Raw genomic sequence first — 144179 nt, 5'->3', positions numbered from 1 at the left:
ACCAAACAAATCTTAGAAAACTTATATAAGCAAGATAAAAAGTATAAGAGAAATTTTGTTACCCAGAGTCCAGTCAGTAGGAGTTACTGTTATCAAACCAGTAGCAAAAACCAAACAGAGAACTGTGTATATGTCTAGAAGCAAGGGGTGGCAATGCATTACAGTAAAAGAACTATCTCAGAGGTTGAAAGAGTTAATTAGTCCTGGTGGGAAGTGTATCTTCATTGATCAGCCAGTCCCTCCTGTGTGGCTGAAACAGGGCCGTAGTCTCCTCAAGCTTCGGCTGTGCATAGACCGGTCAGCTTCCGGAGTGACTGGAGCAGGGCTGTTGTCCTTCTGATCCTCAAGCTTCTCTGGTGCTCCTTTTTCTTCAGGATGGTCAGCTTCAGGGGCGTAGCAGCATCTGGAGAGCAAGCCCAGTCTGCAGCTGCAGGTGTGAGTCTGGTGTAGTGAATCCAGGGACCTATCTCTGCAAACTTTGAGGTGGATAAAATATCTCTGCAGTTGAGGTGGATAAAATAACAGTGAAAGGGCCCCTCCAAACAAGTTCAGGGGCTGACTATTCCATTCTTTGACCCAGACTCAATCTCCAGGCTTGAAGGAGTGTGCACCTGGGTCAAACTTACTGGAAATCTTTCTCTGACCCATTGGTTGAGAACCTGTAAAGTTTTCCCTAAGACCTGAAGCTGTCATCTCAGGGTTAATTCTCCTATATCTCTTAAGTCTCCCTGTAGTCCCCTAATAAGGGGGGGCCTCCCATATATTATCTCAAAAGAAAAGAATCCAGTCCTCGTAGTGGGAGTGGATCTAATCCTCAGCAGTGTAATAGGGAGGAGTTCATCACCATGTGAGTGAGTCTCCTGACACAGCTTACCCAGTTGAGCCTTAAAGTCCTGTTCATCCTTTGAACTTTACCAGAACTCTGCAGCCTATAGGCAGTCTGTAACTTCCATCTGACGTTTACACTCTTGGTCAGTAATCATATCACCCTGCCCAAAAGCTGGCCCATTGTCTGAGCCAATAATTATGGGGACACCAAATCTGGGAATCATTTCCCAGAGAAGCATCCTAGTATCTCCTTAGCCTATTCAGTGCGGGTGGGAAAGGCTTCCACCCAGTCAGAGTATGAACACACAAAAAAACAAAAGTTACTTATAGCCCCGTGAGCGTGGTAGTTCAGTGAAGTCTACTTCCAACTCTTCAAAAGGTGCTCCTCCTATAGCTTGGATTTCTGGTGGGAGCTTTGGCCCCTGACAAGGATTATTGTGAGCACAAACCTCACATTGTTTGCAGATCATCCAGGTGTTGCTTGTGAGCTGGGGGACATAGAAATTTCCACCATGCGTCCACTGCACTGGTTTCATTAAAGAGGTTCGTGGCATAAAAGTTAGCTAGTGAGATCGAAATAAACACACAGACTCAGTTACCTTTTTCTATGACCAGGTCTGAGACAGCTCCCCCTCTGGCTCCCACCTCGAACCACCCAGTAGGGCAGCAAGGATTACTCAGGGCTAGCAGGAGAGAGAGAGTGAGCACGCCAGGGAGTAGCCTTTTATTGGGGAACAAGAAATTCAGGGGAGAATTCCATCCAATGAAGGTCGAGGGGGGCAGCACTCCAAGGTCAGGGTCAGTGATTGGCCCCAGGGTCAGTGGTCAAGTCACACCCCCACACGGACAGGCTCTCCCACCAGGAGAGGGTCGGGAAAGCTCTGACACAGTTTAGCCAGAGCGCCTCACACCCAAACTGGGAGTTGCCCAGTCATGTGTGAGAATGGCTCCCCACAAGAAATGTTGACTCAGAACTGTCTCAAGTGCTGTATGTCCAACATGTTTTCCTGCGAAACTGTCTGATAAAGGCTGGGGCTAGAATCTCTGGGATGGCTATTCTGGCCATCAGAAAATCTCCACTATCCACCTGGGAGAAAATTTCCTTTTTCAGTCTTAAATCATGTTTATGTTTATCTTTAAATCATGAGTATGTTGGCTCCCATTCTGTTAGCTAGTCAGCCAGGCTGAAGGGCATCATTTAAACCTGGGACTGGATTTTCTTCCTGTTTCTTGCAGATAGCTAACCTGGCCTCTCAGCTCTCTGGTTGCCTTGAGAAACCACAGTGTTTCCCTTTGGATGACCTCGGCAATATATAATCACAATCTTCCTGGGAGCCCACAGTGCATCCAAAAGTTTAAGAATTTCTTGCCTATCCATCATGTTCCCCCCTTTTTTTTCCTCCTGAGTTAATTAGCCTACATAAGGCCCTGTGAACACGAAGGGTAGTGAACACATATTTTGAGTCTGTAAATATCCACACAGACTCCTCTTGTCAACTGAGGTGCTCGAGTCAAAGCAATAAGTTTTACTTTTTGTGCTGAAGTTCCCTGAGGCAGAGGTTCTGCCTCGACAGCGGAGTCCAGAGTGACCCCTGCATATCCAGCAAAACATTCCTCATCTTTTATAAAACTGCTTCCATCTGTGAAGTACTCTGCATCGGCGTCCTTGAGAGGCTGGTCGGTTAGGTCTGGTCTGCTGGAGAACCCTTCATCCACGACCTCAACACATTTGTGATCAGGTTTTGCAGGTCCAGTGGGCAGCAAAGTTGCTGGGTTTAGAGTTCTGACGACCTCGACGCAGATACATGGGTTTTCATATAACATTGACCATTCTTTTCATTAGTCAACCAATAGTGTCCTTTATATTTTCACAATGTCAAAATTGAATGAGGAACTCTGACAACCAGTTCTTGTCCCATGGCCAGTTTATCAGCTTCCAACACCAAAAGAGCTGTGGCTGCAAGGGCCCGAAAAAAGGTGGCCAGCCCTGGGCTACAGAGTCTAGCTGTTAGGACAAATAGGCCACTGGACAGTGCCATGTCCCCAGCATCTGAGTCAAAACTCCCATAGCCACTCCAGACCGATCATGGACATACAGAAAGAAAAGCTTTGTGAGGTCAGGGAGCCCTAATCCAGGTGCACTGGTGAGTGCTTGTTTAATGTCCTCAAAGGCCATTTGCTTAAATGACCCCCATATTAGAGGATCCCATTTCCCCCCCTTTGTGGCTTCATAGAGGGCTTTTGTCATAACTGAAAGTTGGTGATCCATGTATGGCTGAACCCAGTAGCCCCCAAGAATTCTCTAGTCTGATGGCAGGTTGGAGGGACTGGAATTGAGCAGATCTGTTTCTTTTGAGGCTCAGTGGTGGTTCTGTTCTGTTGCTGAGTCAGATGGTAACCAACGTATTTGACCTTTTTCTTGATGGATATGGGCTTTTAAGTCAGAGTCCAGTGCTGTCCCAAGGATGGTGTAGTCCAGCCCCTGAGAGGAACTGTCATTTAGGGAAGGGAGGCGTACATAGAGCCTCTGGCTCTTTAAGGTGCAGGAATTTTTTTTGTTATCTCCCAGTGCAGGATCTTGGCTGCTGGGATTCTCCAAATCTTAAATCTAATGTAAATCTTAGCAGAGGCTGATGACCTGGGGCATCATTTGTGTAAAAGGCACCTATGTCAATCTCGCCGTGGGCTGTCAAGGTTGGAGGGCAGTGGTGTGGTCCCGTGCAGGTCCTGGTGTGGCAGTCACATTGTGCCCACCTAGGTATTGCTCTTTGATTGCATGGCTTTCTCCTCTTGTCAGGTGGGAGCCTGTTCTAATTGTCTATAGTAGCTGCCCCGCTTGTGTTTTGTTCAGTATGCCTGGGTGCATGGGGCTCTGTGGCCCTTCCTGCTGGTGGCTCACAGCATGTGGCTTGGAGCCAGGGTGGCATGTCCTTTTGGAGTGATCACCCTATGGCCCACTATTGGCTGTTAACATGAATATGTTCCTGGTTCATTTGGGGGCTTGCAGCAGCTGAGCCCTCCTGAGGTGCTGGGTCTTGTGCATTAGATACAGTTGTGTGTGTCTATGGGACCCCTGCCATATTCGTCAATCATCGACTTCCCAGCAAGTGGGAAGAAACTGAAAGGAGGGGCTGGGGCCAAAGTCTTGGGAGAAAACATTCCCTCCTTCTCTGTTCAAGTCTCAGCTTTTGAGCATGGCAGTGGGTGCTTGTCTGCCAGAGCCATTGGAGGTTCCCCCTTTCGTCTGGCCACGCTTTTTTTCCTTATAAACATTTGGACCATTGGCTTAGTTCTAGTGAGACCCCCCTTTGAGTGAACTCTGGGTTTGTAAGGAGATCCATCCTCCTTTTTATCTTTCTGGTCTGCCTGATTTTGAGTCTCTGGATCTCGATTGATGAAAACTGTGGTGGCCACCTTAATCAGCTCACTGGCACATTTCTCAGTAAAGTCCTCTAGGATTGTAACTTTTGGCAAATGGCTCTTTCAGCCTGTCCCACAAAGGCTGCATTGGTCACCTGTTGCTGGTGCCTGTGTATTTTTTCACTGACAAACTTGCATTGCGGCTGCAATGTTTGTATGGTGCCCCTCCTCTCCCAGGTACCTCTGGGCAGGGAGAGGGGCCGCAGCAGCGGTGGCCTGGACATTTAGCTCTGAGTCAGTTGGGCACATCTCTTTTGATCATTGCTGCCATTTTCATAGGGCAGAGGGGCCTTGGGCAGATGTAGGGCCAAATGTTCAGGGCTATGGAGGGTGTGAGAGGGAGATGCTGGAGCAGCGGGAGGCTTTGTTTGTCTGCAGATGTGCTCAGCTTAGGCTAGGGCTCAGGGTGGGCTCCAGTTTCTTCTAACTCTTGGGCACAGACAGTGTGTTTTATATTCTCTCTCTCTCTCTCTCTCTCTCTCTCTCTCTCTCTCTCTCTCTTCTATTCATTTAGACTTCCTAGGAGGGCTTCTTGACATCTCTTTATCTTTAGACCTTCTTCTTTGTTGGGGCCCCATCCTAGGACTGGATAATGGGCTGCATCAGGTCAGTCATGGCCAGGGTTTCTCCATGTAGGAGGGAGTGATTTTTCCAGCTTATGAGCTCAGTGGTGGAGAAAGGCTGGCACACAAAACTGCCTTGTCTCCCTCAGGTGTTTCCCTCTGGTCAATATGGGCAGGTCCTTTAGTCCCTTGCAGGGGCATCTGGAGAGTTTTTATCTGTAGGTTGTGGCTCTGGTCTCGGGACAAATCTCCCACCTTCATCTTGGGGGGTGAAAGAGTCTTTGGTCCTAGGAAGCCTTTGGCTCTGAGGACATCACAGAGGAAGGAAGAGCCAGTATTGGGGGCCATCATTTGTTGCCTCTGAGGACAAGGGGACTGAGAGGACAGTCTGCTGTCCCAGTGGTCTTGGCAAAATTGGTCCTGGGTCCTCTTCTGGCTCACGGGGAATACTGTTTTCTTTCCTGTCTTTCCTAGTTAGGTTTTCTGTTTAGCTGCTTTCCACTGGGTCTTAGAGACCTCTATGCTCCTGGCTAACACCAGCTTGGACTGTCCATCTAGACAGGCTCTCAACCAAGGGGACTGTTTCTGTACTATCTCTTGACAGCAATCAATATAAGAGAAATGGTTCAGGGGTTCCAACAACAATCAAAGGAGCTCAGCAATGACTCTCATCTAAAGATCCTTCTGGTGGCCAGTCCACATCTTGGGTGAGCCACTCTAATTCACAGAGTATGCAACCTTTGAGAAGTGAGTCTCACCCCACAGTTACCAGGAAAACCTTCCTAAAGGTTTCTAACACACATTTCAGAGGCTCGATTTCCTTAGTGTGCCTCCCATGTTCCACCCTGCATCGATGTCGCACACTTAGAACAAAACACACTTAGGACAAGACTTGCTTCATTCATCTCCGGCCACTTCTCTCCCGGGGATTTAAGGCCCTCTTAGCCTTGCGGGTTGGTATCAACCCCCGACCTGGAGCTTTCACCTGGACGTTGGTTGGTGAAATTCCGCCATAGACTGTGTGAGGTGCCACAGAACTGCGGATCAGGACTCTGCACTCCCTTCTGCCCTCGGGTTGGGTCGGAACCCTTCCCTTTGTCCGTTTTATTCACACACTTTCACCCAGACATGGCCAGGACAGAATTTCTATACCGCCCAGATTCCAACAATTCCAAACCAAACAGAAAAGGGATTCACGGTTTCCCCTCTGCTCGCTGACCCCAAACAGAGGCTACTCGGGCGACTCCCCGGGTCCGGGGGAATCAGCTCCAACCACTTTGGAGGGTACTCGGAACCCAACAGAGGGTGATCAAGCCTCTCTTCCACCCGCTTAGGCCTCAAAGGGGAAGTCAGGTGGGCTACAAAACCAAATGGATCCGAGTCCTACATGTTCAGATGGGCAGTGCCTCCAAAACCCTAATTCTGGTTCCTGCTGCCTGTGGGTTCTGTTGTGCTCCGGGGTGGCAGCCCCAGGGTGTTGGGTGAGTCGATCCTCCTTCAGGCCAGGAGTGGCCTGGGCGCGCCAAGGGGGCTGTCCCCCATCACCCCAGGGAAGCCAGTCTCCAGAGACGAGAGGCAGAATAGCCTTCCTTACCTCCTCTATCCCATCTGGGTCGCCAAAAATGTAGGGACAAACGAGGCAAGGCACTGAAAATAGCAGGAAACAATTTTATTTGGCTGCAGCCAGGTTCAGGGGGCACAGCTTTTGCTGTAATCCATCAATCCCCTGAACCCCGAGTTCAGGAAATTTCAGAGTTTTATACCCAGCATGTAAGGGGAGGGGCTCAGAAGTTCACAGTCTGCAGAAGTTCACACAAAAGCAGCTTTTTCCTTCACTCTTCTGGGCAAGTTAACTCTTCAAGGACAACACCTGAGAAGGGGAGAGCTTCTTCTCCCCTTTCTTTCCTCCCCTGCCAGCTGTTACCATGGAGCCCAGTTGTAACTTTTCTTAAAAATGTAGATATCTCTGTGAAGCCCAGCTCAAGGACAGAGGCCTTGTTTGCACATTTCTTCAAAGTACTATACTGGATACGTTTGTGAAAAACTAGTAAGGGGTGTCCAGCACCTGGAGTGCTGTATCTTCTCAGCCAGTGGCCAATAAACAGGGTGACATGAACATAGGAAGTTTATCTACAATGGACTCCTTTGCTGACATTCCTAAATCAGCCATGGTGAAGAGGGCTTTTCTGTGGAGAAAGGGGGTGCCACTTCAGTCCCACGGGTGGAACATACTATCTGTAAACCACAAAGAGGTTTACCAGGCACTGAGCTCCCTTCTTAATAGAGGTATAAAATGCAAATTTCCTTTACTTATGAGGGAGTATCCTTTTGTGCTCCAGATCACTGAACTTCCAGGAACTTCGCTGATGGGCAGGATTCTGAAAACCTGCTTGTACTCAGTTTGTGTATCACCATTTGAAGAACTTTTATTCTGCCAAGGCCCCATTTCTTGCCATTTCTTGCTCATCCTGTACAATTACCAATAAAGTACTAGGATGTACGGAATGTCCAGATGGGCCACATTCCTTCATACTATGTTTTAACAGAGGGTTGGGCATGGTCCAGGGATGAGCTATAACTGTGTATTATTATTTCTCAATAGTGAAAGCAAGTACCAGGGATTGAACCCAGGGACGCTTAACCACTGAGCCACATCCCCAGCACTTGTGTAAGGCATGATGTAACGTGGGGCATGTTGCATCAGAAAAGAGGAAACTTAACTTGCTGGCTGCTACCCGCTTCCCAGTCCTGGGGCCACATGTGGCTAAGAGAGCACCTAGCGATTAGCCAGAGGCATTGCTGTGGGTTGTGATGAAGAATCGGACCACCTCTAGGATAGGCTCAGAACCCTTCTGCCCTCACGGACAGCTCACAGCTCGTGTCTCCCATGACTGCCTGTAGGATGGGTGTAGATGTGAATTCTCCCCACCCTGCTGACCTTTACCCTGATTGGCTCCTGTACATTATATCACACGTGTGTGTTTTCTCAGTGAAGGAGATCCTGCTTTGACTGTTCTCCCTGGCCCGTCTGATTGTCCTCAGACTGTCCTGATTGTCCTGAGAGCCAGACCTGAACCTGAATTTTGTCATTCTGCACTGCCACTGTAACAGAGGTCCACAATGGTAGGATATCAGATCCTGGGATGTGAATGTCAAATAAAAGTATATCCAACAGTTCTCAAAAGATTTAGGTATTCCTCTTTCTCTGATTTGTATTATGTACATAAAAGGTCACAAGTCTCTGTGGGATAGGACTGGGGTAATTATTATACACTGGTCTTGGTGTTTCAGAGTCCTTTCCCTTAGGAGTGTAGCTTCCAATCGTTTCTAGCTGAAAAACTGGCTCAAGAAGACTCCTACTTCCACTCATGAAGGAATGGCAGCTACAAATTGCCTTCCCACTATAAATTACAAAAACAGAACAAAGTATTTTAAAATGTTTACAGACACAGGATAGCAGGTGGTGCAGAACTTTTGGAGGAAAGGGAAGTAAAGGCCCTATGATTGTCTCAGCTTACTGCCTAGAAGAGCTTTCCTGAACTAGGTGGTGAGGATCACTGCTTAGAAGGGAGCACAGTAGAGCCCTCAGGCTTGAGTATAGAAGAAAGAGATCGGAATTGTTGGAGGAGTTGGCCAGAAATGGAAAGGCAGAACACTGGAGATGAGGAAATGACAGAGAAGTTTGGATATCTATAGAATGTCCCCCTCAGTGTTGGGCTGGCACCTGGGAGGTAGCTCAGTGACAGGGTGTGTGCTTAGCGTGTGAGAATCTGGGATCAAGACACAGTACCACTCAAAGAAAAAGTTTGAATGCTGACATGTACACGCAAAGGTAAAATTCTACTAAGCTGGGAGTTAAAACATACAAGCGTGCACAATCAGTGGGTAGGCCAATCAATTCCCAGAGCTCACACAGAATTGGAGAATATTTCATTTGTGTTTCTGTCTGCCAGAATGAATAGATCTTATAATGCATGGGGCATGAGATACCAACTTAAAAGGACTCACTAGGGCCGGGGGCTGGGGCTCAATGGTAGAGCACCTGCCTTGCATGTGTGAGGCACTGGGTTTTATGCTCAACACCACATAAAAAGTAAATAAATAAATAGATTGTGTCCATCTAGAACTAAAAAATCTTTTTAAAAGGGACTCACTGGGGGCTGGAGATGTGGCTCAAGCCGTAGCGCGCTCTCCTGGCATGTGTGTGGCCCGGGTTCGATCCTCAGCACAACATATAAACAAAGATGTTGTGTCTGCTGAAAACTAAAATATTTTTTAAAAAAGGACTCACTGGGCGGCTGGGACTGTGGCTCAGCCATAGAGTGCTTGCCTAGTGTAGGTGGGACCCGGGTTCGATCCTCAGCACCACATAAAAAATAAAGGCATTGTATTGTGTCCATCTACACTTAAAAAATAAATATTAAAAAAATTTAAAAAGGACTCACTGGGCTGGGGCTGGGGTTGTGGCTTAGTGGTAGACCACTCGTCTCACATGAGTGACACACTGGGTTCAATCCTCAGCACCACATAAAGATAAATAAATAAAGGTATTGTGTCCATCTACAACTAAAAAAAAAAAAAAAAAAAAAGGGACTCACTGATGGACACTGGAATAAAGGTTACTCTGGGCCCACCATTCAAAGCTTGAAAAACAGGCCTTGAAAGGATCAAATTGATACCAAATGTATCAATACTCATAAAAGAAATCACCAAATCTATTACTGAGCAAAATAAAATTTCCATCGTCTGATATCTAATCAAATATGTTAAAAAGAGGATAATGTCACCCAGAACCAAGGCAAACAATCCAAGAAATGTTAGTGTTGGTGGAATTAGAAACAGGACAATAGAAGAGCTACAAATATGTTTTATGCTCTTCAGGAATGTAAAGGTAGTGGAATTAGATCTTTATTTCACACCATATACAAAAACCAACTCAAAATAGATTAAAGAATTTAATATTGGAACTAAAACTACTTGGAAAAAACAGCAAAAGCTCATGATATTGGTCTGTTTTTTTTTTTTATATGACCCCAAAAGTGCAGGCAAAAGTAGATAAAAGGTACTAGAGCAAAATTAAGAGTTACACAACAAAGGAAATAATTAACAGAGTGAAGAGACAACCTACAGAATGGGAGAAAATATTTGCAATCCAAAGACCTGTAAGGGGTTAATATCTAAAATACATAAGCAACACTTTTAACAGTTCTATAGCAAGAACACAAATAACCCAATTTAAAAATAGGTAAAGGGGGCTGGGGATGTGGCTCAAGCGGTAGCGCGCTCGCCTGGCATGCGTGCGGCCCGGGTTCGATCCTCAGCACCACATACCAACAAAGATGTTGTGTCCGCCGAAAACAAAAAATAAATATTAAAATTCTCTCTCTCCCTCTCTCTCTCTCTCACTCTCTTAAAAAAAAATATTATTCGACAAAGAAAAACTACAAGAAGTTGTCACCCATAGACCTATTCTAAAAGAAGAATGAGAAGTTTTCTAAAGAGAAATCAACAATAGCTTCAGAAGTCTGAGAACACCAGGAAGGAAGGAAAAGCAATGAGAAACAAATACGGCTAAGTCAGTAGGCTTTCCTTCGCTCGAGTTTTCTAAATTGACAATTGAAACAAAAATTATGATGCTATTGATTTGTTTCTAAAAATATGTAAAGGAAATGTTTTTTTTTTTTTAATTAGACGACAAGTGGGAGATGGGACAAGGAATTAAAAGAGGGACAGGTTTCCTGGGCTGGGACTTGCCTAACATGTGTGAGGTCCTGGGTTCGATTCTCAGCACCACATATAAGTAAATAAAAAAAGGTCAATCAACAACTAAAATAATTTAAAAACAAAAAGAGGGATAGGTTTCCATACTGCATGTTTTCAAACTGGTAAAATAATGACAATGGTAGGCTATAATAGGATATAGGTATGTCTGTTACATTATGTATTGTTTTTACATTGTATATTTTATTGGTTGTTCTATAATATAATGCCTAGAACAACCAATTAGAAAACTACACAAAGAGATATTCATAAACATGACAGATAGGGGCAGGGGAGGTAGTTCAGTGGTAGAACACTTGTCTAGCATATGTGAGGCTCTGGGTTCAATCCCCAGTGTAACAAAAACAAAACAAAACTACAGATAAGTCACAAAAGAGCTATTAAAAAAAGTTCACGGGCTGGGTTTGTGGCCAAGTGGTAGAGCACTTGTTAGCAATGTGAGGCAGTGAGTTCAATCCTCAGTACCACATGAAAATAAATAAATAAAGCTATAAAAAAATAGGTTTTTTAAAAAAAATGTTCACATAATTCTCAGGAAGGTAAGAAAAAGTAAAATATAAAAAAACAATAAAACAATAAGATCAGAAAATAAAATGGTTGACTTGAGGTCTAATATACCATTAAGAACTAAGATGGGCAATGTGTGGGCTGAGGATATAGCTCAGTTGGTAGAGTGTTTGCCCTGCATGCATAAGGCCCTGGGTTCAATCCCCAGCACCACCTTGGCAATGTGAACTGGAAAACATGACCCAGCTGTCCCTTCTCTACAGGAAACTCCAAAAGGATAGGGAAAGTTATACCATGCAAACAATTATTAAAGAAAGTCAGAAAGGGCTATATTAATATCAGATAAAGTAGACTCTGAATCAAAGAAAATTACAGAGACAGGGAAAGTCTATGTAATGATAGAAAGGTCAGTCCACCAAGAAGAGGTAGCAGTTCTGCGGGGCACCATGGCACACACCTGTAACCCCAGAAACTCTGTAAAGCAGAAAGGGCGTGCAGGATCAGGAACCACAGAACAAGAATGAGGCACCAAAAGAAGGTTTACTGGGGGGCCCTCCCGGGCGGACAAGGCTCACCATCTGCAAAAGGCGAGGGCCGGGGAAGTTGCAGGCGGGAAAGGCGAGGATCTGGAGGTAGGAAGGCCTAGGCCGTCTAAATTGCAGCTACTGACAGCAGGTTGGCCAAGCTGAGTTTAGGGGCATAGTGTCTGTCAGTGGCTGGTCAAGGACTAGGTGAGTTGACAGGGCTGTTGCTTCAGCTGGCAGAAGCGTGTGGGTTGGGGTCCATTGCCATGACAGCTTCTGATTGGCCATTTCGGGTCTCCTCAGCTAGGTGGAAAGTCCCCGCCCACGTCCACCATGAAAGGGGTCAGGGAAGGGAAGGCTGCCAACCCAACACTCAGGAAGCTGAGACTGGAGGCTCTCAAGTTCAAGGTCTCAAAAATTTAAAAACAGAGCTGGGCAACATCATTCTAAATGGAGAAAAATTGAAAGCATTCCCTCTAAAAACTGCAGCAAGACAGGGATGCTCTCTTTCACCACTTGTATTTTACATAGTCCTTGAAACCCTAGCCAGAGCAATTGGACAATAGAAATAAATTAAAGGGATACAAATAGAAAAAGAAGAGCTCAGACTATTCATATTTGCTGATGACTTGATTCCATATTTAGAAGAGCCAAAAAACTCCACCAGAAAACATCTAGAACTCATAAATGAATTCAGCAAAGTAGCAGGATATAAAATTAACATCCATAAGTCAGTTGCATTCCTATACACCAATGACAAATCAGCTGAGAGAGAAATCAGGAAAACTCTCCCATTCACAATAGCCTCTAAAAAATAAAATATTTGGGAATCAATCTAACAAAAGAGGTGAAAGGTCTCCACAAGGAAAACTTTAGAACACGAAAGAAAGAAATTGAAGAAGACCTTAGAAGATGGAAAGATCCCCCACGTTCTTGGGTAGGCAGAATAGTGTCAAAATGTCCGTACTACCAAAAGCACTATACAGATTTAATGCAATTCCTATTAAAATGCCAATGACATTCTTCATAGAAATAGAAAAGGCAGTCATGAAATTCATTTGGAAAAATAAGAGGCCTAGAATAACCAAAGTAATCCTTAGAGAGAAGACTGAAGTAGGAGGCATCACAATGCAGATCTTAACTTATACTACAGAGCTGTAGGAACAAAAACAGCCTGGTATTGGTGCCAAAGCAGACGTGAAGACCAATAATACACACAGACCCACATCAAAGGCACCATAAACACACAATGGGATGAAGAGAGCCTCTTCAACAAATGGTGCTAGGGAAAATGGAAATCTGTATGTCATAGAATGAAATCAAATCCCTGTCTCTTACCCTGCATGAAACTCAAAGTGGATCAAGGACTAGACATTAGACCAGAGACCCTGTGCCTAATATAAGAAAAAGTAGGCCAAACACTCTACCATGTTAGCATAGGAACCAACTTCCTCAATAAGACTCCTGAAATGCAAGAAGTAAAATCAAGAATCAATAAATGGGATAGTATCAAACTAAGAAGCTTCTTCACATCAAAGGAAACAATCAAGAACATGAACAGAGAGCCTATAAAATGGGAGAAAATCTTTACCATCTGCACCTCAGAGAATTAATCTCCAGGATATACAAAGAACTCAAAAAACTTAACACCAAAACAAACAAACAAACAACCACTGTAAACAAATTACAGTGGCGCACACCCGTAATCCCAGCACCTTAGGAGGCTGAGACAAGAGGATTGTGAGTTCAAAGCAGCCTCAGTAAAAGTAAGGTGCTAAGCAACTCAGTGAGTCCCTGTCTCTAAATAAAATACAAACAAGGGCTGGGGATGTGGCTCAATGGTTGAGTGCCCCTCAGGTTAATCCCTGGTACCAAAAAATAATAATAACCCAATCAGTTAATGGGCTAAGGAACTGAAGAGGCATTTCACAGAAGAAGAAATAAAAATGATCAAAATATATATGAAAAAATGTTCAACATCTTTAACAATTAGAGAAATGCAAATTAAAACTACACTGAGATTTCATCTCACTCTGGTCAGAATGGTAATTATCGAGAATACAAGCAACAACAAATGTTGGTGAGGATGTGAGGGAAAATGTTCACTCATACATTGTTGGTGGGACTGCAAATTGGTGCAACCACTCTGGAAAGCAGTATGGAGATTCCTCAGAAAACTTGGAATGGAACCACTATCTGATCCTGTTATCCCATTCCTCGGTAATATACCTACAGGACTTTAAATTAGCATTCTGTAGTGACTCTGCCACATCAATGTTTATAGCAGCTCATTTCACAATAGCCAAGCTATGGAACCAACCTAGGTGCCCACCAACACATGAATGGATAAAGAAAATGTGGAATATATATACACAATGGAATATTACTCAGCCATAAAGAAGAATGAAATGATGGCATTTGCTGGTAATGGATGGAACTGGAGAGAACCATGCTGAGTGAAATAAGCCAGTCCCAAAAGACCAAAGGCCAAATATTTTCTCTTATATGTGGATGCTAACCCACAACAAGGGAGGGCAGGAAAGAGAAGAAGAAAAGTTCATTGGGTTAGACAAAGGAAATGAAGGGAAGGAAGGAAGCATGGGAATAGGAAAGACCATAGAATGAATCCGACATAACTTTCCTATATTTGCATGTGAATGCACAACCAGTGTACCACCACATCATGTGCAACCACAAGAAGGGGTCTAATTAAATAAGGTAGACTCCGTGTATATATAATATTTCAGAACACACTCTACTTTTCATGGATATCTAAAAAGAACAAGTGAAAACTAAAAAAGAAAAAGGGTTAGGGATGTGGCTCAGTGGTAAAGCACCCTTGGGTTAGACCCCCCTGTCGGGTTTCTCACGACTAGAACACTCGGGGTCACTCCAGGTGAACTGGGCTGCACGAAATAACCGCACAAGAGACAGTGGGTCCTGTGCCGGCTCCTCTGACCTTAGGGTCTGCAGAAAGAGAGAGCGAGAGCACGAGCTGAGGAGAAGCCATTCAAATGAGGTAGGGGTCAGGTTTCAGGGGGCTGATGTCTGCTGTCAGCAGGAGGGCTAGGAAGGCCACCCCCAAAGGCAGAGCAAGAGAAGGGGACACACAAAGGACGTTTCCATGGAACATTCTACCCCAAACAGGGCAAAAGGGTAGGATTACAAAGGAACAGGTGAGTGACACGCCTTCACCTGAAGACATGCCCCCAACTTCCTGAACAGGGACAACACCCAAGTCACTATGAAAAAACGTGATCATTCAGAGTGGCTCCCCACAACCCCCAGTACCAATAATAATAACGAATAAAAGATGTACAGTGCTAAATGCATACGCACCAAACAAAAGAGTTGAAAATACATGAAGCAAAGAAGCAAAACTAACAGAAATCTACAAATCCTCAGGTACACTTGGAAATGTCAGCACCCCTCTCAAAAATTGATAGAATAACTAGTCAGAAAACCAGCAAGGATACAGAAGAACTCAACACCGCCATCAACCACTTGATTACATGTGTAGAACATGACCCAACCACAGAGTGCACTGTGTGTGTGTGTGCGTGTGTGCGTGTGTGGGCGTGTGTGCGCTCACTGTCGTAGAACACATACCTATATAAACTATAAAACCAGTCTCAACAGACAAAAAGGAACCGAGGGCTGGGGATGCAGCTCAGTGGGTAGAGGGCTTGCCTCACATGCACAAGGCCTGGGTTCAGTCCCAGCACACACACAAGAAAGGGCTGAATCATAGAGTGCTTTCTCTGACCACCATGGAATCAAACTGAAAATTAATAATGGAAAGATAGGAGGAATATCTCCAAATACTTAGAAACCAAACAACACACTTCTGAATGATACATAGGTCAAAGAAAAACTCTAAAAATACTTGGAAATTAATAAAAATGAAACAACATATTCAACTTCCTATCACATAACTAAAGCAGAGCTGAGGGAAAATTGTAGCACTAAATGTGCACACCAGGAAAAAGAAAAAATCTAAAATCAATAATCTAGGGCTGGGGCTATAGCTCAGTTGGTACAGTGCTTGCCTCGAAATCCCCAGCACCACACACACACACACACACAAAAAAAAAAAAAAAAAAAAAACCCAACCACCAAAAATAAATAAAATCAATCTAAATTTTCACCTCAAGAACCCAGAAAAAAAGAAGACAAAAATAAGCCAAAAAAAAAAAAAACCCATGAACAAGGAAATAATAAAGATAAGGAAATGAAGCCAATGAAACTTATACAAAGAAAAAGAATAGGTGAAAATCAAAGAAACAGAGCTTGTTCTTTGGGGGAAAAAATCAATAAAATTGACAAACCACTAGAAAAACTGACAAAGGTGGAAAAAAGACACAAATCATCATATCAGGAATGAAACATGCCATACCATTGATGTTTACTTTGTAAACATCAAAAGGAAAGAGAATACTATGAACTCCGTACCCACAAATTGACAACTTATGGGCCAAATCCGTAAAAGGCACAAACACCATATATAACCCAATATGAAATAGATCATTTGAATAGTAACTGTCATTTAAATACTAACTTTTAAGAAAAATGAATTTATAATTTAAAACTCCTGGGCCGGGCCCAGTGGCACATGACTGTAATCCCAGCGGCTTGGGAGGCAAAAGCAGGAAGATAGCATGTTCAAAGCCAGCCCCAGCAATTTAGCGAGGTACCAAGCAACTCAGTGAGACCCTGTCTCTAATAAAATACAAAATAGGGCTGGGATGTGGCTCAGTGGTCGAGTGCCCCTGAGTTCAATCCCTGGTACCAGGAAAAAAAAAAAAAAAAAAAAAAAAAACCTCCCTCCAACCTGCCCAAACAGGAAATTTCCAGGTCTACATGATTTTGCTAGATAGTTTAACCCAATGTTTCTTTTTAAATAGCTACATTATCTCTTCCACAAAATAAAAAAGGAAAAAAATTCTTTTTATGAAACTGGTAGCTCTAAAGAAAACAAAATAGACAAATAGTGCAAAAATGTATAGATCAATATTTTTCATAAATAGAGATGCAAAAATTATTTTTAAAGTATTACTAAATCAGGCATAGTAGTACAAATCTGGGTAATCCCAGCAGCTTGGGAGGTGGAGGCAGGAGGATTCTAAGTACAAGGCTAGCCTTAGGAACTTAGTGAGAACCTCAGCAACTTAGCCAGACTCTGTCTTATAATAAAAAATAGAAAAGACTGGGGATGTATCTCAGTGGTAAATTGCCCCAGGTACAATTACCAGTACCAATGATAATAAGAGGAAGAAGTATCAGTAAATGTAAATGCAAGGTATTTAAAACAATACACACTATGCACAAGTGGGGTTTATTCCAGGGATGCAAGGCTGGTTTGATTTTAAAAAATAAATCAGTGTAAAACACCATATTAGTACTCTACAGAAAAAAAAAATCCCAAGATCATATCAATTGATATAGAAGAATCATGTGACAAAATTCCATAGTAGTTCATGATTTAAAAAACAAAACTCTGAAACATGAGTACAGGAAAACTTCCTCAGTTTGACAAAGAACACCTACAGAGGCCTTTAGTTAGCACACTTAATGGTGAAAGTCTGAATTATTTTCCTCTAAGATCAGGAAAAAGGCAAGTATGTCTGCTCTCACCCTCACATTCAACAGAATGCTGGCAGTTCTAGCAGTGTGTAAGGCAAGGAAGTGAAATAGAAGGTAGGAATCAGAAAACAAGAAATAGAACTGTCTCCATTTGCAAATAACAGGATTATCTATGTAGAAAATATCAAGAACGCTACCAAAAAAATCCTAGAAATACACACACACGCACACACCATTCAGACACCAAAATTTTAAAGATGATACTGTTTATAATTGTTTAAAATATCTAGATTCTGTATGATGAAAACTATATGCAACGTGGATGAAAGAAATCAGTTTAGATAAATGGAGAGAAATACTGTGCTCAGGGAACATTCAACAACAGCGAAGGTGTGAATACCTCTCACATTGCTGAGTTCAAACAACCAGTGTGACATCACTGAACATGGTGCTGGTAAGTTGGCCGCAGCGCACCCCGGGCACAAGGACTTGGGGGGATGATAGATAGTTCCGTATCCTGTGGTGATGGACACTGTGCAATAGTGTCCATCATGGATACTGACAAGTATGTAGAGAGCTCATTTGCAAAACTCATCAAAATCTTTAAATTGGTTAATTTAATTTGATTTAATTTTTTAAATATTTATTTATTTATTTTACTTGTAGGTGAACACAATATCTTTACTTCATTTTTATGTGGTGCTGAGGATCAAACCCAGGGCCTCAGGCAAGCACTCTACCACTGAGCCACAATCCCAGCTCTAAATTGGTTAATTTTAATGCAGGTAAATCATATCGCAATAAAAATCAATTTTTTAAGCTGGCTCACGGGCAAAAAGCAAAGCATTGAAAATTTTTATCAGAGTATCTGCCCTGAGCCATCCTTGATTTTGTTTTATTGTACAGATTAAACAAGATCCTTGTGGAGTGCCATCCATCTTGTCCCCAAGAAAGCTCTCTGCTGGTCAGACCCTGGCTACCTCTCCGACCTTTGGGCTTGGGACAGTAGTTCTGCCACTCTGATTCCAGTAACTGAGCCCACGGGGTTCAGTGCCCTCCTCCCCACTGTGTCAGTGAGCCAGTCCTCCACAGTCCTCTGCCTGCCCACGCCTATGGAGTATGGCCATTCTTAAGCTGCTCAGTGAAGGTGGCACCCATCCTGCCAGGACACTCTTGATCACATCTGTGGATGGGGTGGGCTTTGGGCTCTAATGGGCCCTGATCATTCAGCGAGTTTTCTGACTACATAGCATTCACCCAGCATGACCACTTTTTTTGAGCCTTTTATACCTTCTTCTACTATGTGCCACAACAGTTCTGGCATTTCAACTTCACTTAATATGGCCACGGCATTCTCTAAGCTTCCCAGAGCCATCCTTCTAGAATGTTAACATCACCAAGAGCCCTTGTCAGAGTATTAAATCCTGTATATAGAAAAGTGCTGTCTCTCTCTCTCTCTCTTTTTTTTTTTTTTTTTTTTTTTTTTTTTTTTGGTACCAGGAATTGAACTGAGGGGCACTTGACCATTGAGCCACATCCCAGCCCTTTTTTTTTTGTATTTTATTTAGAGACAGGATCGATCCCACTGAGTTGCTTAGCATCTTGTTTTTGCTGAGGCTGGCTTTGAACTTGAGATCCTCCTGCCTCAGCCTCCTGAGTTGCTGGGATCACAGGCGTGTGCCACCAGGCCAGCTCTCTTTTTATTTTGACACAGGATCTCACTAAGTTGCTTAGAGCCTCAGGCTGGCTTTGAACTTGTGGTCCATCTGCCACAACCTCCCAGGTCACTGGGATTACAGGTGTGTGCTACTGCACCCAAGTGTCTCCTCACTTTTGATTTGCTCATTTTCTTTTCAACTTTTTTTTTTTTTTTTTTTTTTTTTTTTGGTACCAGGGATTGAATCTAGAGGCACTAAACCACTGAACCACATCCCCAGCCTTTTTTTTATTTTGAGACAGGGTCTTGCTAAGTTGCTTAGGGAGGGCCTCACTAAGTTGCTAAGGCTGGCCTTGAACTCACCATCTTCCAGCCTCAGTCTCAAGAGCCACTGGAATCACAGGCATGTGCCACCACAACCAGCTCAACTTCTTATTTAAATGTTTGATTCAGAGGTCTCGGTCCATGGTCAGCTGCCTTTATCACCCTGGGCTTGAGGTGAGGCAGACATCACAGCAGGAGGTCGTAGCGGAGGAAAGCTGCTGGGCCCATGGCCTCCACTATGGAACCTTTAAACGTGACAGTGGGACACATTTGGTTTTTCATACTTCTCCCCAGGACAGCTCTAGCCAGCTCCCCACTCCCTAGTTGGTATGGTGTGTGGTGGCTCACCATGTTACTTCAACAGGTCACCAGTTGAAGGGGAAATCAGAGAGTGGTATACTCCAAAGCCAAACTGACATTTGCCTTTTTTAAAAAAAATATTTATTTTATAGTTGGACACAAAACCTTTATTTCACTCATTTATTTTTTACGTGGTGCTGATGATCAAACCCAGGGTCCAGGGCGGGCGAGATGTGCGCTCTACTGCTGAGCCACAACCCCAGCCCCTGTGTTTGCCTTTAATTATGGACTAGGGCAGTTGTAGCCCCAGCAACTCAAGGGGCTGAAGCAGGAGGATCCCTAGTTCAAAGCCAGCTGCAGGAACTTAGCCAGACACTAAGCGACTTAGAGAGACCCTGTCTCAAAATAAAGCAAGAAAAGGGCTGGGGATGTGGCTCAGTGGTAAGGAACCCTGAGTTCAATCCCCAGTTCCCAAAAGAACCATCTGAGGTGCTCACTGAAGCGGCACTGCCCAGATCTGAGGCGCTGGGTTCTGTAACTGCTGAAGGGACTTTCTACTCCAGGAACCTACAAGCGTGCGCACTTCTCACTCTGCCGGTTTCTCTTTGCTCCACTCGCTGGCTCTCCCAGGTCCTAGGGCAGACTTTCTCTGGGTGGTGTGCAGTGTCCACGAGAGGGCAGTAGAGGCCAGCCCAGCCAGACGCAGTGCCCTGCTTCCTAGCTGCCGCCGGCCTTCTCACCCTGAGAACCAGGTGATCCATCCTCCAAGCCCACGAGAGAGCTCCTGCCCCTATTTGGGGGCAAGTGTTAGACCAGGACGCAAGAAAAGACCACTGACTCCAATTAAAATCAAATTAAAGCAAGCTTATTATTTCAACCGTCCGGGCTGCCTCTCCCAACAAAAACTTCGAGAGCCAAAGACAGCCCCGAAGCTTTCTTGTAGCCCAGCTTCATAGCCCAGAAAGTTACACAAAGGGGGGTTACAGATAACAGAACTCTGACGAGCATAGCACTAATGCTAGTGTGACATTTTTGTAGTTTACATTTTTGCTGGCCCCGACATCAGAATTTATGAGGACCATTAGAGCCTCAGAGAGGGTCGTTGTCTGGCCAGGGAAGGCCAATATTTATGAGGCCTCACTAAAGTTTCAGAGAGGGCTGCCATCTGGTCGGAGAGCCAGGCATGGGTGAGTTCAAGGCACGGGCAGGCATTCCAAGCTGGTTCAGAATTTGCAGTAATTTATAGTAAAGCCGAAATTAGCTTTCATGGCTTTGTGGCGAGATGGCTCCCGGTTTTAAGAAAAGATCAGGTTGGGTCTATCACCAGGCCCTGACATAGCTTGGTGGAAAAGCGGGGCCTACTGGAGCCCCCATAATCTCCCGGAGCTCTGGGTTTCAGATCCATCTGAGCAACAACTGCAAGAAGCTCCTAACTTTAAAACCTAAAAGTAAAACAGATCAGAGGGTAACATGAGATCACTGGAGGCTCCAGCGTCTCCCCGGACAAGAGCCACCCTTGACCTGCTGCCCCTCCAGTGTTGCTACCCTCCATCTTGCTCTCACAGCCGTGCTCCCGTAAAGCTGTCGGCACGGCAAGGCGTCCTCTTCCACATCCTCATGTTGCAACTGCGACTGAGCCCACCGCGTCCTCCGCCTTCCTGCCAGAGCCACGAGTATGAACATCACACGCAGTGGACACTCTTTGGTCTGAATCATTCCCTCATTTCCCATGTTCCTACCTCCTTCCTTTCTGCATTGATGAATGGTCCCATCATCACTTGCCCGAACAAGAAACCTCTTGGAAGTCATTCTAGAATCTCTACCTTCCTGATTCAAATCACAGGTTCCCTCAGTTCTTCCTAACCATGTCTAGAGTCCGCGTCCTGTTTTCACACCACTGCATAGATCAAGAACTCAGTCTTCCAGCTGCCCGTTCGCCCATCCATCTAGCCCTGTAGTTATTCAGCAAACACCAGCTGACAGCTACAGATGCCAGAGGCTGGTGGGTACCAGCCCACAACAGGACTGATGAGGCCTGCTCACCGGGGTCCACATGCTTGGCGCCCACACAGTGAAAATAAAATAAATGAGATAATATGAGACAGGGTAGTGTGATGGAAAATGGCCGGGGGGAATAAATCTTTTAATTAAAAATGTAAAATTGTCTGGGAGAGGGCTGTGGAATTGGCTCAGTCGTAGAGAGCTTGCTTAGCATGCTTGACGCCCTGGATTTGATCCCCAGCACCACAAATTAAATCACGAGAATGTTGGGGAGGCTGCTTCAATCAGGCCCTAGGAGAGGACTCTCAGACGGTGACGGGCAGCCACGTGGAGCCCTGAGGCTGCCTGAATACTCAGTTTCTCAGTCTCGTTTTCAGAGGGGCATGTACATAGTTCTGGCCAAAGAGATGTCAACTGGGATGAGGGTCCACTGGGATGCCGTGTGTGCTGGGGAAGCTGTCACTTCCTGAGAGGGAGGGCACATCATGTACGTAGCCCCTTCCTGGTCCTACTGCTCCTTCTCGGGGGAAAGAGGAGACTCCCTGGACCAGCATCAGCAGCTGCCACCTCCGGGCGCACTGTGGAAAAAGCCAGCCCCTGGTGATTTAGCCTCTCTTGCTGGAGTTTTGTCTTCCTCTCGTCACAGAATATGGCCACCTGGATCACTAGCCCTGTGAAGGTCTGGGGAAGGGAAACGAGACAGAGTTCAAAGCCTCTGAAGTGGGAACTTGACCAGCTTGAGGATGAGGCAAGACCCGCGTGGCTGGAGCACTGCGAGAATGGAGGAGGGCAGGATGGAGGGCACCGCACAGCTTCATGGCTGTGGAGAGCTAACAGGGCGTTATCTTTTATTTTTATCTTGGAGGTGCTGGGAATTGAACACAGGGCCTTGTGCATGCAGACAAGCTCTCTACCACTGAGCTATGTCCCAGCCTGAGAGCTAACTGGTTTCTAAGTTCATGGGAGGCCAGTGGAGGATTAGAGGAAAGTGACCTAGCCTGACTTAGGTTTCTTAAAAGACCCCAAAGACACTAGTTCCAAGTTCATTGGATTAGACAAAGGGGAATGAAGGGAAGGGAGGGAGGATGGGAACAGGAAAGACAGTAGAAAGATCTGGACCTGACTTTTCCATATGTCTTCATATATGTTTATATTTCATATGTTTATATATGAATACACCACTAGTGAAACTCCATATCATGTACAACCACAAAAATGGTATCCTGGGCTGGGGCTGTAGCTCGGTGACAAAGCGCTTGCCTAGCATGCATGAGGCACTGGGTTTGATCCCCAGCACCACATTAAAAAAATACTAAATAAAGATGTTGTGTCCGTTTACTACTAAAAAAAAAAAAAGTTAAGAAAAAAAGAATGGTATCCTAATTAGAATAAGTTATACTACATGTATGTATAATATGTCAAAATACACACTATTGTCATGTATATCTAAAAAGAACAACAAAAAAATAAAAATAAATAAGAACACTAGCACCCAGGAGTAGTGAGTGGCACAAGCCTGTAATCCCAGCAGCTCAGGAGGCTGAGGCAGGAGGATTGCAAATTCAAAGCCAGCCTCGGCAACTTAGTGAGGCTCTAAGCAACTTGGCAAGACTCTGTCTCAAAATAAAAAAGAGTGGAGATGTGTCCCTGTGGTTAAGTACCTCTGAGTTTAATCACTGGTACTCCCCCTACCCCCCCCCAAAAAAAAAAAAAAAAAAAAAACTCTAGCTATAGCAGAATGAGTTGGGGAGTGCAGTGGGGCACATCCTGCTTTGGGGCTGAGCACTCCTGACCCCCTTTTTCTCTCTTCCCTGTCTCTGTTGAACTTAGAGTGAGCCACTTAACTCTGGTTAAGAGACACTGGTGGGGAGGACTTACTTTCAAGAGAGTTGGTCTGGCTCTGTCCCCTTCTCCTGTCTGCAATGTAGAAGTGACTCCTGGGAATGCAGAGGCCTTACTGCAACCAAAAAGTGGAAGCGATGACTGGCAGAGTCAGAGAACAGGCCTACTCTTGGTGACATTTCTAAACTTTGACCCTGCCTGCTGCCAGATTTCTCATTAGGTGAGCAAAATAAGTCCCTATTTGCTTAAGGCACAGTAAACTGGTTTTCTGTTACTTGCAGCTTAATACATTCTCAACTGCTGTAGTGGACAGGAGAGTCGGGAGGGGGTAAGAAGTGCTGAAGGGGTGTGGGTGAGACAACAGGGACAGACTGTTGAGACTGTCTCCCCCTCGGCTTTCCATTTCTGTCTTCACTTCCTCTAATTTGTCTTCCACATGACCACACTTCCTAAATGCACGTCCCCTCCCGAGTTCCTCGGGACTTGGAATTCTTGGCTGGGTTAACGGTCATGTGTTTTCTCTCCTAGGTGGGAGCTAGAGAGGAAAAAGGAAAAGAAAGGTGGGGAGAGAGATCTCATGAAAACCAAAGGGACATCAGTAGAGATCTGGGGACTGGGGTGGCAAGTAGTGAGTGACATGGGCCAGATTACTACATCATGTGCAGAGAGGGATGTGTAACAGATTCCATTATTAAGTACAACTATAATGCACCAATAAAAACTGTGGGGAAAGTTATTGGCTGGCTCTCCATTTCCTAGAAGATAAAAATGTAACCTCCTTAGCTTAGCACACAGTACCCTCTGTGACTCGCTCACCTCATCGCCATCTCCTCTCACTACTCCCACCCTTGTAATTTACACACCTCCCACGTGACAGGCGATGTATCCATTCATGTCTAATCCAAGCAACCTAAGAGGTGAGTATTGCAAGTCTTATTTACAGATGAGAACCCCAATTAAGTGTTGGCCAAGGCCACACCTCTAGCAGGTGGGGTCAGGATGTAAACTCTGGTCTGATTTCAAAACAATTAAAATTCACCATTCTTACCAAGAAGTCTGAAGGCAGGGTCGCTCTGCTGTTCAGGTACTCAAAGGAGGACTGGATCTCTCTTTTTTTTTTTTTTTTTTTAGGTGTAGATGGACACAACACAATGCCTTTATTTTTATGTGGTGCTGAGGATCAAACCCTGGTCCCGCCCGTGCTAGGTGAGCGCTCTACCACTGAGCCTCAATCCTGGTCCCCCCCCCCCCCCCCCGCTGGATTTCACCGTCACACTTGTCACTTCCTGGTCTTAAGATGGCTGCTCAGCTCTAGACATCACATTCAGGTCCAGATCAAAAAGGAGAGCGACACCAGCTCAATCAGTTGTACTCACTCCCCTTTTTTAAGAAAGCTAAGGCTTTCCTAAAACCTCCCCCACCCCCAGTGCCCTTCTACCTGTATTCATGGGCACAGGGGAGCCACTAGCTGCAAGGGAGGCTGGGAAATCAGAATGTCAGAGTTACGGTTGGCCCAGATCAAATATGACCCACCACTTGAGGTTGAGCCCTGCTGCCTTTGACAAATCTGGAGTTCTGTTAGCAAGGAAGAATAGGGCAGTGAGGGTAACCAGGCCACAAACAGGGTCTGTTCCCACCTCCTACCTAGAAGAATGAGAGCCGCTGTGGTGCTCTGATCATCCCCTTCCTCCTTAGGTCTGCCGGGAAAACCTTTCTGGCACATCACATATCGGTGTCTACAAGACTCCCTCACTCCCCCACCCAAACCTGACGCTCACTCCTTTGCTTTCTTCTGTATTATTACCGGCTTCTCTCTATGGAACTGCCATTACAGCAGTTAGTGCATTGTAAGGTGACCGCTCATTCCTTATGCACGCACGTTCTCTCCATAAATGCTGAGCACTTGCTCTTTGCCAGACCCTACTAGGAACCAGGAATTCAGCAGAGAACAAGTTAAATCTTTAGGTTTGGTTCTTGCCCTCATAAAGTTTTTAGTCGGATAAGTCATAGTAGGAAGAAACTCCTCTCCTCGGACCATAAACAACAACTACATGGCAGGACAGTCATGTCTCACCCCCAGGACCTAGCAAGAGCATCTGACACCAAGTAGAAGCACTATGTCCATGTGTTAAATTCATTCTTTCCTCAGGAAGGCTTTGAATCCATCCATCCATCCTTCCTTCCTCCCTTCCTTCCTTTTAACCCAGGGGCACTGTACCACATATTTTTGATATGATCTTGCTAAATTGACCAGACTGTCCTTGAACTTGTGATCCTCCTACCTCAGCCTCCCAAGTAGTTGGATTATGGGCCTGTCCCACCATGCCTGGCTGAAATGTATTTTATTAAAATATTTATTTTTTAGTTGTAGTTGGACACAATACATATTTTTATGTGGTGTTGAGGATTGAGCCCAGGCCCTCACACATGCCAGGAGAGCGCTCCATCGCTGAGTCACCACCCCAGCCCAGAAATGTATTTTAAATGTAAACATTTTAAGAGAAATGTAGTCCTTGTTTCTAACAGGAAACCCCCAGAGAATGATCCATCTACCCCCAGTGTTCCACTGTGACTCAAGCACCCTCCCCACCACTGCAGGTCTCTTCTTCCAGGAAAGGGTCCAAGAGCATTCACATACCCTTCACACCAGAGCCCTTGGTGGGTGTGTGTTTTGCTGAAGGCTTTGTTGGGTTTTCTGAACAAGGACATCTCATTGTCAGTGCGAGAGCTGCTTGGGTGTGCTCCTTGGCTCCGCAGGCCCCCTCCCACAGTTATTGTGTGAAGTTTTCACAGTCCCCTAAACACCCTGTTTTGCCCCTTCTCTTCCTCAGCTGATGGCAGTTGGGAACAAGGCAGGCGGAGGCAAGGGGAATAAAAATAACCACCACTGCTTTGGTCTGTGCTTCTGTTGCCATAGTGATGTTGACAGGTGACACACAGGTGAGCGGTTCTTCCTACAATGGAGCCAATGGACAGTGGAGGCCAGAGAGGGATGACATAAACGTAAAAGACCCCATGCCTCCTAGCTTCGTGAGCCTCTGGGACTGCATGAGACCATCTGGTCCATTCCCTGCCTCTTAGCCAAAAATCAAATGGTTGGACATGATTCCTAAAGACCCTCAAGAACAAAGTCCACCACATCCTAAGGCACCTGTTAGGCTCATATTTCACAAGATTCATGACCTTGAGTGGGTTTTAATGTCTGAGATCATTTTCTCTCCATGTCCTTCCAGCCCAATTCCTCCTCCACCGAAGACACTCAAATCTGGACTCACTTGTTCCTGTCCCACCGCAGCCAGCTGGGGTCCTCCCAGGGTCCCCAGCCCTGTTCTCTGCTCTGGAGAGGGAATGTCCCCTGCCATAGCAAGAAGCCCCTGACCACCAGAAACAGACACAGACACAGACACAGACCTGCTGCCTAACAGCTCAGAGTGGGGCAGGGCAGCCCTCCCAACAGGAGGTTGTCCTCCTTCCCAGTGAAACCAAGCAGAGAGAACAGGGAGGGCTGGTTTTAATGAGGATCTTTAAAAGCCTTTGCGACAGCAGAGAGAGCCCAAGGCAGCTGGGAGACCCGCACTGATGGCAGCAGGGCTCTTGTAATTCCAGCAGACCCTGCAAAACAGAAGTGGCTCTGCTAGGTTAGGAGTGTGGCCTTTCCCCCCCTCACATTAAAACAAAGAAACAAACCAAAAAGCAGCTTTTAAAATTGTCTCAGGAATTATCTTGCTTAAAAACTGTGTTGGCCTTGTGGGTGGGGCTAGGGGAGAATGGAGAACTATGGATTAGACCAGGGGAGTGGGGGGACGGTGGGAATGACAGTAGAGCCAATCGGACATTCCTAGCCAGTGTGACGGACCGTTCCGAGGCCCGTGTAACCTGCGTGTGTACAACCAGAAGATTAGAAGTTACCTGGTGCGGCAAAGGCAAGCGCTCTCAGTAAGACTAATTAGAACAACAACAAACACCACGTTGGCCTTAGTGGCCCAGCCCGGGTTAGCGAGGTGGAAAGCAGCCCATCCCAGGAGCACTGCTTCTGTTCACCGCAGGAGCAGGACATCCCGCCCCATCTCCACCGCTCTCCACCCCTCCCTGCTCCGTTCTCTTGATCCACTTCACTCAGTAGGAAGAGCCCTGTCACTGACAGGTTGGACCAGCCTAGCCCTCTCTTCACTGTCCCTAATTCCCCAGAACAGTGTCAGGAAATGAGCCACCGGCACGCGACTTCTGGTTTCTCCACCTGATCTCTTCCACCCTGGACCAGCAAGCCACTGCTTCTCCCCCGAGGGTGAGGCTAACACGCACCCCAAGGCTGCCTCCGTCTGGTGGCTCCCAGCAGCTGAGCATCGTGTGATTTTGCTAATTAAGCCGATTTCTTGTCTTCAATTAGCTGCATGTGAATCTTGTTGGGAAGTCCTGGATCCGTGAAATAGTCTGGGATAAAAATCAAAAAGAAGAAATCCTCTCGACTCAGGGAAAAAGACTGGTAGACAGCTTCTCTGCTAAAAAGCCAGGGTGGCAGGGTCCTAGCCACTGCTGGTGGCCCACTTTCCAACATAATGGGTAGTCACAGCAAATCCCCATGGTCACTGCCTCACCAGAGCAGCTGAGTGTGCAGGCTCAAATGGCCCTCAGGGGTTGGGGACTTAGCTCAGTGGCAGAGCACCCGTCTAGCCCAGGAATAAAAAAAAAAAAAAGGATCAAATGGCCCTGGGTAGGGCTGACACAGGGTGGCTCCTGCTCCTGCCACACCATGTTGTTTGTCCTTTGCTGACGCACAAGGAGCCATCATCAAAGGGCTCGGGGATTCTCTGGGTTTTTTGCTCCCAGCCCATCTTGGGGCCCAAATACATGCCAAGAAGTATTCTTGTCTCCACTCAGCTAGCCAGCTCCCATCTCTGAAATGTACGCCTTCTCTGAGAATACCCTCCCAGCAGAGAGCCAGGCTCTGCTGTCTGATGACATAAGAGGGTTTTATACACCTGCAGAATGTGAGTCAGGCAGCATCTGCCACGGCAGCCAAGCGGACTTAGATTCCCTTAGACACAGTTGGAGGACACAGCCAACTCTCAGGGTTAACTGCACCCAAAAACAGCCCTCTAGATACTGCTGACCTTAAGCCATCTCGCAGCCAAGTGCATGACCAGCACCTGGGGAGCCTTTGGAACTGTGGACCTGGGCCTACCCCAGGCTGGTTCCATCAAACTCTCCAGGGCGGGGCCTGTTCTTTTCAAAGGCTCCCCAGGTGATTGTAATGCACGGCCAGGGGCAGGACTGCTTCAGAGTCCCAGGGTTCTGAACAATCCCCACCAAGAGGAAGTTCTGCCTCATTTCTCATCTGGCCTCATTTTGAGGAGAGGACAGTAGAGTAGAAGCCTTCTGAAAACAGCTCCCTTGAGGGACATCAGGTGAAGGAGGACCCCAGACTCTGCAGAGAGAATCCTGGGCCATCCAGTCTAAACTCCCGGGCAGATTCCTTGCACAGGCTTTAGGACAGCGCCCCACCCCGCCCCGGGGCCAACTGACCTGCCCTACTCACCTGCCGCAAACTCCAGGATGTTGTCTGGTCTTTTCAGAAACGTTTCTCTGGAAAACATTAAGGGACAGGGAAGGAGACAGCACAGGTTTAAGAAGGCTGTGGCCACTGCTTCCACCCCAGGCTCCCTCATAGCAGGTTGCCACACCCATTCCAGAAGTCAGTAAACCAGGGGGCCAAAGACAAGGACCTTTCCACTTGTGATTCTTCTTCAACTTGGATCTAGGCAAGGAGTAAAACATCCGAAGTGGGAACATGGGCTACTGCTCACTTCACAGAAGAGCTGTACTGCTATATACATCTGGTCATCCCTTCAACAAACGTTTTCACAAAACCAGGACCAAGCCAGGGACAGAGAGCAAACGTGAGAGTGTCTGCAGGTTCCTCAAGGGACACCAGTGTGATGGGACAGACCTGCAGACCCACAGTGTCTCAAGGAAGTCTAACCATGAATTTCCGTGGGGGAGCAGGAAGGTATACAGCAAGTCCAGCTCTATACCTATATTCCCAGTGGGAGCACTGGAATATAGAGGCTCTGGGTTCGATTTCCAGCATCACAACAAGTGAAACAAGGAGAATAGGTAAATAGCATATGGTACAGTCATACCATCACAGAAGTAAGGAGGGAAGATCTACTAGATACTGAGCAAAGAAGGCAGGCACAAAGGAACACATATTACAGAATTCCATTTATGTAAGATTCCAAAAAGGCAAAACAAATAGGGGCTATCAGAAGTCAGCCAGCAGCCTGGGAGGCTGAAGCAGGAGGATTGAGAGTTCAAAGCCAGCCTCAGCAACTTAGTGAGGCCCTAAGCAACTAAGCAAGACCCTGTCTCAAAGTAAAAAATATAAAAAGGGGCTGGGGATGTGGCTCAGTGGTTAAGGGTCCCTGGGTTCAATCCCTCATACCAAAAAAAAAAAAAAAAAAAACTGGTTATCATTTGAGGGGAGTTGTGGGAGACCAACCTTACATGTGACTGAGTCACACTCCCCGGCTGGGTGCTGAGGCGCTCAGTCGCAGAAATGTGGCAGAGCTTTCCCCACCCTTCTTGGGTGCGAGGGTCGGTGTCTAGTGCGTGGGTGTGTCTTGCTACAGCCCCATGGGTGGAGCTATGCTCACCTGTTCCTTTGTAATCTAACCCCTTGCCCTGTTTAGGATAGAATCTTCCATGGAAGTGCCTTGTGTGTGTCCCCTTCTCTTACTGTGCCCTTGGGTGTGGCCTACCCAGGTGTCAGTCAACCTGCTGACAGTGGACATCATGAAGATAGACTCAGCCCCCTGAAACCTGACCCCTTGCCTCATTTGAGTAGCTTCTCCTCAATAAAAGGGGTCAGTGCGTGCTCTTGCTCTCCCTTCCTGCAGACCATTAAGGTCAGAGGAGCCGTCACAGCAACCCCAAACAAAAAGGTATTTGTGTCTCTTGTGGGGTTATTGTGCGCAGCCCAGTTAGCCCAGTTCAACTGGAGTGACCCCTGAGCCAGCAGGGAGTGTCTAGAAGGGGCCACAAAAGGTCTTAGGTGCTGCTAACATTTAATCTATTCACCTGGACACTAGTAGCATGTGTGAGGACAAGTTCATCCAGCTTAGAATATGTCATTTCTCTATATATTTTCATAAAATGTTTGGAAACAAAAAAGATAGAGTCACTGAAGATTTTTCCAATGAAGGAGTAATATGACCAGTACTACAACTTGGAAGTTTCATCTGCCTAGGTTTTTACCAAAACATCTAATAAAGCTTTCTACAGTTTCACATATGACTATCATATCTCTGGCCCCAAACCTTTAGTTTCTGGGTGCCTAAAATAAATTTGACCTCTACTCTTTTCATTATTCAGGTCCAAAATTGGAAGTATTGAGGTAAGGATTCTGTACAGCATATTTCTGTTATAGACTGGAGAGGTGTGGCTGAATGACCATCAATCACTAGATTCCAGAAAATTCAAGGGGCAAGTTCACTAAAATGGTTCTGAGCTTCTCTTGGCTTGGGGCAAGTAGAGAGCAGAGACCTGCAAGTTGGGCAGAGACAGGCAAGCTGACCTCTCCACACCCTTCCTCTTCTCACAGGAAGGACCCTGTGAAATATCAGGTACAAAGACGGGGCTGATTCTGGCTCACCCTGCTATCACTCAAAGGAAATAATAGTAACCCCCACACAAAGCAAACCCTGCAGCTTGTAACACAGCCCTCTTCCACCCTAGAAAAAGGCCGAAAAAGGGCCAGGAGGAGTTCATGCAGGGGAGCTTCAGGAACAGCAAAAGGAAGAGCCTGGTGGCCAACGTGGTCTTGGGAAGGGGGATGATGGTAAGGAAGGAATGGGAGGGAGCCTGGGGCTTCCCTGCAGCAGCCAGGCCCAGACACCAGGCCTCCTCCTGGAAACTCTTCTGTACAGAGAAGCAGGGCATCCCCAACATGTGACTGAAACAACAGCCCCCTCTTCACTCACCACCCCCAAGTGTTCTAACCCTGTTGTTTGTGAACAATGAAATGGTGATTTAATTCAGGCTTTTACCGTTTATACCCAATCTCCCTGCTGGAACCATTCCTAACTTGGATTGCACACTCCCTAGCATAAGAAACCATGTCCCTCTTTGTTCCCTTAAGAGGAAAAGATGCAAAAGGGGGTGGCCTGATCCCAGGTCTGGTACTGACAGATGACTCCTGTGCCTTATCCCTGACCCCAGGAGCCCACTTTCACCAGGAACTGAACAGGTTTCAGCTTTCCCTGCTGCTTCCCTGCCCTGTGAGGCTGCTGCTGGGAGAAATGGCTAAAATATGAAGAATAGCGAGACCCAAGAAAACAAAAAGGGGCCTCCAGGTCTGCGTGTGTGTGTGTGTGTGTGTGTGTGTGTGTGTGTGAGAGAGAGAGAGAGAGAGAGAGAGAGACTCAGAGCCTCACACATGCTGGGCCGTGCTCTGCCACAGAGCTCCACCCAGCCCTGAGGCCCACTGAGCAGCCCCTTGGCTGCAAGCTGGGCTCTCCTGTGGACCTGTGTTTACAGCACAATACAGTGGAAGAACCAAGGGTTCGAATCCTAGGTCAGCAACTTGAGGAAGGTACTTCTCTGAGCTTGACTGTCTCACCTGTAAAACAGAAATGATAATAAGCTATTTTTTGTAGTGTGGCTGGGGGGATCAGCAAAATGGAACCCAAATGCCAAACACTGTGTAGGGGTCAACACTGGAAACACACACACACACACACACACACACACACACACACACGGCTCCTCCAGCTTGGAGCTCTGGACCAGAAACAGAAGATTGGCAACGCAATTGCAATAGAGTGTGATGACTGCCTACATAGTGAAACAACACAGTGCCTGGAAATGGAAGCCATTATTATTTAAACCTTGCCGCTCTGTCTGTAGCCAAACAGTATTTGAGATTCTGTTGTCTGTTGTTTTCATCCTGATTGCTGCTCCGTAAAAAATTTTTTTTCTTGCCTCAGTTTTTGCCTTTCCATTCAAGCAATGCCAGGCAGAAGGGGAAGGATACACTGGAAAATGGTCTTCTTTTGCCCAAGGAATTAGTGGCTTCTGACTCTTGCGGTTTTTCTACAACAATGTTCTCAGGTAGAGAAGGGCAGACATTTGACTTTTTTTTTTTTTTGAGTTCTACTGTTCATCTTGTTCAGTCCTTCTGATCAAGAATAGTGTTTACCCCAGTGGATGCCTGCTGGATTTCTCAATGCCAGATTCCCTCTTGATTCTAGTGTCATAAGGCATACATTTACCTTTACAGTTGAATGAAACTCAATATTTTTAAGAATTTAGAGACAACTGGAGGAAATCTCCAAGAAATAACTGAAGAAAACCCTTGGTGTGACAAATTCCAGAGTTAGAAAAAAACTTAAATCTTGGGATATTTTCCGACTTTTAAGAAATCAGAAGAGGGGGAATGACTAAAGAGGTCCTTCGTACTCCTCTGTCCCCTAGACTTGTGGCTCTCCACTGTGCTCGGCCATCTGCAGAAGCGCCTACCTGAAGAAGCCACTGAGGAGCAACTCCACCTCTTTGTGGGTCCTCAGGTACCTTTCGTTGGCGATCCGGGTCTGGATCTGAGGGCAAGAGCAGAGGTCACGTCCCATCCGCACATCAGGCTCCGCCCGCGGCGGGGCAGGCGGGAGCCGCGCCAAGGTCCAGGCCGCCCACCTGCGCACGGGCCTGACCGCGCTGCCTCCTGCTCGGGCGAGGGGCCGCCGCGAGCCCCCGAGTCAGGCTCCGCCTGCCGCCACGTCCCGCCCTAACCCGAGGCTGGACCTCGGACACTGCTCGGCGCCACCCCAGCTTTCGCTCTCGCACTCGCAGACCTGGGCGGACTCGGTCCGGGGACCCAGCAGCCCGGAGAGCCGCGGGCAGGGTGGGGGCAGCCCCGCTCTCCTCTCAGGGACCCTCCTCCCGGCCCGGGCGCCGGGCCTCGCCAGCTACGACTCGATGGGCCGGGGCGCGGGGGCGCGCTGCTCGCACCTTGAAGTTTCGCAGCTGCTCCAGCTGCGCGGGGCTCAGCGCGCCGGGGTCCGGCCCCAGCAGCCCGCCCTGCAGCGTCGCCATCTTGGGGCGGTCGTCAAGGCGACGGGTCGCGGCAGCGAGGCCCCGCCCCCGCCCCGCCCCTGCGGGGGCGTGGCTGAGGGAAGCGCCGTGGGGTCCCCCGGGCGCGGAGGAGCGAGCGTGGGAGGTGCCCCGGCTCTGGGGCTGGTTCTTGAACTTAGTTACTGTGAACTGAGCCTTCCTCTGGCCCCACCCAAGCGCCGTGCTGAGTTCTAGAGCAAAACAGGAATAAAGGTCCCTAGGGCAGGGTCCCCCGGAATCCGGTCCTGGCGGAGGCAGAATCCGGAGGACGCCTGGTCACGGGGCGGGGAATCCACCGCCCCGAGGCCGACCTGCTGTCCGTCTCCAGACTCGGACGTTGAATCTCGCTTCTCCCCGCCCTCGTCCCTGTCCCCGTCCCTACCCCTTGACGTGGGCTTTCGAACCCAGGGCCCCTCGGCGTGGGTCACTCTACCACTCAAGTACCTCCCCAGCACCCAGACTTGCTCAGACTTGTGATCCTCCTGCCTCAGCCTCCCGAGCAGGGGGAATCACAGGCACCGCCTCCACGCTCTCTGCAGCCTGGGACTCCTAAAACAGGAGTGAGGGGCTCTGCAAAGGAAGGGGCTGGAAAGGACGGAGAGGGCACCCTGGCAGAATTTCCCCTCTTATATGTAGATTAATTTTCTCTTCACCCTGGGTTCCCCCAAAATTCCAAATTATTTCTCTCACTCCCTCCGGGATCAGGGAAGAGAAGGGGAATGGGCCTTCTAGTGTCTGATTAAGGAGGGTTAGGGAGCTGGAGTGGCCGCCTGGAAAGGGCAGGATCCTGTCAACACGCTGAGCTTCCCCACCCACGGGGTCTCGCGCAGCAGCAGCCTTCCGAGGCTGAGAGACGCCGACAGGGACTGTGAACCACTGCCGCAAGGAACAGGGGAACAGCCCAGGAAACCAGCTCAGCCTTAGATGGGCTCTCAGTGGTCTGCCGTTCCCCGCCAGGGAAAGAGGTACGGTACGCTAGCGACTGGGCTGCAGACCTCTTCCCGGAGTCTCCTGTGGGTTAGTGATCATTTTGGTGGTTTGTCTGCTTTTTAGGAGAGAAGGTTAAGAGAGTGAGAGGGAGATAAGCTGCCATCTGTCAGAACAATTAGTTTTCCTGCGGGAGCAGAGGTTAAGCAGACTCGATGGGTCCTGTTGGCTAAGATCTGTTTCTCCACCTCACACTGTCCAGAAAAGCTAACGGTGAACCCTGCAGATCTGCACTAGCCAGTGTGGTCTCTTAGAACCACCCATGGCTCTGACACTTGAAATGTGGCTGTAGGTGTTAGATGTGCTGGAAATGTAAAAGACACTCTGGATCTTGAAGACTTAGTGTGAAAATAATGTAAAGTATTTTGCTAATAACTTTTTATTGATTACCTGTTGAAATAGAATTTGGATATAGCAGGTTTAAAAAAATATATACTATTGGGCCAGAGTTGTGGCTCAGTGGTAGAGCGCTTGCTAGCATGCATGAGGCACTGGGTTCCATCCTCAGCACCACATAAATAAATAAATAAATAAATAAATAAAGTATATTTAAAAAATTACAAAATAAAGACAGGGTCTCGCTGAGTTGCTGAGGCTAACTTTGTACTAGTGATCCTCCTGTCTCAGCCTCCAGAGAGACACAGGGATTAAAGGTGTGCACCACCACACCCAGCATTCCTAGCCCTGTTTATGTATTTATTAAATATTTTTGAGTTGTAGATGGACACAGCTGCTTTATTTTATTTATTTATGTTTGTGTGGTGCTGAGGATCAAACCCAGTGCCTCACGGGTGCTAGGCAAGCGCTCTACCACTGAGCCACAACCCCAGCCCCTCTTTTTATGTTTTATTTGATACAGGATCTCACTAAATTGCCAAGGCTGAAGTCGCTGGGATTACAGGTAGGCACCGCCATGCCTGGCACTTTGTCCTTTCTTGACTCATGACTCCCTGTTGTCCAGATGCCCGTATGTGAGAGAGGCTACTTTTGCTTTCTTAACAGCGTCTCCGTTCTCACTATTACATACTGTGTTTTTCTGTCTCACTTCCCCACTTGGGGTAGAAGCCACCTGAAGGCAGGAAGGTTCCATAATCTGTCCTTTTGTACTTTCATAATTCTGCTGCAGACGTTTTCATTGGGTTCAGTGAAGCAGTAAGTACTGGATGATCAGCTGCTCTGCCCACATAGGCCATCACATTTTACCTTTTCTAAAAAATATCCCCATTATCTGGCACTTCCTAAGAATCTAAAACCAGGAACAGGACTCTTCCTTTATAAAGACAATAATCTTTTTATATAGGGCAGGTAGCTTTGACTGCAGAGGAATAAGAAAGAGGGATGGTAGGCAGAGAAAGTATCTTGGAAGAATTAGGGCGTGAGGCCTCATTTCCTCCTGGAGAAAAATTCCCCAGAATATGCCCCTGAATCATAGGGTTCCACCGCCCAATCTTTACCTCAGGGGCTTCCATCCCCCTGTCCTGGAAGAACATCAGAGATGTGCCAGGAGGGTCTGATGAGAGCTCCCCGCCTTCTAAATCCAGCTTCTTTTCTCAGACTGACACCTCCCATCTGGGGCCACAAATAAAGTGAAGGATCAGAGGCATTTTGTTGGCTGCCGCTGTCTCCCCAATTACTGACTGGGAGGAGGAGTGAGAGAAGTTCATTGAAATTCATTTTTGTGAATGTTTAATATTTCAATTAATATGATTAGGTCCAAGCCTGAATGAGCCTCAGGGCGGCAGATCTGCTGAGAAGACACAGAGTAAGGAGATCAGTGGGGCTGTGGGGTCTTCCCTTCTGCATCCTCGGAGGGCGTGATCTATTTAGCATCCAATAAATACCAAGATCAGATTAGAAGGCAGGAAAGCAGCAGTGGGGGTGGGCAACTACTACCTGACTCAAAGCCACTTTGGAGATAGGATCTGAGGGAACCTGGCCCCTGAGTTTACTTCTACTACTACTGCCCTCACCCCATCTCCATCTCAGGGTCCCCTACTGAGGGCCTGGGCATCCACAGGATGAAGTGTACACAAATCTTCACACACACACATCCACTCAAATATACGCACCTGTCAGAATGTAGCTTCAGGACACAAAAACCCAGGTTAAGGAAGGATGGCAGGTGGTCAGCATGGAATCAAGCAGTAGAAAGAAGGACTGTCTCACCCAGGGCTTAAATGAAGACAGAAGAGGAAGAAAGGTCAGGCTTAACCACTGGCCCCACTCCCAAGAGGAATGTTTGATGTGGGAGTTAAGTGGGGGCCAGACTGCCCAGGCTCCAATCTCAGCAAGACCTCTTTCTAGCTGCATGGCCTGAGGCAAGTTATTTAATCGCTCTGTACCTGGGATTCTTCATCTCGGTTTGGAGATAATGATAGAGTCCACCTCGCAGGGCGGTGGTGAGATTTTAATGAGTTAGAGAGTAAAACACACTTGGAACAATGCCTGGGACAATGTAAGTAAGTGCCATATAAGTGCTGTTACTATTATTTCGTTTCCAGAAGAGGAGACTGTCAGCCTCTGGGATTAGGCTGGGACACACTTCAAAGACACAAGCACCACGGTGAAGACTTCAGCCCCACCCTGGGGTGAGGAAGGGAATGACAGGGAGGGCGGGTGTTCTACAAAAGCTGTGAGTCCTGGTAGGAGAGCCTCTGACGGCCACCACTGTCACTCAGTGGGCCCAGTGAACTCAGGGCCAGGTTCCCTCAGATCCTGGAGCATACCAATCATGCATACAATTGTTTTCAGGGAATAATGGCCCCCAGAGGTGCTTCCGCACTCCTTTTGCTACCTGACTCAATTAGAGCGAGTCCCATCCAAGGAACTCACTTGAAGGAAGAAGCAAAGGAAGGAGTAATTTGGCTTTGCTTCCCTAACGGGGACTTGGCAGCTGGGTTTCTTCCCACGGAGAGAATCAGGAGTCCACTCTTGTCAGAGGTTCTTGGCATGAAGTGTTTGTTAAGCACCTACTAGGCTTGAAAAAGACACGGTGCTAGACACCGGGAACAGTAGAACCCTGGATTGAACGCTGTCTTGGTCTTGAAGGCGCTTCCAAGTGAGACCTCCCGCTGCGCCTCCCTGCCCACACACTTACACACCCGAACCCCGAGAGAGACAAGGGGGTGTCGGCAAAGGCCAGCAAGGACAGTGATTCTTGGTTCCTTTTCTGGAGAACTCACGATTCTCCTTCGGCCCTCATCTCAACCTGCTCTTCCTCTTCCCACCTCCCTTTCCTTTTTCCTCCCCGGGTCCCTTCTGCTCGGTCCCCAGACTCTGCGACCTGTGTCCCTCCCTGTCCATGCCTCCCCCTCTCTCAACCCGCCCAACTGTTGTATCCGTGATTTCCTTCCCGTGGTTTCTTCCCTTGGATCTCCACTCTCAGGCTCCCCCAATGCCGACTCCCTCTCCTCCCCGCCCCCAGCTCCCATCTCCTGGGTCTTCTTTCCAGCACCGGGGACAGCTCCAGCCCCCGGAACAATGGACCCCACCTTAGGGCTCCTCTATAAATTCTCCATCTTAGTGCCTGGCCCAACTCCTGGCTGGGGCTAAGATGGGGGAAGGGTTGTTATCAACAGGACCAGCTGCTCTTCTGGGGGCGGGAAGGGAGTCCGGGAGGACCGAGACGGAAAGAGGGCGTGGCTCTCGCCCGGGTTGTGCGTCCCTCTCCAGGGTAGAGAATTTGCATTCTGCCCCTGAGACTGACATCACCGCTGCCGGGGGAGAGGGGGTGGGAGTGGGGAGGGGGTGTGGAGGGGGAGGTTTTTGTTGAGGAGAGCGCGGCCGGAGAGCAGAGCTCCGGGACCCAGGTGACCGGGAGAGCAGGCGGCCCGCGGCGGGAGCAGCCGGCAGCAGCCCAGGCCCGGGGCCGGGGTGGGGTGGGGGGGCGAGGGAGGACCTGAGGGGGCGGCAGGGCCACAGGGACCCCCGGAGCCCTGCCGCCGTCCGAGACCCAGCGTCTGGCATCTTTCGGACCCCGCAGAAGGACCGGCCACAGGGAGGTGTCCTCCCTGGGGAAGCCAGCGAGAGATCCACCTGCCCCACATCAGGAGGGCCCCCTCTGACGCCTGGCAGCCCTGGCCGTCTCCGCCCAGCGCCCTGGCCAGGCCCGGTCCCCCACCTCCAGCTGCCTCCCACGGCCCCCAGCCCTCCAAGTCCAGCACCCCTGCTGCGCCCCGGCCCTCGGGTCTTGGCCACACTGACCCCCATCCTGGGATCTCTGCCAGGTCTCCGGGAGGGAAACCGTGTGTTTGGGCTATGCCCCCTGGTGGCACGACAGTGTCTGCCTAGACCCCTGACCCCTAGCCCTGGCTCCCTGGGCCTCCTTTGTGTGAAGAGCTGCTCCTCTGCTCAGGGTGTTTGGGGGCCAAAGGGAAAGCCAGCCCAGGCGGGGCCCCCGGCCCCCACCACTTGCCTCTTGGTTGGGCAGCTCCCCTGGCTTTGGGGCCTCTCCCTGCTCCCCTCGGCCCCTCCTCGTGGGCCGCCCCAATGAAGGAGCCGGATGCCATCAAGCTGTTTGTGGGGCAGATCCCGAGGCATCTGGAGGAAAAGGACCTGAAACCCATCTTCGAGCAGTTTGGTCGGATCTTCGAGCTGACTGTCATCAAGGACAAGTACACCGGGCTGCACAAGGGTGAGGGGTCAGGCTAGGCTGGAGAGGTGGCAGTGGGTGGACCGGGAGGTTGGGACGAAGGGAGAGGCCAGGCTGGAGAAACGGAGTGACTAGGAAGGGCTGATCTGGAGGGAGAAGTGCTCAGGCTCAGGGGACTCCGGATGGAGGAGGTGGACGAGAACTCAGGTAGAGTGACCAGGGGACTGAGGATGGAGGACTTAGGGGTGCGCTTTTGGGTGAAGAGTTTTCAAGAGGCTGCAAAAACGTGGATCCCAGAGATGAAAGGAGGTGTTGATGCTGTGGGTGGACTCCAGGAAGAATGAAGGGACAGGAGAGCTGGTTTGGAAGACAGGGAGCTGGAGGTGTGTGTGTGTGTGTGTGTGTGTGTGTGTGTGTGTGTGTGTCGGGCAGAACTGAGACTCTGAGTAGCCTCAGATACTGTTGGGACATGGGTCAGGGCACAGAGTCAGGTGCCCAGCCTGTGGAAATGACCTGGGCAAGGCAGCCCCAGGACTGAAGAGCGGGACCTGAGAAGTAGGGCAGGAAGGATAGATCGGTGAGGGTCTGAGTAGCACAGGAGACTTAGAAAGTTAAAAGGGAGGATGCCCCTGAGGTCTCTCCAAGGACTGTGGCTAAGTAGGGTTGACCCAGGGTCAGGGCTTGGAGAGCTCCAATCGCTGGGGAAAGGAGGGCCACACTCCCTCCCTCCCACCACTGGGCTCCTGAGAAAAAGCACTTCCGGCTAACTGCTCTCTCCTCTCCTTCTCCGATCCACTCTCCACCCTGTACCTGCCTCCCCTGGCATCAGGGAGACATGAGAAAGCAGGCAAAACAGGAGAGCAGAGGGGTGGCCAAGATGGAGGGGAAGAAAAGGCGAGGGAGGAAGAGGAGGGAGAGCGGATGAGGAAGAGAGAACCAGGCTATGAGCTCTGTCTGGGCCATCTCCTAAGAGCCCAGCACCCTCCCTGGTCCACCTCACCAGCATGCAGAGCTCCTGGTCTCTGGCCCACTTCTGAGACCGAGCGTCCACCCCTCAGAGCTCCCCACCCCAGCAGGCAGGCGACGGCAAGATGGGAAAAGCCCCCCAGTCCCCTCTGTCTCCTGGGGGAGCCCGTCAGGGAGGGAGGCCAGGACTCACCCCTACCCTGTCTCTCTGCCCCTGCCCCTCCTCAGGATGTGCCTTCCTGACATACTGTGCCCGCGATTCAGCCCTGAAGGCCCAGAGTGCCCTGCACGAACAGAAGACGCTTCCAGGGGTGAGTGCCGTCCTGTGCAGGGCCAGGAGGCCAGAAGGCCTTAGAGGTGGCAGGGACTCCTCCCCGCTGTCATCACCAGGAAGTCCCTCTCTTCTCAGCATCCACCTTTCTGGCTGCAGATGCATGCATCTTCCTCCTCTTACCTGGAGAGGAGGAACAAGAACCTTTAGTGGAGAAAACCAACCTTTCCTTTCTGAGGCGCAGATGCAGCCCCTCCCCCACTTCCCCACCTGCCCTCAGGACCGTGCTGGAGGGAAGACTTAGTGGGGAGTGTGGGGAGAAGACCCTGGACCAGGAGCCACGGGTGGGGTTGACAGAGGCACCCAAGCACTCTTTTGTGGCTCTGGAGAAGCAGCTTGGGGAGGGGGCTGTGAGATGGGGGAGGGGTGCTGCCACCCTGGGACCGGGCAGCTGGGCCTGCTGGTTGGCATCCTCGTGCTGGTTTCTGAACTCAGCCATGCTCCCCTCGGGTCTCCAAGGAAGAGCCGTGGGAACAGGCACAGGCCTAGGCTGGAGCAAGGCCTGGACATGAGGATGAGGTAGCCCGGACAGGGCTTGCAACACCGCAGAGAAGCAGGCCTGCCCCTGCCCTGCCCAGTGCGCCCAGGGAGGCTGGGATGGCCCTGATGTGGTCCGCCCCCCCCCCCAGTAAGGTCACATCTCTTTGTTTCTTTTCTCAGTCGGCCTTGCAGACTGTCCCCAGCTTGGGTGACAACTGAGGTTAGGAATAAAGAATCTCAGGCTGCCCCCCACCCAACTCCTGAAACTGCAGGGAGAGAAGACCCCATTCCCTTTTGCTCTGTCTGCTTCTGTTTTCCCCAGACTGTGAATCCCAGGAAGTACTTCCTGAGATCTAACTCCACCCCTGCTCTCAGCAAACATTTGCTCAGCACAGTCTGGGTGCTGGAGACACATCTGGCCTCTATTCCTTCCCCACGTGGGGAGCAGAGAATGGTGCTCTTCATCCATCTCTTCCTGGGAGGGAAACAGAACAGATGGGGGCGGGGAGGACAGGATCCCAGAAAATCAGAACAGTTTGAACCTCTCCCAACCTCAGACCCTTCCAGGTCCTCCCTGGCCTCTGCCCTCAGCTGGGAAGGTAACCCCGCTGCCCCTCCCCCACCACTTTGGTAGCTAGAACAGCGTCCCTGCATGTGTTCGAGAGGCTCTGGGATCCAGGGCGAGCATGTGTTCATGCACGCACGCATGTGAGCACCCAGAAGGCCAGATGTGGGGGGGCACACATGAGCCTGGTCCCCACTGAGTCCCATCTTTCTTTCCCTCCCTTCTCTCTCTGGAGGCCCCTAACAAATCAAGAGTTTTCACATCCATTGCCATTAGTCTTTCCCTGTTGTCTCCCTATTTCAGAGTCTCTGCAGAAACCAGAGGGGATCAGGGGAAGAGAGAGAGAGAGAGAGAGAGAGAGAGAGAGAGAGAAGGGAGACCAAAGTGGGGACTTGGAGACAGGCAGGGGTGGGTGTGAGTCCCAAGTGTGGGTCCTGCCACCGGGGGTATCTACCCTGTGTCCAGGACACAGAGACACTGCCTACCCTTCTTAAGGCCCCAGGGAGGGGGAGGGAGAAGGGAGCCCAGGTTAATGATTGTCTAGCCCTTCTCCAAAGCTTCCAGGTGACACAGAGTTCCCACGTTGGCCCTTGCCCCAGGGGACAGAATCTAGAGAGATCTGACAGCTTCCAATAAGAAATGAGGGGTCCTACTCTCCCACGGGGTACCTCTGGCCGGGGGCTTGGGGAGCAGACCCAAGGAGTTCAAGGCAAGCAGGTGTCTGCAAGCAAGTCCTCCCTGGCCCTTTTTACCCTCCTGGTCCTTTGCCTTTTCCCTTAGATTGTGTGTGTGTGTGTGTGTGTGTGTGTGTGTGTGTGTACAGTGTGTCAGCTGCTGCATGATTCTGTTGGGAAGTTCTTCCTACTCTGTAATCTCCAAGCCCTCCTACTGCAGGTCCCCTTCTGCCCAGTACCGTGGATTGGCCCAGGGGTGCTCAACCACTAAGCTACAACCTCAGCCCTTTTTATTTTTTAGTTTGAGACAGGGTCTCACTAAGATGCTGAGGCTGGCCTCAAACTTGCAATCCTCCTACCTCAACCTTCCAAGTATCTGGTATTATAAGTATGCACCACCATGCCTGGTGCAGGTTCTTTTTTAAATAAGGGCATTTAACCCTCTTTCCTTGCTCCCCATCTTTTTTATCCCCAAATCTAGAAGGTGCTACCATATTAGAGTAGTGTTTGGGGCTGCATAAAGAAAGAATGGGGGTTGCATCTGTGACTATTAAGCCCCACTTCCTCTTCTCTCCACTAATAGCTCCCAGGGGCTGCTTTGCTACAGGTTCCTGAAGGGGTCCTGTGAGCCAGGTGGGGTCTCTTGGAGGATGCATCTGTTTGTCCTCTTCTTTTTCCTTCACTCTGTGAAATCCCACTCTGTGGACAGGGGAAGGTGGGCTCTGGCTCCACCTGTGAGTGATCCCAGGCACAGAGAAGAGTTGTGGAGTCAGGAGTGGAAGACCTGCACCCTCGAGACAATTAGACTTTGTGGGAACAATGAGCTCTTCTTGAAAAGGGGGCTTTGCTCTTGGTGGGAAGGATGGGGACTTAAAAGTGATCCTGTCCGAGGCAGCTCAGCGATTCTTGGTTGGGGTAGAAGTTGCCCCTTCCTCTTTGGGAGGCCCTGGGGAGGGCTTATCACCTGGTGGGTGGTAGCTAGGAAAGAGGCGCCTGCCGGGTTGCCAGGTAAACAGGGCACAGCTGGACTCAGGGGAGGGGGCAGGTGTGCCAGAGCTGAGCTAACAAAGCCTGAGCTTCCCACAGGAAGTGCTGGGTCAGGAGGAAGGAGGCTGGAAGTGGGCACCGGGGGGCCTGGAGGGAGTGGCGGTCTCCCTCGCCATGGTGCCCGCTGTGGCTGGGCACTGGAGTGTCTGAGAATCCACCTCAGCCGTGCTGTTTACTGTGAGCTATTTTCGTGCCTGCAAGTCTGTGCAGGGAGGGAACCACATCCTTTCTCTCTGGGTCCCAGGTTCCCATCTCCAACCAGAACAGCAAATCCCCAAGAGCTTGTTGGGAAGGGGTTGGTGCCACACATAAGAGTCCCCTGTGCTGAGCCCCTGGTGGGGCGAGCTGCTTCTGCCAAGGTGTCTGTGAGGAAATCTCCTGATTGTTTTGGCTGCAGTACAGGACCATGAAGCCCCTGGCTTCTGACCCCAGACCTACACACACACACACACACACACACACACACACACACACACACTCCTAAGGAGATTGAGCCCCAGATGGGATAATCCCAGATTGGTGGGAGATAAAGCTGGGGGCTGTTGGCTGGAGGATTTGTGGACTGTGACCTCCCTCCCCCACCAGCTGCTCTCAGATCCAGAGATCTGGGGGTGGGGCCTGGCCTGGCGCAGGAGTGCCCTTTGAGGTGGGTTTCGGGTTGGTCCGAGGCTGTGAATGCCTGACTTGCAGAGTGCCAGGCATGACTCCGCACATGGGTCCAGCATAAGGAGGTGCAGGGGCAGCTGTCATTTCTGCATTTTGGGTTGAGTGATGCCACACAGAGTCTCCAAACGCTGGGACACCAGCGTGGAAGGGAACCTGACTGGAGACCACCTGGTCCGCCCCCTTGTTTTTCAGATGAGGAAGTTGAAGGGCAGAGCAGAGAGTGACTAACCCAAGGTCACACAACTAGTGGAAGGCTGGGCTGGTTGGTCCCATGCCCAGGTCTCCTAACTCACAGCCCCACCCCCAGAATGCAAAGGAACAGTTTGTTTACTTTTAAAAAAATTTTTTTTTAGTTGTAGATGAGCACACAGCATCTTTATTTATTTTCATGAGGTGCTGAGGATCAAACCCGGTGCCTCACACGCGCAAAGCAGGCGCTTTACCACTGAGCCCAGCCCCGGCCCCGACTCTGACTTTTATTTATTCACAGGCACTGGAATAGGACTGCCCCACCATCAGGTGAATGAGGGGGACAGGTGTGGTCCCAGTGGTCAAAGTCCTCAGACATTGCAGCTGAGTCCTTCTCCATTTCCGGTTCCTACCAAGCTCCCCACCCTGCTAAGGAAACCAACCTGTGGGAGTCATTTCCAAGTCCTCTCACCAAACAAGACATGGAGAGTGAACTAGCGATTCCCCATCCCCACTGAAGACTGAACAAAGGGGGACACTGCAGGGGTCAGGGAGAGGGGAGAGCTCTGGGGGACTTCTGAGCCAGGGAGAATTGCGAAGGAGCCGGGGACATCCTCTGTTCCTTCAGCGCTGTCTCTGCAGACGGCGGGACGTGCTCTGGAGGAGGGAGGCAGAGAAGGGGCAGTGTGGCCCCCACGGGCTGGCTCTGCACACCTCCCTCCAGGACCAGGACGCTTTCCTGGCCCCTCCCCCACCTCCCAGCCCCCACCCAGTCCTCCACCCCAGCAAACCCTGTTCCCACCCCCCTCCCCACTCCTGCTCCGGGTGTGTGGAGCAGCCGAAGTGATGACGTCACCACGGTCGCCAGGGCGACGGGGACGGATAAATCAGGCTGAGTGGGCGGTTGCCATGGTGCGCATTCTCCCGTTGCCACGGAGACTGGGCATCTGCTCCCTTTGTGCTGCCCGAGTGCCTTCCCCCTGGGGTCAAGGGGTGTAGGGGGGCAGAAAGAGAAGCAGACACACCTCCAGGGGTCAGAAGGAAGTCTGGGCCTCTGTGGGGTCTCCCTCAGTCTAGAGTCCTTGGGGGCTTCTCCATGGGGTGGCCTGTGTTGCTCCGACTTTGTAGAAGGAAGGCAGTTCTTGAATAGTCCCTTGGCTGGGTTTTGTCTCAGGACCTGGGTCCTATGGGCAGGACCCCTTCTCCCCTAGGAAGAGTAGCACCCGTCCCTGGCCCAGGCACTGGGGCCAAGCTGAGCCCATGTGCCCATGAGCATCTTCCTCACATCCTCTCTCTCCTGCCTCTAATCCCCTCGGGTCCTAGTCCTAGACAAGATTAGGCCCGGCCCTTGCTGCCCATCGGAAACTTAGGGGCTAGGGAAACCGCCTGGGCCTGGGGCTTGCTCTCCCAGCCTCTGCAGGCCAGCGGGAGGCTCCTGGGAGTTCTGGGAGGCCCTAGATCTGCCTTCTCTTCTCTCCTTCAGATGAACAGGCCGATCCAGGTCAAGCCCGCCGACAGCGAGAGCCGAGGAGGTAGGTCCGCACCCGAGACTCCATGCCTCTCTTCCCACCCCAGGCCCAGGGCTTGGGGAGATGAGGGGCGGTCTTCCTCCAGGAAAAAATTCTGATCATTCTGAAGAGTTCCCAGGCCAGATGGAGAGGGGAGTCCGTGTGGTTGCAGGGGATGGAGATTGGCCTCGGGAGAGATGGCCACTCGGAGGCTCAGTGGAGTGCAAGTCCTTCCGAGCTGCCAGCAGCCTACTCCTAGCCGGCACCCACTTCACACCCGGGTGTTGGTCCCCAGGGCGGGAAGTAGTGGCAGACTCCAGGGAAGAGAGGCGGGGAAGAGGCTGGGACAGTAGCTGGAGGCCTGAGCATGTCCTTCCTCCTGTGCCCTACCCCCCAGAAGACCGGAAGCTCTTTGTGGGGATGCTAGGGAAGCAGCAGACAGATGAGGACGTCCGGAAGATGTTCGAGCCCTTCGGGACCATAGATGAGTGCACCGTGCTCCGGGGCCCAGATGGCACCAGCAAAGGTAGTCACCGCTCCTGTGGCCGGCGGGCCTTCCTGTCCCTCCCTGCTGGTCCCTTATCAGGAGGTCTCCCGTGGCCTTGAGGTGGGGCTCACCCCTCTCTTCTTTGTCTCCACCTCTCTAGGCTGCGCCTTCGTGAAGTTCCAGACCCATGCTGAGGCCCAGGCCGCCATCAACACCCTCCACAGCAGCCGGACCCTGCCTGTGAGCCCAGCCCCCTCCCCAGCCTCCCCTCCCCAGGCCCTGGCGCCGAGGGGCAGTCCACTCAGGATAGGATTCTTCACTCATGGGTGGTGCTGGGGACGGAACCCAGGGCCTCGTGACGCGAGGCAGGCACTCTACCAACTGAGCTACGTCCCCAGCCCTCTTCAATTATCTGAAGGAATGTCTTGGCAGAAAAACAAACCCTTTAGGGCCGTAGGTCAAAGAGCCTCTCCCCACCTCTCTTCTATACCCACCTCACCCTCAGTCCCAGTCTCTCACCTCCTCTTCCGCCTCCCTTCCTCCGCCCTTCCATCCTCCTACATGGCTTTCAGACCTGCCATATCCCCACCCCACTTGCTGGGTGCCAGACTCTGGCTTAGAAGCCGGGTGCCTGTTGACATTGGTGTTGGTCACCTGAGTGCCTCTGGGAACCCCAGCAGAACAAACCTCTGAACAACTCCGGAGCCCTGAGGGCTGGCAGTTGTCTCCAGCAGAGCTGGGCGGGGCTCGGAGGGGAGAAGGCAGCATGGGATGGAGAACCCTGTTAGGTGACCCCAGGCCCCTGCCACTCTAGAGCCTAAGACTCTATGACAGTCCTTGCAAATGTCCCAGTGTGTGTCTAACTCAGCTCAGGCTGGTGTTAGAGCCTGAGGCTGCATCCACTGAGCACACCCGGAGGACCAGGCTGTGGGGCAGGAGCCCTATAGGGAGGTGGGGGCCGCTCTGGGGGCAGGAGTAGACTTCTGCTGTGGCTCTTCCACCAAGGGGAGGACTTCCAGGTGTGGATCCTCTGGAGGAGCGGTGATGCCCTTTCACGGTCCCCCACTCTTTCTAGCCTTTTGCACATCCTGGCGCAGGGAGAGGGTAGAGCAGAATCTCCCCATTTGGCTTCCGATCCAAAGACACCAGTGCAGGAGGCGGGACGAGGCCAGGGGCTGGCCCCTGGGGAAGAGAGGTGCTGACTGTCTCTCTCTCTGACCTGCATGTGGGGCCCGTGCCCAGGGTGCCTCATCCAGCCTGGTGGTGAAGTTCGCTGACACCGAGAAGGAGCGAGGTCTGCGACGCATGCAGCAGGTGGCCACCCAGCTGGGCATGTTCAGCCCCATCGCCCTCCAGTTTGGAGCCTACAGCGCCTACACCCAGGCCGTAAGCACTCGCCCTGGCTGAGCCTGGCCCGTCCCGTCTCTCCTGGCCGACGTGTCCTGCCCCATCTTCCCGACACATTGGGCCCAGCCCACCTTGTGTCCCTCTTTCCAGCTGATGCAGCAGCAGGCGGCCCTGGTAGCGGCCCACAGTGCCTACCTCAGCCCCATGGCCACCATGGCTGCCGTGCAGATGCAGCACATGGCCGCCATCAATGCCAACGGCCTCATCGCCACCCCCATCACCCCCTCCTCAGGTGAGGCCTGTGCAGGGCAGGGCGGGGCTGGGCATCACGGGGGCCAGGGCACTACGGCCTGGTGGGGCCCAGGGGGGCTCGTCGCTCTGCCACCCTCAGACTCGCTGACTGGGCCTCCGCCTCTGTGTCCCCTTCTCCGCTGTCTCTGTGGCTCTCTCCTCCCAGGAACCAGCACCCCTCCTGCCATCGCTGCCACGCCCGTCTCTGCCATCCCTGCTGCCCTGGGCGTCAACGGCTATAGCCCGGTGCCCACCCAGCCCACTGGGCAGCCTGCCCCCGACGCTCTGTATCCCAACGGGGTTCACCCCTACCCAGGTGGGCCCTCCGCCTGTCACCCTGCCTGGTCCTCCTCCAAGCCACCTGTCCTGTCTTGGCAGTCACACCACACCACCCCTTTCTAGCCCCAGGGTTCCAGGGCCGGTCAGGCTCCTCCATCCTGGGCAGGGGTACTCCCTATTTCTGACCAGGGAAGCTGGGGCTCAGAGCTGGGACCACACCTCCAGGGTAGCACGACAGCCAGACCCCAGTCCTTCCTGCCTTATGGCCCCGCACCCCGTGCCCAGCGAGGCTCTCCTCCCCTGCCCATCTCTGCTGCTCGGAGGTGGGGGCTCCTGCTGGGTGCCAGCCACTCAGGGTCCCTGCTCTTCGCAGCCCAGAGCCCCGCGGCCCCCGTGGACCCCCTGCAGCAGGCCTACGCAGGGATGCAGCACTATACAGGTGAGGCTCCTCGCACAGGCCCTGCCCAGGTGGGGGGACCACAAGAGGAAGGAGGCCAGGCGTGGATCTGGGCTTCTCGGCTCTGCCAGTGCCTCCTTGCACTTTCTGGACAAGCCTTATCCACAGGATGGGTCTGGAGGGCCAAGGGGCTTTTCCTGACAGACCTTAGCTCTGGGGATCCCACTGGCCTGGGTGAGGGGAGGGAGATCTGTCCGTTAGCGTTCTCTGTCCCCCCAGCAGCCTACCCTCTGCTCTCTCTGTCCCCCTAGCAGCCTACCCTCTGCTCTCTCTGTCCCCCCAGCAGCCTAACCTTGGCTCTCTCTGTCCCCCTAGCAGCCTAACCTTAGCCCTCTTTGTCCCCCCCAGCAGCCTACCCGGCAGCCTACAGCCTGGTTGCGCCCGCGTTCCCGCAGCCTCCTGCCCTAGTGGCCCAGCAGCCTCCACCTCCGCCTCAACAGCAGCAGCAGCAACAGCAGCAGCAGCAGCAGCAGCAGCGAGAAGGTGCCAGGCCTGGGCAGGGTCCTCATAGCCACAAGCCTTCAGGGATAGGAAGGTCCTCCTGTGGTCTCAGGGACTTCCGATTGCCCTGTGCCAAACCTAGCTCCTGCCCGTGTGTGGGGATGAAAACAAATGGGGACAAGGTGGCCGGAGCCCTGGCCACATGCTGGGCTAGGAGTGGAGGGTCCTTGCGGGGTCTGCTTCCCAGCACCCTGTTGCTCACGTCCTCGGTCTCTGCCGCCACCCAGGCCCTGATGGCTGTAACATCTTCATCTACCACCTGCCCCAGGAGTTCACAGACTCAGAGATCCTCCAGATGTTTGTCCCCTTTGGCCATGTCATCTCAGCCAAAGTCTTTGTTGACCGGGCCACCAATCAGAGCAAATGTTTTGGTAAGAATACGATGATCCAAAAGACCAAGTGTAGACATGTTGTTGTTGTTGTTGTTGCCAAACTCCACGTTAGAACACGGTCTGATACCACTGAAAGCGCTGTGGTCACAATGGGCCCTGTACCTGAGATCCTGAGTGTCCGAGGGCAGGACAGGACCATCTCTGACACACCCTGCATCCCATACTTATTGCACCTGAGCTCTTCTCTTCCTGTAGAAAACCATAGCTTCGTCCTTGTTAGGACCAACGTTGGCCAGAACATGGCTGGCTGGTAGAGCGGGTGCTTAGCACGCCTGAGGCCCTGGGTTTGATTCTGGGCATGTACATCCACAAAAGTTCGCCCGCCAAATTCATGCTTGATGGAGTCAAGTAGGCTCCGTCTGGGGAGTTTGGTTTTCCAAAGGGGGTAGGTCTTAGACGCTTCACATCTTTGAAAGGCTGCTCCAGGGACTTTGTTTCAAAGCCATGTAAGGTCTGGCGATGACAGTTTTCAAAAGGCCGATTCAGACATAACCAGGCGGAGGAAGAGGCCACCCTGCAGAGAGTGCTGGAAAGCGTGTCCTCGTTCTGTAAGTGGCTGCACTGGGATCACGCGTTCAGCCCACCCATCAGCACACACTTCCTGATGCCCACGGTGTGCAGGCAGTATTCTAGGCATTAGCGAGACCTAGAAGAAATAGGTCTGGAGAGCTGGAGCGGCAGCCCTAGGCCCACGGCAAGAGAGGGAGATGGGCCGGGCTGGCCTTATGCCCCTCTCACCCCAGGCTTTGTGAGTTTCGACAATCCGGCCAGTGCCCAGGCGGCCATCCAGGCCATGAATGGTTTCCAGATCGGCATGAAGCGCCTCAAAGTCCAGCTAAAGCGGCCTAAGGATGCCAACCGGCCCTACTGAGGGCTCCAGGTGGGTGCTGCTCCGGTGTTGTGCCCCCCTCTCCAACCCCCACACTGCAGCCAGGGCCCTCGAGTGTGCCACCCACCCTTCCCACCATCCTCAGGGGCCACCCACCCTACCCGGTTCTGGGCATGGGAAACGGACCTGGGAAACTGCCTCAGCTGTTGTTCAGTCACCTCTCTCTCTCTCTCTCTCTCTCTCACACACACACACACACACTCACATACTCACTCACACTCACTCCATGTGAGCCCAGGAGGAACCGAGTCTGTCTGTGTCTGCCCCAGAGCTTCACACTACCTGTTCTGTTTGTCCGGTCAGTGTGTCTGTGTCTGTGTCTCTCTCACTCTCTGGTTTTCCTTTGGGTTGATGAAATTAGGAGAGCAGGTTTGGGGGAACAAGGTTTGGTTTAGGGTACTTGAGGGTCCTAGTCCCTGGCTTCTGGAATCTCTGTCCTCCCAGTGGTGGAAACACCAGGTCCTCCTTGCCCTGATGTCCAGGTGACTTCCACTCAGAGCAGTGCACCTGGGCCCCTGGGCCAGGAAAGGGCCCAGGGCCAACTGGGGCAGCCCAGCTGCAGCCTGGTGGGAGTCACTTTGGTTTAGGTGGTGGAGGTTGGAGTGTTGCATTGCCTGGTGAATTTCGCTTAGCAGCCCCTCACCCCACTGTGGGCCAGCGTCCCAACCTCAGGGCCACAAATCTGTGCGCCTTGGTTATTTTTGTGTTAATCTCCTTTGGACTAAACCCCTGGAAAAAAAAAAGCACCCAACCCAAGAACAATACCCACATTTTCTGTTTCTCCCCTTTCCCCCCAATCCTGGCTGCTTAACTCCCCCCACCCCGGGGGCCCCCAGCCCAGGGCCCGTGTCCATTGTCGGCTGAAGCCCCCATCCCCGGACCCCTGCTCCGGGCCCCTGTAAGTTGCATGGAATGAGCGTGTTGTCTTTGGAGCCAATTGTTTGTTATTTGGGGAGGGGCCGTGGAGGGAAGCTTCCCCCCAGCCCAGGGACAGGGCCGGGGGCAGCTCGCGGGATGTGCTTGGTCAACAGTGGTTGGTGACTGTGGTCTGTGTTCTGTGCATTTCTCTTGCTTTTTCTGTTCCTTTCCAAAAAGGAATGAGAGCTCTGCTTAGAGGCGGGGCGGTCTCACCCCAGACTCGTCCCTAAGCCCAGTCCGGGTGGCCCTGGCCTTGCGGAGGCTCCTCTCCAGGTGTCTGTCTCTCACTCCTCCCTCCTCCTGGTCCCTCTGCCTGCCTGTTGCTCCTCATCTCTGCCTCCCCTCTGGCTCTGAAGCCCTCACTCTTCCCTTGGGCTGTCCGACTGCTTCCTTCCTAATGGCCTTTGGCTTCTGTCTCCTCCAACGCCCCCCATCCCCTCGTTCCTGGCCTTTGCTCTCGTGGCTGGGGGGCCGGATGGTTCCGTTTGGAATGAGGCCTTTTAGATGACCTGCCTTCTCGGGCAGCCCCATCTTGATGCCACCACCCACCCCAGCCCCTCCCTCTGCCCAGAGCCTGTGGCCAGCACTGCCCCCATCTTCCGCAAGCTTCCCCCGTGTTTCCTTCCTTCACAGGTCTGGAGATGCCAGAGGAAGGGGTGCCTCACACCCTCCTCCCACAACTGGCTCCGGCCCTCTCTGCACATCTGCCCTGGGCCTCGATCGGGCTCTGGGGCCAAAGCTGCTTCACGGCCCCGGGGGCACAGGACACTGGCCTGCTCCTGCTACCCTGCCTCTCTGATGGCCGTGGCTTGGCTTCCCTGGCTCCGCGGGCCTATTCCTCCCAGGTGCCCTTTTGGCCTTTGCGAGGGAGCAAGGAATAGGCTGGAAGTTTCCAGGGTATCTGCCTTCTGCTCGGGCTCCTGTGGTGGGCCCTCTGTGCCCAGTGCTCACACCTGCCTCCCGACCAGTGGGCCTGCTCTAGTCGTGAAGCCCAGGGTGGGCGGCGGGGCTCCCACACTCCCCAGCCCACCCTCACCCCAGCCTCTTCCCCGCAGTAGGGGCTCCTCAGAAGCTGGCCTCACACTCCCCTCCACCCAGCTAGAGGTAGGATATCCCTGAATCCTGGGCTCCCAGCCCTAAAACTCACTGCCTCCCCCAAGGGCCCCTCCAAGGAGGGTGTGGGGGAGCCCTGAGGGCTGCCTCTCCGCCAGTCAGCCACAGAGACCCTCCTCCTTTCTCGAGGAAAAGACCTCCCCCTGAACCCCTAAAAATGTTTACAGTCTCTGCTGGCCCCCTCCGTGTAAATACCACCACCACCCGTGCGTCACCCAGCCCGCCCGGCCCGGCCGGTCGCTGCCATCTCTCTTTCTGGGAGTTTAGACAATTTTGCCCTTGGATTTTTTTCTCTCTTGATTTCTCCCTTTGCTTTTGGGGGGTAACTGGGTATTTGGGAGGAAGGGAGTGGGGAGGGCTAAAGGGGTTTATTACCTGATCATTTTCTTTAGGAAAAGGTTTTAGGGAAAAGAAAATGGGGTGGGGGTGGGAGTGGGAAGGGAGACTGGGGAGTCAGTTTCAGACAGTTCTCTATGCTTAACTTATTTATTTATTGCATTTTACTTTTAAAGAGTTGGTCTTTTCTGTCTAAATAAAGAAAAAAGTTTAAAAGCATCAAATGAGAGTCTTGGAAAGTTGAGGGCAGGGACCGGAGGGGAGGAGGGAGGTTAAGAGAAGGAAGCTGGGGAGCAGCTGGGGGGCGGCTCAGCTCTCCCTCAGCGAGTCCACGCCTGTTCGAAGCTCTGTGACTCTATTCTTCACCCCTCTTTGGGGCTTAATTCCGGAATGTTCTGTAGAATTGGGCACAGGCTCTCGGGAGCCCTGTCCCCAGGCATGTTCCATTCTGGACCTCTATTTCGTCAACCACGTTCTGTGTGTCCTCCTGTTCTAGGCCCTTCGTGGACATTCCTTCATTCCACCTCCAACAACCCCACGAGGCGGGATATAGCTTTGCAGAAAGGGAAAGGGAGGCTTTGAGGGCAGCTGACTTCCCTGGAGTCACAAGGCCAATAAGGGAAGGCTGTGGGCCATCTCCAGGCCCCATGATGCTGTTCTCATCTGTCCTCTGAGGCAGAGTCCTAACAAGTAGGGAGCAGATCGCTGCAGTGAGCTCCAGCAGGTAGAGGGTGGACTCTCTGAGCGCTAAGGTCCCTCCAATTCCTAGACCTTTTCTGGGCCCCTCTTTGGGGCTGGCTCAGGAGGAGCCCACAGGTGTGGCCTCTGACTTCATGGCACATGGGTCACTTGCTTTCTTATAAACTGCTCACCTTCCAGCTTTGATCTGGCCATTACCCTGGACAGGAGTAAATCCCCACCCTACCTCACTTCTGCCTCCTCTTCCAAGGGCCCCAGACTAAGACTATTTAAAAAGAGAAGCAAAAGGGGAAGTTCTAGGAGACAGCTCTGTGGAAGTGGTTTCAGGGGGAAAACGACTCTTGGGTGGTAGAGGCCAAGAATGGGACACTTCAGTAGGACCAGGTGGGATTCTTCGCCTAGTTCATAAAAAAGTCTCAGTTCCACAGAGATGGAGATGTGTGTGGTCAGGGACGGGAAGGAGCCCAGAAAAGGACCAACAGGAGCTGGTATCTCCTATTATGAATTTTCCCTTGAGCTGTCTCAGCTTCGGGGGTTTGAGAGTCAGAAGAGAAAGATGGAGAGGTAGGTGCTGGACCAAGAGCACCTGCCTCCCGGGACGCGGTAGGCGACCACACTCCTCCTTCCTCCCTCTCCTCTGAGCTCAGGAGCTGAGGTGTGGCCACCCCTCACGCAAGCGCAGCGACGGCCTTTACTGCTCTCTTCTTCTGTGATAATCAAGCTGTGTCCACTGTTAACAGCAGCATAAAAAGAAGGCAGATAACTTCTTGAGGCAGAAGAGTGGACTGGCTGTCACCAGCAGGGACGGGGCAACTTTCAGGCGTAGAATGAAAACAGACATTTAGAAAAAGGCCCTCTGTTAGGGAGACTGAGGTGATCAGAACATGGCGGGGCTCAGGGAGAGGAGCCCTGACGGTTTCTTCAATGTGTTCTCATCCCCTTTCTGTATTTTTAGAGCTTTGAACTGTATCCACGGAACCCAAGGCATCTCCTTTCCTTTGGGGTCGGACCCTGCTGGCTTGAGAGCCATGGCCTCTCTTTCAGGGTGTCCTTCGTCTTTTAATTCTCTTGCCAAAATTTCAAAGCCCTCCACAGCTTTAGCTTCCAGGGTTTGTGACTGAAGGAAGCCCTTCCAGAGCCAGGCTCCTTCTCCTCCAAACCGGAGAACTTCCACGGCCCTGACCCACACTCCTGTTTCTAACAAACCCCTTGCCCTCTGCCCTGTTTTCCCAAGGACTCGTCCCCCCCCCAGCTCTCTCCATGCCCTGCGGCCTTCACCACCTGATAGGAAGCAGGCGCAGCCGGGTGCTCCCAAGCTGGATTGCCTCCTGAACTGAGTTTCGTTATTACCTTTTCTCTTAGTCTTCATTAGTAAACAGCTCTTGATGTACCCATGAGAGCCTGAATTTGGGGTACCCTTTCTCCCACTTCGCGTAGCCAATCCAGCTGAAAGCCCCTGCGGGTCCACCTCCAAGTCCCTTGTCCAGTCCGGCCTCGCCGTCCCCGTGCACATCCACCCAGAGGCTGCAGTGTGTCTCCTCCTGAGGTCCGAGTCCTCCAAAGGAGCCGGGGTTGATGTGGAAAGCCAATTCAGGGACATTTCTCCAGGACCTGCCCTGTCTTGTTCACCACTGTATTGCCATTACCCTGGACAGCGTCCAGACACTACGAGGTGCTTGGGGAACAATTAATTAATAACGACTGCTGACATCTGGGCTGGCTTCCCACCCACGCCTAAATAGTCCAAGGCTAAAACTGTCTTTCTCCCAAAAGTCTCAACTCTTAAATATTTTTATATTCCAGTCATACAGACGTAAAGCCTTGGGAGTCTTTTTACTTCTCACATAAATTCAGTGTTATTAAATCATGAAAGATTTTACTTTCCCATTTTTTCTCATATTTCCTTCCAATTATCCACTGCTTCTACTTATTAACTCAAACTGATAAGTTTTTTTCTTCTTTTCCTCTTCCCCGACCCCTCTTCTTCCTCACACCTCCCTGGCACCAAAGCTCTTCAAGGTCTTACTTTCACTTCATTCTACACACTAAGCCCTGCTCCAGCAGGACTCTTGCATTTCTCTGGACAAGGCTGATTCTTTTTACCCCCTTCTCTTTTCTTTTGGTACCAGGGATTGAATCCAGGGCTGCTTTAACCACTGAGCCACATCCTCAGCCCTTTTTTGAGTCAGGGCCTTGCTAGGTTGCTGAAGCTGACCTCAAACTTGTGATCCTCCTGCCTCAGCCTCCCCGGCTGCTGGGATTATAAGCTTGTGCGTCACACCCGGCCCCTTCTCTCTCCAATCTCCATTACTAGTGTCAGACACATGGTTGTTGGATGCCAGCTTGATGAAATCCTGCTCATGTTAAATGACTCACCGTAAACACCCTTCCTTCATGAAGACCTCCTTTTGGCCCTCTTCCCCAGGTCTCTCTGTTCTGGTCCCTCCTTCTCTAGTCCTTATAGCAATCTGAAACCTGCCACTGTGCATTATGGCTATTTGTGTTTCATTCTCTGTGAGTCTGTAAGCGAGCAGAATGTTTTTCTTTGCTTTTTTTATCTATTGTAGTTTCTTAATACAATGCCCAATACATGGTAGATATTTAATGTTTGTTGACTTTAATCTAATTCTAATTTTGTAATCCTACTTTCTACTTCTCCATGTATTCTTGTTAAAAAAAAAACCAAACTTTTTCCCATTTACATAGTAATATTTATCATATTCCAAATATGCAACGCCAGTGGCTGGTGCATAAGACCCTGAATGACAAAGAAAATGTCAAACTGGAAGCCAGGTACAGTGGCACAGGCCTGTAATTCCAGTGATTTGGGAGGCTGAAGCAGGAATATCACAAGTTGAAGGCCAGCCTCAGCAACTTAGTGAGGCCCCAAACAATTCTGATCCTGCCTCAAAAAAAAAAAAAAAAAAAAAAAAAGGCTCAGTAGTAAAGCACCAGGTTCAATTCCCAGGATACCGCCCCCCCCCCCCCCCCCCCGCAAAACAACAACAAAAAACCAAACATCAAACTATCAAACTGCTCCTTGCTCTTATATCAATTAAGTACCAAAAGTACATAGTCAGGGATTATAAAAACAATAAGCAAGATTAATAAAAACAACAAAAATGTCTGATCCACTACAAATGCTTTTCAGAGCTGGTTCAGTCCATAAAAGAGCAGGTGATCTTGAGCAGGTGAGTGGAGCCACATCCTCAGAGATGTGGGCAGAAGAAGGGATACAAGCACCCCGAGTGCCTAGTATTTCCTAGGCATTCATTAGGGGTAATGTGTACTTTTCAGTTCAGATCCCCGTAAGAGAAAGCTTCCCGGGTTCCTTGAAAAATGAGAAAGTCTATACGTGTTGCTGGGCTGGGCTGGGCGGGGCTGGGGAGGCCAGTGCCAAACGCTGTCCCAAGGTTCTGGGGCCTTAACTGTTCTCAGCTGGGAAGGAATGCCGAGAATGACCAGCAGACAGGAGGGCCAAGCTCAGTCACCTCTGAGAACTGAGAGAGAAAAGGAATTTTCAAAGGAGCTACTGGGCACAGAACCGCAAACCAGGACCTCCCTGGCTTCGCTCTGCTACACTCTCCTTCATGCCCTGCCTTCCAAAGACTGCCCCACTAGTTATCCGGTTAGATAAAAACTGGTTAAATGTTCCTTCTCACTTTCAGATTGACCACTCTAAACTCAAATCTCAAAGGTCCCTCTTCCCTTCTTCCCACACAACCCAAAGGATTTGTAGTCTAGGAAACCAAAGAATTGTTTCATCAATAAATCAATTTATTTAAAAGAATATGTTACAATTAATTACACTAAGTGACATTACCAAACAATTTTAGAGTGGTTAGCTCTAGAACAAGGAATGAAAGAAACACTGTTAGCCATTATATGTCTGTGTATTTTCTTTTCACATTTCTTAAATCACAAATAAAAAATACAAGATACTGCAGTGAAAATACAATTAGAGTTTCTCTCAAATAAATTAAAAGTATGCATGGCCTGGGAAAAACTGAAGCCCAGCTCACCAGCTGAATAGGGGCATGAAATAAAACTGGTGTCCAAGTTTAGCAGTTGGCCAAGTACCCCCAGCCCACGTCACTCCCCTGTTTAGGTCTGTCCCTCCCCAAGCCCTAAGCTTCCCCCACACCCTAGATTATTGCTGAGGAGTGAGCTGCTGCCATCCTGCAGTGAACGAGGCCTGGCAGGATGCAGCAGGAGGGGAGGGCTACAGAAGCACCCCCCTGCCTGTGTTCTGCCACTCCCTCTCCGAGTGCTCAGCCACTCAGCCCCCATCAGAGGAAGCCAGTGTGGTCCAGCGGGGCTGGAGAAGGAGCAGCAGTGTGCTGAGGTCTACTGCTGAGCCAGTGCAGCCGGACAGCGCGATGTGGACAGGGAGACTTCAGGTCAACTAGCATACGGTTCCCTTTAAGAAAACTGCCTCCGAGTAGCTCGGCTTATAAGTTGGCAAATTCTGAGATGAGAGAGAAAGGTGCCACCTCCTGTCAGTGCCCTATTTTGCTGTTCCAAGCATAGGGTTTGGAGCTTCAAAAGGGGATAACCCAAAGCTACTGGCCCAGGTAACTAGAGAACTAACTGGGCCAGGCATGAGGATGCTGGAATATTTATCTAATTCCTCCCTGAGGGCTCTGTCCAGGCCTAGGAGCTGCCCAAGCACACACTTATCTGTACCTGTGCTAAGCTTAGGCCTAGGGCAAGGGGAGGGCAGAGAAATGGAGAATAGAATGAAAATATACTGAGCAGAGCGCTCAAAGCGTGGCCCAAGGGAACCTTTCCACAGGGACAGGTTTCTCAGGGCCTACATTTTCTGCTGCTCCATAAAAAGCTCTGAGCTTTTGCCCCAGAGGACAGAAGGCCAGTATGGAGGGAACAACAGCCAGAGGCCAGGAAGACCTTGTGGTTCTGCTGGGGTGAAGCTGGGGGACGGGGAGCCCCATTTCCCAGAGACAAACTGCAAAAGAAGACTGGGTAGACACCTCCCTGGGCAGAAGCCAGGACCAAGAGAAAGCAGGAATTAGAGAAAGGAAGTGCAGGGGAGGAGGGGAAAGTAGAGTCACACCTGACACTGTTTCATGCAAAGAAGGGCTCGGCTCGATCCTGTGGACCTCCATAGCCACAGCGACCTCTGCCTCCATTACTGGAGGCCTGGAGTACGTGAAGGACAAGATGCCACCCTTTAGGGTCTCCCTCCTTCCCATCTGCTTGCTGCAGCTGGGTGCTTTGTCTTGGGATACCCCTAAGTACAGGCTGTCCCCCAACAGATTCTGCCAGCAGGCTAACTACCTATGAGGCCCTTCACCCAGACTCCAAAGAACCAAGTGAATGCTAGTCAGAAAGGGAGCGTGCACCATCTGCCCACTCTCAGGGGCCTCCAAATCTCTGGGCGGCCTGTGTGCGGGAGGTCAGCATTTGGGCTGCGCACAGACTCACGGGTGTGTTCATCCCTCTCCCTCTAGCGGAAAGAGGGGTGCACTGCTGCTATTTTTACAGTTTAAACAAAGCTGGTGCCAAAAGCCTCTGTATCTGTAGCATCTGGAAATAAACATATCTTCTTTTTAGGGTCCTTTGGCTCATTATTAAATTCATTTAAGCCAAAAGGAGTCAATCCTGTACTAAAGCCTTCAAACCATGAGTACCCTCGGCAACTTTAAAGATTAACATTCTTATGTTTTATATGCTGATTCCACTTGGGTTTGGAGAAGGGTCCCCAGGGCAAGTGGCTGCCAGGATAACAGGGTGACAGTTATAAAAAAGAGAAATTCCAAATCACCCCACACTGCTCAGTGGAGCCGACTACAACCAATTCTGATTGATTTCCTGGCACACAAAGCAGACCATGCCATCCTGTGGAGGTTTTTATTTCAAAGGTGAAGAGGGGAAAAAAGAAGGTTCAAAGATGTGTTTCAGTTGTATCTGAGCCTGACTTCGTGCTTCTTACTCAATCGTATAGAGCTCAGGATACAGTACAGAGCCGGGAATGTGACTCTACTTATCAGACCTGGCTTTAGCTGCAAAATCAGATGAGGAACTTGGAGGGACAAAAAGGTTTTCCTTCCAAGGTGGAAGTAAAAGGTGGAGATCCAACCCAAATCTACCATAATCCCACGCCTTCCTGGGTTCTTAGCTGGTTTAGGCAGGCCATGGTTTGATTAGACCACAGTCCCCTTCCGACTTTCCCTTAAGGCCCTGAAGACACTGTCAGATCCCTCCCCAATGCTCTGCGGAAGGAAGTCACAGGGAGTTAACAGTTCTGGGGGTTCTCGGCAGGAATGGAGCAGGTAAGACCTGTCACACAGTACCCCTTCCTCCCTTTCCCTCTGTAAGTCCCACCTTCATGCCTAAGGTGTCTGTGTGACCTCTGGTCATGGATACTCTCCCTGCGGAACAGGCAGGGAGCTGGAAAATGACTACCGGGAGGTGCTTCGGGTTCCTGTGGCATTGGTGTCCTGAGCCCATGCTCAACTTGGCTCTGGGCCAGTTAAGGGAAAGCACATGAGGTGCCCTAGAGAAGCAGGAAGGAGATGCACAGTGGGCTAGAAAGCCATGAATGGGAGCGTGGGCCAGGAACACTGCCCTGGAATCACATCACACCAAGTCTACAGACGCTCCTGCAGATCTGCAGCCTTGCTGTCCCAGAAACACACCTCCTTCTCCTCCCCAGCACCTTCTTGGAAGACAGACACTCTATGCTCCTTGCTCCTCAGACTCTATGGCAACCCATGAGCCAGAAACTGCACTCGATACAAAAAAGGGGGGGGGGGGGGAAACCCAAGCAGGTTGTAAACTTTTCGAGTCCTTCATGAGGAGAGGTATTTTCCCTGTAATTTTTTTTTTCCTTTTAAAAGTTTGTTTCAAAATAAAGAGAGCAAGAGAGAGGTCATGAATTCTAGTGAAAGGTGTGTAAAAACACAAGCTAAAAAAGGTACTGCCATCAATATGAAATTTAAAAAGAAATATATATATGTATATACGTGCAGTTAATTTGTGTATATATAATTTTTTACATACATACATATATATGTCTGAACAGTGCAAATGGATGAAGTTCATAGTTCCAGTTTTAAAAATATAGTACAAGGAGAGTCTGTCGATATGAGGCCCAGGAGAAAGGACAGACACCTTTGGCGAGTTGGCTGGGCTTACTTCTTTTCCTGTCTTAACTCAGTGGACTTCTGGTACTGACCATCTATTGTTCTCTACCAGCTCAATTCCAGATACATGAAATTCAGAGGGCGTTATTAAGAATATTTAGATCAGGGCTTTTGAATATAATGACTTTTTTCCTTTTCTCTTCTTTTGTGTTAATGGTTACTCTGTCTGACATGGGAGACAAGAAGGATAAGAGGAAGAGGACGAAGGGAAGGGGAAAAGGGAAGGCTAGGTGGCCACATCCCTCTGCTGTGACCTTGCCATCTGGAAAATGTTCTGAAAGGAAAAAAAGAAAAGAGTCACTGGGAAGCTACATCTCCTCCAATCTCGAGACAATCCCCAACAGAAACTGAAACGGTGTACGGCTGGGTGATTCAATCTTTTTGGCCTCTTCCCCTAATACATCTCCCATCTAGAATCACAGACTTTTAGAACTAAAAGGTCCTATTTTATAGAAGAGGGAAACTCAGATCTAAGGAGGTTACTCAAAATTATAGAAAAAGAAAGCTAGGAGAAAACCTAGATATGAGTCCCAGAATCTAATGTTCTTTTTGCTAATATGAATATAAACTTTCATATTCTGATTTAACCTCCTGATCCTGATTTTGAGTACAGCAGCTAATTTTTAAAAAAATATTTATTTTTTTAGTTGTAGTTGGACACAATACCTTTATTCCATTCATTTAGTTTTATGTGGTGCTGAGGATCAAACCCAGTGCCCCTCGCGTGCTAGGCGAGCTCTACCGCTGAGCCATAATCTCAGCCCCGCAGCAGCTGATTTTTAAGTTTGTTTTCGTATTTCAGTTTTTTGGGTTTTTTTGGTGATGGTGTGAGGCTCGAAACCCAGAGCTTTGCATATGTAAGGCAAGTGCTCTACCATTGAGCTGCATCTCCAGCCCCTACCTAATTATTCAGAATATTCTAAATTCTGCTCTAGCACTGACACCTACAGATGGCAGTAGCAAAAACTTCCCCCTGCATACACATTCTTTGTTAATTTAGAGACTATCATGACTCATCGAGTCAGACAGCTAAATCTGAGGACAGCTGCCCTTCTGGGTCAGGGAGAACATGGAGGGTGATTTGATTCAAAATAAAACGAAACAGGAAGAAGAGAGTCCATGAAGTCATGAGAGATGGAAGAGCCTGTAGCCACCGTCCACCCTCTAGACAAGGGAAGAAGCCGGGCCTTTTTCACAGCCCATTCACCATCCAGAAGCCAGCCTTGCTGGAAGAATGTCCTGGCACACATGAGATAACCAGGCTCTAACTAATATTCCTAGAAAGACAGAAATGGAGGTGAGGGTCCCAAGTATTTGGCCATGGGCCTACAAATTTTAAATACACACACAAAAAATGAAGAAATCAAGGATTTTTCAAAATTACCTCTTTTCTCCACTTGAGCTCGCAGAACACTCTCTCGAAGCATTCATGCATGTAATTGAACTGGGGGGGAAAAAAAACAGTAACACTCACTACTTCTCAGAGCCAGGTCACCCATTCTTCCAAACCCACTCAGTACAGAGAAAACCCTGGCTGACTCCAGGCCTGGCCACCTTCCGTTCTCTAGCTCCCCCTAGTGGTAACTCTGTGAGCCAAGTGGGATGGGAAACTGTTGATCCTGGTGGGCCTAAAGGAAAAAAACAGGCTGAACCAGGGGCTCTAGGATTCAGAAAGGTTTCCATCACAAGAAAACTCTGTGTCTGTCTGTCTCAGTCTCTCCATTTATGTACGCAGCCTGAAGGAAACCTAAAGCCCAATCTCCTTTCCCTAAGTATGCTCCCCATCTCCCACTCACATATGGTGTGAAGATTTTAACCCATCGGGGCTTCTTCTCTGCTCGCGCATATTCAAAACAGAATGCCATGCCTTCTTCATCTGTGTCCCATCGCTGCATCTCCTCCCATTCAAACGCTATGACCTGGTTCTGGACAACCAAGAACGAGAGAGTAAGGCCTACAGTTTGAGTTTGAGAGTGCGGGGAGTGAGGGAAGGGAGTTCTGAGCCGGGAAGCAGAAGAGAAATGAGTGGAGATGGCTGTAGCATTTCAGGGTTCAGACATTGACAAAAGAATAAGGGGGGGGTGCAGCCAGTGAAGTGAAGGGTCAGTGTGGATCTCATCAAATCACCCCAATCAAAACACAGTTCGGATCTCATTTTCCTCACAAAGAAGCACTAGCACAGCACGCGAGCGAGCCCATCTGCAGTGCTGCAGCCCGGTCCATGGGAGACTCACTTCCGGCTGTCCTTCTTCAGTGCAGGCATGCAGCTTAAAGTGCGTGATGCTGATGGCTGTGATAACATGCCCCTTCCTCCTGGAGTCACAGGCACAGTGGGGGAAAATGATCTCATTGTAGCCCTCACAAGTCCTTAGCATGTTGAGGTACTAGGCAGAAAGGAAGGGAAACAGTGTTACCATGACACAGAAGCACAGAGGAGAGTTGCTGAGAAAAGCAAGGGGAACCCAAAGACCTGCCCTGGGTCTCAATCCCTTCCTAGACTGGAAAGAATTCCAGGGCAGCTTTTACCCACTCCCAGCTTCTGCCTCCACACTGCCAATCCTCTTTTCTCTATCTAAAGACATGTAAGTAGGAGACAGAAGAGACACTGTCACCAAGACCTCAGAGCTAGAAAGCACCACCGCACCCTTCAGTGTGACCCTCTCTTTTCCTGAGGGGTGGGATCTAATCTGACCCCATGACTTCCTAACAGTGCAACTCTAGGCAGGTTACTTGAACTCAGGCAAATTCATCCTCGGAGGCTCAGTTTTCTCTTCTAGAAGGTGGGAAACAGTAATAGCACCTATAATGTTACTGCATTCAATATAAAGTATTTAGTATAGTACTTGGTACATAATTATGTATTTAATAAATGATAACTTAAAAAATTTTAAAGCTCTATTATCATTAGTCAACCATTTTCTCTCTCAAGAACACCCTAGAAAATTAAATACTTGGGGGGCTGGGGATGTGGCTCGGTGGTGGAGTGCTTGTCTACCATGTGTGAGGCACTGGGTTCCATCCTCAGCACCACATAAAAATAAACAAAATAAAAAATATTTTAAAAATTAAATACTTGGAAATTATATTTATGGATTCTAGGGACTTAATCCAGGGCCTCATGTATGCTGGGCAAGCATTCTTATCACCGAGCCACACCCCTTGTCCTGGAAATTACTTTTAAAAACTCCAGGAAAAGGGCTGGACATGCAGCTCAGTGGCAGAGCACTTGCCTACCAGGTATGAGGCTCTGGGTTCAATGCCAGCAGAGAAGACAAAGGAGAAAACTCCAGGGGAAAATAAGCCTGTGACTAAAATAGATGAAACATGAGGGGAGAGCTGAAGGCTGCTGAAGCTGGAAATGGGTGCATAAGGGCTGACTGGGCTATTTATTAAACCTAAGTCCAAAATCAGGAAAGGTGAGCTCCTGCCAGGTATGGGGGTGCATACCTGTAATCCTGGCTACCAGGGAGGTGAAAGTAGTAATAGCTTACTGTACTAGTGTATCTGAAAACTTTTTAAAATAAAATGTTAATGGAAAAAGAAGTTCCCTGCAACCAGACCTTCAGCATACAGTCCAAGCCATGACCCCCTCAGAGTTATCAGAAACCCTGACATGCTTAGTAAGCAGCATTTCTGCTCAATGATAGTAAGACTTCTGCAAATGCCAGTGGATATCATGGAGCCTTAAGATTGGCCCTGCTCATCATGAAATTCATTTGGAAAAATGAGAGACCCAGAATAGCCAAAGAAATCCTTAGTGAGAAAAAGTGAAGCAGGAGGTATCACAATACAAGATTTTAAATTTTACTACAGAGCTATAGTAACAAAAACAGTATGGTATTGGCACAAAAATAGCCATGAAGATCAATGGGATGGAACAGTACACACAGAGTTATCTCATATTAGACAAAGGCACCATAAACATACAATGAAGAAAAAATACCCTCTTCAACAAATGGTGCTAGGAAAAATAGAAATCCATATGTGGTAGAATGAAACTAAACCCCTCTCTCTCACACTGCACAAAACTCAACTCAAAGTGGATCAGGATCTAGACATGAGACCAGAGACCCTGCACCTAATAGAAGAAAAAGTAGGCCCAAATCTACATCATGTCAGTTTAGGAACCGACTTTGTTATCAAGTCTCATAAAGTGCTAGAAGTAAAATAAAGAATCAACAAACAGGGACTGGGATTGTGGCTCAGTGGTAGAGAGCTTGCCCAGAATGTGTGAGGAACTGGGTTTGATCTACAGCAACACAAAAAACAAATTAATAAAATAAAGGTCCCTTGACAACTAAAAAAAAAAAAAAAACTTTAAAAAAAGAATCAACAGGGGCTGGGGATGTGGCTCAAGCGGTAGTGCGCTCGCCTGGCATGCGTGCGGCCCGGGTTCGATCCTCAGCACCATGTTCAAACAAAGATGTTGTGTCTGCCGAAAAACTAAAAAATAAATATTAAAATATTAAAAAAAAAAAAGAATCAACAAATGGATGGTATCAAACTAAAAAGCTATTTCACATTAAAGAAAACAATCAAGAATGAGAAAAGCCTACAGAAGAGGAGAAAATCTTTGACATCTGTACCTCAGATACAGCATTAATCTTCAGGACATATAAAGAACTCAAAATATACTAAAATGTATTTAGTATAGTAAGGGACATTTTATAAATGTTCAATATTCAGCAAGACAGGTAAATACATAAATAGGACAGTTATTAATACAGAGATTCAGTATTTAACAGAACACTTTGGGAGAATGAGTCAAGGTTCACTCTGAAGAACTCTCTGTGCTCCTCAACCTACCAAGGGACAAAACTGGTCTAAAATTGAAACAAAGGCTTGAGAGGACTCTTGAGTACCAACTCTTCCTAAGCCCTATAGAGTGATACTGGAGTATCTAAGGTTTCAGAATTACCAGTGTGCTTTATGAAAAAAAGATCCCTAGGTCCTACCCCCAGAAGCTCTGGCTTAGTAGACATGAGGTAGGGTTAAAATCTGCATTTTAAGGGGCTTCCAAAGCGATTTCCATGGAAGTGGGCTGCGGACCACACTTTGAGAAACATTGACTTTCATACATACTGCCTTGTGTGAAATCATTACAAATTGTGCTGAGAAACATTAATAATATAAAAACTCTGTTTAACAATGGTAAACAGGCCACCTCAACATAAGTAAAGCATAACTTATACATGTCTATCATTTGTATGAGCCGAAAAAGAAAGAAGAGAGCATAAGCAAGAGTAAGGAAGGAGGCAGGGAAGGAAAACAGACTTGTACATTATATTTTCAACCAGCCAAATTTGAGATTTATTCTAACTTGGTAATAAGAAGATTAAAAAAAATGTTTTTGATGACACTGGGTATTATAAACCATGGCAAGGATATGAGCTGTGCTTTATATTGAAGGACATGGGGAACATACATAAATCTTATTAACTGACTAAGAATCCTGAAGTATTTTGTCAAGATTCTATTTGATAGCTGACAAACTGAATATTGGCATTTTGTGGGAAAGGAACTAAAACTGAGAATCTTATTGAGTTGCTGCAGATCTCATGGTAATTTAGCAACTAAATGTAATGATTTGGCCTAAGTGCAGTCCTATCAAACCAGGCTAAGTTATTGTAGTTAGTGTACCAGGACCTGAAGGGCATGTCTGAGATGATATTAGCTAGGCTGTCTTTGAACACAGATACTTGAATACATAAAAATTCAAACTTTGGTGAGATTCCCTTCCCAACATACTTACATGTTGGCTAAGTTTCCAACACAACAGAATTCCATAAATGTTTAAGCATATTTTATAGTCCTTGCCTAAAATGACTCATGGGAAAACATCTGTGTATCAACTAAACTCTAGTTCTTAACTGGGTGACTATGAAATTACAAAACTGAGTCTAAAAATGACTTGATAATAGATTTCTGTGCTTTAATTAAATTCAGATTTCCTATATTTTGCTAAAGAACAATCCAAACCTATTTACTTCTCTAGTACCTTGTACTGTGTCTGGTACATACTTGGTGCTCAAGAAGTATTTTTTTGTTGAACATATAAATAGAAGGATAGTGTTTGGAGTCCTGTTTATACAGAGAAACAATACGTATTGTGAAATTACTTTGATTTCTATTATCTTTTTAGGAACAGGAAGACTTTGTTGGCTTTGGCAGAATCAAAGAACTACTGCAGAGGTTTAGGCCTTTTAGTATTTAGCCCTCATCACCAAAAAGATGTAAATGTATTGGTTAGAATGATCTATTAATATATAGAAGAAAATGTCATTATCTTAAAAAAAAAAAAACAGGTGGAAGTTGCATTTTAAAATCCTGTCTCAAACACTGAAAAATTTCCTTCCCCAAAATTCTGCCAAGATTTAATTATATTTAAAAGATTTTTGCATTTTCTATTTCAGCCTCTTGATATGTACAAGAGGTACATATCTTACATTGGTAAGACAGCTCCCCAATCTTTGGTAATTTTCTGGGCCAAAAAGAGACTTATTACTTTCCATCAGATACATGATAAAATAACTATCCTACCTAGATATGAGATTATAGACTAAGGTCAATGGTTGACTTCTTTGTAGTCTTATCCAACTCAATTAATTTAAATAGATGAATATTCCCTCATAAAAAGCATACAGAAGGTACAAAATAATTCAAGTGAGCTATCAGAATCATTGCAAATGCAAGTACTACCCCGTGTGAAATCATGAAAAATAAACGGAAAAATTTCAACTACATGTGAATCTTGCCAAAAGAGAAATTCTAAGATATGAGTGAAAATTTTTGTATGTTTTCTTTACTAATTTTTGACAATTCCCATTCCAGTATTTGTAGCAGATGCAAATTGAAAACTAACTTTAAAACATTTAAGGAACATCTTAAGCAACACTGTCCAACAGAATTTTCTGTGGTAATGAAAATGTTCTATATTTGTGTTTCTAATATGACAGCTACTAGCCACATATAGCTACTTAGCCCTTGAAATGTGGCTACTGCAACCAAAGAACTGAATTTTAAACTTTATTCAAATGAATTTAAATCTAGATTTAAATAGTCACATGAGAAATAGTAGCTGCCAAATCAAACACCACAACTCTAGGATATCAGACAAACCAAAGCACAACTAAGCATAAATGTCCAATCAACTGCAGAAATGCAAGTTGTAAAAACAAATTATTTTCTACTGCTAAATCACAATTAAAAAAACTTGTAATGTTAAAAATCTATTGTGCTCAGTGGCACACACCTGTAATCCCAGCAGTTTGGGAGGCTGAGGCAGAAGGATTTCGAGTTCAAAGCCAGCCTCAGCGACTTAATGATGCCCTAAGTACAATATAAAAAAGGGCTTGGGATGTGGCTCAGTGGTTAAGCACCCATGGGTTCAATCCTGGGTTACAAAACAAAACAAAACAAAAAAAGAAAGTCTAAATGTCATTATTAGAGGCTAGGGATGTGGCTCAAGTGGTAGCGCGCTCGCCTGGCTCGTGGGGCCTGGGTTCGATCCTTAGCACCACATAAAACAAAGATGTTGTGTTTGCCGAAAACTAAAAAAAAAAAAAAAAAAAAAAAAAAAAAAAATTAAAAAATTCTTTTTTTTTTAGAGAGAGAGAGAGAGAGAGAGAGAGAGGAGAGAGAGAGAGAGAGAATCTTTAATATTTATTTTTTAGTTTTCGGCAGACACAACATCTTTGTATGTGGTGCTGAGGATTGAACCCGGGCTGCACGCATGCCAGGCAAGCACGCTACCACTTGAGCCACATCCCCAGCCCTTAAAAAAATTCTTAAAAAAATAAAAATAAATAAATAAAATAAATGTCGTTATTACACAATTTTATCTTCAGCATATCATAATGTTTTGTATATCTCTGTTTTAGCACTTCTTTTATAAAAAATGTTTAGTTATTATTAATAATAAAAATTATATGCCTATATATAGTAATCCAAGCTTTCTGGGTGCTAAATGGAGGAATTACAACTGCCTGCATCAACATCTACATATCCCTTCTTCTTCTTTTTTTTTTTTTTTAATTAAGTCACTTATCAGGCTGCAGGACCTTTCAAAAATGACTGGAACAACAGGTTTAAGAGGTAAAAGGGGACATTTTATAAAAGTATTATGGGGACATTAACTTACCATGACCATTTTCCTTTGTTCATATAGTTTCTGTAATTGGTAAGACTTTTCCTCTGCTTTGATGTAACCTTTCTTCACATCATCGACAGCCTATCACCAAGACAAAGGCAGGGAAGAAGGAAATGTAAAAGTCATTATCAAGTACATTTTTGATCAAAGTAAAGAGATAGATGCAATCTCAGAAAAACCTGTATCCATTTGGATCATCATTACCATCACAGTGAACTGCTACATGGGTATATTTATTGGAATAACTAGTATTTAAAGAGTACCTGGTGGGGGAGGAGCATGGGAGTAGGAAAGATGGTGGAGTGAGACCAAGATACATGTATGATTGCACAAATGGTGAGATCCTACTTGGGGTACAATCAGGGAAGTCAAAAATTGTACTCCATTTGTGTACAAAGAGCATTCTGCTGTCATGTATAACTGATTTAGATAAATAAGTAAGTAAATAAATAAAAAGTACCTGGCATGTGTGTTCAAGGATTGTTCTAGGCATGTAAGGGATTTGATTTCTCTTGTCAAGAGACTTAAATTCTGGCAAATTTATCCATGTGAAAACAATTAGCACTGAAATAATACCACATTAAAAGTAATAATGATATAGAAAAAATATACAGTACAGACTATAAGAGAAATGTGCAGTCAAAACAGAAACACTTAAAGCTAATCATAGTTACAAGAAAGGCCTTGGATAGACCTCCAAAGGACAGGCTGAATAAGAGAAAGTACACAGTGAAGTCAGGAAGCAGGAATGGGTTTGAGCTTAAAAAACACTTAGAAAAGAGATATGCCTGATTTCAACAAAGGACACATGTGAAGGGAAAAATGAAAGATAATGCTGGATAGATAGCTTAGCAATAGATTATTTAAAGATCCCAAAAAGCATACACAGGAATTTCATTTAAGGAAATAGGTTTAAGTAAAGAGCTTTATGAAAAAAAAAAAAAAGCAATAAAAGTTTGTTTTGTTTGCAGTCCTGGGGATAGGACCCATGGTCCTCTATCACTGAGCTACAGGATTTAAGTCACCCAAATTGGCTCTAATTTGTATTCCTTCTGCCTCAGCCTACCAAGTAACTGGGATTTTTTTATTGGTTGCTCAAAACATTACAATGATCTTGACATATCATATTTCATACATTTGATTCAAGTGGATTATGAATTCTTATTTTTACCACGTGTACAGATTGCAGGATCACATTGGTTATACATCCATGTTTATACATACTTCCATACTAGTGTCTGTTGTATTCTGCTGCCTTTCCTATCCCCTTCCTATCCCCCCTCCCCTCCCCTCCCATCTTCTCTCTCTATCCCATCTACTGTAATTCATTTCTCTTTTTTTCCCCCTTTCCCCTCACATCCTCTTATATGTAATTTTGTATAACAATGAGGGTCTCCCTCCATTTCCATGTAATAAGTAACTGGGATTATAAACATGTGCCACCACACCTGGCAAAAATTTGTGGATTTTTTTTTTTTTAAGAAAGACAGATTTTTGTCTGAGTGCAAAATGAATTAAGCTGAGGAGAGAATCAAAGTGAGATCAAAGATGCTGTGGTACTTAAGGTAGGAATTATTTTCCATAGTCTTAAGGGAAAAGAGTTGGACAGTAAAATGAGTTCAGGACCAAATCAAGACACTAGTTCAACCTTTACCTCTGTCAACTACCAATATGTACTTGGGAAAGTCATTTAAACCCTCAATCTGTAAAACATGAATAATGCTCATCTCTTCAAAGACAATACAATGAAATAATAGATGTTAAGAATGTTTAAAAGTATATAATCAATATTAGTATCAATGGTATTAGTATCTTTTTGCTCTAAGAACCACACAAGGATATGAACATCCTGCCAGGAACTGTTTAGTAGAAAGATTATACCAGACTCCCTAAACTTGGCCATACAAGTGGGGCTCACTTGAGCACAGAAGATCATAAGTACAGAGGGGATGCTGAATAAGAAATGCTATGCAATGTCCTAAAGAACCCGAACATTTGCTATTTATCATCACAAGGTTGTGTTGTTCCTGGCCAAATTTAAATAAAAGCTGGGGCAGAAGTAAAGAGGGCAAATAAAAAAATGCTGGTTTATCCAGTTTCCCTTCATGTTTTTGGGTTTAGCATATGCAGATTCAACCAATCACAGATAGAAAATATTCCCCAAAATTGTGCCTGTGCTGAACATGTATAGGTGAGTTTTCTTGGCATTATTCCTAAACAATACAGTATAACAACTATTATCTTAGCACTTAAATTGTATTAGTTCTCATCTAGAGATGATTTAAAGCATGCAGAAGGACGTGGTAGGCTACATGAACATACTATGCCATTTTTCAGAAGGGACTTGAGCATCTCAGATTTTGGAATCCATGTGGGTGAAAAGTGAGTCCTGAAACCAATCCCTGAGAATACCACAGGTAGACTATAACTTAAAGTGTTATTTAGCTAAGGGAAAAGGCTTTCCAACTTTTTCTGATGACCAAATAAAAATACTTGTTTCTATTTTATTCAGATCCCAATACCTAGAGTGGTGTCTGTCTCATAGTAGTACTTATTTGATAAATATTTCCAAAGGGCAGAGGTGGGTCAGAGCAATTATCAATTCCATTTAGCTACACTGAATGAGCTCTATTTCACATGAGGCAGTAAAATGTTCTCTCCTTTTTCATTTCGAATCAAGATTATATTGCTGGACTATCCCTGAGTGGAAAATATAAATAGCACCACACTAGACTCCTTTTCTTCTTAATTAAAAAAAATTATTTAAGTAAAAGATGCACATAATTTGGGGCTGGAGTTGTGGCTCAGTGGTAAAGCTCTTGCCTAGCATGTGTGAGACCCTGGGTTCGATTCTTAGGACCACATAATGAATAAAATAAATGTTCATCAACATCTAAAAAAAATTTTTTTAATACACATAATTTAAAACTATTACTAAAAGGCTCCTAATAAAAAGAGCAGTCTCCTGATCCAGAGCTTCATTCCATAATGGCAGCTACTTTTAAGCACCTTAAGCAGTTTTTATGATCATCCTTCAATAATTCTAAATGTCATGCTTACACTAATAATTTCTGTCTTACTGATTTTAGACACTGTTGATTTGCTGTGTCATACACATTGAGCTCTAGCTCTCATATAACACCCAAATACTCCCTCTTCCACTTCCCTCAACCTCTCAATAAAAATTTAATCAATTCTCTACATTACTCTGAGCGTGTGAACAGCACTCAAACTAAGGCACTGCTGTACTCTGACTTCCTTTCTTGTGTGTATTTGTTTTGTTTTCTCTGACATTAAACTGCTTCATGTTTTTGTTCGTAACTTTCTATTTACAAACAATATCCAGTTCTTGTCAACCACTTACAAACAGTAACCAGTTCTGAAACCCCTATAACCAACACCAAACACCAAAACTTCTCTAGAGTCATTCAAATATTTCCTACAAATTGTAGACAGTTATCATCTGCTATGGTGTCCTCTCCTGTTCTCTTTGTCCTTGCAGGTTTATGACCTTTGACAATCCCATTACTGTTCTTTCAGTAAATTTCGGGAAGGAACAGCTTAAGTGTGTGTATGATCTACCAGGTTTATCTAGAATTTAAATATAAACTCCCAAGAATTTCTTCCTTATTAAACTTTTTAAAGAAGAAGGCTCATTATCCTCATTAGATATTCGATATCTAATGTCTCATCAATTTTAAGGTACACATTATTTCACATTCTAACATCTGAAATTGGGCCATATCTTACAATCAATGATGTGTCGATTTAATTGGCAGCTTTTTTCTTTCTTAGCAATACATAAAATATTGGTGTATCTTATAATCTATAACACTTTAGAAACACATTAGATATTCCTATCATCAAAATAATAACACAAAGGCCAGGCACAGTAGTACATGCCTGTAACCAGCAGCTCAGGAGGCTGAGGCAGGAAGACCTGGAGTTCAAAGCCAGCCTCAGCAAAAGCAAGGCACTAAGCAACTCAGTGAGACCCTGTCGGTAAAAAAAAAAAAAAAAAATAAGGCAGGGCTGGGGATGTGGCTCAGTGGTTGAGTGTCCCGGAGTTCAATTGCTGGTACCCACCTCCCCAAATATAATACAAAAATAACTGAAACTAATTAAGGGAAAATGAATATTACTTTCTAAAAGACACAATCAAAATATCATTTGAGCCCTGTACAATGTCAGCAGGAATATGAAATGATGCAATCACTATGGAAAACAGTACAGTAATTCCTCAAAAATTAAAAATAGAATCACTACATAATTCAGTAAAGCCACTTCTAGGTATTTTATTTTATTTTTTTTAGTTGTAGTTGGACAAAATACCTTCAACTTATTTATTTATTTATTACGTGGTGCTGAGGATTGAACCCAGGGCCCCACATGTGCTAGGCGAGCACTCTACCACTGAGCCACAACTCCAGCCCCACTTCTAGGTATTTTAAAAAAAGGTATCTCAAAGGGATATATCTGAACCTCATGTTCAAACAGCATTATCCACACCTACCAAGAGGTGTGGAAGTAAATTGCATGTCCATCTACAAATGAATGAAAAAATAAAATGCAGTGTATACATACCATATATTATCAGTGAGCCTTAAAAAGGAAAGAAAATCTGTCATATATGTACCTTAAGTACATTTTGCTAAGTGAAATAACCCAGTCCCCCCAAAAGACAAAAACTCTCATTCTACTTACATGAGTGAGGTATCTAAGGTGGTCTAATTCATTGAGATAGAAGAAAGGTAGTTATCAAGGGTGGCAGAGAGAAGGAAATGAGAAATTGTTATCTAATGGGCAGATAGTGTCACCTTTGCAAGATGAAAAGGTTCTGGAGATCTATTGTACAACAATATTTTTTTTTTTTTTTTTAAAGAGAGAGTGAGAGAATTTTTTTAATATTTATTTTTTAGTTCTCGGCGGACACAACATCTTTGTTGGTATGTGGTGCTGAGGATCGAACCCGGGCCGCACTCATGCCAGGCGAGCGCGCTACCGCTTGAGCCACATCCCCAGCTCCCTATTGTACAACAATATTAATACACTTAATACCACTGAACCACATGCTTAAAAATGGTTAAGAGGAACTTGGAATGTGGCTCAGTGGTAGAATGCTTGTGTAGCATGTGCAAGGCCACAGGTGTGAACTCCAGCACTGTGAGCACACACACAGACGTAAGCAAATAAATAAATAAATCACATATATTTACATATATATTTAATAAAGTTGAATAAAATCAAACTGTATATCTTAGATATGCATAGCCTACTGTATATCAATTACTTCAATAAAGCTGTGAAATAATTTGGGGCAATAAGAAGAGTTCAAAAAAGCTGCTGGTATGAGATACTGCTACAACAGCAATAGCTTTTTTATATCCCTAAATTACTTTTGTCTTACAGGTTTATGATTCAAAAAGCAATTTCACATGCTCGGTCTCATCTAAATTCTAATACTCATTTAATAAAAACAGCTGTGAAACACTATTATTCCTCTCTAATACACCAGAAAACAGACTTCATCAAGGCTCTACTAGGGATTTACTCAATGTAAAGCTTACATTGAAACAAATATTCTGACTCCAAGCTAATGACTTTTTCACTCCAACAATGAAAAAAATTCCACTCATAATAGCAAAAAAATGTAAAAATTTGGAGAATTAGTTTAAATCACATGTGAAACAAAACTATAGAACTTTATTTGAGGAAAGAGGAGTTGAATAAAATAGAAATCTTATGTATTTAGTTGGGAGTATTGCATTTAATAAAAACAGTAATTATTTTGGGAAACTATAAATTTAACAAAATTCCAACTGGAATTGTTACAGGGTATCTTATAAGGTATTACAAAATGGGATAAAAATCATTTGGTAAATCACAAGTAAAATGGGCAAGACTACTGAGTGTTGTAAAAGAGGAGGGTGCTATATGTAGATGGATGTTGAAGGTTCCCCAAAGGCCTGTGCTAAAGGCTTGGTCCCCTGGGTGGCACTATTAGGAGGAGGAACCTTTGGGAGATGGGGCACAGGTCATTGAGGACTTGCTCTCAAATGGTACTTTAGGACCGCAGTCTCTTCCTTTCTCTAAATGCTTCATGGTTCATGACAAGCAATTTGCTCCATCATGCACTCCTGCTATGAGATGCTGCCCTTGCCAGAAGCAATGAGGCTATCCAATCTTGGACTGAAACCTCCAGAATTGTAATCCAAAATGAATCTCTTCTCTTTAAATTAATCACCTCAGGTATTCTGTTATAGTAACATGAAGCTGATTAATACAGAAGGCTTAGCTTTATGAAATATTATCACACAATAGTATCATAGTATCACACAAATAAATAATAACCAAAATGGGGAGCTTTTGGTGCTAAGAGTGCTCCTACAAACATGGTGACATTCCTAAAACCCCTCTAGACTTCCTTTCAGAAGTGTGTCAAGCACCAACCTCAAAAACTAACCTAGGATGGGTGCAGTGGCACATGCCTGTAATCCCAGTGGCTCAGGATGCTGAGGCAGGAGGACTGAAAGTTCAAGGCCAGCCTCAGCAATTTAATGAGGCACTCAGCAACTTAGCAAGACCCTGACCCAAAATTAAAAATTATTTTAAAAAAGGGCTAGGGACGTGGCTCAATGGTTAAGTGCCCCTGGGTTCAATCCCTGGTACAAAAAAAAAAAAAAATTTTTTTTTTTTTTGACCTAGTATAAGAGGGGCAAAGATCTGGGTGTGACAGCCCATGCCACTAATCTCAGAGACTTGAAAGGCTGAGGCAGGATTGAAAGTTGGAGTCCAGCTTGGGCAACTTAGCAAGGCCCTATCTCAAAATAAATTGTCCCTGGGTTCAATTCCCAGTACCTTAAAAAAAAAAAAAAAAAAAAAAAAAAAAAAAAGCAGATTCTTTGTTATGCCCAAGGAAAGTGGCATTATGATAGGAAATAGAGGTGCTATGGTGGGTACACTCTGCCAATTTTCCAGAAAAAGACTACAACTACAAAGAAGATCATGCAGAGATTTCAGTGTATTGAACCCAAGTGCAGACCTAAGAAAATTCTGACTTTTAAGAGATACACATATGGGGCTGGGAATGTGGCTCAGGCGGTAGCGCGCTCGCCTGGCATGCATGTGGCCCGGGTTCGATCCTCAGCACCACATACCAACAAAGATGTTGTGTCCGCCGAGAACTAAAAAATAAATATTAAAAAAAATTCTCTCTCTCTCTCTCCCTCTATCACTCTCTCTTTAAAAAAAAAAAAAAAAAGAGATACACATATTTTGCATGAAGAAGAGATAAGAGAAAGAGCTAAGTGATTCTAAGTTTCATCTTTTGTTTTATTAGGGATACAATATAATCTTGAGGTTATGTTCAGTTCACTTGGGAAAAAAAATAGGGGATGTTGAGTCAAAAATAAAAGCAGAAATCAACAGAAAATCCAAAATATAGACTATCTGTGTACGCAGCATCTCTTAATTTTTCACACTAGCTTTCTCCTCTTTCATTCCCACCACACACCTGTACCCTTTTCATCTTTCTCATCCCCATAGTAGAATCAAATTATAATATCTGTTAGATAATATTCAGTGTTTATATGATTATTGCTCTAATAATTATGAAATTTATAGCAAAGTTAATAATAGATACTATATTTAGTTTTCATCTCTTTTATAACATTTTGCTTTTCCTCAGCTAGTTTAATCCTCCTTCTTCATTTGCTTAATTTTCTGTGTTCTTGTAATTAATTGGTGGTAGAGTGAGTGCATGCAGAGCATGTGTGAAGTCCAGTACTGAGAGCCGGCAGCGGGCTGGAGGTGGGGATGTTCTTATTACTGTACCATTTTGTGTGGCTTTTTTTTCTTTTCAGTCCTAGGGACTGAATCTTGGGTTTTGCATAAGACAAGCACTCTGCCACTGACTACTGTACCCTGGTCATTATGTGACTTTTTCTTTTCTTTTCAGAAGCCTATATAATTTTTTTTTTTTTTTGTCTCCATCAGTCTTGCTGGGCACAGTGGCACAGGCCTGTAATCCTAGCAGCTCAGGAGGCTGAGACAGGAGGATCTCGAGTTCAAAGCCAGCCTCAGCAAATGGCAAGATGCTAAGCAACTCAGTGAGACCCTGTCTTAAGTTAAATACAAAAATAGGGCTGGGGATGTGGCTCAGTGGCCGAGTGCCCCTGGGTTCAATCCCTGGTACCAAAAAAAATAAAATTTAATTTAAAAAAATCCAAAATCCATCAGTCTTAAATTTCACAAAAACAAGGCTTGATGTGGATTTATTTTCATTTATTATGTTGAGTCCTGTATGGGAAATTTGTGTCTTTTCTGATCTGGTTTTTTGAATTGTTATATTGATAATATCTAATTTTTATTTTTTTGTCTCTCCTTTTGGAACTCTTAATATTCTGATAAGGGACTTCTTGTTCTGACCCATTGTTTCAATATCTTATCTCTCATATTTTTAATTTGTTTTCTTGTTCTATTTTTTCCAGAACTTTCTCAGATTTATCTTCTAGTCATATGGGTATGTAATGAGAATGGAAATGGGGGAGGAAGAAAACAAGTGTCTCATCTTTGATGGTAGAAAATTAAGATATACTGCATGATCTGAAAAACTGAGTAGAAGTAATATAATTCCTTGGTTTTTCTGTGTCAGAGTTGGCCATAAGGAAATTCTCAAGCCAGGAGCAGTGATACATACCTACAATCCTATCATCCCACCAGCTTAGGAGGGTGAAGAAAGAGGATTCCAAGTTCAAGGCCAGCCTCAGCAACTTAGTGAGACCCTGTCCCAAAATCTAAAAAATTTTTTTAAAAAAAATTCTCTGATAATAAGATCCCCATTTCAGATGGAGTCCATCAGGAAGGAATGCTGCACAGAGAGGCCAAGAAGAATCTGAACAAACAAGCCTTGCCGGGTATTCCCTCTCGGTCTATTAGCATTAGATTATAGTATTTTTGTCCAATTCCATTTTGACATGGTTGTCTATACTTCAATCATGCCCATGCAATAAAAGTCACCACAAAAGCCCAAAGGAGAGGGTTCTGGGAGCTTCTGGACTACGGAATACATGGAGATTCATAGGGAGGTAAACAGAACATATCCATGTGCCAGGAGGGGGTACACTCCAACTCTAGAAGATGGAAGCTTCTGCACTCCACACCTTTCCAGACCTTTGCAGACCTTGCCCTGTATGTCTCTATATGTCTCTCCTTTCATGCTTACTTGTAGCCTTTAAAATTTCTTTATAATAAGCCAGTAAATGTTAAGTAAAATGTTTCCCTGAGTTCTGTGAGCTGCTCTAGCAAATTAATCAAACCTGAGAAGGTGGATGACCACCTACTTGTAGTTGGTTCAGAGGCCAAGATTTGTAACTGGGTCAAAAGTGAGGGCAGATCTGGGACTGAGGCCACGACCTTTGGGATCCTGATATTATCTCCAGGTAGACAGCCTTAGAACTGAGTTAAATTTAACAATGCCCAGCTGGTATCCACTGTAGAATTGCTTGCTTGCTAGAGGGAAGCAATCCCTATTCCTATACTGACTATGAGATGAGAGAAGAGGGAAAACAGGTAGTTTATTTTTCCCACATAGTATATATAATATTGATGAAAAAAATTCTGAACAGAGCTGGGGATGTGGCTCAAGCGGTAACATGCTCGCCTAGCATGCGCAGGGCACTGGGTTCGATCCTCAGCACCACTAAAAATAAAATAAAGATGTTGTGTCCACCGAAAACTGAAAAATAAATATTAAAAAATTCTCTCTCCTATCTTTTTTTTTTTTTTAAAGAATTTTTAATATTTATTTTTTAGTTCTTGGCGGACACAACATCTTTGTTTGTATGTGGTGCTGAGGATCGAACCCGGGTCGCACGCACGCCAGGCGAGCGCGCTACCACTTGAGCCACATCCCCAGCCCTCTCTCCTATCTTAAAAAAAAAAAAAAAGAATTCTGAACAGACACCTAGCCATAATGCTCATTTTCTGTTGTTTAAAAATTATTTTACCTCTAAAATTTATGACATCTTTTGTAAAATAGGATAGAAATTTTATAAATATAACTCAGACCCAGGAACAAAGTGGCTTACCCAAGGATTCACAATGAATTGGCAAATTACCAACTATAACAAACAGAAAAAGAAACCAGGATTTTCAGGAAGATCAATTCACCCACCTGATGAAAGAAATAGGTAACAGCAAGGTCATTGTCATTTAAGAGGATTTCTTCTTCTGTTGTAAAAAGCCACTTTCGAATAGTCAGGCAGGTGCCTGGCACAGCGGATGTATAATTTTGGACGTAGAGTTTATGAGGAAACTCATTAGGAGCCAGCTTACGTACTGAAGAAAAGACAAAACAAAGAAAGCTGATATAAGGAATTTTCCTAGTATGAACTATGCCAGGCCGATCAAGAATGGTATGTTATCATTGACCAAAGCATCAGCTCAATTTCACCAAGGAGCTCTGCCATGGGAACACAAAATAACCATGTATTTAGCTAAACATATCCCTGCTAACTGTAACTATGACCAATCCAGCCTCAAACTGACTGAAATTTATCACTTAAATGGAGGCTCCTTCAGTTAACATGATGACCCTGTGGACAGCATGAACTCCAAATTGAGTTAAAATACCTGATCCATTGTCTGAACATCTTCAGAGCAAGCCTCTCCTCTTACCCAACTACGGGCACTCACAAACTCTCCTGTGGCCATTCTCAACGAACTTTTTATGAAGACCTGAAAAGCTCTTCCCATCCCACCCCATCCCTGAAACCCTAAGGCTTCCATCACAGAAAAAAGTGTGTTCTGAATAATATTTCTTCTCCCTAACAGTGCACAGCAGGATAAAACACCACCACTTGGGGCTGGGGTTGTTGCTCAGTGGTAGAGCAGTTGCCTAGCATGTGTGAGGCCCTGAGTTCAATCTTCAGTACCACATATAAATAAACAAACAAACAAATAAATAGATGTTTTAAAGCCAAATAGACATATTCTTGATGTCTATTTGGCTTTAAAACATTGTGAAAGACAAATTTAATATTTCTCATTTTATACAAAGTGAAACCTCAAGCTAACAAAGGGATAAGATTAGAATCCAAGTATTTTGGTACTCTAGCATCCTAGATATCCTAGTATTCTTTTGTAACGTAATTTACAACTTCCTAGTTAGGCTGTTGAGAGTTGGGAAGACAAGTAATAGGGACACGACTGCTTTGGAGGAACCAAAGTTGCTCTACCTTGACCAGGGATGGCAAGGCTCCCCAAATTTACCACCCCTTCTCCTGGGATGAGGAAGGCCTGATATTTCTAGTCTTAACCCTGTGTAGGATGTGGAAAAGATCCATGAAGTGTAAAAAACCCATGTCTTTCAGAGCAAGTCCTCAGACACCCTCTTCTGTGTAGTCTCGATGCAATCCATGTGACCACCATCCCAACTTTTATAAAATAAAAAATTCCTGCCATTATGCAATATGACTTTCTAATAAGAGGAAATTTATTCACACAGAAACTTAAACATAAGTATTAAAACAAAAGCTTTTAATCAATGAATCTCAAACTTCTAAAAACAAAAAACTATTCTTAAAAATCTTTACAAAAAGCATAAAGTATATTGAAACCACATGTGGTTAAAGAGAACTTCCCCTTTTTAAGGCTATTTCATTAGAATATATGAATTTTGAACCTCTGATTTAGAAGAACCTCATGAAAGTGTAAAAACCTTTTTGTACTGACAACAGAGGCAGAAGAATCAACAGCAATCATGCATCTTTATGACCAGAACTAACAAGATTGGCCTGGTCTGGTTATTGTAGATAGTTCTGATGAGTGGGATCTCACTTGTCTTCAAGCTATTTTCTATCCAATGGTATTAGACTAAAATACCCAAATAAAACAATATTAGCCACTAGCACTTACCAAAGGAATGATTGATCACTTCAAATAAGGCAAAGTAATTCACTGTCGTACTGTCCATGCCAACCTTTGCTGCAATAGCCTGAAGTTTAAGCAGGAGAGAATGGTTTCAGGAAAACTAAATCAGACAATGCACGCATGTGAACAGGGGAGTGGGGAGAGGGCAGCCCATTTTGGTTTCATAAAAACTATCTGGTTCAGAGTTATCTTTTTATTTTGTACTATCTTTTTATTTTGTACTTATTTTACACTAAGCTATATCCCTAGCCTCCCCCCCCATTTATTTATTTATTCATTTATTTATTTAGAAATAGCATCCCATTAAGTTGCTGAGAATCTCACTAAGTTGCTGAGGCTGGTCTTGAACTTGTGATCTTCCTGCCTCAGCCTCCTGAATTGCTGGGAGTATAGGTATGCCTGTACCACCATGCCCAGGCAGAGCTATCCTCTGTAAGTGTACATACACACATGTATACAGATATAACAAGAAAAGGAAAAAAAAATTCCTTTATTTAACCCAGTTGTGATCTGAGTTTCTCCTTTCCAATACAAGCTAGTAACAGGTTTTTTAAAATATCAGTTTTCCTATGAAATATTACACAAAGATCTTCTTAAATATCTTATAAGAAATGTACTCGGTAAGTACATAAAAATAAAAAATGTTGTGACAAGAGGCATATTAAACAAGGATCAGTCCTTCTCTCCAGGAACTAAGGTCTTAACATGACAAAAAAATAAATCGAAAGATTCCATGTGCAATAAGTGAAAATTGAAATTACATACAAACAACAAAGCAAAAAATAAATAGTAACAAAATCCCTTTTTAAGATCAATCCTGATATAAATAAGGTATTAACAAGATAAAACTGCTGACTATTAGTACCCAGTAAAGCAAACATAATTATATCCCTTCTTCTCCTATCTGTTTGAATATCAAGCCTAAGTTCATCACTGATGTGTTATGGGAACTGGGAATTAAAATACCATTTTGTACTGAACTGAATAGAAACCGAAATGCACTCAAGGTTTAGAAAATATCTTCTAGTACTAGCACAGGAGAAAAAGTATTAAAAAAAAAAAAAAAACCCTAGGCCTAAATATTTTGTGATATGTGGACACTAATCCACAATGGGGGTTGGGGAGGTGGGACAGAGGTAATTTGGGCTAAACAGAGGGGAGTGAAGGGAGAGGAGGGGACATGGGGGTAGAAATGATAATAGAATGAATCAGACATTATCAGCCTATGTGCATACATGATTACATGACCTGTGTAACTCTACATCATATACAACCGGACAAATGAGTAGTTATACTCCATTTATGTATGATGTATCATAATGCATTCTACTGTCATGCATAACTAATAAATCAAATTAAGAAAATATATATATATATATAAAAACCTAGGCTTAAAAAATTGAGAAAAGCAAAGAAACAAAACAAAGAAGCATTTTCTTGGCAATTACTTCATCATTGTATAATTTTCAAAATTGCCTATTTTTATTTTTATATATTCTACATTTGTCCTTTGTCATGATATACAATAGATGAATAAATGTATGAGAAAAATATATTTTTGTTTGCTATAAAGGAGAAATAAGCACAGATACCCAGAAGCCTGCTTGTCTCACTGAAAATCCTGATAGTTAGGTCTAAAGGCATACAAAAGGCCTACAAGCAAGGATTATACCCAGCACGTGATCTTTAAATACCATTTCTCACTAAAAAGAACCAAGATTCCTTAGAGAAATGACTTATTATAGATCTAGGGTAAGAAATGTATGAAGATGAGCACAGAATATCTTGTTATACCAAAAAAGAAAGAATGACATCATAAATTAATGGATTGCATCAAGAATAAACAGTTGCAGGTATGAAGGAACATCCACTGGCCAAAAATGGACTCGTTTGCCAGGCACGGTGCCTGGGCCTGTAATCCCAGCAGCTTGGGAGACTAAGGCAGGAGTATCCAAAGTTCAAAGCTACATTCACTAGCAAGGATCTCAGCAATTTAGTGAGACTCTGTCTCTAAATAAAATACAAAAAAGGACTGGGGATGTGACTCAATGGTTAAGCACCCCTGAATTCAATCCCTGGTACCAAAACAAACAACAACAACAACAACAACAACAACAAAAACCAACAACCCAGAGGAGCATCAAAGAAATAATACATGATTAAATCACAGCTAATTTAAAAACCTACATGACATTAAAAAATAAAATGTGGGGCTAGGCTGTGACTCAGTGATAGAGTGCTGGCCTGGCACACATGAGGCACTGGGTTTGATACTCAGCACCACATAAAAATAACATAAAGGTATTGTGTTGTGTCTATCTACAACTAAAAATATTTTTAAAAAATTAAATGCAATGCGGATGCTAATTCATAATAAAGAGGAAGCTAGGGAAGAATACAGTTACTTTAGATTAAGTAGAGGGGAATAAAGAGAGGGGAGGGGGTATAGGAGTAGGAAGCATAGTAGAAAGAATGAGACATTACTACCCTATGTACATTGATGTATCCATCAAAGTGCATTCTACTGTCATGTATAACTAATTAGAACAAATAAAATAATCATAATAATAAAATAATTAAATAAAATGTAACAATCATCTCATTGGACATCATTGGAATCAAGTAGGGTCCCAATTCTTTACACTGAAAATTGTCAATAAAAGAAAAGAATTAAATATTTATCCTTTCCCACAAACTGCATTTAAGATAACTAAACAATCTTAGTTGCTAATAAAAAGATATGTACAAAAGAACTTTAGTGACCTAGAGCAGTGGTGCACACCTGCAATCCCAGGGGCTCCAGAAGCTGAGACAGGAGGATCGTGAGTTCAAAGCCAGCCTTAGCAAAATCAAGGCTACTATGCAACTCAGTGAGACCTGCCTCTAAATAAAATACAAAATAGGGCTAGGAATATGGCTCAGTAGTGGAATGCCCCTGAGTTCAATCCCTGGTACCAAAAACCAAAAACCAAACAAACAAAAAAAGAACTTTGGCTATATAAAGAAATGAGATAATTAGAAAACCAGAACTATGCAACCTTTATGAATCATTGGTTAAGGCAATAATTCTGGACTCACTCATTTGATAAAAGAACAATGGGCAATTTTACAATGGAAAAATCAGATTACCACTAAACCTACTGATTATTCTTGTTACTACTAAAAGTGGGATAACCACATATTGTGTACTGTCTGTTGTGAAGTAATGATAATATATTACACTAATTATGGTATTTGTACCAAAAATACAGAACCTGAAACTAATCAAGCCACTAGAACAAAACTCATTTATAGAAAATATAGGAAGAAAGAAGGACATATTAAATGACACTGCTAGAAAACAAACAGATAAATTCAGAATGTGGGACATTCCACAGTACACTGACCCAATTTCTGCAATAAAATAATGGTGTGAAAAAGGTTGGGGAGGCCAAGGGGACTGCTCTATATTAGAAAACCAAAAAACAACAAAAAAAAGAAAACCAAACAAACATGTATGTCAAATGTGATATAAGAACCTTGTTTAGATCCAGATTTTTAACAAATGAACTGTAAATATTCACTTCAGATAAATGGAAAAATCTGACTTTGGAAAGAAAATGGTGCTAATTTTTTAGGTCTGATAATGTTGTGAAGAATGTTCATATTTTTTAGATGTATACTGAAGTACACATAGGTCTAATAATATGGATTTTGCTAGGAACCCTTAAATGTAAAGGAAAAAAAGATATATGGTAAAAATGTGGCAAAATCTTGATAATTATTCAACGTAAGTGGTGAGGACTGGGAATGTAGCTCAGTGGTAGAGCACTTGCCTAGTATACACAAGCCTTGGGGTCAAACCATAGGACTGCAAAAAAAGGAAGGAAGGAGGATTTTTAAAAAGAGTATATGGATGCCAAGTCCAGTGGCACATGCCTATAATACCACAGACAGGGGAAGCTGAGGTAGGAAGATCACAAGTTCAAGGCCAGCCTCAGTAACTTAGCAAGACCTTGTCTCCAAATTAAAAAAAAAAAAAAAAAAAAAACCCTAAAAAGATAGGGATGTAACTCAGTGGTAAAGCACTCACAGATCCAATCCCCAGCACCTAAATAAATAAACAAATAAATAATATAGTATATGGAGAATTTTTACAATTCTATTTTGATATAAGTAAAAAGAGTAGTAAAATCAAAAAAAGGAGGGACATTATTAGCTCCTATACCTTGGGATATTTACGTACTATTCTTTCAAGGAGGGCAAAATTCTTTTACATTAATAACAATAATTTAATAAACTGATTATGTGCCTGACACTCTATTCGCTTCATATGTATTAATTCATTTAATTTATGTTTCTTAGTTTCACGCTATCCAATGTCAGATCAATGTGTTCAAGTCTGACTTACCTGATATACTTGGTCTGTAGTACTGTTCTTTTTAACTCTGACAGTAACTGTTGTTCCATCTGGTAATGCTACTCTCAGTTCTACATCAGACACACCATTGTAGTTCTGGAGAAAAAGACACAGAGAAAGAATTCATGACCCAGTATAAATCCTCACTCTCCCTGTAACATGTTAGCTAAACAATAGACATGTGATGGAGAGGAAGTGAGTTCCAATAAAAGGGGAAAATGACATCTTAAAAGTCAATATATTTACAAGTCGTAAAACTGACTTCAGGCTGCAGCAGAAGTTAACCTTTAAGATGAAAAGGGAAAAAAGAAGCATATTGAAGCCAATGTGTTCACATTTCAAAACAGACAACCGTGTGAAGCAGTCTAGGTCAAACACAGATGAGATTTTTGGTTCACTTCTGTCACCCATTCAGAATTCACAAATGAGAAAGAAAACAACTGAAAGCAGTAATTCCAGCAAATATTCTCTGGTCTTAAGGGTTAAGAATATAGTCTGGCTCAAAGGGTATCTATCCTAAGTTCCTTTCTGAACTCTGAAATAATCAAGACAATTTTTTAAAATTTTTAAAAAATATTTTTATGTATATTTTTTTTATTGTAGATGAACACAGTTTATTTATTTTTATGTGGTGCTGAGGATCGAACTCAGTGCCTCACACATGTGAGGTGAGCACTTTACCACTGAGCTACAGCTTCAGCCCCATTTTTAAATTTTTAGTTGTAGTTGAAGTCAATATCTTTATTTTATTTATTTATGTTTATGTGGTGCTGAGGATCGAACCCAGGGCCTCTCACGTGCAAGGCGAACGCTCTACCGCTGAGCCACACACCAGCCCGTAATCCGGACATTTTTAAAAGGAAAAATGGGACTCGGTTTTGAACTAGTTTAATGCCCAATTTTCTTCTAGCAAAGAGTAAACAATTCTTATTCTCTTTAATTCAAAAGAAATACTTACGGGGCGGGGGTGTGTGTGTGTAGCTCAGTGGCAGAGTGCTTGCCTAATATGTGTGAAACCTTGGGTTTGATCCCCAGCACCAAAAATTTAAAAAATAATAATAATAAAATAAAATAAAATCACCTCATATGATATTTTGATGACTAATCTGTTTCTTTTAACAAATGTTTGACCTTGTAATTTTTTTAAAAATATTTTTATTAGATTTTGATGGACCTTTATTGTATTTACTTACTTATATTTGGTGCTGAGAATCAAACCCAGTGCCTCATGCATGCTAGGGCAAGCACTCTACCACTGAGCCACAATCCCAGCCCTGACCTTGTAATTTTTATTAGAGAGAAATAACTATTTAGCAATCAGTCCATCTTCATTTACCACTTTTTAAAAAATTACTATTCATTGCCTAAAACATCCCAAGAATTACAGTAGTCTCCGTTACTCCCAGTGGATGACAGAAGGATAATACTAAATCCTATAATGCCTTTTCCTTCTTCATTATTCACTTATCATGCACTGTGGTCATACCTTTTGCAGTTTGAATTGCCACCTCAAAACTAGCATGAATTTTCTTTCTTCTTCTTTTTTTTTCTGCTACCAGGGATTGAATCCAGGAGTGTATAACCACTGAGCCACATCCCCAGCCCTTTTTATTTTTTAATTTTGATACAGGGTCTCCCTAAGTTGTTGAGGCTGGGCTGAAACTTGTGATCCTCCTGCCTCCACCTCCCAAGTTGCTGGGATTAAAAGCATGTACCACCATGCCCAAGTTAGCATAAATTTCCTTTTCCTTCTTCATAATTGATATCTTTGATAGATGATTCATTCTTACCCTAGACCTTAGCAACCTCAGGATATGATTTTTAAAAAATGTTTCTTATTGTGAAGAACTTTTACCTTTCAAACTTAAAGAAAGCACTCTATGACTCCTTTTAGATATATCTGAATTGCTAGCATCACCACTCCTATAAAATAAGGATTACTTGCATATAAGCACTGTGATATCCGGGCACTCAATCTGATAATTTACCCAGCTCCTAAGTGGCTCATAGGCGGGTGGCATATACAGAGTGCATATGCTAGACAAAGATGATTCAGATCCCAGTGGCACAGGCTTCATCATGCTACTGGGAATAGCACACAATTTAAAACATTTGAAATGTTTGTTTCTGGAATTTTATATTTAATATTTTCAGAACATGGGTGACCACATGTAACTGAAACTGTAGAAAGCAAAACCATGGATAAGGGGGACCATTGTACTTAATTATAAGCCCTTATCTAGAAAAAACTCAAGATCTAATTGGAAAAAAAAACAAGGCATATACATATGAAATAACTAGTGAATGATATATTAGTATTACATATTCATTCTTCTACTCAATTAATATTTATTAGGCACCTACAACATGCTTGAGGCTGTGGTAAGGCACTGTAATATAAAGATGATCAAGATTTAGCTCTTACCTACAGGTAGCTCACACTCTTGTAAGCTAAAAATATAAAGTGACAAACTGATTATATGTATAAAAATTAGAGAATTAGATAGCAAGAAGGTAATAACTGAGTGGTACTGACTGCAGAAATTCTTCATGAAATGAAAAATTGATGACCTGAGTCATTAGAGAAGGCTTCAACAAGAAGGTAGACCTGACACCAGGTCTTAAAGGATAGATAAGCAGGAAATGTATGGAAAAGAGGTAAAAGAAATAGTCATTTGGAGAGTTTATTGAAATCCAACCCATAATTGATATCTTTGACTTATTTTCCCCCCTAAGGAGCTAAGAGGAGAACAATTATTAAAGGGGGTATTCACCTACCTCATCTGACTCTGACAGGAACTCCTGCATGATGTCACTCTCACCAATGACTCGTATTGAACACACTGGAGAAAACAAAGACAGAATCTAGCAAAAGGCCCCAAAATCAATAACATAAGATCAAGAACATAGCAAGATTTAAATTCAAATCATTAGTGACAGGGCTGGGGATGTGGCTCAAGCGATAGCGCGCTCGCCTGGCATGCATGCGGCCCAGGTTCGATCCTCAGCACCACATACCAACAAAGATGTTGTGTCCACCGAGAACTAAAATAAATAAATAAATATTAGAAATTCTCTCTCTCTCTCTCTCTCTCTCTCTCTCTCTCTCTCTCTCCTCTCTCTTAAAAAAAAAATCATTAGGCTGGGGATGTGGCTCAAGCGGTAGCGCGCTCGCCTGGCATGCGTGCGGCCCGGGTTCGATCCTCAGCACCACATACCAACAAAGATGTTGTGTCCGCCGAGAACTAAAAAATAAATATTAAGAATTCTCTCTCTCTCTCTCTCTTTCTCTCTCTCTCCTCTCTCACTCTCTCTTTAAAAAAAAATAAAAATAAAATATTTAAAAAAAAATCATTAGTGACAAGCAATGAGAAGGCAGCATGTACCCTGGTGTATGAAATTTTTTAAAAAATATTTTTTTAGTTACAGATGGATGCAATATCTTTATTTTGTTTATTCATTTTTATGTGGTGCTGAGGATCGAACCCAGTATCTCACATGTGTGAGGCAAGTGCTCTGCCACTGAGCCACAACCCCAGCCCCCTGATGTATGAGATTTTTAAGGCATAACATATATTCATCTAATTATGATCTAGAACAGAAGAATAATAGAAAATACAAAGTTTTGCTAAAAATATTAAACATATCAAAAAAGAAAAAATTAAAGTACAGTAAATCTACTGAGCAGTCTTGTATGACCTAATAATATCCAAAACAACAGAACATGAGGGAAAAGAGGCAGTGGAAGAGAAGGGTCAATTAAGAATAAACCAAATAAAAAACTGAAACACTAGAGAAAAAAATATCTATCTGGCCTAGGAACAGGTCAGAGAACAATAAACTTTTAATTGAGTATTAAGCTGAGCACATCATTTCACCTCACTGACGTTAGCTTCAAAACAATAATTTAAAAAAAAAAGGGAGGAAGAGCAAGGGAGGGAGGGAAGAAAAAAGGGTGGGAGAGCAAGGGAGGAAAGGAGGAGAGAAAGCAGGCATATAGATAGCTAATCGTCTAAATCTAAGAAAGTTAATTTCCTGACACTCTCAAGAGGATGGTAAATTACACTGATGATTTTACTTCATTTGATTAAAAAAAAATGCACCCTTTCTCATTTCCCTAGGGCTATGTTGGAGAGGCCAGTTCATGTTAGGAAAAGCTAAAAACAGATGAGGAGTTCCATTACCTTCTGTGGGGGAAATGATTTTTCTTCAGGGATAAGGATCCCTACCAAAGTTTTAAAAAAATTCAAGTAGGTCAATTAGTTCTTACACAAGGACATTAGGACACAGAATTACTAAACATCACATACGGCCATTATTCTGTTCAACTAATATTTTAAAGCAAGACCTACTGCACAGCTAGAAAGTAAGGTAACTCTATAATGTAGCAAGGCAAGGCCTCTTCTGTTTTAGAGCCACAAGGTGAACTACCTCATTGAGGAGACCTGTGTCATTTCTCTGCCTTTCTAGAGAAACAAATATTTTGACATTCATATCCATAGACTCCCAATGTATCACTTGGAAGTTCTGAGATAAAAACTTGCAATAATTCTGCTTGCTTAGAAGGGGACTTTTGGATTACTTCAGCAAATCTACCCATGAATACTTGTAAAAGGAATAAGGCACTTTCATGTAGGATATGTTAGTGAAACAAGAATCATTTAAATGAAAACATCTTAATACTGCTCACTTAGTTCCCAAATTAATTTAGTATATTGATACATCCATTTCTACGTGTTTGCTGGCAAATAGTATGATCCTATAAATAAAGTCCATTAAGGACCATCAATGCTTCAAAAACAAATTATTTGTTTTTCTGTTGTCAATGAGCCATTAAAACAAGCTACTAATCACTGTGCTGGACATTTCAGTTTTCAAAGCTCAGATCATTCAACTCTCATAGTCAGAAACTTGACTCACTTTGACTACTGAGCTTCAAGAAACAGCCATGCAGTACTGGAGTTGCACTATCTATACTAGAACTTACGTCTATTCAGGATGGTAGAGTTTAATAGGCTAGCTTACCTTTTTCTAGATATTCTTCCAACCCCCGACGTCGAGCATCTAACTGCTGTTCTGATAATGAGAATGGCCACTTTCCTGGAAGTCGAGGGAATGTGAAGTTGGCAAACTCTCTCTTCAGGTTCTGGTGTAGGATGGCAAACTCCCGGTACCGCTTAGAACACAGCTGCCTCCCTGCCATGTAAACATTGTACACCTGGTGAGGGAGAAGAACAAAGAAAAGCCTACTTACTATAAATTAAATCACAGAATCATCTAACGTCAGGCTTGATGGATACTGTTTAGGTGGTATTTCTATGCACTTAACAGAGACCATGTTAGAGACCATTTTAAAGCAAGACTTTTTTTTTTTTTAAATATTTGTTTTTTAGCGTAGGTAGACACAATAACCTTTTATTTTACGTGGTACTGAGGATTGAACCCAGTACCTCATGCTTGCTAGGCAAGTGCTCTACCGCTGAGCCACAATCCCAGCCAATTAAAACAAGACTTATTTTTAATAAACATGCCAAAAGCTGTATGTACAAAAGAGAGCTACTATCTTCAAGGAGGATATGATCTTATTTTTGAAGATAAAATTACCTCCATTATAATCTTAAACATTTTCAAAGGCAATTATCAATTTTTAAGCGTGGATAGTATTTTAAGAAAGTTAGAAGTTTTTCAAAGCCATACAGTGTCTGCCCCCTCAATCCTATCTTCCTGCTTCCCTAACTCCAAGCTATCATATCAACCATGTTCATCAACCCCTTCCTTTTTTCTTTCCCTCCCTCTTATTCTGCCCCCTTTCTATTTATTTTTTCTTTGAGACAGGATCTCACTATATTCCCAGGCTCTGGGCTCAGGTGATTTTCCTGCTTCAACCACCTGAGTAACTGGAACCACAGGCATATGCCACTGTGCCTGACTGCTTTTCTTCTTATGGTTGTTGCTTTGTTTTTGCATTTATATATAATTCTTAAATTTTTATCTTTTATTTTAGCTTTTACAGGTATTTTAATTCTATAAAAACAGAGTATCATGTTGAGAGTTTGGAGATTCTAGCAGGGGAGCACAGTTACTGATGCTGTCTTTTTTTTTCTTTGTTCTAATTAGTTATACAAGACAGCATAAGGCATTTTGATTTATCATACATAAATGGAGCACAGCTTTTCAGTTCTCTGGTTGTATATGATGTAGAGTTCACCATTTGTGCAATCATACATGTACCCAGGGTAATGATGTCCAACTCATTTCACCAACCAATGCAGTCTTGACCAAAGAACATCCCTTCTCTCTCAGGGAAGGTCATCCTCTTCAACTAATTGAAGATAATAAAGTAGCTTCAAGAGGGACACACATGGAGTGGTAAGGGGACAAGGGGACAGCTGTCAGCCAGCTCAGTCAAATCAATCCTGGCAACCAACGAGACAGCCAGATCGCCCTTACAACCCAGAGTACCACAATGAATGAGACGTCTAGGGATTTACTCTTAGCACTTTACATTAGTCTACATCCACAGTGTTAATATCTTTGTCATTTCTTCCATCTTCCATGGCATTTTGTTGTATGCATACATCATATTTCTTTCTTTTTAATCGGTTCTCTGAATGATGAGAGTTGGGTTGTTTCTGACTCTCTGCTATTCATTGTGAATAATGCTGTCATATGCATTTGTATACATGCTTCCTGCTGTACATACAGAAGAGATATTCCTAAGTACACCACCTGAAAGTGCAACAGCAGGGTTAAAATATATATGCATATGCTACTTCAGGATATTAATGTCAAACTGTAAGCTAGAGTGGTTGCACCAATTTATTCCCCTTTCAGTAGTGTATAAAAAGATCCTTTCAATTTTTGCTAATGAAGGGGTGTGAAAAGTTATCTTTGTTGTCCTAACTTATATTTCCTTAGTTATTAAAGATGCCAAACATGTCTTCCTACATTTATTGGCCACATGAGTTTATTTTTTGTAAAATACCAATTCATGTGTTTTACCTGCTACATACTGGATATTTGTGCTTTTCCATGTATTTGTAGTTTTTCTGTTTGTTTGTTTTTTCATTTTGTTTTTGACACAGAGTCTCTCTATGTTGCCCTGGCTGCTCCCAAACTCCTGGGCTCAAGCAATCCTTCTGCTTCAGCCTCCAAATAGTGGGGACTAGGCATACATCACCATGTCCAACTCTATATGTTCTTGACATAATCTTTTTCAGTTATGTGTATTGTGAATATTGTCTCCAACTTGTCACCAGCACTTTCAGTTTATTTAAAAGAAATTTTGAATTTTAAAGATCTCTTACTTTAATAAATAGTTTAAATTTATCAATCTTTTTTCATAAATAACTGTTATATCTTAAAAAATTTTTTTCTATCACCAAGATCTAAAAGCCACTCACCAATATTTTCTACTAAGAGCTTTAAATTTTTTATTTGTCATTTAACTCCTTAATCCATTTGGAATTAATTTTCCTATAAAATATAAAGTAGTGTTTCATTATTTCTTTTAAAGTCAAGAATATTTAAAAATCAATTTCTTTAAAAAATATATTTTTTAGTCGTAGACAGACACAATACCTTTATTTTATTTATTTTTATGTGGTGCTGAGGATCAAACCCAGTGCCTCACACATGCCAGGCAAGCGCTCTACCACTGAGCCCACAACCCCAGCCCTAAAAAATCAATTTCGAATTGAATTATCCCTAATTTAGAATATTCTGTTTTTACAAGAAAATCCCAATCTGGAAACTTCCAGGTGGTCTGTAACAAACCTCTCACCATAAACAAATAGAAAACTAGACGCAAAACAGGAAATAACTATTTTTCAGACACTGGCAACTATGGTCCCTGAGAAAATGGAAACAAGCAGAGGCCTACTATATATAATCTTAGCTTTCTGGTTAGAAGTAACTTCTAAAGCGTATCTCAGGGAGGATCACCCAAACTGAATTTGGCAACTTCACTAGGTTTAATAGACATGGAGTTCAAGGAGGCCAAAGTAGCTAGAATTACCAAGACTGAACATACAAGAAAGAGCTAAAGAGAGGAAGAACTCAAAAAAATCCTCACTGGGTCACCTTGAATTCTGACTAAATTAACAACCTAAGGAAAGAACTATTATGGGGTAAGGGACTGTAAATGAACAACTCTCAGAGTTCCAACAGGATTATGGAACCATTCAACTTTCCTTCAACCAGAATAAAAACACCTCCCTAAATCTACATGGAATTCATAAGGGAAACTCAAATAGGCCATGGTTTAGGGGCTAGCTAAATTAATTCTAGAGAAAAACTACTCTAAACTATCCTAAAAGCTTAAAAACGAACACTGAAAGGACCAGAGTAATCTGTAAGTAACTTACTGCATGCCAGGAAAAGAAAAAAAAAAATCAAACTCTCTTCAAAGGAATATAAAAAATCTAGGGCCAATGTATGATAGCAAACAAAAATTACCAGTAAAGAAGCAAGAAAATTTGACCTGTAACCAGGAAAAAGAGTAGAAACAGACTCAGAAATGAGAGAAACAAAAAAGTTAGTAGGATTGGAGATGTAACTCAGTGGTAGGGCATTTATGAGGCCTTGAGTTCAGTCCTCAGAACAACCCTGACCAAAAAAAAAAAAAAAAAAAAAAAGGGCTGATAGATGAGGACATTAAGCCACTCTCGGTCTGCTTCTGCTTCTGTTTGAGATTTAGAAAGCTGAAAGAAGAGCACTTCCACCATAGGCACAAGGATACATCCCACTTTTATGCAAGTCTTTTCCATGGGCTTCTCCTATGCTCACAAGAAAGACTAAATAATACAAAATATTCTGTACTTCTAAGGAGAGACAAGAAACCATTATTAGGTCCTGGTTCCCATACTGATAAGAAGAGGTCAATTATAGCCGGGGAGGAAGTAGCAACTCTTTTCCAAGAGAACCATACATACAAGGATGTGACAGTTTAGCAACAGTAAGGAGAAAGGGCAGAAGAACTAAGAAACAGAGACACAGACTCCACCTTAAACTAAAGCTAGGCCAGACAATATCTACCTCTACCATGAATCTAGCCAAAATCTAAACCAAGAACATTCTACCAGTGGCAGGGGACGAGAATGTGGAGAGATAATTTGTCTGTGGTACAGGCAATGCAGCTGAAAGCTTAGGGAGGGGTAGGTTCAGGAACAGAGAAAAACCCTCTAGAACCCCAGCCTCAACTCTAAATACCAGGTGATAGCAGCCTACAAGAGGAACTTGAAGCATGGTGCAATAAAGACAATGACAGCTCCAACGAGACCCAAACCCAGCTCAATTAATTGACTCAATTCCCTAACAGAAAAGATCTGACCTTTTCCAGATTCAAATACTATTTCATTCTCTACTATTCTACACATGATGTTTAGCAGTCAACTATATATTACAGGACCAAAAAAAAAAAAAAAAAAAAAGCAAGAAAACAGAAATCCTACATGAGATACATCAGTCTCAAAGATGATATAGGGGGGCTGGGGATGTGGCTCAAGCGGTAGCGCGCTTGCCTGGCATGCGTGCAGCCCGGGTTTGATCCTCAGCACCACATACCAAAGATGTTGTGTCCGCTGAAAACTAAAAAATAAATATTAAAAATTCTCTCTCTCTCTCTCTCTCTCTCTCTCTCTCCCTCCCTCCCTTCCTCCCCTCTCTTCTCTTTAAAAAAAAAAAAAAAAGATGATATAGGTATTGCAACTATTAGACTTTAGACAGTGATTAATATGTTAAAGAATCTAATGGAAAAGGTGAAAAACATATGAACAGATTAGCAAATACAAAAATTAGAAGCAAATATCAAATGGAAATATAGAAATAAATGTATGAGAAATGAAGAATTCCTCCAATGATCTCATCAGTAGACTAGACACAGCTAAGGAAAGAATCAGCAAACTTAAAGACAGTCAATAAAAATGAACCAAACAGAACTAAACAGAAACAAAAGAACATCCAAAAGCTCTTGGACAGGGCTGGGGCTCAGTGGTAGCGCGCTCGCCTAGCATGTGTGAGGCCCTGGGTTCAATCCTCTGCACCACATAAAAATTAGACATTGTGTCCACCTATAACAAAAAATAAGTTAATAAAAAATATAAGCTCTTGGACAATATCAAATAGTCTAATATATTTGTAACTGAAATCTGAGAAAGAAAAGAGAATAACAGAGATGAAGAAATATTTGAAGACAGACTGGCTGAAAACCTTCCCAAACTAATAAAATATATCAAACTACAGATTCCCAAAACAGAACAAATACCTGCTTATCCTGTTTTATCAAGAAACATCCACTAGACACATTAAAAATCAAACTTATAAAAACCAAAGATAAAGGTGGCAAGAAGGGGTCAAAATATTACATAAAGAAGATCAAAAATTAAAAGGAGCAAGTTTCACACCACAAACTATACAAACCAGAAGGCTGAGTGGCATTTTTCAAGTACAAAAAGAAAACAAACAAACAACAACAAAACCTATCAACCCAGAATTCTAAATCCTGTAAAAAAATTAAAAACAATAACAAAAAAACCTTTTTCAAACATAAAAGTGAAATAAAAACTTTTTCAGACCAACAAATGCTAAAAGGATTCATTGCCTCTAATAGACAATGATGCCAGATGGAAATTGGATTACACAAAGTAATGAAGTACACTAGAAATGGTAAATATATGATTAAATATAAAGTACTCTTTTCTCAATTTTAATCTCTTTAAAAGATAAATTATCTGGGTTGGGGTACAGCTCAGTGGTAAAGCATTTGCATCGTATACACAAGGACCTGGATTCAATGTTCATTACCACCTCCCCACCCACTCCCACAGAGTAACTACTTGAAACAAAGAAAACATCATACCATGGGGTTTTAAAGGTGTAAAAGTAAATGTATGACAACGATTGCACAAAGGATGGGGTAGAAGAAATACATTCTTTTAAGAGTCTTACATTACATGTGAAGTAAAAATGGTATTTGAAGGTACACATTTATAAAGATGTATACAGTAAACCTAGAACAAATACCAAGAAAACAACAGCCAAGTGGGGGTGATGCATGCCTATAATCCCAGTCACTGGTGGGGGACAGCTGGGGGCAGTGGTGCTGAGGCAGGAGGGTCCTGGGTTCAAAGCCAGCCTCAGCAAAAGCAAGGCTGCTAAGCAACTCAGAAAGACCCTGTCTCTAAGTACAAAATAGGGCTGGGGGTGTGGCTCAGTGGTCGAGTGCACCAGTACCCCCAGCCAAAAAAGGGGGGGGGGGCTGGAGATGTAACTCAGTGGTAGAATGTGTGCCTAATATGTGCTGGACCCTGGGTTCAATCACTAGTACTGCCAAAACAAAAACTAAAAATAAAAATCTCCAATATAAATCCTGACATCTTTCTGGCTCAGAGAAATAGAGAATAGATATAGGAAGACAGGGAACTATGTCTGTCACCAGAGTGCGCAAAGAATCCCAAAGAAGAGAGTCAGAGAAGGGCATCTGTTAATTCTGTGAATGAATACTTCATGTATCTCAGACTAACCTCTCCTTGAATGATGTCTTTAGATTCAAAGAAATACAGCAAAGGCTGAAAGAATTAAACTGACAGAATTAAGTTAAAAGAATGACTACAGCTCACAGGTGACACAGCTTAGATCGACAGATAAAACAAAACTATCAGAGGAATACTACAGGACCCAGAGTCTACCCCATGTACACTCACAGTATCCAGAATACAATACAAAATTATACAATATACAAAGAACAAGGAGGATATGACCCATTTAGGTTAAGACTCTTAAGAGGCCAACCCGAAAATTATGTTGAGATGTTCATATGTAGTCAATGGAACAGAAAAAAGTCCAAAAAAAAGAACGACACATAACATGGGTCAAATGATTTTCCATGATAATGCCAATGTATTTCAATGGGGAAAGTATATTCTTCTCAAAACAAGTGGCACATAAATTTAACATCCTGTCTCTTGAGATCAACCCTGAACCAAGAGGGATTTTGCTCAGCAAAGAAAAGATAAGCAGTCCACTCAAGCTGCAGACACCTGAAGCACTTGCTAGTGGAGAAGAATAGAGCCCCTCATAGGCCCTGAGCCCAGTATGGGGAATGCCAAGTTACCACGTCACTGTTCATCACAGAAAAACCTCAGCCCACATTGTCTCCATCCTTACCCAGGCTCCTACTGCACAATGCCATAGTGAGACTTTGCCCACCAGGACCTCATGGAGCAGCAAAGCAGCTGCCACCAGCAACTTGATGGATTCAGTCCCGCAAACTGGCCTCCTCACCGTCCCCTGGCCCCAGGAGTACGAGGGCAGCCCATACTGAGTGACCTGGCCCACAAAGGCCCTGGGAATAACAATCAGGCAGCCTTGTATCCTGGGAAGCAGTTAGGCAACCTCCAGGTTGGCCCCTGAGGCTCTACAAAGTCCACCTCACAATCCTTGGATACAACTGATGGTCACCCTATCTGGGCCCACTGATGTGGCCTGGCCCTGCTCCCCCAGAGCAGGACATGTACCCTGCTCTGCTACCAAACATGCTACACCTCACCCACCACTAGGCAGTCCCACGCCTGCATGGCCCTTAGAAAGTAATGATACCATAGCTCTGCTGTTACAACAAGTGCACCCCACCTGCAGGCCTGTCAAGAGTGACCCCACCTCCACGCAGCCTGCAGAATTCTAAGCCACTGAGATATCCACACACACCAACAATATAGATTACAGTTTAAGAAGCTAAAGCACCACCTATAACCAAAGCCAAGGCTGCCAATCCAACTGACACCCTAGGACACACTGCCATGAGAAAGTCTTTGACTACGAAAGCCACCCTATTAAACTGGTAGAGGCAAATGATCCGCTAAATGCACAATATCAATGTAGGGACACTAGAAGCATGGAAAAACAAGACAACGTGACACCTCCGAAGGGACAAATAACTCCCTAACAATGTACCTCAAAGAAAAGGAAATCAACAAACCACCTGAAAAAGAATCCAAAATAATGAATTCTTACCTCTACTAATTTTAAGGAAATTTAATGGGATACAAAAGAATACACAGGCAATTCAATGAAATTACGAAGAAAATTCATCTTAGAGCTTAAGAACTCAATACATAAAATAAGGAATACAGTTAACAACCTCAATAGAGGGTAGAACAAGCAGAAAGAATTCCTGAGTTTGAAGACAGGTCTTTTGAAATAACCCTATCAGACCAACAAATACATTTAAAAAGAAGATAAAGAAAGACTGAGAATTATGGGACACCCTTCAGCAAGCAAACATTTACATTATGGTATTCAAGAAAGAGAAAAAAGGGAAGAAGGCACAGAAAACCAATTCAGTAAAGCAACTGCTGAAAACTTTGCAAATCTGGGGAAACATATAAGACATTCAGGTCTGAATCTAATACATTTGGCCAAAAAAAGAATTTCTGAGGCATATCATAGTAACACTGTCCTAAGTACAAGGCAAAGAGGATTCTAAAAACAAGAAGAGAGCCATGTAAGAGAACCCCCATTACACCAACAGCAGACTTCTCAGCAGAAACCTTGCAGACCAGGAGAGAATGGGATAATATAGTCAGTTCTGAAAGAAAAAACTGACAATCAAGATACCTACCCAGCAAAGCTATCCTTCAGAAATGAAGAAATCAAGCTTTCTAAGAACAGCAAAAACAGGGGGCTGGGGCTGTAGCTTGGTGGTAGCGTGCTCGCCCATCACATGTGAGGCTCTGGGTTTGATTCTCAGCACCACATATAAATAAATAAAACAAAGGTCCATTGACAAATGAAAAAATAAAATAAAAGTGAGGCTTGGCCTCCTTTCTTGAAAGAAAGAAAGAAAGAAAGAAAGAAAGAAAGAAAGAAAGAAAGAAAGAAAGAAAAGCAAAAACAGGGAATTCATCACTACCAGACTGAACCTACAAGAAATGCTTCAGGGAATCCTACACTAGAAGCAAAAGGATAAAAACTAGCATCAAGACCAGGCACAGCAGCTCATGCAGATAATCCTAGTGGCTTGGGAGGCTGAGGCAGGAGGATCATGAGTTCAAAGCCAGCCTCAACAAACTTTGCGAGTCCCTAAGCAACTCAGTGAGACCTTGTCTCTAAAATATAAAAAGGGCTGGGGATGTGGCTCAGTGGTTAAGCGTCCCTGGATTCATTCCCAAGAACCACAAAAAGAAGAAGAAGAAAAAAAAAAAAAACTACCATCATGGGCTGTGGCTGTGGCTCAGTGGTAGAACCACAGCCACAGCACGTGTGAGGCACTGGGTTCAATCCTCAGCACCACATAAAAATAGATAAAATAAAGATATTAAGAAAAAAAAAAAGAGAGAACTAAAACTACCATCATAAAAATGTGTGAAAGCACAAAACTCAATGGTAGAACAGTTTCACAGAAAAGAACCAAACTTTATCAATATAGAAAACTACCAAATCACAAAAATAAACAAAAAACAAATATATAAAACAATTAGGAAAAAAAATCAATAAAATGGCAAGAATTTCTCCTTACTTTGAAAGTGAATAGATTTTTTCCTAATTAAAAGATATAGACTGAATGGATTTTAAAAAACAAAATCCAAAAGTACACTGCCTATAAGAAATTCACTTGACCAGTAAAAACAAATATAGAATGAAAGTGAACAAACGGGAAGAGATATACCAGGCAAATAGAAACTAAAAGTATGCAGGAGTGGTAGCTGTGCTTAACACAAAAGGGTCCTTAAGTCCAAAAATATAAAATGCTACAAAGATGGTCATTATATAATGATAAAGGGACCAAGAGGAGGGCTGGGGATGTGGCTCAAGCGGTAGCGCGCTCGCCTGGCATGCGTGCGGCCCGGGTTCGATCCTCAGCACCACATACCAACAAAGATGTTGTGTCCGCTGAGAACTAAAAAATAAATATTAAAAAAAAATTCTCTCTCTCTCTCTCTCTCTCTCTCTCTCTCTCCTCTCCTCTCCTCTCTCACTCTCTCTTTAAAAAAAAAAAAAAAAAAAAAAAAAGGGACCAAGAGGAAATAACCACTGTAAATATATATGTATCCAACGCTGCAGCACCTCATTATATAAAGCAAACATTATTAGATCTAAAAGGAGAAATACACTCTTAACACAGTAGTTGGAGACTTCAACATCCCACCTTCAATATCCTGATTATCCAGATTAAAAAAAAATCCATAGAAAATATCAAGCTATGCTATATACCAAATGGCCTAAAAGACATTCATCGAACATTTCATTCAAGAGCTGTAGAATATACCTACATTCTTCTCATCAGCACATGGAATTCTCCAGGACAGACTACATGTCAGGCCACAAAACAAGTTTAAACAAATTAAAAAGAACTGCATTTATAGCATTTATCTTCTCTGACCACAATGAGATGAGACCGGAAATTCACAAGAACTACTTTAAAAATTATACAAATATATAAAAATTACACAAAATTCTCTCGAGTAACCAATGAGTCAATGAAGAAGACAAAAGGGGAAATTCAAACATTTCTTGAAACAAATAAAAATGAAAATACAGTATGCCAAAATCTGGGAGATACAGCAAAACAGTACCAGGAGAAAAGTTAACAGCAACAAGTACCTATGTAAAAAAAATGTGCAACAAAATAAAGAGGTAGCATTTGAAAGATAATAAAATTGACAAACTTTTAGTTAGCCTATCCAGGAAAAGAGAGAGAAGACAAAGGTAAATATAATCAGAGATGAAAAAGGACACATTATAGCTGATAACACAGAAATACAAGGATGATTAGAGACTATTATGAATAACTATATACCAATCAATTAGAAAAGTCAAGAAGAAATGGATAAATTTCTGAACACATAAAACCTACCAAATTTGATCCATGAGGACATAGAAAAAATAGACCAATAACAAGTAATAAGATTGACTCAGTAATAAAAAGTCCCCTGACAAAGAAAAGCCCAGGACCAAATGGATGGTTTACTGCCGAATTTCAACAAGCAATACCAATTATTCTCAAACTATTCCAAAGTTTTAAAAGGAAGGGATCCCTTCCAAACTCACTGTATAAGTCCAGCATTACCCTGATACAAAACTAGACAAAGGTATAACAAGAAAACTACAGAAAGATGTAGTGTTCCTTTCCTGAGAAAGATGCAAAAAAACCTCAATGAAATACAAGCTCGTCAAAGTTAACAGCATATACAAAAAATCAAATCATCATCAATATCAAGTGGAATTTATCCCAGGGATTCAAGGATAGTTCAACACACACAAATCAGTAATGTCAATATAATGAAGAATAAAAAATGTATGATTATCTCAACAAATGCATAAAAAGTATTCACTAAAATTCAACATCCCTTCATGATATTAAAAAAGAGAAAATTCAAAATTTAGGAATAAAAGTAATTCACCTCAATACAATAAGGACAAACCCACAGCCTATATCATACTGAATGAGGAAAAGCTGAAATTGTTTCCTCTAAGATCAGGAACAAGACAAAGATATCTAGTTACCCCTATATGATCATTACATATTATATACACATATTAAAATGGCACAGTGAGTCTGGCATGGTGACACATGCCTATGATCCCAGTTACTCAGGGATCTGAGACAAGAGGATTGCAAGTTCCAGACCAGCCTGCCCAACTTAGCAAAGTCTCAAAATAAAAGAATGAAAAAGAGTTGAGGCAGGAGAATCCCAAGTTCAAGACTAGCTTCATCAACTTAGGGAGACCCTGTCTCAAAATAAAAAGGGTTCGGGATGTAGTTCAGTGGTAAAGTACCCCTGGGTTCAATCCCTAGTACAATTTTTTTTAATTTGTTTAAACTTATACATAAATGATTAAAAAAAGCCAGGTATAGAGACACACACATGCCATCCTAGCAACTTAAGAGGCTGACTTAGGAGAATCCAAGTTTAAGACCAGCCTCAGCAATTTATTGAAGCCCTCAACAACTTGGCAAGACCCTGTTTCAAAGAAAAAATAAAAAGGGCTGGGGACAAGGGGTTGGGGATATAGCTCAGTTGGTAGAGTGCTTGCCTAGCATGCACAAGGCCCTGGGTTCAATCCCCAACACCACATACACACACAAAAAGGGATGGAGACATAGGCCACCCCTTGGTTCAATCCCCAGTAGCAAACAGAACAAAAACCACTCATTAAGAGTAGTATTCATAATAGCCTCAAAGTGGAAACAACTCAAATGCCCACCATTTGAAGAATGGAGAGATTAAAAGTTGTACATTTGACAATAAAAATGAAATACTGATACATGCTATAACATGGATAAACTTTGAAAATATTATGCAAAATCAAAGAAATCAGTCACACACAAAAAATCACATGGTTCCATTTATATAAAATGTCTAGTATAGGCCAGCTTACAGGACACAAAGTAGATTAGTGGTCACCTAGGACTGGAGGGGACAGAAGGTTTAAGGATAATGGCTACAGCATATAGTTTCTTTTTGAGGTGATGACAATATTCTAAAATTGATTGTAATGATGTGTATATAATTCTATGAACACACCAAAAACTACTAAATTGTACTATTTATAAAAATGAATATGTAGTAGATAAATCATACCTCTATAGTTATTACAAAAAGAGAAATAACTATTCAACTTTTATAAGAACACATAAAAGACGGGTGTCCTTGTCAGACGCAGTGGCACACACCTGTAATTCCAGCAATTTGGGAAGCTGAAGCAGAAGGATTGCAAGTTCAAAGCCAGCCTTGGCAACTTAGCCAGATCCCATCTTAAAACAAAAAATAAAAAGAGCCGGGGATGTAGCTCTGTGTTAAGTGCCCCTGGGTTCAATCCCTAATACCAAAAAGAAAAAAGAAAAAAAAGTCAGACATAGAGGCACATGCCTATAATCCCGCCACTAGGGAGGCTGAGGCAGAAGGATTGCAAGTTCGCGACCAGCTTTCTTGGCAATTTAGTGAGACCCTGTCTCAAAATAAAAAATAAGGCGGGGCGGGAGACTATGGTTGTGGTTCAGTGGTAGGTAGAGCACTTGCATAGCACAACATGAGGTTTGTTGCATAGGGTTTGATCTTCAGCACCACATAAAAATAAATAAATAAAAGCATTGTGTCCATCTACAACTAAAAAAAAAAAAAGGCTGGGGATGTCGTCAGTGGATTTAATCCCCAGTACTGAAAAAGAAAGAAAGGCCAAGTCAAGCCATGGACCAGAAAAAACATTTATTAAAACATCTATTTGATAAAGGATTTATATCCAGAATATACAAAGAATCCTCACAACGAAAAAATAAATTCAATTTTTTAAATGTTCAGAAGGCTTAAACACATACTTCACCAATGAAGACAGATGAATGGCCACTAAGCACAGAAAAATAAGCTCATCGTCATGAGTCATTAGGTAACTGTAAACTAAAACCAAAATGAGTTACGATTATACCCATGAGAATGGCTAGAAATAAAGACTGGGGGCTGGGGATGCAGCTCACAGCATGTGCTCAGGTACACAACAACAAAAAAGACCGACAAGGGGCTGTGCTCAGTGGCAGAGCGTTTGCCTAGCACATGTGAGGCACTGAGTTCGATCCTCAGACCAGAAACGCATAAATAAATAGATAATTGGTTTGTGTGTTTGGTTTTTTTTTAAGACAGAAAATACCAAGAGTTCAAGAAATTTTGGATCAACTGAACTCTCTACAGCAAATGAGAATGAAAACAGTAGTACATCCACATTGTAGAATAGTGTGGCAGCTTCTTAGTTTCCTGTGTTAAAACTAAACTCTTAACCATAAGAACCTACAATTCTGGGCTGGGGCTGGGGCTCAGTGGTAGAGCACTTGCCTAGCATGTGTGAGGGACTGGGTTCGACCCTCAGTGCAACAAAAAATAAATAAATAAATAAAATAAAGGTATTGTGTCCACCTACAACTAAAAAATATATTTAAAAAAAAAAGAGAACCCGCAATTTACCTTCTAGGTATACACTCAAGAGAAAGAAAAACATATCTTCAAGAAGATCCATACATTAATGTTATTTCATGGCAGCTCAGTCGTAATAACTGAAAGCAATTCAATTGTGCATCAATAATGAGTGAATATACAAATTATAGTAAATTATTTAATGGACTATTACTCAGCAGTTAAAAAGGAAAAGGGCTGGACTGGGGACATAGCTCAGTTGGTAGAGTGCCTCTCATGCATAAGGCCCTGGGTTCAATCCCCAGCACCACAAAAAAAAAAAAAAAAAAAAAAAAAAAAAAAAAATGGAACAGGGCTGGGGATAGATAGCTCAGGGGCAGAGTGCTTGTCCGGCAAGCATGAGACCTTGGGTTCAATCCCCAGCACCACCAAAGGGAAAATAAAAAAAGGATGCAACCCCCAAATGAACAATCTAACACACATTAACATGTAACAGTGTGTCAATCTTGTGTCAATCTCAAGAGGACTATACTAACTGAAAAAGCCAGACACAGAAAAATACATTTTGTATAATTCCACTTATTTGATATTTAAAAAAATAAAACAAAACACAGTGACAGAAAGCAAATCAGAGGTTGACAAGGGCAGTACTAGGGAGAGAAGACTGGAAGGGGGCACAGGGAAATTTGTGGGGGGTGCTGAAAATGTGCTATCTTTCTTGTGGCAGTGCTGAAGGTTATAAGACTATGTACATTTGTAAAAACTCATAAAATTGGACATTTAACTGGTTGAATGTTAAAATAGGTAGAATGTGCTCAATAAGGTTGATTTTTAAAAAAGAATAATTAGCGATTTCAATCCTTTTCCCAAGTCCATAGAAGTTCTCAAGATCTTAGGGTTCCCAAAAGGTCTCAGCAACCAATCTGCTCTACTTTGAAAACCTGACCCTGACTTCAATTTCTTATCTGCCTTATGATTCAAAGTCTGCACTTCTGAAGCACAAACCTCAAAACTTTGTAGACATTTCTAAAACAGGTATGCAGATATATAATCAGATATATATGCAGATATATAATCTATGTGCTATAATTTCAGCTGATTTAGAGAAGCAAAAGTATTTGATTCCTCGGCAACTTTTCCAGCTTCCTTGCTTTCCCATTTTCCCACATTAAAAAAAAAAATACTATAAATGTTTAGTGGCTCATTCCTATGGAGAGGACAGATTCTAGTTCCAGAGAACTCAACTTTAATGAGCAGTTCAGGCTTAAACGCTTGCAGTCTGTTTGCGAATATCTAACCCATGACATTGTCTACAAAGAATAAAAGAATTCATTAATGAACGCTTTTCATTATATCAACATTCCCAATATAGTCAAAGGCAAATAAAGCCTACTGCAACCAACAGAAAAATATGTAGAGTCGGGTGTTAGTGGCAACTAGGTGCTGAAAAACAAACATCAGCACTCAGGAAAGGGGCTAGCACATATTACCTTGAATTCAAGATGGATTTCCTACATATTGCCAACAGCAGCAATTTGGAAATGTGTAAAATAGCTCATGGAAATTGCATTCAGAGTGCTAGAACCTTGGGAAAGACCAGAGTTATTCATGCACAAAAACACCACCAAAGAAATGAAAAAAAAAAAAAAAAACTAAATATGAAGAAAGTGTAGGGAGGCCTAGAATCCAAAATGCACAAACCTCTGTATTACCCCGATATTTTGAAAGACAGCACCTTTTTAAAATTAATCTTGCTCTATGCTCCAAAGTGTCAACAATAACCGAGCGACTACTATTAGCAAAGAAACATGACAGCCAATAAAAGAACAAACAGGTAAAACAAGCTCACACTTGTTTACTACGGAGCAGAAAGCAAACGTGAAACAGGAAATAAAATGGAATCGTGCTTAAGCAGAAATAGGACTCTTCTTCATTACTGTAGTTCACTCCTGGAGATAAACAGGGTTTGTTTCTTATTTATGTGTGAACCCACCTTCCTGATAGACAAACTGACCTAAGCTGCAGTCTTTTATTCTACTACTCTAATGTATTCACAATGGTAAGACTGCAGGAAAAGAAAGCTAGATGTTTGAGAATCATGTTGGGCTGACACTCACCACAAATTTCTCACCATTCTGCTCCACATGTTTGTATGTGGGGACCGATATGGGCACTGCTTGCTTTTCTGTGTAATCATAAAATGATTGTCCCAACGAGTCGTCACTGGGATCTAGGTTATCCGCCTCATGAGGAGGTACAGATAACACTGTCAAGATCAATTCCTTCTCGCCTGCTCGGATCAGGTCCACCACCTGCTTGTGTGTCGCCCCCTCAACATTCACGCCGTTCCTAAGGGGAAAAAGGGAAAAAGACAATCCCATAAACCAGAAGGGTCCAAACACTTTATATCTCCACCCTCCTGCCCCCACTCCAGTGTCACACAGCGTGAACCATAAAATCAAAAGATTCATTTGGTTCTTTACAGATTCTACAGTGAAGAGCCGTTTGTGAACTTACAGCAGGGGAAAAAATGGAAACCTGGGAGAGGACCTATCCTTCCTCTGTTCTAGAACCCCCCCACACAGCTTCAAGAAAGAGCACGGTAAAGGGGGGAAGCCCAGGAGAAAGCACTCCAACTTCTTCATCATAACTAAGCACGTATACAACACAAATGGCTTTGGACAATCTTGCCATTTGAACTATCCTCTTCATCCTTTTAAAACTCGGGGGAATTTTATTAAAAGAAACTTCATAAAATGCATTCCCTTGATTTGTAAATAGGGATTCAAAAAATATGACTCAAAACAGTTCCTTTTCAATTTATATCCAATTTCTCTCCATATCTTCAAATTAGTCAATTTTCCTTTATACCACGTTTTATTACCTTGGGAGTTAAACAGTACTAAACTTCATACACGCTAGTTTCTTCTAACACTTGGCTTTTAAAAAGGCAAGGACATTTTTTTTCTAAACTTACATTATCTGACCCAACTTCCTTTGTTCTCCCAATCACTTCAATTAATCCCTCAGGACTTACTTTTTTTTTTTTTTTTTTTTTTAAAGATAGAGTGAGAGAGAGGGGGACAGAGAGGGACAGAGAGAGAGAGAGAGAATTTTTAATATTTATTTTTTAGTTTTCGGCGGACACAACATCTTTGTTGGTATGTGGTGCTGAGGATCGAACCCGGGCCGCACGCACGCCAGGCGAGCGCGCTACCGCTTGAGCCACATCCCCAGCCCCAGGACTTACTTTTTTTAAAAAAATATTTTTTTAATTGTAGATGGACACACATATCTTTATTTTATTTATTTATTTATTTAATGTGGTGCTGAGGATTGAACCCAGTGCCTCATGCATGTGAGGCAGGCACTCAACCACTGAGCTATAACCCCAGGCCAGGACTTGTTCCCCCCCCCCCCACTCTGTGCTATCTCACTTAAAGCCCTGTGTAATCTGTCCAAGGAAACAAAACAACAACAAACACCTAAGGTTAAACAGTAAGTCAACCTATTCATTCTCCTTCCTGTTTCACTGTGTACAAAAGGCTGAAATAGGAAAAGTACAAATTTGTAAAAAAAAAAAAAAAAAAAAAAAAAAAAAAAAAAAAAAAAGAATTTGTTAAGAAAGAAGCTGAGTCTCTTTTGTTAGGTTGATTCCCAAGTATTTTATTTTTTTTGAGGATATTGTGAATGGAGTGTTTTTCCTCATTTCCATTTCAGAAGTTTTGTCGCTGATATACAGAAATGCCTTTGATTTATGCGTGTTGATTTTATATCCTGCCACTTTGCTGAATTCATTTATTAGTTCTAGTAGTTTCTTTGTAGACCCTTTTGGGTCTTCTAGGTATAGAATCATGTCATCTGCAAATAGTGATAATTTAAGTTCTTCTTTTCCAATTTTTATGCCTTTAATTTCTTTCGTCTAATTGCTCTGGCCAGTGTTTCGAGAACTATATTGAATAGAAGTGGAGATAAAGGGCATCCCTGTCTTGTTCCGGATTTTAGAGGGAATGCCTTCAACTTTTGTCCATTCAGAATAATGCTAGCCTGAGGCTTAGCATAGATAGCTTTTACAATGTCAAGGTAAGTTCCTGTTATCCCTAGTTTTTCTAATGTTTTGAACATAAAGGGATGCTGTACTTTGTCGAATGCTTTCTCTGCGTCTATCGAGATGATCATATGGTTCTTATCTTTAAGTCTATTGATGTGGTGAATAACATTTATTGATTTCCGTATGTTGAACCAGCCTTGCATCCCAGGGATGAATCCTACTTGATCATGGTGCACTATTTTTTTGATGTGTTTTTGTATTCGATTCGCCAGAATTTTATTGAGGATTTTTGCATCTAGGTTCATTAGAGATATTGGTCTGTAGTTTTCTTTCTTTGAAGTGTCTTTGTCTGGTTTGGAATCAGGGTGATGTTGGCCTCATAGAATGAATTTGGAAGAGCTCCCTCTTTTTCTATTTCCTGAAATAACTTGAAAAGTATTGGTATTAATTCTTCTTTAAAGGTTTTGTAAAACTCCGCTGTATACCCATCCGGTCCTGGACTTTTCTTGGTTGGTAGTCTTTTGATGGTTTCTTCAATTTCATCCATTGAAATTGGTCTGTTCAGATTGTGTGTATCCTCCTGACTCAGTCTGGGCAAATCATATGACTTAAGAAATTTATCGATGTCTTCACTATCCTCTATTTTATTGGAATATAGGTTTTCAAAATAATTTCTGATTGTCTTCTGTATTTCTGTAGCATCTGTTGTGATATTGCCTTTTTCATCCCGTATGTTAGTAATTTGAGTTCTCTCTCTTCTTCTCTTCGTTAGCATGGCTAAAGGTCTGTCGATCTTATTTATTTTTTCGAAGAACCAACTTTTAGTTTTGTTAATTTTTTCAATAGTTTCTTTTGTTTCAATTTCATTGATTTCTGCTCTGATTTTAATTATTTCTTGCCTTCTGCTACATTTGCTGTTGTTTTGCTCTTCCTTTTCTAGGGCTTTGAGATGAAGTGTGAGCTCATTTATTTGTTGGTTTCTTCTTTTTTTGAGGAATGACCACCAGGCGATGAATTTTCCTCTTAAAACTGCTTTCATTGTGTCCCATAGATTCCGATATGTTGTGTCTGTATTTTCGTTTATCTCTAAGAATTTTTTGATTTCCTCCTTTATGTCTTCTGTAACCCATTGATCATTCAGTAATATATTGTTCATTTTCCATGTGATGTAGGATTTTTCCTTCCTTCTTTTATCATTGATTTCCAGTTTCATTCCATTATGATCAGATAAAATGCATGGTATTATCTCCACCCCTTTATATTTACTGAGGGTTGCCCTATGGCATAATATATGGTCTATTTTTGAGAAGGATCCATGTGCTGCTGAGAAAAAAGTATAGCCATTTGATGATGGTTGATATATTCTATATAAGTCAGTTAAGTCTAGGTTATTGATTGTGGTATTGAGATCTATAGTTTCTTTATTCAACTTTTGTTTGGAGGATCTGTCCAATGGTGAGAGTGGCGTGTTGAAGTCTCCCATAATTATTGTGTTGTGGTCTATTTGATTCTTGAATTTGAGAAGAATTTTTTTTATGAATGTCGCAGCACCATTATTTGGTGCGTAAATATTGATAATTGTTATGTCTTGTTGGTGAATGGTTCCTTTTTACAGTATATAATGACCTTCTTTATCCCTTTTGATTAACTTAGTCTTGAAGTCGATTTTATTCGATATGAGGATGGCCACCCCTGCTTGCTTGCGAGGACCGTGTGCGTGGTATATTTTTTCCCATCCTTTCACCTTTAGCCTGTGTATGTCTTTTCCAATCAGATGTGTCTCCTGGAGGCAGCATATTGTTGGGTTTGTTTTTTTAATCCATGATACCAGCCTATGTCGCTTTATTGGAGAGTTTAAGCCATTAACATTCAGAGTTACTATTGATATATGGTTTGAACTTCCATCCATGATAGATTGTTTATCCTTTTTTAAAAAAAAAAAAAAAATTTTTAGTTTGTTTCACCATGGTTGTCTTTCCCCTCGCCCTCTGTCTTTACTGAGGCACTTCCCACTGATGGTTTTGGTTATTGTTTTTCATTTCTTCTTCATGTAGTGTTTTGCTCAAAATGCTTTGCAATGCTGGTTTTCTGGCTGCAAATTCTTTTAACTTTTGTTTATCATGAAAGATTTTTATTTCGTTGTCATACCTGAAGCTTAATTTTGCTTCAATAGATGAATGGATAAAAAAAAATGTGGCATCTATACACAATGGAGTACTATGCAGCAATAAAAAATGACAAAATCATAGAATTTTCAGGGAAATGGATGGCACTAGAGCAGATTATGCTTAGTGAAGCTAGCCAATCCCTAAAAAACAAATACCAAATGTCTTCTTTGATATAATGAGAGCAAGTATGAACAGAGTAGGGAGGGAGAGCAGGAAGAAAAGATTAACTTTAAACAGAGACATGAGATGGGAGGGAAAGGGAGAGAAAAGGGAAATTGCATGGAAATGAAGGGAGACCCTCATTGCTATACAAAATTACATATAAGAGGTTGTGAGGGGAATGGGAAAATAAACAAGGAGAGAAATGAACTACAGTAGATGGGGTAGAGAGAGAAGTTGGGAGGGGAGGGGAGGGGGGATAGTAGGGGATAGGAAAGGTAGCAGAATACAACAATTACTAATAGGGCATTATGTAAAATTGTGGATGTGTAACCGATGTGATTCTGCAATCTGCATTTGGGGTAAAATTGGGGGTTCATAACCCACTTCAATCTAATGTATGAAATATGATATGTCAAGAGCTTTGTAATGTTGTGAACAACCAATAAAAAATTTAAAAAAAAAAAAAAAAAGAAGCTGAGTCTCATAAAACTTGCTCACTCCCCAGAATGCTGACCCAGCCTGTCCATCTCAGCAAAAACACTGGGCGGCTCGCCTGGAGGTTCCCTACCACGGCTATCCCGAGAGAGACAGGAAATACACACCTGGCCTCTAATCAATTTAATATTTAAAACTTATCTACCCTTTTGGAGTTAAATTCTTTTTCAGTTCCGTTCCAAACCATTAGGGTTTTTCCTTCCTGAAGATGACACTAAGTTTAGTAACAAGCCTTCCACACGATTTTCAGTCACTGGAATTGCTTTTGTCAGACAGAGAGAGTCTGGTATCCGAAACATCCACTTATATAAACACAACAGGCAAGAGATCACTCAGCTTGCATTCTTCCTTATTTTAGGTTTAACTATCTAGCCAGTAAATTCAGCACTCTTGACATTTCACAACCTAAACTTATACAAAAACAAACGTTAGGTTTTATTTTTAAATAAATACTGAAGAACAACAAAGAGAGTCCCTTTTACTGATGGAAACTTGGACTTTTATTCAGACCAGGTCAGACTAATGATCAAAAACACACACTCAACTCTTATCATACAGCAGAATGGTAAAATGGGGAAAAAAAATATGGGCTTTGAACCTAGATGTAAGTGAACAAAATTCTGGCCCTGGCTATTAACATCAAAATTAGTCTTGATAAGAGTTATTTAATGTTTCTTAGCCTTGCTTTTCATATCTGTGAAAAGGGGACAAGAAGTCCCTAACAGAGTCCTTGTGAGGATTAATGTAATTAATTAGCATGTCTTGAATAATGCCTGCGCACTCACATCAGAATACCTAAAAAGGAAAGCAGTACCAGGAAGCTAGAACGCAGCTCAGTGGCAGAGTGCTTGCCTAGCGTGCGTAAGACCCCGGGTCGGATCCCAGGACCACCAACACCACCACAGAAAACTATGTATGGAGCCATTTTAGCTAAAGAAGAAACGGAAACTGAAAGTTAGGGGTTGGCAAAGGATTCCTTCTAATTCTTTGGCCTTGGTAGTTCTGAGAAAATATTTTATTGTAGAATAAATACTCAGAAATAATCAGAGAATCTATCCATCCTTAGGAATCTTTGCTTACTCACAAATATCCATGTTAATAGTTTGTTTAACAAAACAGGTGAAACTAGCATCTTAGAGACTGAATAAATTATCTTACATATTAAAACAAAAATTTTGGTTAAACAATTAATTTTATTTAATGAGATGAACATTTGAAAAAAATGTTTAAGAACTAATGCTCAAATCTTACTTTTCAAACCCTAATTTTTTTCCTTTAAGGGATTTTAATCTGGGGATACTCTGGTAATAGTTTTGAGAGATCATCAATCTACAGAATCTGCATATACAACTGAATTCACAGACATGTTATGCATTTTCTTACTGGGAAAAGAATACATTAACTCTCATCATCTTTGAAAAGGAGTACATGGGGCTAGATTTGTAGCTCAGTGGTAAAACACCTGCCTAGCGTGTGTGAAGCCCTGGGTTCGAGTCTTAGTACCGCATATTAATAAACAAAATAAAGGTCCATGGACAACTAAAAAGATATACTTAAAAAAATACGTTATCTCCAAAAAAACGAAGAACTACTGCTTTCAAAACACACCTCTATCCACTCATTTTTCAAATCAAAATGCACTGCTTCTTGGCTCTCTCACAAAAATAACCCCTAAAAGTCATCAGAGAAACTTAAGTGAGGCTTAACTTAAGAGGAGCCAGGGAGTAAGGGAGCTTGCTTAGGTTTTCCTTATTAGTAAGACTAAGCTTCAAATGGCTAACATCCCAAAAGCCTCATTTAAAAAAAAAAAAAAGATAGGAAATAACTTGCAGTGCCATATCCTAAATATACCGATAATATTTACCTGGTTCAACTACAGAAGGAATGCTTCGAATTCCACAGCTTAATACAAAGAGGGATCTTCATTCTTCAGAGAATGAAGAGGTCAGTAAAAACCCTAGGATGTCTGATTTGAAAAAAGAGTCCTCCTTCCTCAAGAATTAAGAGGTCTTCACAGTCATAAAAATATTTATATAAAAAACACTCCATCCTGGGCTGGAGCTATAGCTCAGTGGCAGAGTGCTTGCCTAGCACGTGTGAGGCACTGGGTTCAATCCAGAGCACCTATACAAATAAAATAAAGGCATTCTATTCAAAAAAAAAAAAAAAAGCACACTCCATCCCATAAGAATACTATTAAACCAGGCTCAAATTAGGTGTGGCCCCCAAATTTGTATAATTCTAAAGATATGAGTAAATGCAAAATACAAATTCTGCAATAAAGGAGAACTTTCAGTAAAACAAACTCCTAGTTCAAAGCACAGGTTTTAGAGTCAGACACACTTGGGTTTTAAAATCAATTGTACCATTTACAGGTGGGACCTTAAGTAAATTACTCAATCTCACTAAACCTCAATTTCCTAATCCCCACAAAATGTGGCTAGTAATTTCTGTAGCTAATGGAGATGTTGGAAAAACTACTCACTTAGAGTCTCACTAACTTGCTGAGGCTGGCTTTGAATTTGCTATCCTCCTGCCTCAGCCTCCTGAGTTGCTGGGATTATAGGCATGCACCACCAAACCCAGCTTCCTCTGTTTTTGAAACATAATCTAGTTGGAATTCATTTGAAAATAAATAGTTGAGATCTAAACCAATGATAATCAGGATCAAAAGATAGTTGCTACTTTTATATGACTATTTCATCGGAGAACCACTAAGTCCTACATGCCACACAAAAGTACCAACTGCCCAGTAAGATCTACCAATTTATGTTTCTTCCAAAGAAAGGCCTACACTATACAAAAAGTTCAACATGGGCTGAGGTTGTGGCTCTGCGGTGGAGCGTTCACTTAGCACGTGTGAGGCCCTGGGTTTGATCCTTAGCACCACATAAAAATAAATAAAATAAAGGCATTGTGTCCGACTACAATTAAAAAATAAATATTAAAAAAAGTTGAACAGATATGTGATTAAGCAAAAGCAGCTAAATATTAATTACAGAATTGAAGTGGTAAGTATACAGGCACTCACGTACAATTCTGGGGGAGGTGGCTGCCCAAAATTCCAACAATCCACAAATAAGACCAGAATTTTGTTCCCTTAGGCATCCAAATGAGACCTAAAGTACTCTTATTTTCAGGAAGATATATACTTGATAGTTATAACAAAATTCTCATTTTTATATAAGACCAACATTTGATTACAAAGGAGAGGTTTTTAGCTAGATAATGGGAGTGACTTCAAATAAGACCAAAGTTAGCCAGTTCAGGAAATTGGAAAGCAAATATAAATACACCCAGAAGCAGAAGAATAAACCCTAAATAGGAATTTTATACAGCTTTTGAAGAAAGCTTAATATAATGAAATCTAGGTAGGAATGGAAATAGGACAAAGGCAATAACTACACTGTTTGGGAGCAAGGAGCCATTCTACATAGTAAGCAGAATACTTTTTTGATTCCTTGTGACATGCAAAAAGTAATTAAATGGTAATTAGTCCCTCAGAAGCAGCCCATTAAAATAGACAATAAATCCCTATAACTGTTAAGCAATAAGACATATTTTTCAAATCTGCAGATAAAACACAATGGCTACATGCCCTTAAGAATGACTAAAGTTGGGGCTGGGGATGTGGCTCAAGCCATAGCGCGCTCGCCTGGCATGCGTGCAGCCCGGGTTCGATCCTCAGCACCACATACAAACAAAGATGTTGTGTCCGCCAAAAACTAAAAAATAAATATTAAAATTCTCTCTCTCTCTCTTTAAAAAAAAAAAAAAAAAAGAATGACTAAAGTTAAAAGGGTAACAATACCAAGTTTTGCCAAGGATGTGGAGTAAATGGAATTCTTGTATAATGCTGATGAGAACACAATACAACAATCTAGCCATTTCATTTTTATTATTACTAACATTTTTTATTTTTTTCTAATGACTAGATTAAGTCATTTCTTACAGTACATTACTAGATGACCCAGCAATTTTAGGTGTTTGCCCCTGAAAAACTGAAAATGTGTCCACACAGACAAATGTAGTTTACTTGTTCATTGCAGTTTTATTCATAATATTCCGAAACTGAATTTCTATCAAAAGATAAAAAATAAACTGTGGCATATTCATGCAACAGAGTATATTACACCACTAAAAAAGAAACTACTCATCTCCACAACATGAATGAACACAAAAAACACAGGGGAAAAAAAAAAAAAAAAGAAACAAAAGGGTATGACTGATTTGATTCTACTTATAAAAAGTTCCAACATAAACAAAACTATTCTGTTGTGGTAGAAGGCAGATCAGTGGTTATCTGGAGAGGAAGGGATGATATCGCATGCAAAGGGACACGAGGAAGCTTTCTAAAGTGAGCAAAGGTGTTCTGGTCTTATGAGGTGGTGGTTAAACGGGTGAACACTTCTATCAAACTCAGACTCTGTAGAACTAGAGACACAGCTCAGTGGTAGAGCACTCGCCATGGACAAGGTCCAGGTTCAATCCTCAGCGCCATCAAAAAGTCAAAAACAGGGGCTGGGGATGTGGCTCAAGCGGTAGCGCGCTCGCCTGGCATGCGTGCGGCCCGGGTTCGATCCTCAGCACCACATACCAACAAAGATGTTGTGTCTGCCGATAACTAAAAATAAATATTAAAAATTCTCTCTCTCTCTCTCTCTCTCTCTCCCTCCATCACTCTCTCTAAAAAAAAAAAAAAGTCAAAAACAAAACCACTCAACACTTACTCTATATGCATTTAACTGTATGTAAATTAACTCTTAATAAATTGATTTAAAAACAGAAGTTAGGCCAAGCACAATGCTGCATGCTTATAATCCCAGCTACTAGAAGGCAACACAGGAGGATCACAAGTTTAAGGCCAGCCTAGGCAACTTAGTGAGACTCTATCTCAAAAAAAAAAAAAAAAAAAAAAATTTAAAGGGGGTGGGCTGGGAATGTAGCTAAGTGGTAGAGCATCCCTGGGTTCAATCCCCAATACCAGTAAATAAATGCAGAAGTTATATAAGTATCTCATCTCTAAATGTGAAAAATAGTAGTCATCTTCTGGGTGAAATAAAACCTCTATTCTACTTTTACTCTGGAATCTTTTCCAGTTATTAACAATATTGTCATGAAGATCCTAGTAGATGAATCTATAAATATCTGCAGCACAAAACTGTTTAATGAATAAAATGTATGCTGCTTCCTTCACCTTCCATATCTTTGTGGAAAAATAAGCTAAACTTTGGATCAATTTCCAAGTCTTAGAAGCTTATTTCATGACAAGTAATAAAGATAACATTGAGCCAGAGGTAGTTTTCATCCTACAGACAGGTGATAGTATATTGGCACCATGAACCACACCTCTCAAACATTCTTCCCTCACACAACAGTGGTCTCCCAGCAAATTATGAGACACTCAAAGAGCATGATGCAGCAAAGCTCCACGGTTCTACTCCCTGGATGATCTCTGCAGTAAACATCCCCAGCAAGACCTCCCTGCCCGCCCACATGGTCCGGTCCCAGTTCAACAAGCTCTTCATGAACAGGTGTTGCCTGGGCTTCATAGCACTCACCAATTCCAATGAAATCTAGGGACAGGAAGATGGAATCCAGATGTACCAAGAGCCTGAACCTCTGCACTTGTTGTTCAGCATCATTCTAACCATTGATTTTTACCACCAGCTCAGTATAATCTTGCAAGCAATTTCACAGATGATAAAGAATTTTGAGGGCTAGTGCTAATAACCATGTTCTCCACCTTTCACTGCTGGCCCTACCCCTTGACTCTATAATGCCTTTGTGCAATTTATACTCACATCAGTTCACAACAGGATTCAATGCAATGCTCACATTCATGTGGGGAGGAAAATAGGACACATATTTCAACCTTAGTAAAGAATCTCACTAACAGAATATTATAAAGTAAACCAGACAGCAGCAGCATCTCTCAAATCTGTCAAAGTCATAATTTGAGAAGAGTAAAATTCACCAAATATTGCATTAATATCATATTTCATTATAAATGTAATTCAGACTTCATTTCTTGGGAGATCTAGATTTCACTTGTTAGAATGTTAAGCTTTCAAGACTGTAAAACAGAGTACTTGAAAAAGAATTCAGCCAAATATCTAACATGAAACCTTTAAGTACATCAAGCATATGGACTACATATCTCTTTAAAAATTCCCCAGAAAAATTCTTTAGTTAAATGCTAAAAACAAGAGACTATAACTTGTTTTTTACACATTTAAAATTAAAATATTGCCGGGCACGGTGTGGCAGTAATCCCAGTGGCTGGGGAGGCAGAGACAGGAGGATCACGGATTCAAAGGCAGCCTCAGCAAAAGTGAGGCACTAAGCAACTCAGTGAGACCCTCTCTCTAAATAAAAGACAAAACAGGGATGGGGGTGTGACTCAATGGGTTGAACTCAGGTTGCCCCTGAGTTCAACCCTAGTACCAAAATAATAATAATAATAATTATTATTAAAATATTGCCCATTGTGATTATAAGCATATAAAATATTTTTGCCCCACAAAGGGTATAATAAGCAAAATATAGCAACAGTTGAGTTAGGGTAGCTGGAAATATGAGTAATTTAAAATCCAACATAGCTGTTATATAATCTTATCAAGTATATAGTTCTTTCAATGCCCTTCCTACTTTTTCCATATACATTCTTTTGGAAACTGAGTGAAAACCTCACAAGTTGGAGAAAACTAGACCCCTGATGCATTGGAAGAGAGACACTTCCTTTGACTTTACACTGGTTCACTTCCTGCTTGTTCTAGAAACTAGATTGTTAAAAACAAAACAAAAAAAAATGGGCTGGCAATATGGAAAGCACTATGGAGATTCCTTGGAAAATTGGGAATGAAACCACTATTTGACCCAGCTGTCCCTATCCTCTGTCTATACCCAAAGGACTTAAAAACAGCAAACTACAAGGACACAGCCACATCAATGTTTATAGCAGCACAATTCACAATAGCTAAACTGTGGAACCAACCTAGATGCCCTTCAGTAGATAAATGGATAAAAAAAATGTGGCATATATACACAATGGAATATTACTCAGCAATAAAAGAGAATAAAATCATGGCATTTGCAGGTAAGTGGATAGAGTTAGAGAAGACAATGCTAAGTGAAGTTAGTCAAACCCAAAAAAACAATTGCTGAAAGTTTCCTTTGATATAAGGAGGCTGATTCATAGTGGAATAGGGAGTGGGAGCATGGGAGAAACAGACAAACTCTAGGGCAGAGGGATTGGAGAGGTAGGGTGGGGGCATGGGGTTAGAAATGATGGTGGAATGCAATGATCATTATTATCTAAAGTACTTGTATGAAGACACGAATTGATGTGAGTGTACTTTGTATACAGAGATGTGAAAATTGTGCTAAGCAACTCAGCGAGACCCTGTCTCCAAATAAGATACAAAATAGGGCTGGGGATGTGGCTCAGTGGTCGGGTGTCCCCAAGTTCAATCCCCGATACCCAAAACAAAACAAAACAAAACACTTAGCCAAAGAAGGTGAAACTTGAACAGGTCTGAACAAAATTACCATTCTGGACCACTAGATGTCAAGAAGTTTTTAGAATACTGTTTTCAGAAATAGTAAACTTGTGCACCTTACATCTGAGAATATCTAATTTTTTAATGGGATAGGAGAAGCACAAGAAAGGAAGTAGATGCCCAAATGTTTCCACAATGTTGAGTTTCTTCTAATAAACAGCAAAATCTGGTCAACAATTTTAAAGATGTAAAATTATCTCAATTATTTTTAACATCAACTTCTATCATCTGGAATATAAAATGATGACTTTGTGAACAGGTAAAAATCCTTGTAGGAAGCCAGGTGCACTGTAATCCCAGAGGCTCAGGAGGCTGAGACAGGAGGATCATGAGTTCAAAGCCAGCCTCAGCAAAAGTGAGGCACTAAGCAACTCAGTGAGACCCTGTCTCTAAATAAAATAGGGCTGGGGATGTGGTTCAGTAGTCAAATGCCCCTGAGTTGAATCCCTAGTACCAAAAAAAAAAAAAAAAAAAAGGAAAAAGAAAGAAAGAAAAGAAAAATCCTTGTGGGAAACAATTTCACTGGTAAAATGCATCTAAGGTCATAAAAATATTCATATTATTTCAACTCATAATTGCATTACTGGGCTGGGGATGTGGCTCAAGTGGTAGCCCGTTCACCTGGCATGCGTGCAACCCGGGTTTGATCCTCAGCACCACATACAAAAAAAAAACCAAAGATGCTGTGTCTGCCGATAACTAAAAAAATTCTCTCTCTCTCTCTCTTTAAAAAAAATAATAATTGCATTACTGAGAATTTGTCCTAAGGAAACTACCAAAATATCAGCTCAATAAAGGCAAGACTTTACAGTGATAGAACAGTGTAGAACACTCAGCAAATGGGGAAGTATATGGGAAAGCGATAATCTTAAATAGAAAAGTTCAACAGAAACACATTATTATTTAGGCTGTTTCTAAGTTTCTTATAAATAGTCAATAGGGGGATGAGTGGTCATGATAGCACAATAATTTGATAAACAATAGAGCAATCATTTAAAATTATAAATATGAACAATAAAATAATCTATATTTGTGCTAATGCTATGTTAAAAGAACAACCAACAATAAAATAATAAAAAAAATTAAAAAAAAAAAAAGTGTATTGCACAGCCAGGCGTGGTGGCACAAGCCTATAATCCCAGCAGCTCGGGAAACTGAGGCAGGAGGATCGAAAGTTCAAAGCCAGCCTCAGCAACTTAGCGAGGCCCTAATCAACCCAGTGAGACCCTGTCTCTAAATAAAAAATACAGAAATGGAATGGGGTTGTGGCTCAGTGGTCAAGCACCCCTGGGTTAAGTGCACTTCAGGGCAGAGGGGGTAGCTAGCTCAGTGTTACAGCACTTACCTAATATACCCTAGGCCCAGGGTTCCATCCTCAACAATAAGCTCCTGGAGTGTATTGTAAAAATGAAGATCTATAAAATTTCTAGATATAGGAAAAAGTCGACATGATTGTTCATAGTTTAGATGTCCCCCAAAAGCTCGTGTATGAGACAATGCAAAAAAAATTTAGAGGTGAAATGTTTGGGTTTTGAGAGTTTTAACCTAATTAGTGCATCAATACCCTGGTAGGGATTAACTGGGTGATAACTGTAGGCAGGGGGTGTGGCTGGAGGAGGTGGGTCACTGGGGGCGTGCCTTTCGTCTGTAGTGAGGGGAGTCTCTCTCTGCGTCTTCGTGCCATGTTCCCAGCTGCTTTTCTCTGCCACTCTCTTCCACCATGAGGTTCTATCTTACCTTGGACCTGGAGCAACAGAGTTGGCCATCTGTGGACTGAGACTTCTGAAATCATGAGCCCCAAAGTAAACTTCACCTCTAATTGTTTGTGTCAGGTCTTTCAATCACTGACTAAAACAGTAATTTTGAGTATACAATGAGATTTTAGATACCATACCAAAAGCACAGTCCATGAAAATAAAACTGCTAAATTGAACTTTACTAAAATTTAAAACTTCTGCTCTGTAAAACATTAAGAAAACAAAAAAACAAGCCACAGAGTAGAAAAATTTGCAAAACACATATCTGATAAAGGACTTGTATCTGAAGCATACATGAACTCTTAAAACTCAAACAATAAGAAAGCAAACAACCCAATTTAAAAATGGGCAAATTATCTGGACAGACACCTTCTCAGATACACAGATGGCAAATAAGCATATGCAAAGATGTTCAACATCATTTATCACCATGAAATCTCAAAACAACCAGATACCATTACACACCTATTAGAATGGCTTGGGGGGGGGGGAAACAAAAAGGATGTTGCTCCACATCCTTACCAGATGCTGGTAAGGATGTGGAGCAACAGTAACCTTCAATCATTGCTGTGGCAATACAAAATGACAGTCACTTCAGAAAAGAGTTTGACAGATTCTTAACCATATGATCCACCAATCATATTTACTTCTAGGTAATTACCTAAGTGAACTGAAAATTTACATACATCCATACAAAAACCTTCACACACATGTTTAGAGCAATTTTATTTATAACTGCTCAAAATCTAGAAGTAACGAAGATGCCCTTCATTAGGTGACATTAGGTGACAAAATGTGGACATCCATACAGTGGAGTATTACTCAGCTGAAAAAATAAATAAGCTATCTAGTCACAAAAAGTCACATGGTGGCACACACCTGTAATCCCAGCAACCTGAGAGACTGAGGCAGGAGGATCACGAATTCAACTGGACAATTTATTGAGACCCTGTCTCCAAATAAAAAACAAAGAGGCTGAAAAGGAAGCTCAGTGGAAGAACACCCTCTGGGGTTAATTCCCAGCATCACACAGATAAATAAATAAACAAATGTGAAGAAACTTTAAGTGTTTTTTTTTTTTTTTAAGGAAAAATAATCAATCCAAAAACGCCACATACTGAATGATTCCAATCATCAACATTGAAGAAAAAGCAAAGATCACATCAGGAGAGTGAAGGGACAGAGGGATGAACAGGTGAAGTACAAGGGATATTTCAAGTAGTGACACTATTCCGTATGACATTGTAATGGTGAATACATGACGCAATGCATTTGTCAAAACATACAGAACTCGAGGTTCACTAAGAGTGAACCTTATTTTACACACATACGTATTTTAATCAGGAGGTCAGAGGCATCTTAGACTGTGACAAGACTCATAAGTGCTTTACCTCTGAGCTACATCTTGGCCCCTCCATTTTCTTAATTCCTATTGTTCAGATCCTGGTTTTTAATATCATCCTCCAATAAATGAAACAAGGGCCTCTTGGAAAAATTCTAGGACTGGGGCCGGAAATATATAAGATAAACCTAGAGCTTTTTGTAGTGCCAGAAAGAAAGAAAGGAACTATTGAAAACAAACAAACACATACATTGATAGGGATGTGGCTAAAGGGCACAAGAGCCAAATAAAAGAGCTACCAAAGGCTAAAACTAGAACAATTAGAGCAAAAAGAGGTGGATTATAATATTTAAGCATAAAACCAATAATGATGAACCCATACTGATATAAATGATAGAATAAGTAAGGGGAAGAAGAGACAATCTTCTATCCAAAATAACCCCAAATAAATCATACAGATATTCCAGCCTAAAGAAGGGGGAATGCAGGTGGGTACAATGGTGCACACCTGTAATCCAAGCTACTTGGGAGGCTGAGGCAGGAGGACTGCAAACTCAAGGCCAGCCTGGGCAACTTAAAGAGACCCTGTCTCAAAATAAAAATAAAAGGGCCTGGGGATATAGTTCAATGGTAGAGTGCCCCTGGGTTAAATCCCCAGTACTGGAAAAAAAAAATGGGGGGTGAGGGAGGACATAACTCTCTAGTCCTTAAGTGTACACTGGGCACAGTGACTCCTTTTCAAAGAGCACAGTATGAAAACCGGGGCGGGAGATGGGGAGGATATCACAGTGGAGAAACCTGGCAAGCACTACTTTCAAACATCAACAACTATAAATTATATTGGTACTATATACCTTCAAAATGTAGAGAGGCTAATAGTATTTTCCCTTTGTGATCTTTAGCCCACAAAATTCATAACCCCAGTCTAATCATGAAAAAGAAAACCAAATAAATTCAAGTCAGACACCCTATAATACACCTGACCAGGACCCATATGCCTCAAACTGCCAAGGTTATCAAAAACACAGAAAGACTGAGAAACTTTCATCGCCAAGAAATATCTAAGGAGATAACTAACTAAATATAATGTGGTATCCTGAAGAGGATTCTGAAACAACAAAAAATTCGGTAAAAACTAGGGAATGATGAAGAAACTATGGACTTTAGTTAATAATAATACATCAATGTTAGTTCATTAATTAAAAAAAATATGGTACTGTCAAATATTCATAATAGGGGAAACTGTGTAGCAAAGCCAAGAAGAGGGAAATATTGGAATTCTACACTATTTGTTCGATTTTTCTGTAAATTTAAAACTGTTCTGGTAAATAAAGTCTATTAACATTCAAAAGATTACAATTGAATTGTACACAACAGTATGATTTCAACTTCATAAAAAATGCATAAATACAAAACAGTCAAAACACAATATCGATTGTGTTACATAAGATTATGGGGTTTTTTCCCCCCTCTTTTCCATAGACTCCAAATTTTCTATAACATACTTATATTACTTTTCTAATTTAAAAAGTGACAACGCAGGAGGCTGAGGCCTGAGGATCACCAAGTGCAAGGCCGGCCTCGGCAACTTAGCAAGGCCCTCAACAACTAGCAAGATCCTGGCTCAGAAGTAAATGAAAAATAAACAAAAAGGGCTAAGGATGTGCAAATCACCCCTGAGGGTTCAAGTTTGGGGCCAGTCTCAGCAAACTAGTGAGGCTTTAAGTAATTCAGTGAGACCCCTGGATTCAACACCTACTACCAAAAAATAAAATAAAAAAAATCAATTTTAAAATTCAAGAATAAAAAGAACCTAAAAAAAAATCAAAGTTGATATGAGCACCCTTAAACACTAACCCCCCCCCCCCCAACGATGACTAGGACTCCATATAAGTTCATAATGAATAGCTCAATAACAAGACAAAATGAGCTATTCCACTTTCTGCCATGAAAATAAAACCAAAATCTGAAATCTTCAAATCAGAAAGATGTCATATTTCAGGAGTTAAATATTTTATTTTCACTTAGAAAGCTAGATGCACAAAACAATTTCACTAACTATAAAGTTATCTGTTTCTTTGTCTACCAATTAAAAAAAAAAACAAACCTATTTTGCCTCTCTCAGTCATGGTTTAGTGTAACCACTGTCCAGCCTCAGCATCTGCCTTATACAAAGGAGCTGGCGTGTATCTCACTCAGGGCAGAGTACATGCTTAGCAGGCATGAAGCTCTGGGTTAAAAAATAAAAAAAAAAAAAAACTACATCAAAGTTATAGGGTCCCCAAATTATAATCAATTTGTTTTCTCAAAAAAGTTGGGGGGTGAGGCTGGGGATGTGGCTCAAGCGGTAGCACGCTCGCCTGGCATGCGTGCGGCCCAGGTTCGATCCTCAGCACCACATACAAAAATAAAGATGTTGTGTCCGCCGAAAACTAAAAAATAAATATTAAAAAATTCTCTCTCTCTCTCTCTCTCTCTCTCTCACACACACACACACACAGACACACTCTCTCTTAAAAAAAAAAATTGGGGGGTAAGGGGCTGAGGATTGAACCCTGAAGGGCTTTTCCACTGAAAATATTATTTAATATTTAATTTTTAGTTGTAGGTGGGAACAGTATCTTTATTTTATTATGTTATTTTTATGTGCTGCTGAGAATCAAACCCAGTGCCTCACACATGCTAGGTAAGTGCTCTACCACTAAGCCACAGCCACAGCCCCTTATTTTTTATTTTTGAGACAGAGTCTCCCTAAATTGCCGAAGATGGTCTTGAACTTGCAATCCTCCTGCCTCAGCCTATCAAATCACTAGATTACAGATGTGTGCCACCAGGCCTAAATGCAAGTGTCTTTACACAAATGATAACCAAGATACATACAATACAAAAACCAATAAAAACAAAACAAATATAAAACACCTCATCTTACTCTAATTAGGAGTCATTTTTGGTAGATGAGGGTAGAAATAAATATTAACTGCATATAGATCAAACTGAACAAACTTCCAGCATACTTCACAAATCTTTGGTGCCTTTTTTAAGAATCAAAAGCAACATTCAAAACATATACTAATTTTTTTTTTTTAAACAGGATCTCATTAAGTTGCTCAGGTTGGCCTGGAACTCTTTGGCTCAAGCAATCCTCCCGCCTCAGCCTCCCAAGGAAGGTGCTGTATGCCAATATTTTTAGAGCACTTAAACTTAGAAACTTAACACTGGGCAAAAGGGAGTGTTAATAACAGTAAAGTTTGACCCTCACAAAGTTGAGAAACTGTGAAGTGTGTCAATCAGCATGTGGTGTTCCCAAAATACGAAAAAAGAGAATAACTAATTTGTCAAGTAAGCAGCTTACCCCATCACAGAGACTTACCTTTGGCTGGATGTTCTACTCAAAAAGAATGCTGCCTAGGGGCTGGGTTGTGGCTCAGTGGTAGAGCACTTGCCTGGCAGGTGTGAGGCACTGGGTTCGATTCTCAGCACCACAAATAAATATATAAAGGTTCATCAATAACTAATAGAAATTTTTTTAAAAAAGAATGCTGCCTAATGCAGGAAAAGTACAAATAAAGTTTATCTGTTCTTCACCTTAATATCTCCAGCCAGAAGTAACCAGGCCTTATTACTTGCAAAGTGATAGATTCCTCAAAGACTCTAATTCCAAGACAATTGAGATACAAATATAACCTACTCAGGTAGATTTATTTCTGAATAAATGAATCATATTTGTCATTCAGGAAAAAAAAGTAAAATAAAACTTCAGGCTTTAAGATACTTATAAATATAAAAATATAATCAAGCTATTCAGAAAAAAAAATTCATTTGATAATTACCTGTGAAGTCAACATAATTACTTGTCATCAAGAATAATATCAAACTCATTTATTTTTCTCCCAGAATTAAAACTCCAGTCTTCAAATTTTAAAATACCCTATTTAAAATTATTAAGGCTATAAATCTTGTTTCAGGTTGCCAGGACACACCTAGTTTACAGCTCTTGTCCTGGCATAATTAACTAGGTTCCTTTAAATTCTCAAAATTATCTTTCTTTGTATGATAAACTACAATATGATCCTCCTAGTTTTAGTAGATTCTGTCTCTGGGAGACACATGTTAAGATACACATGGGACAGGTGCAGTGGCGGCAAGCCTATAATCCCAGCGGCCTGGGAGGCTGAGGCAGGAGGATTACAGGTTCAAAGCCAGCCTTAGCAACTCAGTGAGGTCCTAAGCAACTTAGCAAGACCCTATCTCAAAATAGAAAATAAAAAGGGCTGCAGATGTGGCTCAGTGGTTAAGTGTTCCTGGGGTCAGTCCCCAGTACCAGCAACAACAAAAAAAGATACACATGGTCTTTGGGCACCTAGTTCAGATAACTGATGGCAAAAATATATTTTATAGGAACTTGGAAGAATTGTCCTGGGTTTTCTTGTAGGGCAGGGGCTGGCAAGAGACTTCAAGTCAACCCCTGTCTAGTAAGGACCACCTTCTGTGTTTTCTTGCCTTTCCCAAGTTTACTCCAGGACTACAACTGATCTGCTAGATTCCCCCAGATCCTAAGCTTCCTAATGATAATGACTACACGTTACTCAGCTTCTTGTCCCTACTGTCTAATGCCATATTTATCATATACTAAGCATTCACTAAAATGATTTTCTGAATAAATGGGAAAAAATTAAGGCAAGCACACAAACACAATGTTTTCCTCTTTACATACTTCTTTACATTTCATTACTTCTTTAGTTTTCCAACTGGTTTCACTATTTAGAGGTATTAAAAATATTGTGCATGCTCAGGCCAAGGACATAGCTCAGTGGTAGAATATCTGCTTAGCACATGCCAGGCCCCAAATTCAATCCTAGCAACACACACACACACCAAAAAAAAAAAAAAAAAAAATACTGTGCAGGCTCTACATTTTTCAAACTTTATTATTAATGGTAATTTTGCTTTATACTACAGTAGGCATATAGAAATGATATATAAGATCAGAAAATGACATTCTACTATGTAAACAATTTCAAAATAAGGATGCTTTCCTTTACTGAAATGCAATGAAAACAGTCATTCGTTTTAATTTTAAAATATAAACATCGATACCAAGGACAGCAAAAGCAAATAAGGAGAAGGAATAAGAAATAAACAGTTAATGATATAAGTGAAGCTGTAGCCAGGTGCAGTGTGGCACACCTCTAATACCAGCTACTGCTGAGACTAACACAGGAGAACTGCAAGTTTGAGGCCAGACCGGCAACTCAGTAGAGACTATCTCAAAACTAAACAGGGCTGGGAATGTGGCTCACTTGCCTAGCATGTTCAATTCAAAGTGTGTATGGGGGGTGGTGTGACAGACAAGCTTCTTATTTTATGAAAACTATAAGAATAAGTTATTGTAACTGGGCGTGGTGGTGCACACCTGTAATCCCAGCAGCATGGGAGGCTGAGGCAGGAGGATCATGGTTCAAAGCCAGCTTCAGCAACATCAAGGTGCTAAGCAACTCAGTGAGACCCTGTCTCTAAATAAATTACAAAATAGGGCTGGGGATGTGGCTCAATTGTCAAGTGCCCCTGAGTTAAATCCCTGGTACCAAAAAAAAAAAAAAAAAAAAAAAAGTTGTAATTACACTGTTTTTTTTTAAATATTTATTCTTAAGTTTTAGGTGGACACAATATCTTTATTTTACATTTATGTGGAACCCAGTGCCTCATGCATGCCAGCCAAGCACTCTACCACCAAGCCACAATTCCATACTGCTTCACCTCATGAAAACTAAATGCACCACACTTGATATTAAAAAAAAAAGACACGCCTTTACTCACCTGTGAGAGACTAAATAATTACCACTAATGTTTTAAAGAATGTTCTGATATTGATTTCAAAAATATAACACCAATTTATTTTGTTTAAATAAGACGTTTTGTTTTTTAACTTTCATTAACTTCATCAGCATATAGCAACTCTATGACAGTCTATTAAAAAAGAGAAGGAGGGGAGCTGGGGCTGGGGCTCAGCAGTAGAGCACTTGCCTAGCCCGTGAGAGGCCCTGGGGTCGATCCTCAGCACCACATGAAAATAAATAAATAAAGATATTGTGTCCATCTACAACTAAAAAATAAATATTTTAGAGAGAGAGAGAGAGAGAGAGAGAGAGAGAGAGAGAGAGAAAGAGAGAGAGAGAGAGAGAAAGGAGGGACTAGGGTTGTGGCTCAGTGGCCCAGCACTTTCCCTAGCATGTGTGAGGCACTGGGTCTCATCTGAGCCTCAACACCACATAAAAATAAATAAACAAAGATTGTGTCCATCTACAACTAAAAATTTAGAGAGAGAAGGAGGCTAGACTTATCAATAGGTTACTTCTTCACATGTAGAAAAATGAGTGTTAGAAATGGAAAGCTGGGGCTGGGGCTCAGTGGTTGAGCTCCTGCCAGCATGTGTGAGGCACTAGGTTCGATTCTCAGCACCACATAAAAATAAATAAATAAATAAAAATAAAGGTTCATCCACAACTAATGAAAGAAAGAAATGGGAAAGTTGCGGCTGAACATCTCTCTCAGTTTTTTTTTTTATTTTTTTTTTTAAAGAGAGAGAGAGAGAATTTTTAATATTTATTTTTTAGTATTTGGCGGACACAACATCTTTCTTTGTATGTGGTGCTGAGGATCGAACCCAGGCCGCACGCATGCCAGGCGAGCGAGCTACCGCTTGAGCCACATCCCCAGCCCTCTCTCAGTTATTCTGTCTTTTTTTTTTTTTAATATTTATTCTTTAGTTGTACACAGTACCTTTATTTTATTTATTTTTATGTGGTGCTGAGGATCAAACCCAGGGCCTCGCACGTGCTAGACGTGTGCTCTACTGCTGAACAACAACCCCAGCCCTCTCTGTTATTCTCTAGCAAAACAAATACAAATCCCAAATCATTTCCTAACACCAACTCAGAGTTTGAGATCTGCTACATTTTGAATAATTGCCTACACATTGCCAATTTAAGCGCAATCCCCAAATGTTTTTGATTTGGTAGACTGATCACAGTAAAAATTAAAAGAATAAAACCTACCAGTTTAATCAACAACCTTGGTTTGCAAGTCAGGTAAACTATCAAAGAAGGAATCAACCTTCTGAAATTCAATTTCACTACAATTTCTAAATTACTATACAATGAAATTAAAAATATTATTTCTCATGTGATGTGATAAATTTATTCTGGGGCTACAGAACCACCAACCACCCATTTCCTAAATATCCAATTCTTCAATTCAACCCAAGAGGCATTGTGCATGGATATGAATAGTAAAGCTATCACTACTACTAAAAAATAGAAAGAAGGAAGGAAGGAAGGAAGGAATGAAGGAAGGAGCTCAATCTTGGTCCATGAAAGATAACCTTTAAAAATTAATAACAAGAGATTACTTTTGAAGGGATATAAAGCTTTAGCACTCAAATAGCATCTTTTAATAGAAATTAAATTTGGGCAATTTATTTTGAAAGCTGAAGAAAAGAGTACAGTTTCTGTAAGCCTATAATTAGAAAAAAAAAGAAAGAAAGAAAGGTACAGTAGTAGGGCCTTTCTCAAGTCAGTAATTTAAAAGATAGTTGGATAGACAGGGAAATGTAGAATAATCTATTAGCACATAACTCACGAAGGAAACTTTAGTGTCACATTTCCTTGGACTCAAAATACCAAGGAGACAGAACAAAACTACTTGCTGTTTTGCAGATTACTTACCTTAGAAAAACAGATTCAAAACATTTTTAACCCTATCAGACTTGAAATGACTATAATATTGGGTAAAAACTAAGCAACCCTCAAAGTACATTCAGTTGACAAACTTTACAAGTGATAAATTTTCTAGATTTTTAAACTGATCAGCAAAAGTAGTAGAAAAAGTTTCCAAAATTTCTAAGAGGTCATCACATTTTCCAAGATATCCAAATACTTAATCCATCTCCCAATTTTTAAAACATACTAAATATAACTAAAACTGGATAGACACAGAATATAAAAACACTGCAGTATGGGGAGGGGCGGTTCCTCGTTATTTTCATTGAATAGTTCTGTAAGAATAATCAGCCTCTTGAAAGCAGCTGGAGAGTATCCACATAAGCAGCTGACTCTCTGCAGATGGCTCTGTACTTTTCCAAAGGGAAGTAAGCAAATTACTTGTGTATCAAGCCCATAGAATACACAGATCTGTTGTTCTAGCTCTGAGGTCTGATACAACAGTTTAAAAATTTTTCAGATAAGGCTGGAAGTGTGGTAGAGTGAATGCTCAGCTATGTGAAAAGTCCTGGGGTCAACACCAAAAAAAAAAAAAAAAAAAAAAAATCAGATAGCTTAAGCAAAAATGAATGATTTCTTAAAAGATGTTTTCATAACAGAAGTTCAAAGGAGGAAATACATATAAGGGCACTCAAATACAGCTCCTTACTTAGCAACTCAATACCTAGCCAATAGGTACATTTCCTCAACTAATAATTATTTAGCTGGCAAACAAGTAATGAACAAGATACTAAATAAAAGACTTAAATTAAAGGAGTCATCATCAAATCAGAGGAACAGAGTTGGAAAAAAATTAAACCTAAAACAAAACATCAAGAACAAGTGGGCCTGTAGCCTATAAGCATGAAAATATTGCCAGGCATGATGGAGCACACCTGTAATCCCAGTGAGGCAGAAGGCTAAGGCAAGAGGATCATGAATTAGAGGCCAGCCTCAGAACTCAGCAAGAACCTCAGCTAGCGAGACCTTATTTCAAAATTTAAAAAGAACTGAGGATATAGTTCAGTGGTACAATCAGTGGTTCAATTTCTAGTATCCAGTACCAAAAAAGGAAGAAAAGAAAATATAATCAACTGTAAACCCAACAATAATCATTGTTATTTAAAACATAAGACAAAAGAAATACGATGTTTCAGAAACTGGATTGTAAAATGTATGCCAACCAGCTTCTCATCAGCTGTTTCTAATGCTGTGTGTTAGAGCTTAGTTGTTCTCAGTTCCCTTCTTTATATATAAGACAGTCCAAGAGACTGGGTGCTCTGAAATTCTTCTAATTCTAAGTGACTTTCCTCTTAGGCCTTGGAAAAGCTATTCAACCTATTCTGGTAAATAAATTCATAGGAAGTCCTGGGTATCAATGCACATAAAACTATATTCTAAGCTCATAAACAGAAATCTAAACATCTTAGCATTGCATTCAAACCGCTTTTTGATCTCACTTCAACCTTCCTTTCCAGTTTCTATCACCACACTGCCTAGAAACAGAAACTTTAGGCCCCTAGCTTGCCTAAGAACTTTTCACATCTTCCTCTCTTTGGTCACACAATTTCCTCAGCCTGTGAAATCCTTCCACTTTCTCTGCTACTGGAATTCTACTGTCTTTCAGTTACAGTTGAAAAGCCTCTATGACCTCTCTCTCCACTAATACTCTAAGCACATTCACTTATTCCTTTAAATTCCCACTGTGCATTTCATTCACCTACGTTCCTTCATTTTGCTTTACATAAAGTAAATTGTTATTTGTACCTTCTCCACTGCAGTGTAAGCTGCTCAAAAGCAGGGACACTGACTCACAAGCCTAGCAGTACTTTCACATAGTTTGTGCTTAATTGTGAAACCAGATTGAACACGAGCTAGTAGTGGGCCAACATCAGGAAAAGTGATGCCTAAATCAATGTTTTTCAGACAGTGAATCACAACCTAACAAGTTGTGAGATTAATGTTATGGGCCACCATTCACATTCAAAAAACAAAACTAAACAAAACAACCAAATATTGAACAGACTATAAATACCAGAATGCCTGATACCGTAAATACAGTTTTGGTGAAACTTGTTTGTTTCAGGTGGTTTGTTGTTGTTGCTACATATGTACTGGGTTGTAATCTCTTGCTGTGAGATGCAATTTTTGAAAAAATATTTTAAACTGCACAAACATTTTTTTCCAAATGTGGGCTAGAATTGTACCACCCATAAATAGTCTCTTACTGAACTGCCTGACTGAAGCACAGAAAGCATCTATATGGCTGACAGCTGAGAAACAGAATAAACTTAACTGGCTCTTACCTAAACCACTACAATATCCTTTGTCAGTAATGCCATCATCTAATGAATGAACTCACCACAGTTCATGCTCAAAAAGAACTTTGCTGTGATCATAAATTATAAAGTGTTTGCTTGTCAATTAAGTCTCTTTGCTTATCTACAAGATCGTAAGAATTATTCCCAATGAGACTTATCTTTAAAAATAATTATCCTTGAGAGCATGGTAACAAGCTCTAAACTGAAACAAACCAGGAAAGACAACTGTTCACAACAATTTATAAGACCCAGACAAATCTTTATGCTAGTAAAGAAAGATCTTTTCCTGGTTACAGCAATCTGTGGAAGTGATTTCTGAGGAAAGTGTAATGCTGTTTTCAAATCAGTATTATTTGTTTGCAACTTTAACTACACATGAAATTAGAAGTATTTTTGAAGTTACAATTATGATTGTCATGCTCTCTTCACTGACAACCAGTAAAGATACCAACAATAAGGACAAAGAAGATTGCTTTGGTCCCCATCTCTTATCCAATTAACAACAGGAGATAAAGGGTAAATAAATATATAAGATTGTTACATTTCACTAATGTAGAACCAAAGTTCAATTGCTATCCAAGTTTATAAGAATGCAACTGAATTTTAACAATTATAAATTAAGTGATTACAATCAAGAATATAATAGTCAATAGCTGAAAAATCAAAGAAATGGAAAATATTTAGAATGCAAAGACCTGCCTTTAATTCTGATTGCTACTCATTAGTGCAAAACTCAGTTTTCCTCTTACAAAGTGGGGTAATTTTACTCATATTCAGTCAGCAAGTATTTATTGGGAAATACCTTCTATATGCCACCAGACATTTGGCTAGAGGGTCAACAAATACAGAATGTTTGATATAATACCTGCCCTCAAAGGAGTTTATAATTTCCCTCCCAGGGCTGTTGTGAAGTTCAAATGCAAAAACAATGCAAACAGTTAACACACTGTACACATTGCAAAGCAGAATAATGATTATGATTGTTTGTTCTACCTCTTAACAACCCACCTTTATTGCAAGAGCTTAGCAAGATCCAATAAGTAAAGTATACATAATCAGGTAGAATAGTTAGTACTTTTCTGATTTTCTACTTAGGCTGGAATTCAAAAGCCTAAAAAAAAAAAAAAAATCACTATTTGTTAGCATATTCTTCCCTCATGACTCTCAACATAACCATAGTGATAAAATGAACTGAGAATGAAGGTACGTCTAGTGTTGCTCTGGGCATGTGGCTCTGTATGTGGATTGCATTCCCTAATCTGGCAAAGGAGTGAAAAATACAGATTTCTAGGTCTCATGCAAGACCTATTTAATCACAATTCTTAAAAGGTAAAGCCTGAGAATCTATGCTTTCGACAAGAACACCCAAGTGATTCCTACATGCACAAAAACGAGAACTACTGCCATAAAATTTTCCTCTGATTAATAAAGCATTTCAAACACTATTACCAAAATCTACCTGGAAAATGTGAGCCAAACAGAATTCAGTGACAATTAAGAAAGCAGCTCTTGAAGTTACTTAGCAGTCAATGTTACATGAATCACACAACTTGTAAAAATACTTCTTGTGGCACCAATGTCGTATCTTTTTATTCAATGATGTTCAAATTTTCACACAAAACAAAGCAAAAAAGTTGACTCTCAATAAGAAAATTTATATAGGCACCCTAATTTAGCTTATGGTTTAATTTTAACAAGGGAAATCTGATGGGTGTATTATCTGAAAGCTATCGAGTAGGAAAACATTTATTCTCTGATTAGTGTAAGTATATCATGTGATTTTGAATGCTAGCAAACCAACCATAGGGGTCCATGATTAAAGATGACACTATCCAAATACCAAAGAGACAAAAGAAACAGCCAAGAGACAAACCTAATCCCTCAAAAATCTAGACAATCCCAAATCCAAATTCACAGCACACTAAAAGCTTCATAAAGGCATTCCTCAAGAAATCAAAAGCCCTTGGAATTACTTTAACCTTAAGAAAATTAACCTGAAGTCAATTACTTCACATACTATGTAATTAGCACAAAGACATATTTATTTGGGGTCCATCTGTTGAAAGCATCCTTCACACATTAGCCTCCAGGTACACACACATCAAAGGGAAAACACTCAGTGTATGTTACACCCGGAAAAATTACAAGGTGGAGACTACTGTTGCTAGTCAAGAAAACTTTCCATCTGTAGTAAAATTCAGAACCCAGAGGGCTTCTTCATACTGCACTACCACGTCCTGCAACATGAATCTCTCTGGAACCAGTTACAATCTAGTCAGTTTTGATAGGAAAAGGGACTAAACCAGACTGAATCCAATAATATTTTAAGGATAGTTCCAAGATTCAGTGAAGACAGAACCTTGATAAGCAGATTCTAAAAGGATCACAGAGACTCAGCCTCTTACTTGTATCCAAACTTATATCCCCTTAAATCTCAGTCACTATTCTTTCATGCCTCTATGAGTGTAATATATGGAAACTGGAATAAAACAAACCTGTACATAGAGGGAAAAGGTTTAAAATAGGCAAGTCTTAAACAGCAAAGTCCACCTACAACCTGACACACAATAATCTACAGAATGATGATCTACCTATCCCGAACTCAGACCCCACCTGGCACTTCATCAACATGGAAAATATTCCTGGGACAACAGAGAGGCTGACTTAAAGAAGAGGCAAATGAAAGTTCTAAAGAGTATTGTCTAAAGAATGCTTATGGAAACTCAGCATCAATCAAATCCGATCAAAACAAGCTGCAGGTACAGAAAGAACAATGTCTTTTTGGTGGTTTATTTCCTCCTCTCACATGAAAACCTAAGGAAAAGATGCAGACAAAAAAGGAAAGAACAAACAAACAAGAAACTATATAGATGAGGTTTCAGAGAATTTACCCTTTGGTTAGCTTTGTGTTACAACTATCACTACCTCCCACTACAGTATCAGAGAAGTTCCAAATAATTTGGATATCAAAATATAGTGGGAAGGGTGAGAAATCAATTCCAGGAAGATTTCTGATCATCACAACCTTCCAGAGAAGATTGTCCTTTCCCCCTGCCCTTTAAAGGAGACAAAGTTCTCCACGCATTACTAGGGATGTGCTAAAAAGCAATGTCTTTTCTCTAGAAGGAAAAGACTTCCTAGGTTCCTAGCTTGGAACCTAGAGCTGAGGCAAGTCCATCTACCTGTCCTACAGGATCATCTGGGGTCTCCCTTACAGCACCTAATTTATACCTGGGCTTTACTGCAGAAAATATAATAAAGGAAAGAAGCCACCAACTTCGTTTGTTGTGGGGGGGGCGTGATTATATATATATGTGGCAGATCACCTTAGCTGTAGTCACCTACAGAATTTTATTTAAGTTTGGTTCCTTTAGATCCTATAAAGAGTAAATAATTTAAAACTTTACAATAGATCTTGCTGGGGGCAGTGGCACACACCTATAATCCCAGCGGCTGGAGTGGCTGAGGCAGGAGGATTGCGAGTTCAAAGCCAGCCTCAGCAAAAGCAAGGCACTGAGCAACTCAGTGAGACCCTGCCTCTAAATAAACTACAAAATAGGGCTGGAACATGGCTCAGTGGTTGAGTGCCCCTTAGTTAAATCCTGATACCAAAAACAAAAAAAAAAAAAAAACTTTATAATAGATCTATAATTTTAAATACATTGTCTAAAAATAAACAAGTGGATCCAAAGGGAAAGGAAAATGATGACAATTCCAAGAGCTTCTATCAGAAGAAAACATTAACTACAGATTTTCAGTTATCTAGGAAGAAAACAACTAAGTGCTCAGATATTAGAAATCAAAGATCATTATTATATTCTATATCTGAATGTCCTGCCCCTCTAAAAGACTAAGAATATATTTGCAGATTACTAGAAAATAGTATGTAGGACACTAATGAGAAAAGAAAGCATCTATTTATAGAAAGAACAAGAAAGGTATAATATCTTCAAACACATATTTTGGTGACCTATTCTTTCTTGAGGTAAAAGAGATGAGGAAGAAAAAAATGAGTAGATACTCTAGATTAAGACCATCAAGGGTAATAGCAGAGGCACAAGATGAATAAGAAGGGACTCCTATATAAGACCAGACTCTGGCTGGCTGGCATTGAAGCTCAGCGGTACAGAGCTCGCCTAGCACATGTGAGGCACTGGGTTCAATCCTCAGCACCACATAAAAATGAAATAAAGATACTGTGTCCACCAAGGGGAAAAAAAAAAAAAAAAAAAAGACCAGACTCTTCAAGATACCATCTCTTTACAAACCTTGGGTAAACCTGCTGTTTTAAAAGAGCAAAGACAGACAGTTGTGGAAATTACAATTAAAATAAAATGTTTTTTAAAAAATGAGAGACTTGTCAGCATAAAGCAAGACAATAAAAGTAAAAAAAGAATATATAATATAGAGGCAGTAAGAAGAGAAGTACAGAATTGAAGATTGCTAGAAAGAACGGAGACAATGAGAACATAAACCTCTCCAAGTCAACCAGCAACCACGTTATGAATTTTAATACCAAGTACAAAAATATGAATGTAACACCTAGATTAGGGCAGTGGAGGAAGTCTGCATAGAAACTGCAAGACAAGACAGCAATCTCTGAGCTTTAAGGGATGCAGTGGGGAACTAAGGATGAATGATGGGGGAGGGACTGCAGCAGGGGAAGAGGGTGGGTTGCAGCAGCAGAAAGGGCCTTAAAAAGAGAAGAAAGGGAGAACAACCTATAGGAGAGAAATGGGATAAAGTCAAGTATGGGATCCCAAGAGCATGGAATAGAAGAGAAAATGGAACTATGCATGCACTAAAAAGGTGCAGAAGTCAAGGACCCAAAAAGGGGTTGTAGTTTGGGGAAAGTAGGAGCTAGACAGCTCCACCATAAACCGTACTCAAAAGAAGTGTGAGTCTAGTGCAGGAGTGAAGATAGGAGGTCAGTACAGGGATGCACTCAGATGCAGTCAGGGTGTAATACCAGAACTACGGAACCCCCAGTTCACCCCCACCAAAAAGCATGCAAGGGTCAGAAAAGAAGGTGTACTGTTGGGGTTATGAATACAAAAAGGAGGGGAAGAAAGGACAAGAGGTAAATGGGAAACACTGGGGGTGCTTAACCGTAAGGGAAGGGTGACAGGGAAAGAAAAAGGAGTGGAGTAAGAAGAGATGTTTCCGGAGGTGAAGTGGGAGCAGACCGAGAGGTCCTGCTTACTTGGTCTAGAGGGCAGAAGGGACAGTCCACAGGGACTGAGGGGAGTGGCGGGGAACAGGAAACTACGATGCTAAAGACAAGAACTTGAGGAAGACACGATCCTGGCAGGGTCAGAAAAGGGGCTGCCGTTAGTAAGGAGCAGAAGACACTCGTTAGGAAGCAGACCAGGCGCAGTGGGGAGCAAAAGACGGCATGCCAAAGGGACAGAAAGCAGCCAAGGCATGGGGGCAGGGGCACTGGGGGCGCAAGGACGTGAACTGGAGAAGACAGACAGGAGTGTGGGAGTCGCAGAACCGGGAGAGGTGGGTCGACTCACACGGAGGGATCGGGCAGCGTAGGCCGGGGGAGGCGGGGGTCCCGAGACCCGGGCAGGGTTGGGAGAGGAGCGGCCCGAGGGTGACAGGGAGGAGGAGACGCGGGGACGGAGCGGGGCCCGGATACTCACACCTCCAGGATGCGGTCCCCCTTGCGCACCCCGGCCCGGTCGGCCGCCCCCCCGGGCAGCACGGCGCTCACATGCTGCAGCGGCGCGTACAGCTCCCCGTTGATGCTCCGCAGCTGCCCGCCCTCGCTCACTTGGCCCCGCACGTTGAAGCCGTAGCCGGACTCGGACTTGACGATGCGCACGACCCGCGGGCCGCCGCCTCCCCCGCTGCCGTTCCCGGCGCAGTGGAGCCCGGACCCCCCGCCGCCGCCGCCGCCGCCGCCGCCGCCGTTCCTGTGAGGGGCTGAGGGGTGAATCCCTTCCCCGTCCTCGTCCGCCATCTTGCGAGCAATCAAGCCGTACCCCCGCCCCCCTACGCCTCCACTCCCTCCCAGCGCGCGCTCGCCCTCCTCAGCAGCCGCGCGACCCTCGGCGCGCGCGCCCGAACCACCGGCCGTGGGACCGAGACGGCCACGGAGCTGTCGGCGGGGTGAAGGGGAGCAGGGGGCGGGGGAAAGCGGAAGGTTAGGCACCGCGAGGCCTCACGGGAAATGTAGTTTCCGGCCGCGGGGGCGGGGCGAGGCTGGGCCCGGCCTGGGCGGAGCTCTGGGGCGCACGCTCGGGAGCAAGGCCTGCTGGGAGTTGTGGTTTCTCCCCTGGGGTCTGTGAGGAGATCCACGTGCTGCCTAAGTGAGCCTCCAGCCTAGCGCCGAGCCTGGCGAGGTTTTGGTCCGCTGGCTTAGGGCAAGGTTCGGTTTTTGTTTCGTCCTTTCATTTCATAGCCTCTAAAAACGTTAATTGGGCCAAGGTCGGAGCCCAGCGGAGAGAGGTGGAGTTTGTGCGTGGCCTGCACGAGGACTGGAGTGGATCCCCAGCCCCGTGGGGGCGACGGGAGAAGGGACAAAAGGCAGAGAGAAAGAAAGAAACCCAACGGGGTTCGTCGTAGGTGAGGTTTGTGATTCATCACGAACCTAACTTGCTTGGTAACTCGTGTTCGTTTTATTCCACGGCCCAGAACCACCTCGTGAGACAGCTGGATCTGAACTCGTTTCCCTGTTTCACTCATGAGGAAACTGAAGCTCAGAGTGTCCGAGGAAACCGGATGTTGAGTAACCGGAAGCAAGGCCTAGCTGTGTTTGCGCAACTGTGCTAACTGTGTAAGAGCTGCACCAACTAAACCAAAAACGTGGAAGGAAACCGCTCTAACTGGGCGTTAGAGCGGTCCAGTAATGACTTCAATTGTGCAGTGGTTTTGAAGTTACCTTTATTTTAAATTCATTGTGTTTTCCCCAGCAGAACAATAGAATTCTTTACAAATGGTGGCACTTGGTGGCTTTGGCTGCCTACCAAAATACAAACTTACAGATGTTGTGCAGAGTGCCTGGTGAAGAGAAGTAAAAAGAGTGAGAGTAAAAAACAGTGAAGATAAGCTTATTTAAGCCTTTATTACTCCAGTCTGACAATTGATTTCATCCTACTGATAAGGTAAGTCTGTTTACTGTTTCATAGGTGTTGTGGAAGACACAAGAGTTCTGGGTCAGAGACAAAAGACCGTCTATTACTCAAGACCCAAGAAGCAAGGAGCTTCAGCATGTTTGTGTCAGTTCCTTTTGCCCTTCCCACCTCCTGAGTAACACATGCTTGAAACAAAGGGCCCGAATGAATGCTGTGCCCTTAGTGGATTCATAACACAGCTAAGAAACACTGAACTTGAGGAAGCTGCCATTTTATAGGAAGCAGTAAGCAAACCTGTTCTTTGACCTAGAGGGAGGTATTACTTTATCCCTCATGGTTGCTCATACAAATACATCCCCGCAACCCTGAAATATAACCCCAGCGAAAAACAGTCAGGACCTTGCATTTTTGGCATACCTAGGAAGATGAAGCATGAAGATTACAGTACTGGGCTGGGGTTGTGGCTCAGTGGTAGAGCACTTGACACTAGAAATATTTTTTAAAAAATAGTGGCTTAGGGGGGTTGGGGATTTAGCTCAGTGGCAGAGCGCTTGCCTAGCATGCGTAAGGCCCTGGGTTCGGTCCTCAGCCCTGTAAAAAAAAAAAAAAAACAATTACTAAAAAAAAAAAAAAAAAAATTACTAAAAAATAGTGGCTTAGGGATGCAGAGATAAATAAGATGATATCTACAAACTCCATGAAGGGCACTAGTACATGGTCAAACTAACAAAACACATATACCTTGATCTGGCAGTTCCACTTCCAGGAGTTCATGCTAGTATTACACTTTCACAGGTGTAAAATGACTGTGTGTGTGTGTGTGAAGGGAAGTTGTTGCAGTACTGTTAGTTTCCAATCGTTTGTGAATTCAATCTAACAGTTACTGGTTAAATGATATCCACAATGGAAAACTGAATCATTGTAAATAAAGAATAAGGAAACTGTTTATGCACTGATGTGGAAAGGTCTCATGGAGACTGTATATGGTTAAGTGAGAACAAGGTGCTGCTCAGACTATAGCACATAATACCATCCTATATGAAAGAGGAAGCATGTATATATGTATATATTTAGAAATATCACAAGAAACTGATAACATTATGCTGCTGGGGAGGGAGACTAGACAGCTAGGGTGAAGACAAGGGTAGAAAGGAGACTTTTTACTTTATTCCTGTTTTGGTTTGGATCTGGAATGTACCCCCAAAACTCATGTATTGAAGTCTTGATTCCACTGCATCAGTGTTCAGAGGTAGGGCTTTTAGGAAGTCACTGCCCACATCCTGCGCTGGTGATGGGATCAGGGCCACTCTGTGTGGTTTGGTCTGGCAATGAAAAGACCACACAAACACAGAAGTACCTTTTGCAGGGGTCAGGGATGGCTCTTCGACCTCGAGGGTCAAGCTCCCACGCTGGACAGCACTGGAAAAGGTCACGAGGAGCAAGAGAGAACACACCAGAAACCCTCTATTTATTAGGAAAAAGACACTCCTTAGAATATTCCACTCAAATAAGGAAAGGGATACAATTACAGAAAATGGGGGTGGGGGGGATGCCCAAGCCCAAAGCTAAGGCACTTCCTTGCCCAACAAAGGTAAGACCCACTTGCTTCTCACAGCGTGCAATGCTAGTTCAGTACCCCCATTACTCAAGGTTGAGGGGGTGGGCCTAGCTCATCTGCAGGGCAGCCCTGGCAGGAAGTGGTTGGATCATGAAAGCTTTAACCTTATCAATGGACTAATCCATTGATGAATTCATAGCTGAATGGACTTTTGGATGGTAGTGGAAGCTGTAGGAGGCGGGGCCTAGTTGAAGGGCATGGATCCCTGGAGTACTGTATCTTTTCTACAACCCCTTCTCTTTCTCTCCTCTCTGCCTCCCTCTGCTTTCTAGCTGCCATGAGGTTAACAGCTTTGCTCTGTCACTCCCTTCCACCACAATGCTCTGCCTCATCCCAGGCTCAGAAACAGTGGAGTCTGCTGACAGTGACCTGAAACTGTGGGCCAGACTAAATCTTTCCTCCTTTAAATTGTTTTTCTCAGGTATTTTGTCACAGCAATGAAAAGCTGATTAACACAATTCTTTTCTGTAACAGTTCTCTAACTTCTGCATTTTTAGTCATATGACTATGTTGCCCATCCAGAAAATAAGTAAAATATTAAGTAAGAATCAGATTGGTAGAAAGAGTGATCAGATCGTCAAAAATAGAGAATAAGACACCATAATTATTTTTGAGAACTAACAATCTAGCAGGAGAAGCAGCAAAATACAAAATGATTACAATACAGAGGCATGCACAAGCTGCTAAAAGGGCACATAAGCAGGGACTCTCAAGCATCCAGAGGTTGAGGAGTTAAGGAAGATGTTTCATAAAATGGGAGAGCTTAGCTGAGTGATTAGAGAGGAGAAGAGAGAGCAAGAGAGAAGAAGGGTGGTGGAAGGGCATTTTTGGAAAGGAGAGCAGCATGTTCAAGAGATTTAAAAGTACTAGGGATAGGAAAGGCAACAGAATACAACAGACACTAATATGGCAGTATGTATAAATGTGGCTGTATAACCAATGTGATCCTGCAATCTGTACACGTGGTAAAAATAATAATTCATACCCCATTTGAATCAAATGTATGATATATGATATGTCAAGATCATAGTAATGTTTTAAGCAACCAATAATAAAAAAAAAGAATAATAGTGCAGTGTGAGAACATTCAGTCCAGTAGGAGAGGAGCAGAGGCAACAGAGCAGGAAGTACGCTAGGGAGGTAGGCAAGAGTTAGATCTGAGAAGGCTTCAGACATTGAATTCCATGCCCAGGAGTTTGAATTTCATGCCTAAGAATTCAGGGCCTCTGAGCCAGGCACAGTGGCTCATGCCTGTAATCCCAGCAGCTTGGGAGGCTGAGGCAGGAGGATCATGAGTTCAAACCAGCCTCAGCAATTTAGCGAGGCACTAACCAACTCAGTGAGACCTGTCTCTAAATAAAATACAAAAAAGGGCTGGGCGTGTGGCTCAGTGGTTGAGCACCCCTGAGTTCAATCCCCTCAGAATGTTTTTTCAGCAAAGCAGAAGTATCATCAGATTTGTGCTTCAGAAAGTTCACTTCAGGATGTGAGGAGAATGAATTGAGATAGATCAGTTAAGAAGCAATTGCAAGGGCTGGGGATATAGGTCAGTGGTAGAGCACTTGCTTAGCATGTGCAGGGCTCTGGGTCCAATTCCCAAGGGTCACCAAAAAAAAAAAAAAAAAAAAAGAAGGAAGCAATTGCAAGCTAGGTGGATTACAAGCCTGTAATCCCAATGGCTCAGGAGGCTGAGGCAGGAGGATCACAAGTTCAAAGCCAGCCTCAGCAACTTAGTGAGGCCCTAAAGCAACTCAATGAGACCCTGTCTCTTAAAAAAAAAAAAAAAAAAGGCTGGAGGATGTGGCTCAGTGGTTAAGCAACACTGGGTTTGATCCCCAGTACTGGGGGGGGGGACCTACAATTGTAGTGATTCAGGTGAAAATTAATAGGATTCCAATTAGGGCAGTGGAAATACAAGGAAGGAGACACCTGGGAGAGAAGGGACTTGGTGACTATTAGGATCTCAGTTGCAAGTGTGGCGGGGAAGGAAGGGTGTATGATTGATTCCCCAAGACAATGTATGAAAAAGAAGAGGTTGAGTGGAAGAAGATAATGAGTTTAGTTTGGGGCCTGGTGGATTTGAAGGCTCTGTGGAGATCCAAGAGGAATCATCCAGTAACTGTGGATGCATGAGTCTGGAGCTAGGGAAAGGAGTATGGGTTATGCACAGATTTGGGAGTCTTTGAGTCTGGGTGGTGGCAGATGAGAGTACCAAGGTAGGCATTGTAGTAAGATGAGAGGAGTGTCATGGCCAGATTCCAGGGAATCTCCACCAACCTCCTCCCCCTAAGAGGAAGGAGATAGAGTGAAAGACTAAGAGAAGCCAGAGAGCTGGGGGACCCAGAGAGAATGAGGTCCTGGATGTCAGCTTCTTGACATCCAGGACCTGGACCATATGCAGAGCGAGCACTTTGCATGCAAGGGCTTGTTTCACCATGCATTAACAAACAGAAGTATTCACATGAAACTAGGCCCAGATAACCATCTGACCCAGTCACACTGCTAGTTAACAGGGTAACTGAACCTTGAACCCAGATGTTCTGACACCAAGGTCAGGGCACTCTTCACTATCTAGCTTCCTTTTGGTTAATTATGAAAAAGTTCCACCTGCCCTTTGTGACCTGCAGAATTAGCAGGTTTCTGTTACCTTTTGTGTGGGAATTCTTAGGTGAGAATTCCACCTCTGAACTTTTGCTCACATGATCCTTGCATCCTAGATATGCTCTCTTTTCTCTCTCTCTCTTCACTGGTGTGAATTCTACTCATTTTTCAAGCCCTACAGAAGTCCCTCCATTAAGCCTTCCATGAGGACTCCAGTTCACTCTGACACCTCTCTTCTAAATTCCTGAGGAAGATACACCTTCATGTGACCCCCTTTGAGCTCTTGTGTAATTCCCTCCCCCTGAGGGTAAATGGGACCTGTGACCTCTTCTAGGCAATAAAATATGGCAAAGGCGATGAGGTGTCCCTCCATGATTATGTTACGGTATTTAACATTCCTCCCTAGCAGGCTAAGTGAGGAGGTTCTCCTGCAGGCCTTGAGAAAGTAGCTGCCCTCCTGAGAAGTGCCTCTGGGGACACCACACTGTGGGGAGCAGCAGAGACCTCCAGAAGCTGAGGGACAGCGAGAAAATGGGGCCTTCAGTCCTGTACTCTTGAGGAAATTCTGCCAACAACCACATGAACTTAGAATAGGATCTTGAGCTCCAAAAAGAAACAACCCAGCCACCACTTTGATTGCAGTGTGACCTGAGCAGAGGATCCAACAAAGCCGAGTCCAGATTCCTGACATGAGACCAGGGATGCAGCTTGGTTTTGTTTGTTTGGAGTTTTTAAAATTTTATTTATTTTATTCATTTTAGTTGTTGAAGGACCTTTATTTTTTATTTATATGTGGTGCTGAGAATCAAACCCAGTGCCTCACACATTCGAGTCAAGTGCTCTACCACTGAGCTACAACCACAGCTCCTGCATCTTGTTTTGTGTTATTGAATAACAATTGTTGCAGGTTGTTACACAGCAATGGATAAATAATATACCTCCGGGCTGGGGATGTGGCTCAAGCGGTAGCGCGCTCGCCTGGCATGCGTGCGGCCCGGGTTCGATCCTCAGCACCACATACCAACAAAGATGTTGTGTCCGCCGAGAACTAAAAAATAAATATCAAAAATTCCCTCTCTCCTCTCTCCTCTCTCACTCTCTCTTTAAAAATATATATATATATATATATATACCTCCTATTGCATTTATGGTCAGCACTATTCAAGTTAGACCAGAATATAATGCCGAGTTTCGCTTTACCTTTCCAATCTGAACATAAGCTTCTTGAAAACAAGGAACTGGTTACATATGATTTGTCATGCCCCCATAGTATATGAGAATGAGAAATGTTTATGGGATGTTAGTCCAGGAGTTGGTGCTGTGACACACACCTGTAATCCTAGCAGCTTGGGAAACTGAGGCAGGAGGATTGTGGGTTCAAAGCCAACCTCATCAACTTAGGCCCTAAGAAATTCAGTGAGACCGTGTCTCTAAAGAAAATATTTAAAAAGAGTTGGGAATGTGGTTCAGTGATTAAGTGTCCCTAGGTTCAATTGCTGATACCAAAAACAAAGAATGTTAGTCCAGGAAAAGATTCAAAAGTGGCTGACCCCTGCTGCATAGGACCTT

At 43.3% G+C, this 144179-nt stretch overlaps 3 protein-coding genes across 9 annotated transcripts; 1 reads left to right on the top strand and 2 right to left on the bottom strand.

Annotated features, from left to right (window-relative positions):
• Positions 1-26000: 26000 nt before the first annotated feature.
• On the bottom strand, positions 26001-33856 carry RIIAD1 (regulatory subunit of type II PKA R-subunit domain containing 1). The gene is made up of 5 exons (XM_081308570.1): positions 33333-33856; positions 32847-32923; positions 28867-28913; positions 27633-27761; positions 26001-26942 (listed from the first exon to the last, which is right to left on the bottom strand). The coding sequence occupies exons 1-4, from the start codon at positions 33414-33416 to the stop codon at positions 27691-27693; spliced, it is 279 nt and encodes a 92-aa protein (XP_081164696.1). The 5' UTR covers positions 33417-33856; the 3' UTR covers positions 26001-26942; positions 27633-27690.
• A 5053-nt stretch (positions 33857-38909) lies between these two features.
• Positions 38910-50063, top strand: CELF3 (CUGBP Elav-like family member 3; the record flags this gene model as incomplete). Of its 5 annotated transcripts, none has more annotated exons than XM_081308224.1 (12): positions 38910-39054; positions 40207-40289; positions 45414-45462; positions 45839-45964; positions 46086-46165; positions 47168-47311; positions 47423-47564; positions 47730-47879; positions 48216-48281; positions 48648-48782; positions 49028-49171; positions 49936-50063. In XM_081308224.1, 12 exons carry the CDS (start codon positions 38910-38912, stop codon positions 50061-50063), a joined length of 1392 nt encoding a protein of 463 aa, XP_081164350.1. The 5 variants fall into 5 exon arrangements, with proteins under 5 accessions (XP_081164350.1, XP_081164349.1, XP_081164348.1 ...); XM_081308223.1 differs by having other exon boundaries at positions 45836-45964; positions 48651-48782; XM_081308222.1 differs by having other exon boundaries at positions 45836-45964.
• Positions 50064-56903: 6840 nt separating this feature from the next.
• On the bottom strand, positions 56904-138423 carry SNX27 (sorting nexin 27). 3 transcript variants are annotated; one of them, XM_081307103.1, is made up of 12 exons: positions 136958-138423; positions 105812-106043; positions 89818-90010; positions 87571-87635; positions 84784-84888; positions 80379-80457; positions 78637-78800; positions 68454-68543; positions 62548-62697; positions 62110-62238; positions 61698-61757; positions 56904-61590 (listed from the first exon to the last, which is right to left on the bottom strand). In XM_081307103.1, the coding sequence occupies exons 1-12, from the start codon at positions 137275-137277 to the stop codon at positions 61582-61584; spliced, it is 1596 nt and encodes a 531-aa protein (XP_081163229.1). In that variant the 5' UTR covers positions 137278-138423; the 3' UTR covers positions 56904-61581. The 3 variants fall into 3 exon arrangements, with proteins under 3 accessions (XP_081163229.1, XP_081163228.1, XP_081163230.1); XM_081307102.1 differs by having other exon boundaries at positions 56904-60587; positions 136958-138419; XM_081307104.1 differs by lacking the exon at positions 62548-62697 and having other exon boundaries at positions 56904-60587.
• Between the last annotated feature and the right edge of the window lie 5756 nt (positions 138424-144179).

This window comes from Spermophilus citellus, assembly GCF_964194105.1.
Source record: "Spermophilus citellus genome assembly, chromosome: 9".
NCBI lineage: Eukaryota > Metazoa > Chordata > Mammalia > Rodentia > Sciuridae > Spermophilus > Spermophilus citellus.
This window is presented reverse-complemented; position numbering and strand designations above follow the sequence as displayed.

Bases quoted from the DNA above. Each gene is read 5' to 3' on its own strand.
- RIIAD1 (XM_081308570.1), bottom strand. From the start codon at position 33,416: ATGGCGACGCTGCAGGGCGGGCTGCTGGGGCCGGACCCCGGCGCGCTG. The intron at 32,924-33,332 runs GTGCGAGCAGCG...TCTTGCCCTCAG, and splicing joins AGCAGCTGCGAAACTTCAAG to ATCCAGACCCGGATCGCCAA. The intron at 28,914-32,846 runs GTAGGCGCTTCT...AATGTTTTCCAG, and splicing joins CTCCTCAGTGGCTTCTTCAG to AGAAACGTTTCTGAAAAGAC.
- SNX27 (XM_081307102.1), bottom strand. From the start codon at position 137,277: ATGGCGGACGAGGACGGGGAAGGGATTCACCCCTCAGCCCCTCACAGG. The intron at 87,636-89,817 runs GTAAGCTAGCCT...TGTTTTCTCCAG, and splicing joins GGAAGAATATCTAGAAAAAG to TGTGTTCAATACGAGTCATT. The intron at 68,544-78,636 runs GTGGGTGAATTG...TCTTGGTGATAG, and splicing joins TTACCTATTTCTTTCATCAG to GCTGTCGATGATGTGAAGAA.